This window comes from Desmodus rotundus, chromosome 9 (assembly GCF_022682495.2).
Source record: "Desmodus rotundus isolate HL8 chromosome 9, HLdesRot8A.1, whole genome shotgun sequence".
Lineage (NCBI taxonomy): Eukaryota > Metazoa > Chordata > Mammalia > Chiroptera > Phyllostomidae > Desmodus > Desmodus rotundus.
Window position 1 is genome coordinate 29,730,647 of NC_071395.1, and position 144,179 is coordinate 29,874,825.

Sequence of the window (144,179 nt, forward strand, 5' to 3'; positions counted from 1 at the left end):
AACTCCAAGTTGTATTCGTTATACACACGTTGTACGTAGCTTGGAGAGATCACAGATTTTGCCAAAGACCTCAGAGGTAAAATGATTCAGATCTTTGCTCCAGAGAAATCTGTTTCCTCCTCCCTTATTTCTTCCCCAACACATGAACACCAAGACCTTCTTTGGGTTCTCCTACCAATCTTTGGTTTACTTGTGCTTACAAGACAAACTATTCCTAGATGTCAATGGAAAGTTTGGGCTTTTTTGCCAGGAGATGGCACTGCAAGTCATTCAACCTGGTAAACTGGAGAAAATCTGCTTCAATTTATTTACTCTTCAAATTCTGCACAAAAGACTTGTTTTCCTCATTTTCTCACTTCTAGACTAACCTCCTGTGAGTCTTCCACCCCCAGTTAGTAGGAATTTTGGTGTCTGAATGCACTATAACTCTACTTCTACCCACATCCCTTTGTACAGCAAAGTGACATGAAAACATCTGCCAATTGCTAAGCTAGCAAATTCTTTTTGGCTGCTTTCATCAATGGTTAGTGAGATACCTCCTTAGACAATTGTTTTGCTCCTGTCATAAATTGGTAGCATGAATATAAACTGAGAGTCTTTGTAGAAGGCATGCTAGCAATATGTGTATCAACAAGTTCATTTCTAAGTAGGTGAACATGTATTATGAGGATAACCATTATTTTTACAACCTGAAAAACTAGAAAAAATGTGAACTCTAACAATAAGGACTTGATTAAATAAATTATAATATATTTAAACAATAGAGTATTCTGAAGCCACTATAGGGGTCATCTGGATCTATTCTCACTGACATAGAAAGATTCCCCTGATATATTGTTGAGTAAAGAAAGCAAGTTATTGTAACCTGGATTAGGAGGATTACCTGATGATTTCCTTTCTGGTTTATATACTTCTGAAGAGTTTATTTTTTTTTTCTTTTTACAACAAGAATATTTGAATTTTTTTCATTCCTTTTATTTAAATATTTTATTGGATTTTTCTTTCCAACAACAAAGTCTGTGCTGCTTGCAACAACCCAAAAACACAAGTATACAAAAATAAGGCCTGTAGTCTCTACCCCCAGAAGTCCCCCTACACTTATTCCTCCAAGAGGCCAATGTTAAGAATTTTACAAATATCATATACATTTTTCTGTAAGCTTATAAAAACATAAGTGTTTATTCGTATGTATGTTTTAATCTTTTAAAATGAGATTATAGTGTACATATTTTGCAACTCTCATTTTATTTAAAAGTATATCATGAATATCTCTAGAGATAACTAATTCTTGTTAATGATATCAATATTCCCTAATATGGATGTACCAAAATCTATTAAAAGGGTTTGCTGGGTCAAAAAGCATGCTTTTTTTTTTTCTTTTCTTTTACTTTAATAGATTCTCCTGTGCTTTGGTTATACATTGCTAGATAACATACCACCCTAAAACTTAGTGACCTAAAACAACGATTATTATTTCCTCACAATTCTGTGGCCAGGAAATAGAGCAGGTTGTTGGGTGGTTCTTTTCCTCCACATGGCTTTGGCTGGGCTCACTCAGCTTCACACAGTGGACGACCATTCTGAACTGGATGGTCCAAGAAGCTTCACTCACATGTCTTTACTCCTCCACAACTCACTCACTCTCCACGCCCTACCCCGCTCAATAAACACACATGGGTAGCTTGGGTTGCTCACAACATTACAGTCTCAGAATAGTCATACCCCCTTCATAAAAGTTGGCTTCATATAAGGAGGCAGTAGAAGGTGCCAGTCTTTTAAAGACCTGACCAGGTACAGGTGTAGTGTCACATCTGCCACACTCTGGGTGTAAACAAGGCTCAAGGCCAGGCAAGATTTATGTGGAGGGGAGGGATCAATGTTGGCCTACTTGTAGACTATCTACTACATCCTGGATTATTTTTCAAAAGTTTAAGAAATTTAAACTCCCAATAGCTTTGTACAAAAAGTGCCTATTTTCACCACCACTGGATGTTTCTCTTAATTTTGCAAAAACTTTGAATTTCTTCCTTTTATATGCCTTGTCCCTTTTATATTTGAATATCTTTCTAAAAAATCAATTTGTAGGTGCTATTTGTAAAATGTAGAAATAAACCTTTTGTCATATTGTGGAACAAATATTTTTGACAGTCTCTCACTAATATTTTGATACTTTTTATGGTATCTTTAGCCATAAAAAAATTTGTATGTGATCAAATCTGTCGGGGTTTTATTTTGTAATTTAGGTTTCTAATTTTACCAAGAAAATATTCTCTCACCCACAAAGTTGTCCAAATAATCTTAATGTTGTGATTTAATTGATAAGTTTAATACATTTGAAATTTATTTTTATATATGATTCACATAAAGAGACTAGCTTCATATTCTTTGAGAGAAAAGTTAGTTATACCAGCATTATTAAGTGTGATTTCCTTCTCCACTGATTTGAAATGTAAACTTTATCATATGTAAGTTTACTATTTATATTTGTATCTACTTAGAGATTTCTCTTCTAATTACCTATTTATTTCTTGTTCATTTTGTCAATTTAAAAAAGAAAAGCTTTAATAATCAAGCAATACTATAACAATATTTGTTTTGAGAAATGTTGACACTAAAATAATTTTTTTAATTTTAATAATTATTTGTAAACTTGTATACCAAAGATCATTTTAAAGTTATAGGTGTAGGCCTTTTTCTGATAGAAAAAAATGAAAATTCCTTAAACCTTTATTAAGAGTACTATATTCTATGCCCAGTGAAAAGGCACTAGCTTACTAGAGTGTTTCTACTAGAGATTTCTCAGAAACACATTGTCATTTATTCACATGGGTTGAGCACTACGCAAATGGTGTGGATAGCCACAGGTATTATTCATTCTTCCCAGAAAGAAGGCAGCAAGACGAAACAAATTAGGGGATAACAAATTAGAGCAAATAATTGATAGTAGGTTTACACTGAACAGTTTCCCTTTGTGAAGTTATCGATAAGACCACATGTGTTGTGCAGGTGTGTGTATGTATTTGATCCAACTACAGACATACGAGCAATCTTCTGTGATTGAAGAAGGCTTTAAAACCGTAACTGAGTAAATGCATGCTCTAAAATCCAGATCTGCTGTAGACATGTAATATTCACATCCAAGAAAGAAAAAAAAAATGTGTCTTTGCGTTTAGAACCGTAACTCCCTACATTCTAGAGAGAAATCTTTAGTTTTAAACCAATTCCAGAAATCCTACTCTGCCTAGCCTTAAGTTGTTTGAACCAACCATTAGCTATATACAGCTTGGACTTAAATTGTAGCAGTCTGATTAACTTATGAATCTTAATTAGGTAGGCCTAGCTCAATATGCAAAGATAAAACAGTTATCTAATCAGTTCTTGAGTTTCTCGCTTTCTGGGTTTGGTCTCCCGCAAGAGCTCATAGAGGGGTTGACTATCTGAAGAGGGAGATAGATTATAATCTATTTTTAGGAAGAATAAAGGAAAACATTGAGTCCTTAGCTGTGCAGAGCCTGAGAAAGGAGTCACCTCATGAGTTTGAATTGAAGATGTACCTGGTTGAAGTAGCTTACAGTGTATCAAGTTCCAATGAGGCTTAGATAGGAGTTTTGTAGGAAACAACCACATGAAACAAGAAGATTGTCTGCAATGTCAAAAGCTTTCAATGTAATCGGGAGTACAAATCTATTAGAGGTAATTTCACATTCTTTCTTAGGGAAAAAGGAAAGGGACAAGGAAAGGTCATTTTCAACTCTTTCCCTGATGCTAATGGAATCAGAGGGAAATTCTAGACTAGAGCAATATCACTATTTTTCTAATAGAACATCTTAATCTGTTTTCTCCTTCTTGCCAATGTGTATAAAATATAAGCGATAAAATCAAAGTTATTTTTCTGAAACAACTCACAAACACATGAAACAGATCTATACAGCCTTATACACTTCTGACTTTCTGTAGAACTGTTTTTTAATGTATTTTTTTAAATAGTTATGGGAAATAATCCCATCTCCAAGTTTTTTACTTCAAAGAAAACTTACAGCAACTTGACTAGGGTCAGAGAATAAGAACTTACAAGAAACTGAAATGTGATTCCCAGTGCTCTTTTTTACTTATTTTGCCAATTCTACAAAATAGCACATTACAACCTGCCACTCTCAGGGTGGTGGAATTGCTGGCAGAAGGGAATGGCTTACATCACCTCCACTCACTGGTAATGCCTACCATTCGTTTCTCTCTATCTGCCAGGGAAAGCAAGACTAGTGAACAAGCAGTCCCAGACCTGGTTGGAATAGGTAATCCCTTAGCACCGTGAGTTTTTCTTCTTTTTCCCCTTTCCTTTTTCCAAAGTTCTTTTGGTTGGTCAGTCGAGGAGAAGTAAAGCTAATATGAGTATGGGCAGAATTTCGTTATTACTGCTTTGGCTCAATTCTAACCAAAAACATATGAGTTAAAGTAGAAGAAGCTGACTTGACTCACATGACTTATTTTAGCTATGTCTCAAAATGCTTCCTGTATATAGAGCTTTTTATTTATTTTTATGTTTGTTTTGTGTCCCCCCCCCAAGTTTTATTGAGATATAACTGACATATAGCACTGTATAAGTTTAAGGGATACAGCACAGTGATTTGACTTACATATGTAAAATGATTACCACAATAAGTTAACCTCCATCATCTCAAATATTCAATAAACGCAAAAAATAAAAGGGCCTCTTTCCTTGTGACGAGAACACAGGATCTATGCTCAATAACTTTAGCGTATACCATACAACAGTGCCAACTAGTCATCATGTTGTACTTATTCTGTAACTGGAAGTTTGTACCTTGTGACCACCTTCAACCAATCTCCCCACCCACACAGAGGGCTTTTAAAAAATGCATCTAACATCTGTGGTCAAAAGCTGACTTAAGCAATTTATAGTAGGCAGAATAATGGCCACCCAAAGATGTCCCTGCTCTGCCCCGCTTCCCCAGACTGTGTGAATATATTAGGTTACATGGCAAAGGGGAATTAAAGTTGCTTATCAGCTGACCTTAAAATAGTGAGATGATTCTGGATTATCCAGGCAGGCTCAATGTAATCACGAGGGTCCTTAGAAGTAAAAGAGGAAGGCAAAGAGAGTCAGAGTCCAAGGGATATGGAGCTATGAAAAAAGTTCAGAATGGTAGGCTATGGGAAGGACTCAACCCACCATAACTAAATTTGAATATGGAGGAAGGGGCCAAGGAGCCAAGATGCAGTAACCTCTGCAAGCTGCAGAAGGCACAGAAACGGATTCGTCCCTAGAGCCTCTAGAAGGAAACACAACTCTGCCAACACCATTTTTGCCAGTGAGAGTTGTGTTGGAATTCTAATCTGCAGAACTCTAAAATAATGAATTTTTGCTATTTCAAGCCACTACATTTCTGGAATACTAATACAAAGGCCTGTCCCCTTAAGGTTCCAGGAGCAGAGTATGGAGATCAGGCTCCCTGGTATTTTAACATGTGGTTTAAAAAGCCCACAGCTGGACCTGTAAAAACTCCTTACTGGATATCATCTCAGCCCTCGGAAACTCCTTCTTTATCACCTCCCGCCAAGTAGAGGATCTGGTTAAGTACCATGATTAACAGGGTCCCTTCTCAAACATTTGTTGAGAAGAAGTAAGATTCTGTTGGAAGTACTTATTTAGCATATAAAGAAAACGTTCAAAGAATCTAGCTGTAGTTCTTACAGCTAGTCTGTTGAAATGGGGGTTTACCACCACCAGATTCTGACAAAAATACTAGAGGAATTACAGAGAAACTTCTTCCCTGATCTATTGTTTTATCACCAAACTATCACATAGCTCTTTGTTTAAATAGATTGTCCCATGTCTAATGTAGTGGTTCTGAGTGAGTCCTGCTCATTAACTGGGAATAATTACAAATATGCTTCCTCAGGTCCAAACTTGGAACAATTAAAACAGAATTACCGAGGTGGGGCCCAAGCCGGAGTATCTCTTTTGAAGCTCCCTAGATAGTTCCGATACAAAGTGAAGGTTGAGAGCTCCTGACAAAATGATCATGTATGTCACAAACAATAGATTTTAAAGTAAACAAGTTCTGATAAAGGAATAAGGTAGTGCACAATATAAACAATGTTACAGAACCAAATGTACAAGTAGACTTGTTTTTGCCCACTTATAAAAGATACTTGAAATAATCCCCATGTAGGAACAAATATACTACCATAAAAGGATTTAGGATTTATTTATTAAAGGATCACAGAAAGTGCATATAATTGATTAATAGACTGTGGCTATTATTCTCAGAGTCTATGTGCCTCTTTCCAAAATTAGGAAATATATCTGCAGTGAGAGAAGAAAATATATAATGTCTGGAAATCTCCTGTGAAAAATTCCACTTAGTTTAGCAAGGTTTTTGCTTGCTTTTCAACATTTTTCTAAAAAAAATAATCTAATAAACTTGTTCAACAGTTTCCTGAGTAAAACAAAAGAATATTGTTCTTAGAATTACTATGGTTCCACTAAATCTATCCTGATAGAAGTAATGGAGGCATAAGAAATTTGACTGCATTGTCCCATGCTCTGAAGCCCAGGACTGTATTGTCTGAGAATATTCAATTCTTCCTGGAAGAAAAGATATAAATAGGATGGACAAAAGTCATGTATTAAGTGGAGCCAAGATGCAGTAACCTCTGCAAGCTGCAGAAGGCACAGAAACGGATTCGTCCCTAGAGCCTCTAGAAGGAAACACAACTCTGCCAACACCATTTTTGCCAGTGAGAGTTGTGTTGGAATTCTAATCTGCAGAACTCTAAAATAATGAATTTTTGCTATTTCAAGCCACTACATGATAAGTTACTAACCTGGGACACATGGGGGACACACAAAAAGTTAGTAGGGCACATACTTATGAACATAGAAAAGGCTGGAATGACCAAGAGATGCTTAATAGTCATGACTCACTAAACATACAAGAGACACTACTATTCATTAAGCGTAATATATTCCTGACACACTAAATATTCATGAGACAGTCAACATTCACAGGTCTTAGTTCTGCCACCTAGTGGTGATGGTCATACTGTGTCCCACAGGTCCCGCTCAAGCAGTGCAAAACCTGAACCGGCTCAGATTAATTGGCAAGCTGCTGCTGTGGACAGAAATTCTTGCCAGTGTATTGCTCCAATTGAGCCAGAGTGTGTCATTGGCTTAGGCACCTTCCATCTGTGGTCCCTAGCTCAAACCTCAACTCTGGTCCAATTACAATACCATCAACAAGAAGGGCAACGAGCCAGAGAGAGACAGGGCATAGGGACACTGCATAACCACAGGTTTCAATTCATGGCTCTTCCCGTCTCATTTTTACCCTATCCTAAGTATGTGAATTTTCTCCCTTCTACTCCTGTGCTTCTCATGATGTCTTAGCCTTTCTTTCCATGACTTCTAGGATAGCTCACCTGGTAGTATATTTCGTGGGGATCACTGCACTGAGGTAATTCCTCACACAACACGAAGCAGGTAATACCTGGGTGTTACTCACCATTTTATGTTATAAAAATTTAACAAAGAATAAAACTCTTTTGCCTAATATCCTATAATTTTCAACTCTTTGCACCCCAAAGAATGCCTCTCGAGTGTAGATTTTCCTGGCAACAAGAGAGAATTTCTAAATTTGGCAGGTTCTAAGCTATGTCCTTAGAAGACCTTTTAATCTTTAGGCTTTCCAAATAAACCAGATTAAGAATTTTTAGACTATTCATTATAGTAGGGTATAGTTTATTTTAATTACAAGAAGCTGAGTTCCTTGTTCCTGAAAAGGTTACTTGAATGGTCCTTTGATTACTGCACTTGTTGGGTGACTAGACCTCATTGTTTCAGGATTGGATAGCAAGCACTTTTGCAGGGTTTTTTTGGCCTGCTTGTTAAGGAAACCTACTGCATAAACTCCTATTTTTTATGCAAGGCCTAGCGACAGGGCAGGGCAAAGGGGATTCTGAAATAAAGTTACACTGAGAAAAACCTGAATCATGGGTTGGTGCTGGCCCTGAATTAGAAAGTGATTGTGAATGGGTGACTTGAATCTGCCAGGTTGTCAGCTGGTGTCAACAGGTATGAGCTGAAAAGGCTGGTGCTCAAGCCTCTTAAGGTATAAAACCCTCTTGGGTGAGGGTATTACAAAGGGGGTTTCCTTTCCTCATTAACAGCAACCCCCCTCCCCCAACAATTACTGTATTGGGAAAGATAGGGGCACTCTTTCAGCACCTGTGTTAGGTGGCTGTGCATTTGAGAACAGTGACTCTATCTTCCCTTCCAGTACTTTTTGAACTGGAATACCTACAACTGTTACTTTTTGTCTGTCCAACCACTGTATTTCAGGAGTGTTGGGAGCAGGTAACTTGGCCCTGTAGTTTCCCAGGTCATAATGGTGTTCTGATTGTGTTGAAGAGATTGCTATTTTTAGTAGATGTATGCAAAAGTATACAGGGGGTAAAATATCATAATGTCTGCACCCCACTTTCACACGCAGGGGGGAAAATACACCCAAATATAGATCACACAAACACAGCAGGTTTTTTGAATCTAGGTGACTGATTCTGTCATGCCCACGATGAAAATCCTTCAATATCATATTCAGTTATAAGTTGAATTTATACTTTGGAAAAAAAGTTATATACTTTCTCCAAAATATATAATTTGCAAGCATTATTTCTGAAAATGCATAATGGCTAAACTCGGGCTATCGGTTTTCTTTACATGTATTTTAGGCACAGAGCCTGCGGAGACGTACAAGGCGAGGGGACCCCACTGCATTCCCTGCCTGCGACCTCTAAGCACGGGCTGCTGGTCTGAATTCACAGGCCCACATTTCTCACGGTCTAAGTGTTTGTTACTAGCGCTCGCCGATGGCTGCTTTTGGTTTTCAGTCTCGGGATCGACGCAAGTAGGAGTTTCACGCGCTGCCCCGGAACACTGGGTTCTCTCGCCAGCGTGGAAGTGCAGCTCCTCGAGGGCGCTCGTGGAGGCGCGCGTCTCTGGCTTTGAGACACCTTCTCCGGAGGCAGCCGCCTCTGGTCCTTTCGCGAGGTCACCAGCGGGGCAAACAGCAAACCGCAGTGACGCGAGCTGACCCCCTGGAAAGCTCTCACACCCAGAGCGGCCCCCTACCGGGTGCTCCCCCCTCCCCGGGTCTTCCTCCTGGCGCCCCGCCCCCTGTTCCCGCATTGCCCAATAGGCGCCTTCGCGGAGCTGGCTTGGCCGGAGGAGGAGGTGTTGGGGCGGCCGAACGGCCGTTCACGTCTACGCGGTGACGTCACGCGCCGACGCACCTGTCGGGCTCGGGATTTTTTGCTGCTCTTCTTCCCCTTCCGTGGGTCGGGGACGGTCTGTTCCGGAACCTGCGGCACCTTTCTCGTAGTCCAAGTTCGCCCGCGGCCGGAATCCGGCTGCTCGTTGAGGAAGGAGGGTGTGGTGGGTTGAAAGCCATTCTACTTCATCCCGAGTTAGACCGTGGATTCAGTTTTGGTCTCTTAAAAGGAAAGTGATGTTGGAGATTATTTTTAATTTTGGGTAGCAGCAGGTTGACTTACGGGCCCAACGCAAGCTGATTTAACTTTATGCTGCTCCCGTGTTTGGAGGACCAAAAAAAAAAAAAAAGTCCCACCTGGGAAAATTTCCGTAACCTCTTTAGTCGAAAACCCCAGGTATTTTTTTAAATTGCTGTAGTTCTTGTGTCAAGCTTCTTCAGGTGGAGCTCCCAGGGTTAGCTAGATTTTGGGTTTGAAACAGATGCAGAATCCAAAGGCAGTGCAGAAAACAGCCACCGATTTTGCTATGCCTCTGAGCTGCAAGGTGAGTTGCATTCTGTGAGTGAAAATTCGTTAGCTGTCCTGTTCACGGTTTTTGGGTCAACTGTGATGTCAAGGCTGTTATCTTAGTTTATGTATAACAGGTGTACTTACATGATGTTAAATCCACTCTGATGAGCTATATACCCTAGAACATACTGTAATATTTCACCTGTTTGGTCCAGGAAACGTCGAAAGACCTTTGAATAGAATGGAAGTAGTTTGCAGGAAAAGATTAAATTTGAACTCAGAGAGTGGGATTTACTTTCTCTAAATTTGCCCAAATTTAAAGTAAATACTGAGTTTTTATTTCTTTAGGTTGATGTGTATATGTAAAACGTTTGTATTTTGATCTTGGACTGGAAGCTTCCTTAGAATGTCAAATTAATTTTGCATGTGCTTCATTTGTATAACATTTTAAAACTGGAGCACACAGAAAACAATTACATTTACATATGCACATTTATTACAGTTGAATCAACAGTGACCGGACCGGGCTTTTTTTGGTGGTAATTCAAAAGTTCATTTCTGCAAACTATGTAAATTTTTTTTGATCTATGCCTTCAGTGACTGCACCATCATTGTGGCTTGTGTCATTGATTATTGAATCTTTCCAGAAGTGATTTTCTTTCATCTCCAAAGAGCTAATTTAGAAATTTTTTTCTTGATGAGGTCTGTATGGAAGTAATTTAACTGATGTCAGTTTTATGTGCCTTATTCTAATTTATATACCCTATGTGATCACCACATGTCTAATAACTCAAAGACTTTGATTTTTTGCTTCAAAAATGGGTCAGATGATTTAGGAGAGCCTCTGAATGCTTAGTACCTACATCGTTACTTGGAAATTGTTTTAGCATGTGTTTTCAACCATATGTTGCTTATTAGGAATGCAGATATTCAGCCAGGTTTTGGATGTCGACAGTTCAGGGAAGCAGATTTGCTGAGGTTATGATTTTATGTTAGTAAATTGGCATTTTTCAGGTCACGTTGGTGTTAGGCTTTCCATTTCCTGTTGTGACATGTTAGTAATAATTTTCAGACCTCTCAGGAAGCCAGATTTGATCTCCGTGGTGGGTCAGATATCAAAGCAGTATCTGGTGTATCCTGTGGGGCTTGGCTACTATGACTGCTTTGTAGAACTTTCAGCTAAGTTTCTAATCAAACTGGTCAGCAATGATTTAAAACTTATGACATAGTAAGTGTTAATGTTTATTGAGTGAACCCTATGATTCAGGATCTTTCCTAAGCGGTTTTTGTAGATTATCTCAGTTCTCACACCAACTCCATGGGGTAGGCACTTTCCAGTGTTCCTATTATACAGATATGGAAACTGAAGCATACAGGATTTAATTAATTTGCCGAAGGATTCAGTAAGTGTCAGAACTGAGACTGAAGCCTGGCAGTATGACTTTAGAGCTCTTGCTCTCAATGTCTACACTGTAATGCTGGCAAGACTAATTAAAATGCTACAAGAAAAAATAGGATGAGAGAGGTGGCACCGTGGGTTAATTTATGTTTCAATTATAAAATTACAGAAACTCTGGAATTCCTTTTTACTTTAAACCTCTCATTCTCCTACGCTAATAAACCCTGTTTTCGCATTTTTTTCATATGCACATTCACATGTCTATATCAACATTGTACCTTTGATTCATTTTGATTCTTAAAGATAAGTGTTCCTTACTTAGTTAAGTATAAAATGGAGGGGGAACCCATGTGGGGAAACTGCCCATTTGCATTGCTAAAATATGGAAAGATTTTGATCTGCAACTTTGGAACCAAGTTTAATATATTTCTTGACCTCATGGGAAGTAGTTGACCATTTCGTCTTGTAAAATCATGAAAATTACTTGATTTTCAAAGTGTAAGTCTTCATGCACCTTTTTGTTGGATTTTTGTTTACTTTTCTTCCTTGTTATAGTCTGAGCCTTATATTTGTGTGTGTGTGTTTCTTTTTAAAATCATCTGGCATTGAACTTTGGTATGGCTCTAACATTCTTTATGAATCAAGGAAATTTTCTTCAGAGTAGACAGCTAATTTCCTTTAGGAGTTACCCATTTCATACTTTTTAAAAGATAAATATAAGGCATAGCAATTGGACATCCAGCTAACTTAATTAACAGTTAATATTAACAGTAATCAGTAAATAACAGTAATCAAGTAATATTACTTTTGGGCGAAATCAGTTATGAATTGACAATTTGTGTCAGAATAAATTCTTACTACTGCAATGTCACCATCTGAGTTTCATGATGCCATGCCATGGTAAAATCAATTTGAGAAGCTGTTCATAAATTTTGTTTATGAGGTGAATGCTTACTACAGGTTTTCTCAAGAATCCTTCTCACACCGTTAGCCATTACAGCTCTAGATGCAGTTGCTTATTTGAGCATGAGACCTTTGACTGGACTTGTGCTCCGTGCACATACTCATCTCCAAGTATGTTTGTTGCCTTCTTGGCTCCGTAACTTGATGCAAGCCAGTACTTTTGTTCTGTTTGACAACCTCTTCACCCATCTCTGCCCCATAAAATCCCACTGACCTTTTAAGGTCCAACGTATGCATGTCTCTTCCAAAGAAGGCTTCTCATCATCAAATATAATGGAACATGGTCTTCTTTCTGAGCTCTTGTAACAATTCTTGTGTCTTCTGTGACATCTGTCATGCATTGCCTTTTATTATGTAAATACATAGTAATTTATGGGAAAATATTACAACATCCCTTTCGGGGATGGTAAGGTAATTTATACTGAAGGTTACTGAAAGCTGTAAGTCATGTACAAATATGCTATTAATCAATAACAGTCATGTTCATATTTTTTACAATTTCTGGTACATTAGTAGCTGTTCTAGAAACATTAGTAAATGAATAAATTGTTTAAATTTATTGTCACATTTTACTATGTTCAGTACTTAGCACATACATTTCTTAAAATACTTACATGAAAATGCTTCTTACATACAAATGCCTACATCAGTCGGTTTCACTTCCCTGCCATCATTGTTCTTGAGACTTTCTCTCTCTCTCTCTAGTTGGTAACATTTGGGATTTTCATTTCTTTCACTGATATTGTGCATACTTTTCTGTCAGCTTACTAGCCACCCAGGTAGCTGACTGACATGCCTTTGACACTTAGCTATGGTCCTCAGCCCTAACCAGTCTTCTTTATGAATAAGGTGAAACTTTTTTGAAAGCTATAAAAAATCAGTAGACTTCCTCAGGCTATTAGTCACTTAACTAACCATTTCCAGAGTTTTCTTATTTCTAACTCCTCCCCACCTGTTACAGTTTGGGGGCTAGATTACATTCCCTTTATTGTATCTGGCCTTGAATAGGACTAAAGCTTGGAAGTATGAGGGGAGACCCCCCAAAAATCCAGAATTATCTTCTGGAGGGTGAGCCCCTAGTGGTACAGGCTTCCGCTGCCAGGTGAATATTCTAGAAACCCATCTGTATCAGTGTACCACCTGGTGGTGTTGTGAGAGGCTGTGTTCGGCTTCAGTGAATTTTTATTGGAAGACTCTTTCAGTGCATTTGCCCATTTCATGATGGGTGATTTACAAGAGCACCTGCTGACCAAGAATGGCATGACCCTATACCCTGCCTTCCCTGTTCACTCGATCATGGTCCCCCGACCATTTTTTTTTCCCCTGTGAAAAAAGTCCTCAAAGGAAAATGTTTTGCTGGCGTGGAAGAGATGAAACAAAAAACGGCAGAAGCACTAAGAGACACCAAAATTGACAAGTTTCAACATTTTTGAGCTATGGAAAAAATGTCTTTTAGGCGTATTCCATCAAATGGAGAGTGCTTTGAAGGTGACGGAAGTTTAAGCATAAAGAATAAATACACAATTTTTTATAAATAAATTCCATTTTGGGGGGTCCCCCTTTGTAATTCTGCAGTTGGAAAGAACACTTAAGTCTTGAGTCCTGTAAGCTGTAGGAGACAAAAACATTTCTTCCAACAGTTTTTGAATTAATTAGTCAAGTCAGAAACTTAGCAGTTATCTTAGATTTCTTCTTTTCCATTCCGCACATTTTATTTCCACATCCTCTTGAATATTTCTCAGTCTTTCTACTCCTCTGAGTTGCTATGCCTTATTTCATCATGCCTTGCTATCCTATATATTTAGAATTGTTTAAGGGTCTACTATAATAAGGATCACCTAACTCCTCTCCCTATCTTTAGCCTTCAGTCTCTTGCCCTTCTATCTGTCTTCCACAGTACTGCCAGCATTGGTCTGCTAAAATTCATATCTGATGTGTGGTTTCTCTCTTCAAACTCGTAATGGTTTCCCATGTGTATAAATGAGTGAAAATTAAGTTCCTTAGCATGACATGAGCCCTTTCTTGATCTGCGCTGTGTTCATCTCTCCAGCTACTCTTTAGTCCCCTTCCTCTTCTCTTCTGTAAGCCACCCAAGCAGGTTTTGTTACTGTGCTGCTGTTTTTGCACATTTTTGTGTCTATATTGACTTTATCTTATAGTTAGCCTAGTTAACTCATCCTAATCATTGAGTACTCAACTGAAACCTTCCCTCTGTTACTACGTGTTCACAAATTTTCCCAGGCAGCATGCTATTCCTTTTCAGTGTTAATTATTAAATAGCTTGTGCCTAGCTCTCCTGTGGTACTTATCGCCCACCATGCTGCAGTTATTTGTATGTCTTTAACCTCACTGCCTTGGGAATAGGGACCATAGCTTACTTATTACCCCAGCACCTGGCGTTGTGCCTGGTATATGCTAGCTGATGAGTAAATGGTTGTTGAATGAATTAGTAAGTGACTCTGAAAACTAACTTCAGCAACTAGGTAGATGGTGGTCCTGTAAACTCCTATAGGGAGATTAGGAGGACAGGCAAGTTTGGGGCAAATATTTGTTAAGTTTGGGTCTTGGTGAATTGGAGTTCTCATGTAACATCTCAGTAGATGTGTGCCATGCATCTGTTATGCATTTGTAACTCCTTCATGCTATAAATGTTAATTGACTCAAAGATTTTGTAGGTATAGACAAGATTATTCTAAAATTTATATGGGAAGGCAAAGGAACTAGAATAGCTAATATAGTTTTGAAACATAAAAATAGTGAGAAATCAATATATCCATTTTCAAGACATACAATCAAAACCATAGTATTGCTGTAGGTAGAAACACATAGATCAGTGTAACAGAACAGAGAATTCTAAAATAGACCCACACAAATATGTGCAACTAATTTCCGCAGAGGCACAAAAACAACTCAGTGGAAGGAAGATAACTTTTTCAGCAAATGATGCTGTGGCAATTGGACATCCATATGTAAAAAAATGAAACAAGAAAACAAAACAAAACAAACCTCAACCTATGTCTTGAAACTTATGTAAAAATTTACTCACAGTGCATCATGGAGTTAAGTGTAAAATGTAAAACTATAAAATTTCTAAGAAAAAATTCAGAAGAAAATCTTTGCAAGGTGCGTTCTTAGTTTTGACACCAAAAGCATTGTCCGTAAAGGAATAATTGATAAATTAAACTTCATCAAAATTAAATACTTTTGCTCTGTAATAGGCCTGCTTAAAAGAAATAAAAGCTACCGAGTGGGAGAAAATGTTTACAAACAGCATATCTGACAAAGGACTGGTGCCTAGGATATATATTTTAAAATATAAAACTCGGCAGTAAAAACAATCCAGTTAGAAAATGGGCAAAAGATATGAGCAGTCATTTCATTGAATAGGATATGCAGATAGCAAATAAGCATATAAAAAATGTTCAACATTATTAGTCATTAGGGAAATGTAAATTAAAACAATGAGAGACCACTATACACCTATTAGGATAGCTAAAATAAAAAATAGTAACAACATCAAGTGCTGGTAAGGACATGGTGAAACTGTATAACCTATATACATTGTTTATTGGAATGTAAAATTGGCAGTTTCTCAAAAAACTAAACATGTTGTCCTGGCCGGTGTGGCTCAGTGGATTGAACATTGGCCTATGAACCAAAAGGTCACTGGTTCAATTCCTGGTCAGGACACATGCCTGGATCTTCATTGGGTGAATGGTTAGACAGACTGGTATATCCATACTGTGGAATACTACTCAGCGATAAAAAGGAAAGAATGATTGATACATACAACAACCTAAATGAATCTAGAGAATTATTCTGACTATAAGAAGCTAATCCCCAAAAGTACCACCATGAATGATTCCATTTATATGACATTCTTTTTTATTTTAAGATTTTATTTATTTTATTTTTAAACAGAGGAGAAGGGAGGAAGAAGGGGAGGGAAACATCAATGTGTGGTTGCCTCTCATGTCCCTCCCACTGGGGACCCAGCCCGCAATCCAGGCACGTGCCCTGACTGGGAATTGAACCTGCGACCCTACCGTTAGCAGGCTGGTGTTCAATACACCGAGCCATACCAGCCCAGGCTATGTGTCATTCTTCAAATGGCAAACTTACAGAAATAGGAAATAGATTACAGGTTGCCATGTGTTAAGGAAGGGGTGCGAGGGACGTTGGAAGAATGTGGTTGTAGCTGTTCAAGGGCAGCAGAAGGGATCCTTGTGGTGATGGAAATGCCCTGTATTTTGACTTCATCAATGTCAATATCCCGATTGTGATATACTATAGATTTACAAGTTACCATTGGTAACTAAGTAAAGCGTATGAGGATCTCTGTATATGAGGATCTCATATGAAGTCACAATTATCTCGAAAAGCTTAGAAAAAAATGAAGAAGTGGTATGTGCCAGTTACAGTGCAAACGATTGAATATGTAATGTTGAGCAAAAAGTGACACAGTGCCAGACCTCACAATACATTCTAGAAGGGAAGACAGACATTATTTTAAAAATCACATAAATAAGTACAGTATTACAACTGTGATAAGTGCCAAAAAGGAGAAAAGGAGAGCTGTAAGAAGTAACAGTGAAAATCTGACCTACTCAGGAAAGGTCTGCCCAGGTACTAAGTATGTGAAAGGAGATTTTCCTTACTAGCTGCATGGTTTGGACAAGTTATTTAAACTCTGTGCTTCAGTCTCCTCATCTATTAAATGGGGATAATAATAGCACCTAAGCTTTAGGGTTGTGATTGTATTTAATGCAAATGTCAAATGAGTTAATTTGTATCATGTTTAGGATAATGCCTAACATAAACATTGTTTAAGAATTTGTTGAATAAATAAAGGGATACTTGCTCTGAAGAATGACCAGGAGAGTTGATTAGATAAAGAGGAGAAGGGTATGTTCTTGGCAGAGGGAGCAATAAAGGCAGAGGCTGGAGACAGGAAAGCCTGGTAGGGTTGAGAGGAAGATTAGTGAGCCAAAAATACTGCAAGAGGTACACACACACACAAACACAGACACACAAATGGAGCTGGGGATCTAGGCAGAGTCCAGGCTGCATAGGGCTTTGTCCGTTAGGTTCAACTTTGTCTGCTAAGGGTGGTGAGAAATGATTAAGACTAATCTATGGAGTGAGAGAAATTACTGGTCAGACTTGCTTTTAGAAAAGACCACGCTGGCTGCCATGTGGAGGTCAGATTAGAGGAGGTCAAGATGATTCTACATAGATCACGTAGGAACTTACTGTGGCAAACCAGGCTTTATCCCTGGAGACTTTCATCAGTTTATTGCTATAATCTTCATAACTCTGCGAAAAGGTTTTTTTGCAAGCTATCGTGTGTCTATCATAGTGTTTTGAATATGTATTGGACAGTTAAAAAGGAAAAGGTGACTGTAGTATTGTTCTCACATGCAAAATTTCAGGTGCTGTGTTTTGATTTAAATAGCCTTTTGTGGACCAGCCTGGGAATCTAGTGTAGAACTTAAAAAGATTTAACACTGATTCCACATTGCTTCTTTATATTTCCCTTATGCTGTCATAGTTTTGAATACTTTGTGGCAGTGCTGTCCATAAAAATACTGTGCTGTAACTGCCAGCCACATATATGTAATTCTAAACTTTTTAGGAGCCACGTTAAAAGGTAAAAAGAAAATGATGAGATTAATTTTAATAATGTATTTTATTTAACCCAGTATATCTAAAGTACTATTTCAACATGCAATCAACATAAAATTATGAATGTGATATTTGATTTTTTTCTTGTAAATTCTTACAAATCCCTTGGATGTGTTACCCTTAGAGCACATCTCAATTTAGACCGGGCATGTTTCCTTGCTAGTGGCTGCTGAACAGGCAGTGCAGCTCTAAAGGCTTCTGGGTTAATAGGAGTTTGTTGTTTTGGGGGGTTTTTTAGTTATCAAATTTATGGAAATAGTAACCCATGCAGGTCTGAGTTTAATAAACTTTTGGAACAGAGTCGGTTGCTCTTGTTATAAGGAAAGGTGTGGAGTTATAGATGTCTCAGAGGTGTTAGTGAAGTGAAGTTTTTTAAACATTTTGAAAGAGTTAAGTTGCCATACTCAGGGTTTTTGAGGGGCTTTTAGGGATAAAATGGAGGAGATATGTTGGAACTTGCTGATTGGCATCTCAGTATATAGAAAGTTTTAATTATTTTAGAGAGATTTCTCGGTGACATGAAGCCTGTAACTAATGTTTATTTGGTGTATGTTATGTGTATTAAGGCCTTCTAGTCCGATTATCAGGTAAAGAAGTGAGGAATAGAATGTCTACGTTCTTTGCAAAATCTTAGCCTACGTGCTTTGATACATCAAAATTAAAATGATTCTTGAACTATTAATGCTTATTTCTTAAAAAAGCCTTTGGTTATTTACTCAAGCACCATAATATTTAATTTGATTGCTTCTGTGGACATTGCAAAATTCTTACTACAGTTATTTTCATACTATTCTATCTTAACATTTACCTTAAATATAAAACTCTTTAATTAGTACATTCTAAAAAATGTCAATATGTAATAATAGGCCATCTTTGGTAGAGGTAACCATAAAACATTAATGAGTTGTAAAGCAGTACATATTTAAATTTTTCTTTGTGACTTAAATGCAGTTTTTCGTTATTGTCCCAAGATCAGGTTAATACTGATCTTTTACCTCATTGCTTGAATAAACAATTTGACATTATCCCTATATTATGTACCTGTCACCACCAGATGCTGAATGGAGATATGTTCCCAAGAAGCTGTCAAAATTTTACTTTCTCTAAATTAGAAATTGATGTATTAAGTCTGTTTAAAATAGTGATATTTTATTTTTCTAAAAAAATACATAAGAGCTTTACAAATAGTCTTTAATTATTATAGATCTTTGATGTTATTTTCCATATGCAGAAGGAAAATTTACTGAGGACAAGAGATTGTCTTAAAACCTTTCAAGTCTGCAGTATTAGAATTCAGCACTAAAATTGGAGTATGCTTAGTTCCTCTCATCTTTTATTTTCTGTATATACTTATTATGACATAGGTAGTAAGTCTTGTTTTACAAGGCTTACTGGTTTCGTTATTTTTATGACTATCTTTCCCCTCCTACACATGAACCTTCCGCGCCTGTTGCTAATGTGAACCATTTTGATGTTGAGCAAGTAGGTAGATGCATTTTTAAAAAATCAAACTAAGAGTAAACCAAGAAAAATTATGCTTATTTGGTACTATCTGCTTTGAAAACATGAGAATTGTTACATATTATATTTTCCATGACTGATATTTGACAATGGGCTCTGAAGATTTAAATTTTAAAATGATGAAAAATGAAGTTAATATTAAAATAATGTAAATTATAGTATTTAAAACGGGTGCTTGCCTCTCCTAAAATATGCAAAAGGGACAGTCTCACTTTCAGACCTGGTACCTCAGCCATCTTGTTCCTTTGCCCTGAGGACAACTTTCTTGGAAATCCCTCCAGAGATAATCTGTAGGGGCACAAGCAGTTGTGTACTGCCTTCACCCCACCCCCACGTACACTGTAGTGTACCGTGAACACTTCTCTGTACTTTGTGCTTTAACTTAACAGTTGGTCTTGGAGGTTGTTTCACTCATGTACCCCTACCTGAAGAAATTCTTAATTCTTTTTTACATCTGCACGGTGAGAATAGAACTATTAAATCATCCCAAAAGACTTAACATGGTAGAAGTTGAGCTATTGTTACAGTGAATGAACTTAATATTTTTTCAATACAAAGATCAGAAGTTTCTTTCTGTCATGTACTAGATAATTTTTATTATGTGTTGGGAAATTTTTTAAACAGTTTTTCTCCTTTTTTCAGATAACCAGACAGCTCAATGGAGTCTGAGCAGCTGTTCCACAGAGGCTACTATAGGAACAGCTATAACAGTATAACCAGTGCGAGTAGTGACGAGGAGCTTTTAGATGGAGCAGGTGTCATCATGGACTTCCAGACTTCTGAAGATGACAATTTGTTAGATGGTGACACAGTAGTTGGTAAGTTTGGCTTTACAACTCTTAATGTTTGTAGTCATGAACATCTACAAAGCCGTACATACTTGTTTTATTGAGTTTGCGTTTTTGAGTAACTTTTTAAAAATTGAGGTGATCCATGTAACGTAAAAACCACTGAAGTGTACCATTCAGTGGCATTTAGCACACTCACAGTGTTGTGCAACGATTGCTTCTTTCTAGTTCCAAACATTTTCATTACCCCCAAAGAAAACCTTGTTTTTGGATGAACTTTAAAATTTAAACGTAACATAATGCAGAGATGTACACAACTGTAATTGGGGTTCTCAGAGAAACAGAATTAATAGGATTAATACTGATACGTAGGAAGATACTTCTTATGAACGATTGGCTCCCATGATTGTGGAAGCTGAGAAGTCCTGTGAACTGCCGCCTGCAGACTGGAGGCCCAGGGAAGTTGCTGGTGTAATTCTAGTCCAAACCCAAAAGCCTGAGAACCAGGGGAACCAGTGGTGAGTCCCAGATTGAGCCTGAAGGCCCTGGATCCTGGAGCCCTGATGTCTGAGGGCAGAAGAAGACAGATGTCCCAGCGCAAGCAGAGAGCAGATTCATTCACCTTTCTACTTTATTGGTCTATTCAGATCCTTAACTGGATGGTGGCCACTTTCTTTGGTGAGGGCATCTTTTTTCAGTCTCCCAATTCAAATACTAATCTCTTCTGGAAGGACCCTCACAGACACACATGCAGAAATAATGTTTTACCAGCTATCTGGGCATCTCTTAGTCCGGTCAAGTTGACACATAAAATTAACCATCACAACCACCATCAAATTCTAAGTGTGGAAATTGATGAATTTCTACAAAGTGAACACTTCATGTAACTACCCCTCTATCAAGAAAGAAAACATTATCAGGACTCCCAGAATCCTCCCTTGCTCCCCCTTCCAGTTTCAAACTACTATTTTGATTTCTATTACTATACATTAGTTTTGCAGGTATTTGACTTTATATAAATGGAATTACGCATATATACTTTGGGGTCTGGTGTCCTTTACTAACGTTTTGAGCTTCACCTCTGTTGTTGACTATAGCAGTAGTTAGTTTATTTTCATGGCCTTGTAGTATCACATTGCGTAAACATGCTGCAATCTATTCTGTCCATTCTGTAGTGTCAATGGATATTTAGAGGTTTTTTCCAGATTCTGGTTGTTAATAAAATACTAATACTGCTGTGAATTTTCATGTACATATGTTTTTGCGCACATTATGTAGACAATTCTGTGCATTTCTGCCTTGGAATGCAATTCTTAGGCGATAGGGTATGTGGATCGCAGCACTGCCAGATTCTGTCAAAGGTGGTTCCAAGGTGGTTGCAGCACAGGGATGACACCGCCCCTGTGTGAGCGTCTGGTTTGTTGCTCGTCTTCACAAGCACTTGATACTACTACCAGTTTTAAAGATTTTGGCTCTTCTAGTGTGGGTACAGTAGTCTTGAATTTTGATTTTAATTTACATTTGCCATGAGTTGGCTTATGAGTTGAAGTGTCTTCTGTATGTTCATTGGCTTTTTAAGATTGCCTCTTTTGAAGTGCTTGTTCATTTTTTTGTTTTTTGTTTGCCTATGTTGTAAAAGTTCTTTATGCATTCTGATTATGGATTCTTTGTCATATATATGTATTGCAGATTTCTTCCCTCTCTGTGGTATGTCTTTTCACTCTCTTACTGGTATCTTTTAATGAATATGTCACCAGTTTTAATGAAATCTAGTTAATCTTTTCCTTTTCTCTTTGTGTTTTTGTTTTGTTTAAGATATCTTCCCATACCTCAAGGTCGTGAAGATCATTTCCCATTTTCTTTTTGAAGTTTTATTTCTTGTGTCTTTCACATTTAGACTTATAATCTACCTGCAATTAATTTTTATATTGATATGAGTTAAGGGTTCAGATTCATTTTTTTCCTATATGGAGAACTAGTTGACCCAACACCAGAAACTTTCTTTTGAAAAAATTTTGTATCTGCCAGAAGATATAAGAGATTAACAAAAGGTCTAAAATTTATATTCTTTGTGACAAGGTCATGATAATTTCAGCTATGATAAATTTGAAGGGGGTAGCTATCACAGACATTAAAAAAAATAAATAAAGCATTCTCCCAGTATCCACAAGATGACTGGCTTTTGAGGAAATAGTTCTCAGACTGTTTGTTTTCAAGATCCCTTTCTATTCTTAAAAGGTTATGGAAGCCCTGACTGTTGTGGCTTAGTTGGTTGGGCCTCCTACTGCAAAGTGAAAGGTCACCAGTTCAATTCTGAGTCAGGGCACATGCCTGGGTTGCAGGTTGGGCCCCTGGGGCACAGGAGAGGCAACTGATCAAACGTTTCTCACACTGATGTTTCTTTACCTCTCTTTCTCCCTGCCTTTCCCTCTTTCTAAAAATAAGTAAATAAGTAAATCTTAAAAAAAATTACTGAAGACTCTAACAAGCTTTTTTAAAAAAATGTACACTATAGCTATCAGTATTTACCATATCAAAAATTAAAACAGAAAAATTTCAATACTTTATTAATTCATTTTAAAATAACAATAACTCAGTACATTATAATGTTAATAACATTTATAAATAACTGTTTTCCAAAATAAAAATAAATTTAGTGAGAAGAGTGGCATTGTTTCATGTTTTTATAAACAACAGCTTGCTTGATAGAAAACTAGTCTCTGCTGCTTCTGCGTTTGCTCTGTTGTGATGCATTGGTTGGTTGGAACATACAAGAAATACATGTTAATATATATATATAGTTGCTTCTTGAACAATGTGGGTTGGAACTGCACAGGTTCACTTATATGTGGATTTTTTTCCAATAAATATATTGGGAAGGTTTTTTGAGATTTGATAAAACCACAAACTATGTAACCTAGGAATATCAAAAAATTAACAAAAAGTTACGCATGTCATGAATGCATGAAGTACGTATTTTCTTTTCCTTATGATTTTCTTAATAACATTTTCTTTAGGCTACTTTATTGTAAGAGTGAAATATATCATACATATGAAATATGTGTTAATTGACTATATTATAGGTAAGGTCAACATTAGATAGGCTATTAGTTTTGGGAAAGTCAGAAGTCATACATGGATTTTTGACTGTGGGGGTGAGGTAGAGGGGGCTTGCTGGTGCCTCTAACAACCTGCGTCCCAAGTTGTTCAAAGGTCAACTACATAAGAATACCAGTATGCATTTGTAAGAAATATATAAGAAAATTTGACCTTATACAAATATATAGTCAGAAAAGGAAGAATAATTTAAATGGCCTTTCAGATCATTTTGGATATTCTTCTTTAATACTATACCAACACTTGACAAATGGTAATTTCTTAAAGGTTAATTGCAGTGTGGAAACTGAATCCATATTAATGAGCATTTTATGCCATGTGAAATTAAAATCCATTGGCCTATCTTGTGCTTTGAGTGGATTTTATTACCCAGGCATGATTTTATAATACCATGCATTAGTCATTTGGAAATTGATTCACTGATCTATTAGTTTGCTAGGACTGCCATGACAAAGTACTATCTATTGTGTGTCTCAACAGAAATTTACTTTCTCACAGTCCTGGAGGCCAAAGGCACAAATATCAGGGTTCTGGCAGGGTTGATTTCTTCTGAGGCCTCAGGTCGTAGATGACTGTCTTCTTCCTGTGTCCTCACTTGGTCTGTGTGTATCTGTGTCCTAATCTCTTTTTATAAGGACATTAGTCATATTGGATTAGGGCCCACTTTAGTAACCTCATTTGACATTAACTACCTGTTTAAAGGCCCTGTCTCCCAAACAGTCACGTTCTGAGGTACTTAGAGTGAGGGCTTGTATCATAGGAACTTTGGAGGGGCACAGTTGAGCATATAGCACATTTATGCAGCTCTTGCTAGTATTCACACATTTTATTACACAAAATCATCATATTTTAAATACTGCCACCTATCTCACAATCCCATCATAAGTCTTTAAATGTTGGGAAGCTGTCAGGCTCACAGTGGTGAATACAAGATTTCCAAATTTAATTTTTGCCTGAAAGCTCAAATCTTATTATTGGCAACAAATACTGTTTATTGTTTTACTTGAAGAGACAGTTTCACTTGATTCATTTTGAGAAAAATGTCTCCCAGAAACTAAGGTCCAAGTAACTGTAGTTTGTATATCAGTTGTGTGTTTGAATAAAAATGATGTTCCATGACAAGAGTTCAGCCGCAACTCAAAAATCCACACAAGTGATTTTTCTCAAGATGGAGCCATTGTTCCACAGTGTAAGCAAAAGTGCTTTATGTATTCTTCCCATTTATCACACAGATACTAAAAGGATGTACATTCAAGACTTGCCATTTAATAGAATGAATAATTTTTACATTTATATGTAGGACATTTGGAGGGGAAACAGGCCTTTTGTTTTTTGGGGATGCATGGGGGAAAGAATACGATGACTGCTAGTGTATTTTGGTGCTGCTGCTTTGATTTGTGCTAGATGCAAGCCATTTTACCCACTATTGCTGTACTACCATAAAGAGAAGGAAAAAGACAAAGAACGTTGTGTAGACTGAATAACGGCCCCTACATCATAATTTCTGGAACCTGTAAATATGTGACTTTACATGATAAAAGGAATTTAGTGGTTTTGAATTAATGGAGAGAGGATGGAGAGATTATTCAGGATTATCTGGGTGACTCCATGGTAATCCCAAGGGCCCTTAACAAAAGAAGGCTGGCGGATTAGAGTCTGAAGCAAGAAGTTAGAGTGGTAAGGGAAAGGGAACAAGAGCCAAGGAATGTAGGCCGCCTCCAAAAGCCAACAAAAACCAAGGAAGCGGATTCCCCCCTGAAACCTCCAGAAGGAATGCATCCCTGCAGACCTTTGATTTCAGACTTCTGACTTCCAGCATTGTGATAAATAAGTTGTATTGTTTTAAACCCTGAAGTCTGTGGTAATTTGTTACAGTAGCAGTGGGAAACTGAGAGCATGTATCACTTAAATACATAAATGTATTTTTATGAAAATGTTTTAACCTTACAGACCCCCTGAAATAGATCTTGTGGATCTCCAGTGGTCTATAAAATACACTTGACCACACTTTGAGAACTGTGTTTTTGGATAAGCTAGCTGCAATATGCACATTGGGTAACTGAATAAGGTAACTTGCTGTATTGTAATATAAGTTATAAGATGGAAGGACTTATATGAAAAGGATAAAAATCTATATATTATGGTCCCAGTTCTCTTAAAATGTTACATATACCCACACACATATTTGTCAGGGGAAGTACATCAAAATAAGGATTTTTCTCTTGGTGATAGAATTTGGGTGCTTTTTTTTTCTTAATGCCTCGCAGTATTTTCCAAATTGTCACCAATTTATAAAACTGTAGATTTATGAAACTTAGCCAAAACTTTCAAGTTACTATAAGGTATATATTTCAGTGTAGGAGGCCAGGACATACTTTATTAATGACTTCCTAACTTTATGCTTTTTAAATATTTAGTCATGTGGCAAGTGGACATTTTTTTGTACTCTTTTTGGCAGTGGAATGGCACCACATGTTACCAGCAATTGGACCAGGGTTCAGCAACCTCAGTATTTGAGTTCTGGCTAAGAGAGAATTCAGAGCCAAGACTCAAATATAGGCAAAAGTTTATTTAGGAAGTCACAGAGGTAGAAGAAGTGAATTGTGGAAGAAGTGAGCCAGCTGAGTTGTATGGGCTGGGGAAACAAGTTACAGAGGCAAAAAAAAAAAGGGCCCTTGGAGCATAGGAGAAGGAAAGGCAAAGAGACACATCTATAGGAAGATGGCATGGTGGAGAGAGGGAGGCAGAGACAGACAGTGAGCAAGAATGAGCAAGAGCAAGCGAGAGAGCGCGCTGGGTCCTTAGACCTAAGGGCTTTTGTGTGCTCTGTAAAGGCAGGGATCTTAGTTGAGGTCCCAGGGGAGGATCTCACTGGAATGGTCATCAGCTTTTTCATGTGTGTCTGTTCACGGTTGTGGTCTCTACTGATCAGTCTGCATAGGGGAGGCTAGTGGACATTGCATGTGGTCCTGATGCCAGCCATAGCGCGGTTCTGTCTGGATTCTAGCCTGCAGCTGGAACACAAGGGAGGCCTAAATGTCATCTCTTGTTTGACCAAAACTCTGACACTGGTCAGCACATCGGAGGCTTTGTTTTTCAGATTACTTGATGCATGAATCCCGTTATCCTGAGGGCCTAACACTTAGGAGAGTAGTCATTCAAGGGCTTGTATGGGAGTCTTATGAGGCTATTCTCTGGCCCCCTTGTATCTCCTCTAAGGAGGTTACCATAGTACTAGTGACATGCTAGGGGAGTAGAGGTCAGGTGAGGGTCCAAACTGCGTGACCAGTGATATGAAAGGTCAGGGGGTCTAAACCCTGGGCTAGGGGAGGGAAGATCACCCTGGGGACGAGACCTTGTTTTCCCAGTTTTGCCCATTGCTAGGCACCCAGGGCTTTCTTCAAGTTACATTCCATACCTGGCCTATCGTTCCTGCTCTGCTTATGCCCTGGACCTTGTAAATATTAGCTTTGGGCTTGTGCCTGTCTGTCATATCTCCAGGTCTCTCTACATGTTTCCTTTGCCTGCACACCAGTTATTACTTGTACATTGCTTTTTAGGTTAGACCTCCTTTCCTCTAGAAAGCCTCACCTGACTTCTCAGGTTTGGGTAGGAGCCCCTTCTGTATAGTAAACTGTATTGCTTCTGTTCTGTTTGCTTTCTTGATTTTCCTTATTTGTCTTATTTGTTTATTGCCTTCCATCCTCCTAGATTTAACTATATTATTCTTTAGTATAATTCTGCTAATTCTTGTTGCCTTATAAGAGTATAAGTCATTATTTTATTGTCTGCATAGTTCTGTTTAGAGCTGCTCTGTTATATATCGAGTACATGCTTTAACTCTTGTGCAATCTTATTTTCCTTATTTCTAATCTTTGTGGGGAAGGATATTAGTAATCCCCTATGTGGAATGGACAGCCACATACGTTATTTATTTCATCCACCCTTCTTACAAGTCTTAGTATATGGGCTTGTACCCAGTAGAAACTCATTAAAAGTTTGCTGTTTTTTAGAATGTTCATCTATTTAACATATTAACTAGTCATATTTTATAATTTTTAGCAGTCTCTTTTCCTTTTTATTTATTGAACTAGTATGGGTATATAGAGACAAGTTTCAGTTTAACTGGGTACCTGTGAAGCTGGTAGGATATTCAGTGGAGTAACAGGAACTGTATCACCCATATTGTTACAACTGTATTGCTCAGGGGCCCACCAAAATGTATCATTCAGGAGGAAAAAGGCACAGGAGGAAAGTCACAGGCTATATTAATACTTAGCTCCCTGATATTGGTCAGTGTTATCACTTCTGGTTTTCAGTTTTCTTATCTGATAAATGAATGCAAAGTATTTATTCCACCTACCTAACTCAGATGCCTTTTATTTCTTCTTGTCTGATTTCTGTGGCTAGGACTTCCAGAGCTATGTTGAATAAGAGATGAAAGCAGACACCCCTGTCTTATTCTTGATCCTCAGGGAACACTTTTAGTTTTTGCCCATTGGGTATGATGTTAGCTATGAGTTTGTCATATATGGCGTTTATTATGTTGAGGAATGTTCCCTCTATTCCCACTTTGCTGAGAGTTTTTATCACAAATGGTGCTTGATTTTACCAACTGCTTTTTCTGCATCTATCGATATGATAATGTGATTTTTATCTTTCATTTTGTTTATGTGGTGTATCACATTTATTGATTTGTGGATATTGTACTAACCTTGCATTCCTTACTTGATCATGGTGTATGATCTTTTTAATGTATTGCTAGATCTGGTTTGCTAATATTTTGTTGAGGATTTTAGCATCTGTGTTCATCAGGGTTATTGGCCTATAATTTTCTTTCTTTGTTGTGTCTTTATCTGGTCAAAATGGATACATTCCTAGAAACATACAAACTTCCAAAAGTGAATCAGGAAGAATCAGAAAATCTGAGTGGACCAATTACAACTAATTAAATTGAAGCTGTAATCAAAAACTCCCAACAAACAAAAGTTCTGGACTGCACAGGTTTACGGGTGAATTTTGCCAAACAGTTAAAGAAGAGCTAACATCTATCTGAGGAGGGAAGACTCCCAAGCTTATTCTACAAGGCCAGCATTATCCTAAGTCCAAATCCTTAGTATTTTTTTTATTGATAACCCCCCTAGTTCCCTCCTTGACTCTGAATTCCTACTTCCTTGTTGTATTGGGAATTGAGCCAAGTTCTATGTCAAGGTCTCTTTTCTCCCATTGCAGTAGTCCTGAATAAAACCTGTTTTTACTATTTTAACTACTGTCCAGCTCTGGTTTTTCTTTGACTATATGTATTTCATTTTACATCTCTAAAATATAAGAATTCTTTTAAGGCTATTGTCATATGTAAAGTATGAATAATTTTTAAAATCAATTATCTTGTCTATTTCACATTTCCCCAGTTGTTTCATAAAAAATTGTTTTGTTTTTAATTCTGTAGTGCCCTACCTCCCCTTCCCTCTTTTTCTTACTATTTATTTGTTGAAGAAATCTGGTCATTTGTTTGCTAACTTGGGTTTTTTTTCCTGGCTAAGTTCCTGAGCTGTCATTTAACGTGTTTCTGTGTTTTCTGTATTTCCTTAAATTGGTAGTTAGATCTAAAGGCAAAAATAATTTTTTTAAGTAATTCTAATGTTGTAGATTTCTTGGATCATGTATTTTAGGAAGGGTTTAACGTCTGAGCGTTAAAATACAATAGTCAGGACATGTGTTGTACATATTGCTGCACAGTCACGTAGTTAAAATGCCCCCATCATCTGTTGTCATCTCTTTAGCCTCCCTTTCTCACATACCTCAGAGAGGTTGTGATTTATCCAGTATCCCACGTCAAGTTGAAGTTAGAATCTGGAGTGCGTTTGGAAGTGGAAATACCTTCCCCTTGTGCATTTTAAGTTCCTTTTTGTGCAACCACTTTAGTGTTTGTGTTCTCAGAAGTTCCATCCCGAGCTTCTCCCCAGCCCCCACCAGCTGTACATCTAGGAGTTCTTGAACTTGTCTTCTGTTCTCTTTCCACTTCAGACCCATTCTCATTGTAGTTCAGTTTATTAGTCTAGTAGTACCTGACCGTGTGTCAAAGTCCTCTTTGGCCACACCTTCCGGCCTACTTTAGCCTTTTCTAAAGTACAATTGGAAAGCACTTTAGCCTGAGTAATAATTCTTTTAAGAAAAAGTGGCAGCCATGGACCCCATAAGCATGGACATTTGTGTACTTTTGAAATTTTTTAAATTTACAGATATTTTTGTATTACAAAAGTAATGTATTTATGTAAAAAGTTAAATGTGTAATATATATGTTTAAAAATTTAAAACAATGTGGAATTGTATAAAGTAAAAACTAAATGTGCCATCATCTTCCCCACTTCCACCTCATTCCTTCCTCAGTGATAACAGTTGTTAAGAGTTTGGTGTGTCTCATTTTAAACTGAACTCCATAAAAATCATGTACAATTTATATATTGTATAATTGTGCACACATTTTATTAGCTAAAAATAATTCATAAATAATTATTTACTTATGATACAAAATTTTACTTAGGCAATACTGTCATATTTTACAGGGAAGATATTCTTCCCCTTGTAGTTAGTGCTTTCTAGCTATCATTTCCATTTTTCTTTGTGACCAAGTTGTAATCAGGAAAAACAAGTTAAGACACTGTCTACAAATACCAGGAGAACTTGTAGATAGATTTTCATTTTATATAAAGGCATGAAAGAATGTAAATAGTGTCATAAAAATTAAATTATTTATGAATGCCATATAGCATATTTTTTAAAAGTTTTATAATAGTAGAACTTATCAGATGACCACAGATGATCATATTTAATGTAGTAAAGTTAGCTCTTTTTCAAAGCTTTCCTTGTCTAAAAAATTATTTCCAAGAAAATTAAAAAAATACAAAAAACAAAAAAATCACCCTTGGCAATATAAATACGAATAGCTAGAATCAGAATTAAATAGAATATTCCTATGGCATTAATTCTAGTCTATATTCTTTTATTAAAACCCTTTTCCCAAATCCCAGTTGGGAGTTTATGAAAATTTCTGTCTTTCTGAGGTTTACAGTTTTTGAAATATAAAAACTTTATTTAACCAAATTTTAAAATACCGCAAATAACTAAACTGTACTACACAAAGTGAATAGACTTTCCCTTCTCTTTACTGCCCTGAGTCCACTCTTTTTTCGTTACCCCAGTCCTTACATAAATGCCTTGAATTGGACTGGACCTTAGAGGTTGGCTCATTCAATACTTAGGAAAACAAATTTTTCAGAATTGCTTCTAATGAATAGCACATTTTTATTTAGTGGCTCTGAAACAATATTGTATTTCAGAAGGAGAATTTCTTAGTCCAAAGGAATTACCTCAAGGGTAACTGTAAAAATTATGAGCCTTAGCTTTTTTTTTTTTTAAATGGCAGTTTGAAACAAAAAGAGTTGCTTTATTTCTGAATTTCATAAAAATTTCCAGGAAAAACACAATCGAAGTTAACCTTCTGAGACACGTTTTACTAAAAGTCTTTTGTTGTTTTTAAAGCACAAAGTATTTGTGAGGTAGGGAAATAGTGAGATAGGATATGAAAACCCCTTACCTAGTAAACTTCTTTTTGCATCCTCTCTCAAACAACAGCCAAGTTACTTATTATGTTGATAAGTTTTCTTTCTCCTCAAAAGCTAGAATCTTACTAGTTAGTTCTTAAAAGAAGGAAACAAGAGGCTGCTGAAGGGGATTAGTGAGATAAAGCACCATTCAACCACTCAGTTACTAAATATTTTGAACCCACAAAGCAGTCTGAAGTACAATGAGATCATTAAAAATTGACTTTTAAAACCAAGCCTCTTGAAACCTTTGATATGTTCTAGCTTCTTTATGACTCACTTGACATTACTGTATAAAAATTAGTACACATATTATAAAATCACACAACCTTGTGAGTGTGGCTTCCATTTTTCTACGTTGGAAATGAAAAGGGGCATTGTCTAGATCCAGAATTGCCTTTTCATATCTCTATATTAAAAATTTTGTTCTTTTCTATATTTATCTTAAAATCAAAAAGAAATAATGCTCTGTTGTCTTACTGTAGTTGGCACCGGTGCTGTAGAAGCTGTACTGTGAATGCTTTAAAATTCTCAAACCAGTTTTGTCTGTTATACTTGGAGCTTAGTCATCATAATACGTAGCAGGACCTGATTAAGAAGGCTGTTCCGCCTCTAAGCCTTGCTAGATTGTAGCCACTAGCAACCAGGCTGCAATAATTTCCCTTTGATGACATCATCCACTGTGGAAGAACACAGTCGCTTCAGCGAATTGAACTACATACAGTTCTAACCCTCATCAAATATGGCATCTCCCTTGCCTGCTGCAGCAGGGGTGGAAGAAATGCCACTGTCTTTTTAAGCTAGCAAGCTTTTCTTTTTCTTCTTCTTTTTAAAAATTCTAATCATGGATGCCTCTTCTGATCCTTATTTGCCTTATGACGGGGGAGGAGACTATATTCCCCTGAGGGAATTACATAAAAGAGGTAATGCCATCCCTTTGCTATGAATCTTCTGTTGGTATGTTTTGCATGCGGCTGGGTGGTTCTCTTATTTAAACACGTTCTCCATTGCCCTTTAAATATTGCAGATGTTGTTTATTTGACCTGGGTTGTTAGTAAGGGGCAAATGAAACCTTCTGAATGTTGTGTAGTCCTGATTGTTTTCTCTGTACAAATTAGTACTGCTTCAGATCACATCGGACTCCGACTCCATGTTCTGTGTGAAATCCTCTTTCTATTTAACTGGGAAAATGAATTAATCCGCTTTTACAGATAACTAATGTGGTGTTGGTTGACACCTATAAAATAATGTTTAACTTCCTTCGGAAAACTTATGTTTCCTTTAATTTACACGAGAAATCAAGTGTGTGTCTATGTACCATTATATTTCAGCAGCTGCCAATTACCATGTAGCTTTCACAGCACAAAGTAAATTTATAGTAAAAACTCCACCAGCATTTTAGAACACTGAAACAGCAATAAAGGTGAACACATTTTTATATTAATATTTTTCATATAATATGCATTTCAACTGATTGACATTAACCACAACCACATTGTCTTACACAGGTAGCTTTTGAAAATTGATATAATAAAAATACTTAGAGTAATTTTTACATGTCAGAAAAAATAATAGTCAATAGTTTGTAAAAAACCAGGAAACTCAGCATTCATATAAATCTTTTGGCAGGTACTGTTAAGGTCTTAAAACTGAGTACATGTTAATTAAACTGCTTTTACTTTTATTCAATTTTCTTAAACTGGTTATACTAAAAATAGACTGTTGGCAATTGTTGTTCTAGAAAAAAAAAGAAAAATTGAACTTTAAGAAAACTATCTTAGATGGATGACTTCATTTATGAACCACATTAATTTGAATTACTTTATAGTATTATAAATTCATTTTATAGTTTATTCCAAATTTTTATTTATGAAATAAAGAGCCATGATTTTCCTGAGCATATTTAGCCTGTTTTACTTACAGTTTGTATTCTGATATACTTTTTTTAGCATTAAGTTCCATTAGAATTAAAAAGATTAAAAAGTTAATATAGTCAACAAATATTTATTAGGTACATTGTCTACTAGGTACTATTTTAGGCTCTGAACAGTTATATCATTATATGTCCATAGTATTCTGTTGTTAGTAAAAACTTGCTTTTCACATTTTGAGAAAAGTTTTATGAGGTTCATGTTACATATACAGTATCATACTTCTCTTACAGTTGCCCTTTTAATACAATTTATATATAATAGTATATAAAATAATTATACAATTTTAGAATATTTGGGGAAATACCTAAAAGCATGAAGAAGAAAATAAAAATTTCTCATAATCTTACCACCTGGAGCTACTGAGGTTTTTTCCTCCTCCCAGTTCTTAGTGTGTTCATTAACTCTACTTTTTCCTGTGTTACCATACCCCTTTTCTGGTAAGGATTTCTTTAAACAGGAAACAACTTGGATGAATGGTGACTGTTCAAATGTCACAGTATTTGCTACTTAGTATGTAATTAAACTGTAAAACAAGACAAACTGTTTTCTTTGAGCTCTTACAACATCTGTTTGTTGATGATGATAAACCAGAAGACCTAGGCTTGGGAAATTTAAATTATCAGTATTAAGCTAACAGTCTTCAACAGAATTTATGACAGAACTTGCTTCTGGAGTTCATCTCTGTATAAGAGCTGCAAATACTAAGAAATAAGCAAAGCTTATGTGAGAATAAGCATGGTTAGTGATAATGGTTATTACTGAAATGTAAGCTTTTTGTTTCTATTATACCCATAAGTAATCCCTTAGGAATCTTGCGTAAGGTCTCTTGGCAGCCCAAATAGTTTTCCTTGTTCCTTGATGAGACTTACTCAATTGATAGAAGCTAATGCTATTTGAAAGTAAAATTATGTCTTTATAGTACCAATGAGTCAGTTAATAGGTCTACTTGACTGTATTGCATATCCTAGTATCTGTGGGTAAGAGGTGGTTTCTCATAATTTATAAGCTATTGTAGCCACTGGTCAGCACAAAGGAACTGGAGATGTGGAGATAAGTGGCTAATACAAATCAAGAAAACTGAATCAGGACAAAATTACAGTGACTAGATATATCTCTTCAGGCTGATAAAGGGAGAAGAGACAGTTGATGGAAGAATGAAATTGTAAAGGATTCCAATAAAGTAAACTGAAACCCGGAGTTCTAGAGTTAGGGATTACCTTTGTGGAGTAAATTAAATGTAATACTACATTTCTAGGTGAGATGGTACATGATGTAGCTTCCTACTTAAGTGACTAGAGCTTGGAAATGTCAGTAGATTAAAAATATAATTAGTTAATATATTATGGGTAGATTAGAAATTATGACATTTTAGAATTAGCCATCTCTTGGTGTAATTTTCCTATATAGAAACTGTCAAATTCTTCTATAAAATGTCTCATTTTTATCAGGAAAAAAAATCTTGCTTTATTTGGATTGTCAGTTTTATGCTTGACTTTCTTCTTAATTTGTGCAAGAAGTTTAATTAGTTTGGGGAGCTCAATTCTTACTTCTACCAGACCCTGTCATGGATTTGATCTTTTGGGCCTTGAGCCTCCATTTATTCTGAGTGATTTTTTAAAATTATTTTAATATTAATTGTTTCATTCAAAGAATTTATGGAGCTCTTGTGTATATATATTAAGCACTACTTGGTAATGTGGAGAAAGGTGGTAGTAATAGTAATATTGATAATAGCTAATACTTAGTGTAGAATTCACTGTTTGCCAGATACTATTTAAGTGCTTTAGGTGTATCTGTTAATATATGTGTAGCAATTCATTTTAATCCTCATTGCAGACTTGAGAAGTGTAGGTGCTGTTTTAATTCCCATATTTCTGTTGACAGAACTGAGGTAAGGAAATGATAAAAGTCAGGATTTGATCCACATGATTTGGCTCATACTCTAATCATGGGTATATACTGATTTTTACTCTATATACGTGCAATAACTTGGCATTTTGAGTCTGGAAGGGACATGAGAAGGCTTCCCAAGTTTAAAAACAAAGAAACAAAACCCCACCGAAGTTAATAAATTTCTAGTGAATGATACAGACTGGATGTTCTTTTCCTGGACTTTAGGGGAGGAAAAGATCAGTCTCCCTTTGACAAGTGTTTTGTTCAAAGTGGGCCAGGTCTTCGAGTACCCACAGGAATGTGATAGGCTGCTTCCGGGGGAGTGGGTAGAATGAGTACCTGCTCTGGTGGGAGTGAATGCCTCCTTTCAGTTTCCCTGGTCAGTTTTGCTGCATCTCGTGCGTCATAAAGCAGGAAATAGAAAGGTGGAGGGTAGAAGAGTCCTGGATGCTAGAGGAAACTTGAAGGCCAGACTAACAACAGTCTCAAACACTGTAAAGTGTGACCTTCCTATTGAAATAATAGTTTTGGAGTCTTACATTTTTTAAGTTTCTATCTTAAATCATTTCTTGACATTCACTAGTTCAAAGATATATTCAAGTAGTTTTTAATTCTCAGTAGAACATATGGATTTGTTCATCTTTAATTTCCTCCTAAAGTATTAGTAGTTAGCATTTTTTTTTGGCACATTATTTGGAAATCCAGTTGCTAGCTGATATTTTTATTGCTATAGGCACATTTGTAGGCTCTTTGTGAAATGACTGTAAGCATCAGGTGGTTATTGTACTTCTATTACTTCCAATCTTTCAGCCAACTAGAAAATAAAATCTTTTTTACAAATTAATTCCCTGTCTATAAATTAAAAGAACAAATAAATATTCTTTATTTGATGTCAGAAAGTCTTTGTATTCTAAAACAATAATATAAAACAAAGCCAGTCTTTAAATTTATTTGCCTACGGCATCTGAATTTAAAATGTTCAAAAAAATCTGGTTCATATTACTATCTCTAGTTCTATTTTCTAAAAATAACCTACACTTTACTATGGTTAATTTTATACCATCTCACTGCTTGTCCTAAGTCAGAAATGCTTTGTGTATCAGGGTTTCATGTGAGTGGGTCTTTTGCATAGGTTAGGTTTGTAAACTTGGCTTTTTTTCCCAGCATTGAGGTCTTGTCTTCGTGCCTCCACAAAGTTAGAGGAGACTGGTGGCTTAAATTGTATTTTAAAGTTTTGTTTATGTTTTTTAATAAACATGTTTAATTTGTAATTTTTGTAGCCCTTTACAACCATAATTAGATAAAAATGGAGTTAATTTAGTTTCTGTAATTCTTTGTTCCATTTAAGAGAGCAAATTTCATAATTTTTTAAATTTATATAATATATAAATCGTAGGCAGAGATAATAAATGAACATGGAACTTCTATCCAGTTATACAGATGTTTTAATATCCACTTTATTATCTCAACCTAAGGATGTGCCTTTTTCTCTTGGAGTGTTAATAGATCAGAGAAGAAAACAGTGACTTGGATAATGGGTTCAGCATGCTACTGACTGGTTTTGTATCCTTGCTCAACTTCTTTGGGATTTGTTTTTAACTGCCAAGTCTTTGCAATTTAAATAGATGGTAGTTTAATATGACTGGATGGCAGAACAGGTTTAAAGAGCATGTACTTTATTTATCCTATTCATTTATTCAGCAGACATGTAATTGACCACCAACTAAGTCCTAGGCGTGTCGTGCTTGCCATTCCCTTTTAATCTTTCATTTGGGAGTCTACTGACATTCTGGAACTTCTTTTATCAATTTCCAACATTTACTTTCCCCTTTCTCACCAGGATGACCAATTCTTATCAGTGAGGTCACAGAGAGAGGGGAGAAAAATACATTGGGGACTAGACTTCCTGCTCTAATATGAGAAAGAAACTGGGCTAGAGTATATGTGGAGTTTTGGATTTCTGGTTGCCGCCTGCCACAATTTCTCAGAATTGAATGAGTGTTATGCAAATGTGGTAGAACAGTAATCTGTATTATGAGTTTAAATGATAACAGTCACTGCTGTCACATCTTTTGAGATTAACCCCAGAGGTAATAAATAATAGGCTAAGAAAATAAATATATACCTACTTTTTCATGTAAAATTATTATTTGAATATTCCCCTTTGAAAAAAAGACAGACTGCTGAAGATGTATGACTTTGAAATTTACTAGTGTGCTCAGCTTAAGGTGCACCTGTTAAGTACTATTTTATACCAAACAGATATTAATAGATGCCAGTTCACCAAATAGATATTAAGGGCTAGTGGGTGGAAATATAAAGGTTTTTATTTATGGTAAAGCAGCTAATTTCATTAATGTTGTATTCTCTAGTTCAGTCTTTCTCAAATTTCAGGCTTTAACATGTTTATTAAATCAATTGGGTTATGATCAATTTTAAAAAAGAAAGAAAAGAAAAAATGAAAGTATTAGACCATATGCCAAAGAGTAGGTATACTAAACTTTGGTTTTACTTAGGTATATCTGTATACTGTGTCATTGAGAAATGTTTCTTGCAGTGGGCCAGTCAAACAAGTTTGAAAACCAGTTTCTTAAGTATACACCCTGGAGGGCAGTTAACTCTTTCTGGGGTAAAGGTAGGCTTCTTGTGTCCTCAGATGAGTCTGAAAGAATCTGAGGATGAGAATAGGGTGTGTTACGGTCTGCTAAAGCATAGGGATGTGAGTGCTTGTAACAAAGCAGTGCCCGTGACTACTATTGCAACATTTTTTTCACTGCAGTATTTTAAATAATGTAGGACAAGTGGTTTGGAACCAAAGGCGAAGAGGCATGATGGTGGTGATGGGTAGGATTGTATTAATTGTCTGAAAGCTAAATGCATGTTCACAAGTTTTGGGAAAAGGCACCACCTAACTTGGAGAGGAGAGTGTCCACCTATCTTAAAATATACAAGAAAACAAACCATGAAATTATTTTTTAGGCAGTATTACATAGTGGTGAGAAATGCCTTTGGAATCAAACTGCTTGGGTTTGAATCCCTGTTCCACTACTTAATAGCTTTGTATCTGTGCCTTATTTTTCTAATTTGTAAAATTAGACAGTGGAACCTATTTCACAGGGGTGTTTGAGGATTAAATGAGCTAATGCATGTAACGTGCTAAGAACAACGTCTGGCACACAGTAAGTCCTCAGTAAATGTTAATTGGTTTATTGTTATTACTATTTGACATTAGATAGTAACAGTATCTGGCCTCTAGGTGGGAAAGATTATTTAAATTCTGTCTAGTTTATTTAGTTTATCTTTTTTTTTTTTTTCTTTCGTCAGTTGTGTCTGGTGTTTTATCTGCAAAACCATTGCCTAATCCAAAGTCACAAGGATTTAATCCTATGTTTTCTAATAAGTGTTTTATAGTTTTAGCCCTTACATTGTAGTCTATGATACATTTTTAGTTAATTTTCATGTGTGGTGTGAGGTAGGGATCCAGCTTCATTGTTTTGCGTGTGGATAGCCAGTTGTCCCAGCATCTTTTGTGTAAAAGACTTTTCTTTTCCCATTGTTGAAAATATTACTTTAAATAATAATAATTTAAATATTTCCTACAGATAATATAAGAACTTTTTGTTTATATTACAGTATTAGTATATAATGAATTTGTGTTTATATAGGTATGCTTGAATTTTATAAAGTTCTGTGTCTGGGGAAAAAATAAACAAGGCATAAAGTCTTTTTATCAACAAAGTTATTTTTGCAGGAAAGCTACATGCCAGTCACAGCTCACTAATTGAATAATTTTTCCTGCTTGGTGAGGCATTTTAGTGTTGGTGATACTTGAAGTATGAAATATTGTTAGTGATATTTGATTTATATAGTGTTCAGGTATGGAAAGGCTGGTCATTGACTACACTTTTTGGAAATTTGTTTCTGTGTCCATGTCAGGTATAATGAATTACATTATCTATTAAAAATCTCCAGGATTTTTGCTCAATATACAGTTGTAGCAGAACTCACTAGTCAAATTTGTAAGATTTCCCCCTCCTCTTTGTAATATTGTCAGTATTATGGTTAAGATTAATACCTAACAAGTAATATAATGCAGCTTGATAAAGTTTTAAATGCCAGAATATTTGAGCAGAAATAATCGCTTGTGTTTATTGCTTCTTGCTGTTTGTCAGACACACACACACACACACACACACACACACACACGGTTTATTTCCAGACCACGTACCGTATTCCTAAAGTGGATGAGAAAACCCAGCTACCTAAAAGGGTTAGTAAGTAACTTGTGCTGGATCACATAGTTAATAGGTGGCAGATTGGAATTTGACCTCAAAATGCATTAAGGTCGTGGAATTTCTTTACTAGGACACTGAAAAGATCTTTTCTCCAGTCTTTTTTGTTGCTGTTTTTCAGCCAAGTAGTACAGGATAGTCACTGGCATCTGGTAGTCAGACCTCTAGAAAAGTTTAAAAAAAATTTTTTTCTTGTATTAAATTTGGAAACTACTACCTTCAGATTGCACTTTCCTACAATCCACGATCCAGGGAATCTAGGTAGCAGGAGCTACCCTATGTCTTTTTGAAATTCAGTTGTTAAAATTTGTAGGCTCCTTCTGTCTTTGTATCACTCTGCTCAAGGTTTTACATTTCTAGGAGATAGAGTTTGATTGGTTTAACTTGGATCAAGTGCCTTTTTCTTAGCTGGGGAAAGGAGGGTACCTTGACTGAGGCCCTCACCAGGATGGCATACAATAGAGGGATAGATGTTTCCTAAAAATAATTGGATTCTGTTACAGGAAGAAGGGAAAAGGTTACCAGTTGGCAGAAACGGGGGTCCATTATACAAGTAATAACCCTAATCTGAGGATAGTTACTGGTTAATGTGTTTATTTGAAGTTTGGAGATATACCTGGTTATTAATATTGAATATGTGAGTATGGGGTTAGGGATAAAAAGGTAAGAACAAGAAAAAAGTTAAAATTTTAAAAATTAATTGAAAAAGAGGATGACTAAGTAAGTATACTACACATATGTTCACTCCACGTACTGTCTGTAATCCAGACTAACCCAGAAGTTTGTTTGGAATACAGTATGTCAGTACATTTAAATGCAGTAATCTGAAATACATTGAAAGTGATGCGCATATATATTTAATGACTTGAGATGGCTTTAGAAAGTATCCCTAGTAACGCAAATATGCTAAGTAATGAGAAGCTTATAAATAAGTGTAGCCAGTATAACCTCATCTATATTTTTGGTTTATAGAATATGTTAAAGGCTGAAACCAGTTGCCAGTCTCTTATAACTCTTGATTATCCAATTCCCTCTCTCTGCTTCCCCAGCAAACCTTATGTAGCTATGTTGAGTTGGTTTTTCATCAGTTCATTTTTCAATCCATGACGCTAATCCATGTACAAACTCTAATAAGCCTTTTTACCTAAAGTCTTTTAAAACACAGAAACCCATCACTTAAAACTCAGAGGTATTGACTTTTAAGGTTTTGTTTTTTATATGGGTTTCCGAAGCCTGAATTTGAAACTTGGGAGCCACATTACTGAATCTTGTTCTCTAGGATCTGCTGTGTATTTCTGTTACTGTGGCAGTGGCTGTCTCCCTGAACTGTGGGGGAAGATGCGTGGAGAGGCCAAGGAAGTACTGGTGGGTGAGGAACCTTGATTCTAGTTCCAAAAAGTATTCCAGTACGTCTCTCCTACTGTCTTCACAGATAAATAAACAAGAGCTGCATGTGCTTTGAGAAATGGGAAGTCCTGAGCAGATTACGTCACCTTGTGTTAATAAAATCCACTATAAGAAGAGATTTTATTGAGGACAAAGAAAGGTGTAATCAGGGAAGTGTAGCCTCAGCACTTTTATTTCATTCCGTAAACCTCTTGGTCTTCTAGAGCTCCTTCCCAGTATCTGCTGTGGGAAAGCCATGTTATAATTTCCTAATTAAATATTTTAGGGAAGAGAGGGAGATGTATTTTATACATGACAGAACTTTAATTTGTGCTTGTGAGGTACTTACAGGTTATATGCTTCATTTGTGCTTAAGATAAAGTTGAAGGTGAAATTGGTTAACTTGTAGTGTTGTTTATAAACACTTTATTAACACATTAATTTATTTGTATTGATCTCATTTTAATATATGTAAGTTAAACTTTATACAAATCTAGGTTTCAGTGAACTGTACACAAAGAAATGATAGGTCAGGAAACATAGTACCTTTAAAATTACTCTTACTGTGGGATGTGTAGGTATTCCTGTGCTCCCGTTAGAAATGAATGTTCCCTGCCCAGTGTAGAGTAGGGTAGAAAATCTTTCCTGTTCTCCTTCGTGCTGCTCAGATTTCCATGTTTGGCAGAACACGCTGTAAAAGTATATGAAGTGTCACACATAAACTAAAGTAGGTCGGAGTATTTTTCTAATGGCCAGCTGATTCTTAAATTTTACTTAGCAATTCTTTTACAATAACAGACTTTAAATTTAAAAATGCTTACTGACATCACATTCAGTATGATACCTTTCAGTTGTCAGTAATAACCCTGGTTATTACTTACTGGTTAACCCCCAGTAAATTGAACAAGAAACAGGACAAAAGGAGAAAGGTTAAAGCCAGATTGAAATGGCTGCCTTCCTCCTTCTGGAGATTCCATTTAATTCTATTTATCAGAGCCCAAAAAATATTCTAATCAGCTCTATCTCAGCAAAAAGTTTATATTTTCATAACAAAATCTATCTTGTTTACTGTCCAAGCCAATTTGATAGCAACAGTCATAAGAAGCGCTCAAACCTCTTTTTGAAATAATTTAGAGGGGAAATCTGTTTCTGTGGGCTCCCTCAAAACCAAGAAGATCAATCAGTATTTCCCTCTATACTATACGGTTTCAAACATCATCGCTGTGTCAGGTAGAAATAAATAGGCATGAGGAGGCAGACTGACCTTTAAGCAGTCTGGTGGGGACACAAAGTGCTCTGGCTAATTTCTACCTTAACACATGCAGTGGCACCCTCAGAAATTCCAAACGACACAACATAAAAGCCAGAGAGCATAATACATTGATCCACAGGATCCTCTGGTTTAAAAAGTGTGAGTCCTTTATTTCTGGTGTTTACGTGTTCAGAATTACTGCACATGTGTGTTACTGAGCTGAAAGGGAGTTCATCTGCCAGCACCCACAGGCTGGAAGAAATGTACAGGCAGGAGTTTTCAGGGGAGAAAAGAATTAGTTTATTAGGATTGGCGTCAGTCTGGAGAATGGATGAGCTCAGGTTCCAAAATATCCAACTCCTGGATGGTTTACATAGGAGAGGCTTTATGGAGCAAAAGCCATCATGAATACGGAGCTTGGGTGATTAGTCTAGAGTGAAGTAAGGGAAGTAAATCGTGATTTCAGGTCTTGAGGTGAGCTTTGGGGTCCCTCAGTCTGGTTTCATGGGGACATAGCCAGGGGATGGTTTCACTTAGGAACTGAAACGTAATTTAGGGGATGATGTTATCTCAGCTTAAGGAAAGTGATAATTTGTGACCATTAGTTACGGCCTGGCTGTTGTTTCCTGCTGCCACAGGAAGTTAATAAAACGTAAGGGAAAGGGCTGAGGCTTATGGGGCATGTTGTGAAGAAACTGGACTGAGTGCTGGGGCTACGTGTTAAATCAAAGTCATACACTAATCAGGACTTTGGTTGTACATAGTTTAGATGTCAGAGTAGTTTCTACAGAGTAATTATTTGAAAGTCACTGAAGGCAAGACACATGGCTAATATAAAAGTTTATTATGGTGCTATACCTTTTGCTACCTTATAAAAATGAGATTGATAGACTCTACTTTTCTGCTTCCTAGTTCTAAAGTCTGTTGGAGGAATACATGCTTCATTTCCTATTTATCTACATTGGTGCAAACATTGGGGCTGATAACCTTGTCTTGGATGCACATTAAGTGGCATAGAAATTTTGCTTTTTTACTTTTTGCATAGAAGAGTAATAATTAAGATCAGTAGTCCTTTTCTCTTAAACTCTACCCAGATAAGGGTACATAGTGAGGAAAGTTTGAAGTTTGCAAAATATATCATAGTGTACATTTTTAAAACATTTTGTCATAGTATACTTAAAAAATATTTTCTTATAATTTCAGACTGATAAATGTTGACAAATAATGTTCCCTTTACCAGATTGCTGAAATGTTAACATTAGTTATTTCTGTCTCTTGCTGTTATATATGCTATTATCTGTGTAATATATAATATATACTAATACATATACACACATGCACATACTGGTTTTTTTTGAAGCATGTAAGAATAAGATGCAGACGTAATGCACTTTGACTCCTAAATACTTCAGTGTGTATTTTCTTATGAAGATACTCCCTTACACACAGCCACAGTACAGTTTTCGAAATCAGAAAATTGGCATTGATCAGTACTATTATCCAAGCTACAGGCTATTTTCAAATTTGCCAGTTGTCTCACTGTATTCTTTAATATAAAAGAAAAAAAAAACATTTTTTTCCTGGTCCAGGATGTGATAATCCAGAAGTCTCCTTTCACTTAACACAGTTCCTCAATCAAACTTCGTCTTTCATGACTTTGACATTTTTGAAGAATGCAAGTTGTTTATTTTGTGGAATTTCCTCCAGTTTGGGTTTATCTTGTATTTCCTTATAAGATTCAGTTAATGTATTTTTGATCAGAGTACCACAGAAGTGATGTCATCATACCAGAAGTCCATGGAGGCTTTTGACACTTTCCTCCAAAAACATTTTTTTAATCACCAGTTATAATACTACATGGAAAGTAGAGTCAGAGATCCTGAAATTGGTCAAGCTAGTACACATACTCTTACTGTGTTTATTCTCCAGTTGCTTTCTCTTAAGAAAATTCATGGCCTTTTAGTTAGTTTTTACAAAGTGGAATTACTGAATAACATCGGGAGAGAGAGAGGAAGAAAGAGCTGGTGTACTTAACACTTTAAGTGTAAGGCTTAGAGTGTATGTTTTCTGTGAGCGAACGTGGGCCATTGCAGGGATTGGGCCTTTAAACCCTCAGTCAAGAACGTTAAATTATTTATTCCTGGAGTGCTTCTGCCACAACACTGAAATCAATATACCATTCTCCTTTTAGAAGTTTTACAACTTTCCAAGGCAAACATTCAGATGTATTGAAAAGGTAGATAAGAGAGTACCTGTTTTATCCGGTAGAAGTAAATAGACATTTAAGTTTATTAGTACAATATTCAGTACTTATTATTATTGTTTAAAATATTCACCCTTTCTATATTAGTGCTAGTTTCCACTGCTTCTTTGAATTATCAAGAAACCTGCAGTAGTTTATTTGGCTTCTATCTTAGCAGTAATAAAATTAGTTTTTAGAGTTGCTTTTATTGCAACTCACCCTTCCCCTTCACCCTCCAATTGATGTATGATAATCTCTTGCTGTAATCTAGGCAGCGAAAATATAATCTAGTGATTGGAGAAAGTTCAGATTCTAAATTTGCCAGATGATAGTTTTGTAAAGTGACTTAATATTTATGATAGTTTATCTGTAAATAAACATGAATGAGTCATTTTAAACCATCAGACTGCAAGTCTTAAAGTCATAGAATAAAATAAGCAGGTTTCTTGTGTTTTACTTTTACAGTATTTGTTTAAACATTACTGTAGTGCCACTCTATATATTCTATATCAATTAGTTATATTTCCATTAAAATGATACTTCTAAATTATTTTTGGTATAAAATCTATATTATGCTACATAATTTGAAGATGTAATTTGTAATCACTTATGCCAAAACCACCTATTTGAAATTATGTACCAGCTTTTTAAAGTTTTTAGGGCTTTAGAAAAATGGCAAATACTTCTTTTCTTATAAGGTATAGTATATTTCATAAAGATATTTAACATTTAATAATGACCTGTCCAAAGTTACTTAGCTGTCTAGGACTAGAATCTGTGAGGCATACTTATTATTGATACTCTGGTATGAGTTTGAAAGGACATGCCATAATCACTTTGCCTGATTTCCAGATTTTGGATAATTTTCACTTTCTCTATTTTATTGTAATTATTTCTAGTGATATTATTACTAATGGATTTCTTAGGAGGTCACATAGTTCACCATTGTTTCTCATAAAACAATCATTGTCTCTTTTACTTTGTAGGAACTCATTACACAATGACAAACGGAGGCAGCATTAACAGTTCTACACACCTGTTGGATCTTTTGGATGAACCAATTCCAGGTGTTGGTACATATGATGATTTCCATACTATTGATTGGGTGCGAGAGAAATGTAAAGACAGAGAAAGGCATAGGCGGGTAAGTATTTTTAGTGATTTTAAAAAATATATTTCATAATTAGATCATTTGGTAATATATTTCTGCCAATGATCTCAGACAGCCAAAATATATATTATACATTAAAGTACATTTAAGTTTAGTTTACTTATACCACATATCTTTCCAGAAAGGATTTGAGGTAGTTTAAAATAATAAAAAAAGAAGTATGTAGTAAGACAAAATAGAAAAGGAAGAAAGGGAAAACACATCATATGATTTAGGGGGAAAATTAAGCCAAGTTCAAGATTTGGAAGTCTGCATGATTTTTGGCTTTGGTCAACCCAGCAGCTATGCAAAAGAGGAAACTTCTTACATAATCCTTATTCAAAAAGAAGAAACTTACTGGGGAGATAGTATTATGGGGTTTTGCTTTTATTTCTTTTTTTTTGTTTTTTATTTATTTTCTTTCTTTTCTCCCCTTTTTCAGTTTTTAAATTCTGAGATATTTCTCAAATTAATATTGAGTGTTGTAATGAATCACTATTCAAAAAAGTAGTACTTTTTACTAAAAAGTACAACTTATGGGTCTTTCTTGTTGTTGATTGTGCCTTATTAGTATAATCTAAAAAATAAATTAGTTTAAAAATGAGAGAAAAAAATCTCTCTGACAGTAAAATTTCAAATTCCAAAAAGCCCTTTTTTGTAACTTTGGGGTCTGTGTTACAAGCTTACTTGTAAATGAAAATAACTGCTTGTACATATTAGTTATAACTTTTTATATTAATGTGTACATGGATTTTAAACCTGAAATTGGAATTATATTGTTTATGAGTAGTACAGCTTCTGAGATTCACCAGTCAATATTTATTTTTTTCTGGAAACAGAAAACAGGGTGTAACTGAAAATGAGACACAATACATGAAAACAGTGTTCTAATCCAGTGATTCTCAAACTTTTTTGTCTCTGGTCCTTTCTAAACTGTAAACAATTATTGAGGATGCCTAAGGATCTTTAGTATATGTGGTTACCTTAATTGATATTACTATATTAAATATGAAAACTGAGAAATTTTAAAATTCATTTAAAAGTAAAAATAACAAACCCATTTCATATTGACATAAAAACACTTTTTTATGAAAAATAACTATTTTCCAAATAAAAATATTTAGTGAGTGACATTGTGTTACATTTTTATAAATCTTATTGTCTGGTGTAATAAAGACTGCTGGGTTCTCATACCATCTTTTGCATTCAGTCTTTTTCGAAATGTTTTAATTAAAGTAGATGAAGAAAATCCAACCTCACAGTTGGAAAAGCTAGGGATATTTTAATAACCATTTAGATCATTGTTGATATTCTTCTTTGATACTGCACCAAAGTGACAAGTGGTATTTTCTTAAAGGTTAGTTGCTGTATGTAATCTGAAACTATGTCAGTGAACTTTCTGTCTTTTCTTTCATTAAAATCCACTGGTTCACCTTGAACTTTAAAAAATGATTTTTAACATCATGCAGTGATTGATCATTTGAGATATGTTGATTCACTGCTTTATGCAGTTCTTTCAAGTGTTGACACTTCTAGTTACTTAATTAAAAAACACCCACATTTGTTAATTTCAATGTTCATCTCTTCAGGATAGTTTGTAAGTATTGGGAATCTGTCATCTTTACAGTAATGGGTACAGGTTTTCCAAAATTCTAATTTTTACTTGAAAGCTCAAATTCTGACATTGGAAACAAATACACATTTATTTTACTTGAAATGACAGACTTACTTGGCTTAATGTTTGAGAAAATACCTGTGAAATTCATAAGTCTGAAAAACCATAGTTTGGTATCTTTCAAGTAAAAATGGTGTTCCATATGAGTGCCCAGTTTATTTGCAACTCAAATCACACAGATGCCTTTTCTTGGGACAGAATGCTTATGTCATCACATATAATATTAAAAAGACTCAATGATGGAAGAACAATAGTTCTACAGCTTCATCAGAGACATTCTTAAGTGAAAATGGCACTTATTTTTTTACTGGGTTATGTGACAGTGAACCACTAGCATTTAAATGCCACTGCCTCCATTTGTGCTGAGGAGCCAGCAATTTTGTTACTGCTTTTGAATTGTCTCTGAAAATGTCAACACAATGCAAAAGGCTCATCATTCTTTAGTATTACTATGAAAATAATTTTGACCTTGAAGACCCCTAGGGAAGATTTCATGGACCCTCAGGGTGTATGTGGCCCACACTATGAGAACCACCATTTAAATTTAATGAACCTAAATCAGACACACTATAAATTCTGTATCTTATGTCACTGTTAGGTAAATATATTTTGTACTTAGAAATAACATATTTAGGTTGGGGTTTAAATGCGTTTTAAAGTGAGGCAGTATGAAAGTATCCCTAAGATATCATGCCCATAAAATTTTAATTAGAGAAAATTGAAACTAAAAGAAACCACAGCACACCCCGTTTTCTGGTTATAAAAGTAGTCCACAGTTCTTGAAAACATTTCAAATAATGTAACACTTTATGAAATAGTAAGTGTCCTAGCTAATCATACCAGTCATCTCTTTTTAGATAAGTCACATGTTTTCAGTATTTTCATCTATGCTTATACATATTAATGTAAAAATTTTTAAAGCTGGGAAATTTTACACATAGATGGTCTTACTGTTGTTCTTAAGACATTAAATTAAAAAAAAAAAAACATGTCAGTGGATATACTTACCTAATTCTTTTTCCTCCTAAACCTTTTATTATACTTGTAGTCTTCCCACACCACATTATTTGAAGCAATTCAACATTAATATATTGTTTCAGATATACTGCTATTTCAGTGTTTTGCAAAATGGTGTTAATCTAATTGTCATTCCTCTTTTATTTATTACCCTGAATATTTCTATAAAGAGAATCTTCCTCATACCAATTGCTTGGATGTCCCTAAGTTAAATTGTAGAGAAAAGGAAAAAGTTTGAAATTATATGGTTCCCAAGCATCCCCAAAGTTGACTGATGAGGTTTTTGTTTGCTTTCTTGGTTTGAGTTTTTGTATGTTCATGCACTTGTGAATTTAAACATATTTGATGTGTCTTAATCATCACAATTATTATACTTATTGATGTCTGTGTTATTCCATTTTGACAAGTGGAGCTTCTTTTGGTTGGTGCATGTATCCTTTGATAGACACATCCTTGAGAGACTTTGATGTATTCTGGAAAAACAAGATGATCTTTAGCTCATCTTACACATTCTCTACCCCAAACCTGGAGTCAGCCATTACTCCAAGGAGCTCTGGTTCCTTTGGAAAGAAATGGTTTAGAGTCAGTCTGGGCACTAGAGATACTTATTGCTTCTGAGTTGGTCATTGATAACCTCTTAAGTTTACAGGAGCTTTCTCATATGAATCCAATGCTGTAGGGCTTTTACTTAACCTCTAGTTCTTAAATCTGTTTCACCTTTGAGCCATGCCATAAATCTCAACATCACATACATAATCATTTGATTTGCTTCACAGTACACATACAACAGTTTCAGAATAATATGACCAACACCATCGCCAGCAATATGCTTCCTGAAGAGTTTTAGTGTTTTCTTTTTTCTTTTTTATGATACTTTTTGTGCTTAGTGTTTATCCCACTAGGGTTGTATATACTATGACTTTGCTTTAAAACCCCCTGTCCCTTTCAGTCTATTGCCTTTTTCCTATTCTAAGTAATGGTTTACATTTAAATGTTTATGGTTTATCTTTTTATTTTTTAAATACAAGCATATATATTTATATACTTACCTTTCTTATGTAAACTGTAGCATACTGTACACACTTTTATCCACTGTGCATTTCCCTCTGCATGACACTGCGTCTGTCATACTCTCTTTTAATGGCTGCAGAATTTTTCATTACATAGATGTACTGCACTTTTCATAATAATATATTGATGAACATTTAAACGATTTCCAAGTTTTTACTTAATATCATATTTTATTAAACATTACATTATTTTTGAGAAAAGGCAGCATGGGTTTAAAGATTTTTTTGAAAAACTACCCACCTTTAATTCTAAAGAGTGGTTAATATCTATGATTGGTAGTAGAATAGAAGGAGTAAAATTGTGTCGTTTAACTTAGAACTTACTAGGTCTTTTGAATGGGGCTTAACCTTGGGGCTTAAAATAGACCAGATATTTGAAGTAGACCAAATCATCGACTTCCATCTGTAGCCCTCCTGTGGACACTTGAGCACTGAAGTCCTAGGCAGAGAATATTGCTCCCTCCCACTTTTTTCTTAGCCAGTGTTATCTGTATGCTCATAGTAGCTAGTAGTAATGTAGTTTCTAGAATATGGCTTTCTTTCCTTTTTATTGAGCTAATTGAGGTGACACTGGTTAACAAAACTGTACAGGTTTCAAGTGCACAATTCTGCAACACATCATCTGTACACTGTATTGTGTGTTCACCACCCCAAGTCAGGTCTTTGTCCATCACCATTTATCCCCCCTTTACCCTCTTCCACCTCCTCCAACCTCTCCTCCCCCCAGGAGTCACTACACTGTTGTCCCTGTCCATGAGTTTTCTCTCTTTTTTTCTTTTTTGCTCAGTCCCTTTACCCGACCCCCAACCTCCAACCTCTCCCTCACACAGTTGCCAGCCTGCTCTCCATTTGTGGGTCTGTCTCAATTTTGTTTATTTTGTTCATTAGATTCCACATCTAAGTGGAATTGTGGCTTTCAAAAACAGCAATCCTAGTAAAACAGAAAAGGTTAGGGTTTTAGGTTTAGAAGTGCATTCTTACTAGGAGAGGGAAGACTTGGCTTCTTGTGTCTTAATAGAGTGAGACTTGGAAATCAAATCTGTTGATATCCTGCTAATCTCATCTCCTCCACTGGATTCACCAGAGGACGTTTCTGCCTTACACAGTGATGAAAGAGAGCCTCTGAACCCCACCGGTGGGATTGGAGCTCTTCATTGCTATATATTTACAGACCTACAAATGTATTCATAAATTTATTTATTATTTATTTATTTATTCTTAGAGGGGAAGGGAGGGAAAAAGAGAGGGAGAGAAACATCAATGAGTGGTTGCCTCTCATGTGCCCCATGCTGGGGACGTGGCCTGCAGCCCAGGCATGTGCCCTGACTGGGAATTGAACCAGCAACTCCTTGGTTCACAGGCTGGCACTCAATCCACTGAACCACACCAGCCAGGACTGTAAATTTATTTTATAGCCACTTTATTCATATGACATTCTGTACTACATTTATGGGCATGGTACTGTTATAAACTGATCTTACCTTTTAAAGAATATAATAATGGACTTAACTCCTAGGAGCAGAGAATGACTAGGGTATGATAGACATTTCAAGCTATAATGTCTTATTTCTGTTAATATAAAAGACATGTACAAGCTAAATTTGATATACTTTAGACCAGTCTGGGCCAGACTTCATGTGGTTTGTGGACCCCTTGCCTTGAAATTCTGAGGTATTCTTGTTAAAATACATATCTCTGGGTAAACGTTTGTCATCTGGTTTACAGGTATAGCAGCTGATACTGGTTCTGCCCCAGACTCACCTTTCCTATTATTTAGTTTAGAAAGGACTGCGCTATGTATAATAACTGAGAAAAATTGTTGGGAGTCTGTAATTGTGGCTTCTATTTTTCGTTTGAAAACTGAAGCATAACCATTTCTAATTTCAGATCAACAGCAAAAAGAAGGAATCAGCATGGGAAATGACAAAGAGTCTGTATGACGCATGGTCAGGGTGGCTGGTCGTAACACTAACAGGATTGGCATCAGGTAAAGAAGTTTTTAATGCAATCCTCTTATGAGTGACAGAATAATAAATAGTTCTCTGTCCTCTCCACAACTTTTAAGGAGACTGTTGGATTTTTAAAAGCATTTTTTGTTTGTTTCTTTCCTTCAAAAAGTTAAATATAGGACTAGAAGGTAGGAGGCCTCTGAGTCAAGCCTTGGCTCTATCAATTTTTTTTTTCATTTTTCTGGGCTCAGTTTCTGTATATATGATGAAGCATGTGGTTTGGACCAGGTGATGAATAAAGTATCATTTAATGTTAACTTCATAATAAAGAGATGATATTTAGTGAGTACTTCCTTTGTGTCATGGACTGCTCTAAAGCTTTTCCTCATGGGAACCCGACGGTATACATCAGTGACTTTCAACCTTTTTCATCTCATGGCACACATAAACTAGTTACTAAAATTTTGCAGCATGCCTAAATATTTGTTTTTTGCTGATCTAACAACATACTAGATATATTTTTGATTCATTCATGCTGAACTCCTGTTGTTATGTTGGCTGTTGTCATATTTTTATTTGACAGTCTAAGGGAAAAGAGGTCAGTGCCCCTGACAAGTCAGGTATTGCATGTTTAAAAATTCTTGTGGTACACCAGTTGAAGATCGTTGGTATATGTGTTGTTATTACCACCATTTTACAGATGGAGGGGACCGAAGCACAGAGAGCTTAATTAACTTGACTAAGGTCATATATTGTAGCTAGTAAGTGGCCAAGCAAAGATTTTAAATCCAGGCAGTTTAGTTCAAGAGCCTATGCTTTTAACCACCATGCTAGAGTAACCCCAAAGTCACGACATGTGAGATTTTAAGAATAGCATTGAAGATCTGAAAACAAACATTAAGGACTGTTTTAATGACTTTCAGCTTCTCATGGAAGATTCTGTCCAGAAGAACATGAGGAAAAATTAAAATTGTGGAGAATAGAGGGAGCTACTGATATTGCTAAGTGACATGCCTAAGATTTTTGTGGCCACTGTGTATGTGACTCATTGATCTTTTTAGCTGATGAGAAGGACCTAGGTTTTGACCATAAATTTATGTATTTTTTTGTATTTTGTCAGTAAGTGATTATGATGTATTTGACCTTTTGTTATTTAAGACAAAATGAAAATATCAAAGTAATTAATGCTAGGAGTTTCACTAATTATTTCTAATGGACATTACATTTTAATGAGATTGAGATCATTTGTAAGTCTATTAATTAAGTTTTGGATTGAAACGTAGTAGTAAAAACTGTGACTTCAGTAACATTTTGTGAACCTCTTGCTGGGTAGCTGTCTTTTGAAGATGTCTTTTGAAGATGTTTTAGTATCTTTTAAACATCTCTGTTTAAAATTACAATTAATTTGAACAATGTAGCTAGTTTTAATTTAGTTTTAAAGAATAGGTATTTATAGTTTTTAAAAAAGTAATAAAAACTGGTAACTAAGATTTGAAAATTTTAAGTTCACATGATATTTTCCTGTGTGACTCTTTATTTGTAGGGAGTCCTCTGTTTTCCTTGGCCCTTTTGACTTGATAGTTCTTAACTCTCCCCAAATGACTTAACTTTTTACCATCTCCAACATACTTTTGTAGGGGCATTGGCTGGATTAATAGACATTGCTGCCGATTGGATGACGGACCTAAAGGAGGGCATTTGCCTTAATGCGCTGTGGTACAACCATGAGCAGTGCTGTTGGGGATCTAGTGAGACAACATTTGAGGAGAGGGATAAATGTCCACAGTGGAAAACATGGGCAGAATTAATCATTGGTCAAGCAGAGGTAAGCCGTGCTTTTTCTCAGGATGAAGTAGTAATTGATGATTGCAACCTGCACTAAAGGAAAAAAAGAAAGAAATGTAATAGGATAGAATGGAAAATATGAGAATACTTTTCAGCAAGTAAAATATAAGTATTGTTTCAAAAAACTCTTTTATCAATTATGCAGTCACACATGAGTCTCCCGGACTATGACGTGAAATTATTTCCTATTGTAGACAAGAAGTGCAACAAGATCTGTGTAACCACAAAAAGTTATTATCAAGTCATCTTGCTAAAACTGCTTAACATATTACTTCATGATTATTTGGGACATACGAATTATCAACAAATTTGGTTAAATAAGCCTTCTAACTGGAGGTACCTTGGAGAAATCCACAGATTTTTCTTCATGGCATTACAGTATTGAAATGGTTATTTTACTATATTTGATGCTCTGTAATGAACATTTTAGGATTTAGAATATTATATAATGTTACATGAACATATATGGATATGTTTTAAAAATTTTGTTATAGCTGAATTTTAGAGATTGAAGTATAGCTGAGATTCTGGACAAGATTTTAGGGATGGGGGAAAAGTTAGGGAAAACATTAAATGTTATAGATTAAGGCTCCTTGGGATGTATACAAATATGTTTTTGGATTCTACTTAAATGTTTTGTTCATGTAAACCTTTTATTATTGTGGAAGTAAGCCAGGAGCCTGTACACGTTTTACCCAAGTTTCTTAATGAGGCAAGCGCTTGCATTTGAAGTGCACTATAAATTAAATTCGTACTATTGAAATCTTTGCTTTTTAGGGTCCTGGTTCGTACATCATGAACTACATCATGTACATCTTCTGGGCCTTGAGCTTTGCCTTCCTTGCTGTTTCCCTGGTGAAGGTATTTGCTCCATATGCTTGTGGCTCTGGAATCCCAGAGGTAAGCCATGCAATATTTAGTATCATTAAACATTTAGTAACTGTTCTGATGCTTACCTTTTTTCCTCTAGGGGAAAAAGTAGTTGTTTTTCTGGGGAAATGGTTTGTTCGTAATATGAAAAAGAAAAATTAAAAAAAATGTAAGCTAATTGTAAACATCATTGAAAGAAATTCCTCCCTATAGTCATTTCATCATTTACTGTGGAGGTTGACTTTTTTTTTCTCACCGCTAATTTATAACGTGGCTAAACAAATATCAGAAGACTTAATTTAAACCCCAAGAATCCTAAAAAATATCTTGTGGCCTAAAGTTATTTGATGGATTAGTTCATACTTTTGCTTATGAACCTGATTTAAATACATTTCTTCTCTTTATATAACTATATTTTAATTACATAGTTTTTGAGTTTGGAAGATAATATTTATAACCATTTTATACTTTAAAATGAACATTTGATCATGGTGAGTCAGTGGCACAAACATTTAGGTTTTATTGTTCATCAACAGTAGAGGAGACTATAATGATTGAACATGATGCTAACTCATTCTTTCCCCCTTTGTTCTGTTTTAAATAATTTATCAGCTTTTCCTCAGGCCTTTCTTATAAAAACTAAATAGTAGGGCCTTTTAAAGAATGTCTAGTAAAGAATGTCTTCAATAAGTAGCAGTATCGTGTAGTATTTAGCAGTTGTCACTCTCCTTCTTGACATGTAGGTAAAAGTTACAGAGAATGACAGAATTATGAGAAGACATATATCTGTTTCTGACACAGAAAGTCTGAAATGTAACTATTATATTCCTATAACAAATACTCAAATTCACCTTATTCTGGTTTCTAATTATAATCTTTATACTAAGATCTGTATTCCTTTTAACATGGCCTGATATTTTAGTTATGTTTGTGAGATAGGGTTGTCTTCTTGGGAGGAGTGTTAGAATATGATATGAAGTTATTATATGTAGCATATTAGTTAAAACTTTTGAAAAAATGGTGAATTATTCACAGTCCACTAAAATTTGCAAGGTGGTTTTCGGACTAAAATAAGGGAATAACTTTGGTTAAGTTCTTGTGTGTGTGTGTGTGTGTGTGTGTTTAAGGAAATTAAGATGCCTTGATTTTTCTTTTCTAGATTAAAACTATTTTGAGTGGATTCATCATCAGAGGTTACTTGGGAAAATGGACTTTAATGATTAAAACCATTACACTAGTACTGGCTGTGGCATCAGGTTTGAGTTTAGGAAAAGAAGGTCCCCTGGTACATGTTGCCTGTTGCTGTGGAAATATATTTTCCTACCTCTTTCCAAAGTATAGCACAAATGAAGCTAAAAAAAGGGAGGTAAGTCTCTTTTGTAGTCGATTTGACATATACATATCTGTTGTATAGACTTATTTCAGTGAAGACTTTTGTAGTGTAAAGATCACTAAATTTTGTATTATTTTGTATTGTAAATTTTGGGTAAATTTTGTATTCAGATGAAAAATTTAATGTGAAAATTGTTTGTGCTTTTCCTTTTTGTGACTAATCACTAATGTCTTTCTATAATCCATCCCCAGTGCTGCTCAGTTAATTATATATCTCAGAGAAATTTTAGATGGACTACCTGGTGTACACATTTCAGCTGAATTTCACAAAGGTCTTTCCATTTGTTTTTGCTTTGCATTACACCACCCCTCCTCTGAAGTGTTTCTCAAATATAATATTATTTATACTCCTTTTTCTCACCAGAGTGGGGAAATCTTAACACCTATACTCCTTTCTCCAGGGTTGGGAAATCTTAACAGCTCTGTTTTTCTCCGGAGGAAGTGTCTAATGCAGTGGGAGTTGTGTGCCATCTGCAGAGAGCTATTTGGTACCGTGGGGAAGTTCCCAGAGCCTCTAAGACCCCCTGGGGTTTAAATCAGGCCTCTAAGACCTCCTGAGGTTTAAATCAGAGGTTTACATTAAAAGAGATATAGGAATTCCTCTTTATTCAGCTGTTTAGGACAGTTTCTTTTACCATTTTTTAGGCCAACCTGAGATCACCTAGGAGATCTTTAAACTTTATATATTATAGAGTTTCCATAATGTTTCTAGATTGCTCTGGATATTTTCTAGAAGGAAAGTGGGTTCCCGAAATCATCTGATTTAGCTCTAGACTTTGGAGGTCCAATCCCTTTCTGTTTTCCCAGTTAATCTGCAGCCCTAAATGGTATAGAGCTCTTGGGTTTTTAAGGTACAGTATTTTTACATATCACCAAATATGGAGAACCCAGGGGTCTCTGGCCCTAGCACAGGAGAATGTTTCATCCTGTTGTTTTTTTATGCAGCAGTGGAAAAAGTGGAATATATTTTATGAAACTATGTGATTCCTCAATTGAAATAATTCTAGTTCATTTTAATGTTAGCACTAAACCAGTGTCCTCACATCATTAGCAGTAGTCTAACAGTGGGACATTTCAGAGCATCATTGCTCCATCTCTGAGTGGTGACCGTGATTTCCGTTCTATCCTGTACAGCAAAAGTAATTGATGTTATTGATTCATTACTGTGTATGTGGTTCTGTGACATTCTCTACTTGCATTTTAAAATTTAATTCCACAATAATCTTATTAACTTGGCATTATTATTATTCTCATTTATAGATAGGGAACTAAACTAAATCTTGGCTAACTTGTCCAGGATTACATAGCAGAGTGTCAGAGTATGGATTAAAAGTTCTTTTCCTATCACTTTAAAGTCTGTACTCTTAACTACTCTCCTCCTCCTCCTCCTCCTCCTCCTGGGACTGTGTGGGCATGTGTTTATGTTGGTCCACAACTAGCCCTGAACTAGACTGTAGTGTGGCTAGACAGTGCCTAGATGGAGCTGTCGCGGTTTCTCCCCAGTTCGGTTCCTTTACTTGCTATTATACCTTGACATTTTGTAGGTAAGGCTTTTATTTTTATTTATTTATTATAAGTGCAAGATGTAATTTATTATAAAATGTTACAGAAGTTAAATTCACCTAAATTTTAATATACTCACTGTGATGATTATTAATGTTTATGACATTAATTTTATCCTGTCACCTTAGGACATAAGTGTCTAGAGTTTACTTGTTGGTTAATGCATTAAAACCTCATAGTTGGTCTTTTTTCTATACCCACTCCCTTGACATTTTTTAGTTAAATGATTCTTAGATTAGTGATTAAAGAGATTAAAATATGAGTTATAGGTTCATGGATGTTAGCTTGATTATAAAATTCTATTTTATTAAATGTAGAATTAGAGAATTCAGTTAATTGGGTTGTCTGCAATTCCACTTGTGGAGGAAAAAAGTTAAATTTTCCCTCACTACTTCCTCAAAATAAGCAGAGTCTGCATTCTTAAAGCCAGATACAATTTAATTAAAACAAACATTTGTTATTTTTAATTTAGCAAACAGCAGCCTTCCTATGTAGTTTGTGCTCTTAATTACTTACAGTTTAATTTTGATAATTTCTAATTTTTTTCAAAAATGTAAAAATTGACCATTTGAGGAAATGCTTTGGTAGCCTCAAATATTTATTGTAGTGAAAAGAATAGACTCCTAGAACAGTAATTACAAATAAATGCCCAATGAAGTAATATGGGGAGTTGGCTGCACAGTGGTGGGATTGGGCAGTGCCAAGTGTCAGACCAGGACGTTGGAGAGAAGAGCCACAAGACAGTTTATTACAGTGGTTCTGGTCGGTGAGACTGTGTCATAAGGGGTAGCCGTTGTTTGTGCTGTCAGAGTGAGGCTCTCCTTGTCGGCAGTGGCAGTGTTTTCAGGGGACTTAGGCTACTGAAAATATAGGGGAACTCAGTGGGCTTTTAGTTCCCTGGATATTTACTAGGAGTCAGAATAGAGTAATTATTGATGAAGATGCCATTAGCTCTAAAATCAGAAGAAATTATATCCTATTTAAAAATGAATAAACAACTCTCCCTTCAAACCAGTTACCACTCTCTCCATTAGTCTTCACAAACATCTTGAAAGTTGATTGTATTTATTTCCTCTTCTTTATGTCCCAATTACACTTGTGTATCTCACACGAGTTTTTTTTGACTGAATATTGAATACATGAATGATCTTTCAATTAAAGCAAAAGAGTAAAAAAATCTTTTTTAGAAAAAAATAAATATCTGCCTTTGCTTGGGGAGGGGAGAGGTTAATTTCAAATAGTCATTTCAAAAATTCGAGTAACATGAAGAATGTTTATTTGGCATATATTTGAATTAGAAAAACATGAAATAAGCCCCATTATTTTTCCTAAGGTGCTGTCAGCTGCATCCGCTGCCGGTGTTTCTGTAGCTTTTGGTGCACCGATTGGAGGGGTTCTTTTTAGCCTGGAAGAGGTACGTAAAAAAGAAATAGCAATTAAAATTATGTATAAGTACCATCACAAATATATTTTGGCACACTTTTCAGTTTTATATCTAGTGTAATAGATACACTTTATTTTTAAGTTTACAAATTTATTTTCATAGAATTTTTCCACTTGTACATAAAAAGTAGCATACTATACATGTTCTTTACTTTGAAAAAAATTAAAAATATTATCTACATATAAAACATTAATTATTGTTTAAAAATTACCTTTGTTGACATTAAGCAGATATAAATTTGACTTAATAGGATATATTTAAAACATTCTATCCCTATTGGCTGAAATGCAGCCTTTTTATTTTACAATTACTAAATCATCTTTATAAGTTTTTCTTGTGTGATTATTTCTGTTGCAGTTATTGATGTTTAAGAAACATTGATGCTTTAGTGGAATGTTTTTTTTTTTGTTGTTTTCTTTGGTGCTTAAGACTTTACACATTTACACAAAAATATGACTAGGAGTGTTTTAAAATTCATTTTTCTAGTTGTTTGTGTTCTATTCTCTTTTAATTTAATATAGAAAAGGTAAATACTTCTGTATGAGGTAACATTGGTGGCAGTACATTTTGTTGTTAACTACTATGATTGGAAGTGAAATTCCTTTAGAAAATATAGCGATGCTAGGTATTATAATAAATAATTATTAGACATTTATGACTAGTTGATATTGTGAATGTATAATGAGGTGATAGTCAAAGTTAATTAAAAATCAATATTTTTCTTATCATAGTAAAATCCAGTCTATGTAAATTCTAGCTGCAGCAAAATTTAGAGCTATGATATTTACCACTTAAGTTATATATCAGAAACATTTATAAAATTACATCATTAATTTTTCTTCCTTTCTTTTTTTTTCAGGTTAGCTATTATTTTCCTCTTAAAACTTTATGGAGATCATTTTTTGCTGCTTTAGTTGCTGCATTTGTTTTGCGATCCATTAATCCATTTGGAAATAGCCGTCTGGTTCTTTTTTATGTGGAATATCATACACCATGGTACCTTTTCGAACTGTTTCCTTTTATTCTCCTTGGGGTATTTGGAGGGCTCTGGGGAGCCTTTTTCATTAGGGCAAATATTGCCTGGTGTCGTCGACGCAAATCCACCAAATTTGGAAAGTATCCTGTTCTTGAAGTCATTATTGTTGCAGCCATTACTGCTGTGGTAGCCTTTCCTAATCCATATACGAGGCTCAACACCAGTGAACTGATCAGAGAGCTTTTTACAGACTGTGGGCCCCTGGAATCCTCTTCTCTCTGTGACTACAAAAATGACATGAATGCCAGTAAAATTGTCGATGATATTCCTGACCGTCCAGCAGGCCTCGGAGTATATTCAGCTATATGGCAGTTATGCTTAGCCCTCATATTTAAAATCATAATGACGGTGTTCACTTTTGGTATCAAGGTAAGTGCCAGTGTGGGGTGATGTTTAGATAATCAGAACTTGTATGTGGAATGAGAGATGAACGTGGTTGTTTTATAACTGTTGCCTGAAAAAGTTCTTATCTTTTGGGTTTAATTTTAAGAAGTGAATAAGATAATTCCTTAGGAGATATCTTAGGTTGAGCCATAGTGTCTGTTAATCTGTAACAAATTACGCCAAAACCTAGCATCTTTTAAAATAACTTGTTTTGCTCTTTATTGGGTCAGCAATTTGGGAAGGACTCAACGGGGCGTGTTTTGGTCTCTCACACAGTCGTCCTCAGACGTGGCTAGGGCCGCTTGTCTCGTAGACATTCACTTGTCTGGCACCTGGGCTGAGAAGACTCAGGACAACTGGAGCTGGAACATCGGGGCTCCTGGAACATCTCTCTCCCTCTCTCTGGTTTTTCCAGTATGGCGGTCTCTGGGTAGTTAGATTTCTTACATGGGAGCTCAGCGTTCCAAAGCAAGCGTCCCAAGAGGACCGTATTCTGACCTAGCCGAAGAAGTCCAGCAGCAGGCCTTCTGTTGTGTTCTATTGTCTAGACAGTCACTGAGCTCCACCCCCCGCACCAGGTTCTGGGGGAGGGACACACACTCTACCATTTAGTGGAAGGAGTGTCAGACAATTTGTGATTATTGCTGCTGTAATAAATTAGCACAAACTTAGTTGATTTAAAAATCACCCAAATTTCTTACAGTTCTGGAGATCAGAAATCCAAAATGGGTTCATTGGTAACATCAAGGTGTTCACAGGGATTTACTGAGGTTCTGGGCGAGAGTCTTCACTTTGCTTTCTAGAGGCCACCTGCCGACATGCTTAGCTCCTCCATCTTCAAAGCCAGCAATGGTGCTGCAGTCTTTCTTTTATCTCATCATTCTGAAACTCACTTTTCTAAATCCTTCCACATTTAAAACACCTTTGTTATTAGTTTGGGCCCAAAGTAATCCAGGATAATCTCCTGTTTGAAGGTCAGCTAACAACCTTAATTCTTTCTGCAACCTTAATTCCTCCTTGCCACATAGCATAATGAATTCCCCAGAATTAGGATAGCCATATCTTTGGGAAGCCAGTTTTCTGCCTCACCGTATCCCTGCCTCACCGTGTCCCTTACCTTGAAAGGACACTGCAGACTCGAGAGGTAAATTACTAGGCCCTTGAATACCATGCCTTTTCCCATCCAAGACTTAAGGCCTTATGCCCTGGGACATAACTTCTTTTGAACTTACAAAAGTGAGAACAGCATTTGTTAATTAGTGATTTCCCAGTAAATATAATTCTATTATGTGACTGTCAGTAACGTGTATGGGGAATCAGATGTCTGCTAATCCTTGGTCTTTAAATTATTGTACCTATAGTTCATGTTCTCTAGTGGTGGTGTGCTTTCACAGCTGTACATTATGTGGAATCGCAGCTGAATTTTTATGAAATTGAAGTGGTATTTTTGAAATACCGTCTCTTTTCTGTTGTCCTCTGTATTTAGTCCACATTATATTAATTAAATGTGAGTTAAATAATAGAAAGAACCTTGAAATTTTACCTTTTTTTTAGTGAATCAAATTAAAGGAGTTGTTAAAACTCCTATTTCTATAGTAAGTTGATTTTCTGTAAGTCCCAACTTTCTCATCCTCAGCTGAGCTACAGGAAACCAGAGGCAGTTGGCAGGCCTTCCTCGTTATGACCTTCCGCTCTGGCCGAGGGGTTCTGACTGGCAGGAGAGTGTAAAACATATTTTCATCCCTTCTAGTTGGATGTCCATTTCACGATCCTGATAACTCTTCAACATGCCATCACTTTGTGCTCATCTTATTTCTTATGCGGAACAGTTTAGAGCTATTATAGTCTTTTAATGGTCTTTAATGGTCTTGCTTAAGGTGTTTACTATTCCTATTATCCTTATTAAATTTGGGCGATAACCTTTTTCTCCTTTTAATTCATACATATATGACATGGACAAATATAATCATACATATATATGTTATATGTACAAATTAATTAGAGGAGGAAATTGTTTTTTGAATAAATATATATACATATATATATTCAGTAAAAAACATTGGGAGACCTGATGACATTGGCCCACTTAAGAGGAAGAGCATCTAATATTTCTTTCATTTGATAGAAACATGTATAGGAAGGACATAGTCTTGCAGTAGAGGGTAGTATTTCAGACTGAGTTGAGTTAGAGTTACGAAAAGTGCTTCACACTGTTGTTTTTTGGTCTCACATTTTACATGGACTAGTGAAAATTTTGGTAGGGATTGGCATTAAGGAGCCCCTGAGATAAAGGAGAAATGACCCTTGAGTATTTTCTCTTTGGTCTAGAGAATGTGATTTGTAAATTTGTAATTGTTAGAATTGTCAAAATACTATATAGTAAGATTTTGCTAAAAGTTTTAGTTTATATTAGGATTTTGTTATGTAAATATGAAAGGAATCAAGTGTGAGAAAGCAATCCACAGAACGTAGGTTTCAAGGAGGTAAGTAGAGGACCTCTGCCTGATTAAGCACTCCGTTTTGTTACAGGTGCCGTCAGGCCTGTTCATCCCCAGCATGGCCATTGGCGCCATTGCGGGAAGGATCGTGGGGATTGCCGTGGAGCAGCTTGCCTATTACCACCACGACTGGTTTATCTTTAAGGAGTGGTGTGAGGTCGGGGCGGATTGCATTACTCCTGGCCTTTATGCTATGGTTGGTGCTGCTGCGTGCCTAGGTAATACCACTGTGCCTGTCTGTGCTGGGTGCTTGTGAATCTGAGAACAGAGTAAGAGTCTGCTCGTGCTTAACTGGGTGGGAGTGAGGGAGAGGGAGGGGTATGGGACAGAGGGATAGAATGTTTTAACAGAAATTAAACAGTACTACTATTACATGGTATTACATAGTACTAGGTTTTATGTACCTGTCTCTGAAACTCTGTTAATGCAAAAATTTAATACAGCATTTTTATAATACCACGTAATGCTCTATAACAGGAAACATCTCAGTACAGCATAGGGTTAACTTGAATCCTGTCCAAGGAGATTTTTGGTTTTTTCATTGTCACGGATCTTGATTTACCTGTACCAGCCAGAGCATGGTTCCTGAGATTAGCATGCTGGCAAAGCTGCAGAATAGCTTTACTTTGGGCTCCACAGTGATTTATTTTTAGCCTCAGTAAAAGATTTCTTTACCAGCTGCCTTCCATCTAAGGTGTATTTATAGCAAAATGAGAAAGATAACTACTCTATTAAAGAAAAGCAAACTATCTGCATTAAATACTGATGAGTCTAGCCCTCGCTGGGTAGCTAAGTTGGTTGGAGTGTTGCCCAGTACGCAAAAGTTTGAGGGTTTCATCCTTGTCAGGGTATGTACCAGGATGCACCCAACTGATGTTTGTCCCTCACATTGACGTTTCTCTCTCTCAATCTCTCTCTCTCTCCCTCCCTCTCTCCCCCACCCTCTCCCTGTCTCTCCCTCTCCATCTCCCTTCCTCTCTCTCTCTCACTCTCTCTCTCTCTTTCTCTCTCCCTCCCCCTCCCTCCCTTCCTCCCTCCCTCCCTCCCTTCCTCCCTCCCTCCCTCCCTCCATCTCCCTCTTGCTTCTTTACCACTTCCTCTAACTCTAAAATCAATCAACATATTCTTGAGTGAAGATTAAAAAAAAATACAAGTCTATTTATTGTCCTTTTGGTCATGAAAAGTAGTTATTTTATATTGAACATGTCAGTTGAACTTCGGTTACATATTTCATGATAGTTGGTATTTTGACTTATTTTTGTTCATGCATTAAAAGTATGTAAAGTAATTATTGATCAAAAGTGTACAAAGTTATTAGTGATCTTCAGAAGTGTAGTATCAAATGGAAGTGAAGGACAGAATCATTTTTCACCCAGGTAGGGAGTATTTATTAAGTATCCACTTTCTGTTTAGAACTGTGCTAGGTGCAGTGAGTGATAGAAAAAGAAGTATAAACCATGGACCAACCTCCACTGCAGTCAAGCTGGAGAGACAAGACCCACACTGAGAAAATAATAGTGAGCAGTAGATAAAGAGTCTATGGAAACTGTAGGAACCTAGAGGGAAAAAGAACTGAAGCAATTCAGGTAGGGTAGAGCATGAGCTTTATTTTAAAAGATTAGTAGAATTTAAGGGAGAGGACTTTGTTGAAGACTATAATAATGTGAAGACAAAGAAATTAGATAGGAATGGATTTAGTAATCTGTTTTGGGGCTCTGAAGAAACTGACAATATTGAAGTAAGAGAGTGCATTTTTAATATTTTGGGGGAACAGTTGGATTGGTGAGAAGGAGCAGATTATGGGGCACAATTTATGTTAGGATGAATTCGTATTTGGAATTGGTCAGATCTGTGACAGATCTGTGACAGTCGTGGCTTTGCCACAGGTAGCCTGATGACTTTGGGAAAGTTCCTTCTTTTTTTTTAATCTTTAAAATGGAAATAATAACTACTTATCTCCTACAGTTGTTTTGAGAATTATATGAGATAAAAATGCATATAAAGTTGTTAGCATAGTATCAGGTAAAATAATTGCTTAGTTAAAAAATAATTTTTTAAAAATGCCTTTGTAAATTGACTAGGACATGTCTAGCATAGTGTAGATATATAATGTAGGATAGGTCCTTTCTCCCTTCTATTTGTAGGTTAAAAAACAAAAAGGAAGAGTTTAAGCTTAATATAGTATAAACTGGTGAACACTGGTAGGTTTTCCACAAAGAAGCACCATGGGGGGAGTATTACTTAGGAAAGATTAACCCGGACCATGGTTTAGAAAGTGGGTTGAAAGTAGTAGGCCTGCAGTCAAGGAGGTAAACACAAAATAGTATTAAAATTAAGGAACAAAATCTTGAGGGTCCGGACTAGGTTGGTAACAGTGAGAATGTTGAGAAAGGTGCCCATGGATATTTTGCAGAGCAAATCAGAGGACTAGGTGAGAGTCTAGATGTTGGGATAAAGTAAAGGGGTGAACCAAGAATAGTTACCAAGGTTGTCAGGACAAACGTCATGCCCACTGTTGGAGTCAGGGGAGTGGGAATGGGGGGCTCCTTGGGAAGGAGAGGAATTTAGTTTTAAGTGTGTAGTGTTTTCACAAATAAATGAGATGAGCACAAGGTAAGGCCGCCGAGCTGGAGACAGGGCACACACGTGCAGCAGTAGGTGGAGAGGTGTGGGGGAGTCATCTGCGTAGAGAAGATGGTTCAGAATGGTGATTTGGGTGAATGAATACGTGAGTTTTCTGAGGGAGGGAATTTATACTGCTACCACGAATCACAAAGCTCAAAATATTTTACTCATTTTGGAAAGATTTAGGGGAAGAAATGAATTAAATTAATATTCTACACACATATGAATTTAATGTATAAATTAGTAGTAAAGAAGATAGCTCTGATGTGCTTCACCAGATTCCTTAAGAATTAATAATAATCTTTTACAAGGGAGAAATTACATCTTTGCTTTAGCAGTGAACCAAAATGGCATACTTGTTTTGGTTGGACAGGTATTCTTTTTTATATGAATCAAACAGGTTTTGAAATGTTATTTCAAGTTTTCTGTTATAAACAAAGATGCTCAGTGTTCTTCTAGATCTTATTAAATAGTGAAAATTGTCCTAATAGTAGTTTTTGATGATAATCCTTTTTGCTAAATTCTAGTTACAATTTATGTCAACCTGCCTAGTGCACAGATTCCACTAGCATGTACGCATGGGGATCCTGTCCTTCCTGACCAGGGGTGCTTATTTTTTTCAGGTGGTGTGACAAGGATGACCGTCTCCTTGGTGGTTATCGTTTTTGAGCTCACCGGAGGCCTGGAATATATTGTTCCCCTTATGGCCGCAGTAATGACCAGTAAATGGGTTGGAGACGCCTTTGGTAGGGAAGGCATTTATGAAGCGCACATTCGGCTAAATGGATACCCTTTCTTGGATGCAAAAGAAGAATTCACTCATACCACCCTGGCTGCTGATGTCATGAGACCTCGAAGGAATGATCCTCCCTTGGCTGTCCTGACCCAGGACAATATGACAGTGGATGACATAGAAAATATGATTAATGAAACCAGTTACAATGGCTTCCCTGTCATCATGTCAAAAGAATCTCAGAGATTAGTGGGATTTGCCCTCAGAAGAGATCTAACAATTGCAATAGGTACTTTTTAAAAAAATACACACACACACACACTTACATGTGTTGGTATGTAGGTAGGTAGACATGGATATATAATAGATTTCTGGAAGAAAGGAAACCAATAAAATTTAATTGGTTGGGTTGGTGGGAGAAGAGGTCTTATGTTCTTTAGGAAAGGAATTTATGCTTCCATGGATTGTTTTCTTGCTAAATATAGTTTTATCTTTTGACCTGGCATTATCCATTTGGAGTCAGATGCTTTTTTACCACTCTGATAAGCCTTGTTAAATTGACATTATTCTTGATTAACACGTCGTATAAGGCCATAGCAAGTGCTGGGGCTTCCGGCTAAATACACTCGTATTTAATAAAGTTGGCTTATTTAAACGCAAGTCACTGAAAATCCCATCTTCATTGGTCTGTTTCATATCAGATTCACAAGGTTTTACTTTCTTAGTTTTTGGATTTAGGTTTACAACATTGACTTCTAATACTTAAAAGTGAGAAAATCATAGAGATTTTATTTTTGGTTAAATGTCAGGTTGAAAAAGTATGGAAGTGCTATTGTATTTTGAGCTGACATTCCTGAAAATATTATTTAAAGACATTGGCCATACTATGTTATTTCTTGGAGATAAGTAAACTTTTTCTGAGGAGGAAGCAATTATGTTCCTCCAAACTTAATTTTCCCTCTTATCCAATAGTACTACAGTCTTAATGAGGAGACCAACTCCTCTCCCCTCAGCTCCCGGAGACGACAGAGAATATTTTCATCGAGCTATTGCTTTGGCACTCCGCAGTTTTTAGTAGAGGACCCTGAGCTGAAAATGTGTGGCACTTGGGGTGTCTCCAGAGGTTACTCCTGTGAGGCCGTCATCTCCCTTCCAACTTGTCCCTGTGGCCATTGCAAAAGGGGAGTAAAACATTCAATTCTGGCGCCATTCGAAGAGGGAAGACTGCACAGTGTGGATGGGGAGTGTTTCTCAAATCAAACTGAAAACTCTCAGTTTACAAGAGCTATTTATTAAAGGAAAAAAAGAAGGAGAAGGAGAAAGAAAGAGCCTACAGAGAATATCTTACTCAGTTTAGGAAAGGCTTACATCTTCCGAAGACTTTTTCAAAGACTGGCAATCCCATCATTTCAGGTTTTGATTTAAGTAATACAGTGGTTGCCAGACTGGGCAAAATATGTGGTCAGACTTGGCTGTGTTCAAGGGCTTTAGCTTCTGCGCCATCACCATGGCCAAACCTACAGTCAGAGAAGAATTCTATTGTTTAGATTCCCGTTCTTTAGGTTTTGATTGTAGCCAGGCAAAGAAACAGAAAAGATTAGGGTTTTGGAATTTCTATTGAAATTTAAAGAAAGAGGCCAGGTTTTTAGAAGAAAGTGGTAAAGTTAAGAATTAAATCCCTCTAATTTAGTGGATATATGTTTTAGTTTTGTTGCTGTCTTGAGAAATAGAATGTTGAGTTAGCAGAGAGTATTCATTTCAGGGAATAGAGGTATTTTGGATATGTGAGAGCAAGTCACATCATCAGAAGTGTTAGCCCACATGACTTTTTGAACACACCTTAAGTATTTACTCACATGTATTTGTAAAGTTTTAAGTTTTTGAATGGTAAAGTAGACCCATACACTAGGTTCTTTATATATGTATAATATATAAAATATCTTATTAAAGGACAGTTTTGAATACACACTAATTCAAAATCGAAGCATAAAGCCGACTTTTATTTTTGTACTTTCTCCGTGTCATGGATTTCCTTTTTGTTTCCATGGCCTCTGTTCTTCCTCTGTAGCTTTCTGCATCTTTGCCACTGTCTAGCATTCTTAGAGGTGGGAGTGGAAGTAGGCAGCAGAGCACACTGGAGGGGGCAGTTAACAGCCTTTGCAAATAATTGTAGTTTCAACCCACCTGTTAGTGCTCTGGACTCACCTAGAATATTAAACTCAAACATTAGAGAAGAGAAAGAACTAGCTAGTCCACAGTGGTGAAGTGCAGAGCATGGTCACAGCAAGGATGAAGCTCTCTTTAGTCCTACCTCCAGTGTAGTGTAAATTGCTGTTAGCACAGGCAGGATTATTTGATGATGGATTTCTCTAATTTGTGCGGGTTTTAAAATCTCATATTCCAAACAGGCTTCCTTATCCCTCAGAGTTGGAAAACAGCTTCAGCCCCATAAAATATATACCAATAATATTTTATTTATGTGAAGGTGATTTGTTGTTCGTGGATTCTGATTCTGTTAAATGTAAGAAATTACTATGACTGTTAGTTGATTCCTTTTTTGATTAAGGAGATAGGAAAAAATGAAGGGACCAAAAGTCATGGGAGCATTTATTTGTTTAATCTCTGAATGAGCATGTTGCCCTTAAAACAGAATACATCCTAACACATTAATTTCTGGTCTTCTCAATCTTTCAGAAAGTGCAAGAAAAAAACAAGAAGGAATCGTGGGCAGTTCCCGAGTGTGTTTTGCGCAGCACACCCCGTCTCTTCCGGCAGAGAGCCCCCGGCCCTTGAAGCTTCGCAGCATTCTTGACATGAGCCCTTTCACCGTGACCGACCACACACCCATGGAGATCGTGGTGGACATCTTCCGAAAGCTGGGTCTGAGGCAGTGCCTCGTAACTCACAATGGGTGAGTTTCATCAAAAAAAAAAGTTCACTTACCAGAACTTTTAATCCTTTTTAGTGGAATTCATACGCACTTAAGAGGAGAGAGTGTAATCAGCTCGCAGGTGGGAAAGTCTGTCTTTTACTTTGGTTGTAAAAAAAGATCAGTCAGATTGACACTTAAGAAAAAGAAAAATGTCACCCCCCACAAATGTAGTGACGTTTGTCAGGAACACTTGAGGGCTGGCAAAGCGTCGCCAGCACATAGGTGGTATGAGAGTTGTTTCCTTCCTTAGACAAGTAGTGGCCCTGCCCCGAATGAACCACTGCAGACACCTGTTTCTGTCTGTCAGGATTCCAATTTAGACTATATATTTCTAGTACAGCAGTAATTTTCTAGAAACTTGGCTATTTACTGCGTCAGCCATTATTTAACTTGTCATGTAATAAGAGAAATAATGTGTAACGAAGTGAAATTTGTAAAGTAGTTGAAAACCTCCTAGAGCAAATGCTTTGTTTCCTCCTTTCTTCCTTCTCACAAACCTTTTACGTAAACTGCTAATGACAAAGACTGTGTATTTGAAGTGTGTACATTGATTACTTTTTGCCTTATACACATGAACTGCCAGCATCTCTCGAGGACAGGAACATAGGACGGTTTGGCTGGGCAGGCGCCGCAGGGATTGTGGAGAGGAGCACATGGGGTGCCAGGTGCCGTGGCAGACGCGCTCCTTCAGCCCACTGCTCCCTCTGTTCCTGACGCGGGATTTGCTTCCAGGCCCCTTCTCTAGTCCCCTTTCTCCCATTATATTACTGTTTCTAGATGAAGTACTTAACATTGTTTTACCTGAAGGCTGAAAGGGTCAGAAAGAGTCAAAATGAGAAACGAAGGATTATGGGTAAACTGCAGGCACAGTATGAATTGGAATGCTGGACAGTTAAGAGCATCACAGCAGGTTTTTTAAAACATCATTTCGTGCAGAACACACAACTCCTATCTAGAGGAAGGAGGAAGAAGGACCAAAAAGAAAGAACATTTGTTTACTGAACACCTTCTTCATGTTTCTCATTTAACTTTGCAGCCCTTCTGCAAAGCAGGTGGCGATATCCCAAGTTGTAGATGTAGTAAATGAGCTCCAAGAGGCTTAATAACTTGCCTAGTCACGTGTTAAACAAGTCAGAGATCAGGGAATAAAGTAGCTTTAAAAACCAGTCTCTTGCTGTCATTTTACCTGTAATTGACTGATGGAATATATCTTCCTTCTCTGTGATTTCTTAAACTACTATTGTTTTCTTAGACAATATATTAGACTGTATTGTGTTAGGAAGAGAAATAAAAGCTAGAGAATTAGATCCATGTTTAACGTTTTTGCTAACCAGTGAAAATAACTCTAGGTAATATGAAATAAATCATTACAGAGATAAAGGTCTTGATTAAGGGCAGGGAGGTCATAATTATTAAATACCACAAGTATTGATTGTAGAAGAGATGTATATGGTAAAATAACTTTTTTCTTTAATGTTGTTTAACTTTAAAAATAATGGTACTCAACTTCACTGATTAAAAACTTAATGAAAACATGTTAAATGGAGTAAGTTTTCATAAAGATTTATTGGTTCTTGGGCCTTTTTAATTATAAATGGCTCAATTGGAAGCTAAGATGACTTGTTACAAACTTTTACTTGCTTTAAGTGGTTCTCCATGCCTGGAGTGGTTTGTCCTTTTATGTCCTACCAAATAAATATACTATCATTCTCTAGTCATGATTAATTAACTGACCAAAAAGCTATATGGGTTAATTACTGTATTTCCCATTGCTGATTAATTCTTAGGGTTTTGGCAGCACAGACATTGGAAAGGAAAATATTTAGAAGAAAGTGTGAAAATAATGAAGTAGAGGAAAAGGGAGAATAGTTAATTAAAATCTTGTGATACTTCCTTTTTATAAGAAAGCTTGTGGTGAGGGGTGGCTTTTTCTGAAAGAGTATGTTTAATTGCATTGATTATACTTCCCTTATTTCTGTCCTTTAAGAAACATTGATAGATATAAAAAGAGAAGAGATTATTCAGGGTGGTGGCTCTTGAGACATTTTCCTTGAAATATGTAAGAAAGTAGAGTGTTCTTACCTACATTTAAATGATTTAACCCAGAAAAGAAGTTAATCTTCGGGTTTTTGGTGTGGACTGTGACGTTCCAGACAGTTGCTTACACTGGGTCCTCAGAAGCGGAACCTAATTCTTTGGCGGAGGAGACAAAACCAATCTGGAGCCTTGGGTGTAAGGAGAAAAGGAGAGCAGAGAGATGGGGGGAGGTGTGTCTGTGGAGATGCTGTTATAGATGTCCCCGCATTTTTATTTTAATTAGCAGAGTTTCTCAGGGTCTTTTAGTCTTGGTGGAAGTAGCAGGATAGTTACTAGGATTGTTCCAAAAGAGTGTTTTGACCATATAAACTAGTAAAATATTGGATTAAATACATCTGAGGTTTATTTACTAAGAAACTTCTTAGAACTTATAAAATGTTGATATTATTTGATTCTCAGATGGAATAATAGAAACATAGTTTTCCAAACTTACTCTAATAGCAAACCTTCTTTTGAAGGAGGGAAGGGGGCAGAACTCGAGTGACTGCTGTTGGAACGTACTTTGGGAAGATGTCGGGTCATGCTCTGTTAACTCTCCCATCATTGTTTGGTAGCCCACAAGGAAACAGTAAATTAGTCTGCATGAGTCACATTTTTGCATCGATTTTCTTTACACTTCCTGAAATTCACAAAGCAGCACTGAACCTGGCCTGATCATTCTCAAATCACTCTTCTCCATTAACCAAAGAGAGGAAATATGTTATCCTCCTTTTTAGGGCTGTTACTTTGTAAATATAAACACTGCTTTGTAAATCTCTAAATTTGCCATTTGGTCCTTAAAAATTGTAATTTTTTCTCATTTGTGTACCTTATGATTTGGCAGAGCTTACTAATTTATTAACTGAAATTAATTATTGTACATAATTGGCTAGAAAAAGTGAATAAGAATTAGACTGGAATTATTTTAATTGTCAAGATTTTCACATTTCCTGACTTCAAGTATAAATTTAAGTGAATTGATGTTTTTTTTTGTTGTTTTTTATTTGACCTCAAACATTTAGTCAGGAGAACATCTGCTGAATGATTGAGTGCTTATATTTTATGTAATGCAGTGTCCCAGCTTTTTTGGAGAAAGGACTTGCTCCTGTGCTCTGAGAACTTTTCAGTTCATCTTTGTTCTCAGTGATCTGTATATTGTGTTTAAAAAACAGTGGTAGCTCAGTTGGTTAGAACGTTGTCCCGAAACACCAAGGTTTCGTCTTTGATCCCCCGTCAGGACACACACACGAATCAGCCAATGAATGCATCAGTAAGTGGAGCAAGAAATACAGATGTTTCTATTTCTCTCTCTCTGTCTCTCGCTCTCTTTTTCATTCTCGCTGTCTCTTCTCTCTTTTCTCTCTCCCCCTTGCCCCTCTTCCTCTCCCTTCTTCTCTCTGTAAAATCAATAAATTAAACAAGAATAATGAAAAAACATTAGCAGAGAACCTATTTATGCCTTTTTCATTCCCCACCTTCCCTGCTTCCCCACCTCCACACCCAGGCATCACCTGAAGTAATGATTTGACAACTGACACATCTGTAGGGCCAGGCCACTTTGACTAAGTGAAGTCCCCTGGTGACCCCTGGAAGAAGTCAGAATGTTCAAAGACAGTTTAGTAGTAAAATGGACTTAACCTGGTCACCAGGGAGATGTGTTCAGTTACTCTGAAGGACATTCTGGATGGGCTTCCAGAATTTAACGATTAAAAGCTTTCTAAGGTTTTTGACATTCACTGTCTAAATTGCCATATATTGTAGTTGAACTCATTGACTCTCACTAGAAAATCAGTAACCAGTATTTCGTTTTAATAATTAAAAGTTTAATTATATTTAAGTATCCTCGTGAGAATTTATGTCCATTATTTTGCTCGATGTCATAATAATGATACATTAACTGAGAAATAATCATTTAAAGAAAAAAATGCATAAAGTAAAAGTCACTTTGACCCCTAATCTTAAATATGTTTTATTAGGCTATTTTAAGAAGTAGCATTCCACAGGTCCTAAAAATTAGGGGGTGTTTTTATTGGTCAGCACTATTTGTTTGGTGCGCATTCCCTTTAATTTGAATTCCACATATTACTAAAATCCCAGGGATTGCTTGAAGCTCTTCATAGGCAATAAAGGCTCAGACTCCTCCTACCTTTTCATTGCTGCGGTAGATCACATAATAGCTGCGGCACTGTGGCATTTTAGATAACAGAAAAGTAATTTCTTCAAAGGAAGGAACACTGAAAAGTGAAACTAAAATTTCATAATTTTATAGTTGTGTGTTAATATTATTTGGACTTTTCTTTGTAGTCATTTTCACTGGGAACCTTTTATCATTTTTATTTTCAATTTAAAAAGGAAAGCAACCCACCAATATTTAAAAATAGTATCATGTCACTTTTGAAAGTCAGTAGAATTTATGCAAATGGCACTGGGGATTTTAAATCATTTTTGTTTATATTTTTCTAAAGTTCATTTAAAAGCATTCTTATGGTTCATGCTCTTATTTTTTCCTCTCATTATCATTGTGATTGGAACCTCTTTTAATTTAATTTCTCACAGTTATTAGCATAACATGATCTGTTTCAGGATTGTCTTGGGGATCATCACAAAGAAGAACATATTAGAGCATCTCGAGCAACTAAAGCAGCACGTCGAACCCCTGGTGATTAGATATATCAGATCTGCTCACAGGCACCTTAGAAGTCAGGAAGCATGAAACTTGTGAACTGTCAGTTCTTTCTGTCCCAGATACCTGCCGATCAAAAAATCCTACATGCTGCCAATCACATTTACATCTCGTAAAATATGTCTGTAAGATACATTTAAATGTGTGAATCCCACTCATGGGAAGTAACAAAAGTTAACATGGCACCAGAATCATTAGTTGCAGTTTAAGGACTGTAAAGAGTTGGTGGTTGCTTGAATATCATTGGACATTTTTAAAGTAACACAATATATCTGTCTACCTTAGCGGTCACACTAGTCTCAGGACGCCGGACTGGTTAAAAATGCATACCTCATCACCCCAAATCCCCCCCTTTTTTAAATAAAAAATGTTTCCTGATGTTGTGATAAATCTAAGCTCATAAATCATTTTAACCGAGCTTAGCAATGTTAGAACTGCTGACAGTTAAATGGATTTTTTTATGCGCACACTAACTAGAGCAGAATGTGTACGTGTGTGTATACGTGTGTGTGTGTGTGTGTGTATGATCATAGCATTAGTTCTTTTTTGCTGTACCCTCCGTGCCTCCCATACTGTCCAAGGCAGTGATGTGTGCCCTGCCATTCCATTAGTGAGGTGTACCTAGAAGAGTGTGTGCCCCCGTGCATGATGCTTCTAGAATGCTGTAAGCAGCTTTTAGGGTCAGGTGCCTTGGCTTTGACTGGCTCTATGTCCTAGTGGTTTAATGACTGAAGATACATTTTGAATTATTATTTTACCTTATAACCTAAAAATTGTCTGGCTTTAGCAATTGATACTTGAAATTATTTTGCCTTGCAATTGTCATACCTATATAAAACTTGTCCCAGTTTGGTTGAAACACAGCTGATTATGTATTCCTGTTGTATGCTAATATTTCACAAGTTATTCATGCATCCTTTTAAAAAACTACTAACCAGAATAATAAGTAGCTACTCATTCATTCTGCTTTGTGCTTCACTTATTATAATATTTTAGGACTGCTTCTTGATTTTTCATCTATCTTTTAATGTAAGCATTAACAGTTACTAAGCCTTTCATAAAAGCACTGTATCTTAACTTTTTTGGTCAAAATCAAAAAAGGAAAACATTGATGAATGTACTAGAAACTTGTGTTGTCTTACAGAATTATTCTTGGAGCTCTGAAGTTTGTGATTGAAGTCCTGTGTTGACTGTTTTATCTCAATTGTATGTGCTTTCATGAAGACTGCATACAACTGAGCAGTCTCTATGTTTTTAAAGTTAGTTTTGGTTTTTTAAAAAAGTGGAATATTGAGGGGATTTGGTCATCAGATACTTTACTGCTTTCTTGGTGTGATGGAAATGAATATTCCTCTTCAAATGGGACCCGTATCATTTCTTGCTCACACATCCATTTTTTTGTTACTTTTTTGTTGGCATACATTAATCAAAATAGCTCTACTTCAATGAGAGTCTCAGTGGAAAGGACATTGTACTATTAGTGACCATACTACTTTATCAAAGGATGGTTGCTGGATAATTTGATTGTCTTTACCAGTAAAATGCTTTTTGAAAATAAAAAATCAGGCTGCTTGCTTTGCTTTTTTGCTGTCAACAAAAAGGATTTAGCTCTAAGTGTTGTTTCTCCTTTTCTTTTCCCTTTTATTTTAATGGCTGTCTTCTGTTTATCCCTTTCAGGCGCCTCCTTGGCATTATAACAAAAAAAGATATCCTCCGTCATATGGCCCAGACGGCAAACCAAGACCCCGCCTCAGTAATGTTCAACTGAATCTCGTGGATGAGGAGAGAGAGGAGGCAGAAGAGGAAGTTCGTTTGTTGAATAGCACAACTCTGTAACCCGAGGGAGTCATCTACTTACAGATCTCCTTTAAACAAACAAACAAACAAAAAGGAGATATAAAAGCCAGGCTTTTGCAACATGTTTTGCAAACAGTGCTGCTGGAATAAAGGAATTGTTTGAGGAGGGAAAGGAGAGAGAAAGAAATGAGTGAGGTAGAGCAGCCCACCCACTCCTGTGGTTCTGCAGGGGATGCATTTTCTGCTGAGGACGTACCCGGAGAGGGCAGCTTGAGCCCCAGCGGAGAGGACCCTGGAGCCCAGCTCCGAGCACCTGGCCTGTTACTACAACATCGCAAAGACACGAAATCAGTCCCTGTTCCTGGAGGGATAACTTCGAATTGAGCCATCTGTAAGACTGCAGGTCTTGCCCTTTTTTTTTAATCAAAACTGTTCTGTTTAATTCATGAATTGTATAGTTAAGCATTACCTTTCTACATTCCAGAAGAGCTCTCGTCCCCCTCCCTCCATCCCCCCCCTCGCTCTCGCTCGCTCTCTCTGTAACAAAGCCTCTTTAAATCGGTGTACCCTTTGAAGCAGTCCTTTCTCATATTGAGATGTACTGTGATTTTACTGAGGTTTCATCACAAGAAGGGAGTGTTTCTTGTGCCACTAGCCCTGTTGTGGGTACCGTCACTGAGTGCTTGGAGCGGTCACGTGCGTGCACCTCTGTGGTCAGCCAAGGTCGACCAAAGGGAACTCTCCAGTGCAGCGTGAACGAGATCCCTCAGCTCGTGTGCCACGTGGTTCCGAATCCACAACAAAACGTGACTTGTACGTGTAAAGTTTTCTTTTTGTTTTTTTCCTCTCAGACTTCATGGGTAACGTGACCTGGTCTTACGCACGTTTTCTGTCTGGGAAACTGCTATGATATGCAAGTGCTGTGTAGCATAAGGAAGCAAAGTGCTGCTGCTCTGACGGGGAAGAGAAGGCGATGTCCTGTCTAGCTGTACCTGGTATTAATTGCATGTCGAAACACTGGAATTCTTTTTTCTTGAAATAAGATCAGTCATTTTTTTCTTTCCTCAAGATATTTTACTGCTGACACTGAAGAAATGTAATTCATAACTTGCACTAAATGTATATTTCTTCTCCTAAAAATTTACCATTCTTATTTATATTTTTATGGATTAAAATTTATAAAATACAGATCAGTTAATATTTCACTTAAGTAATTTTACCTTTTTAATGCAATTTTTATAGACTAATTCAGATTTACAAACACGGAGATACGAACAAAGTTTACAGTGGGAACAAGGGTGCACGAGAGGTGGTGGTGGCTTCTCTCCGACCCAGTGTGTACATAACCCTTTCTCTGGTCTTCGCTGCCGCCCTCCGCCCTGTTCATTCTGACCTATTAACTGGAGAGTGGAAACACTACACATCACTTTGCCGATTAAAATCAAATGTTAAATAGTGTTTACCTTTTTAAAAAAAAAATCAAGTGGAAATGATAAAATTGCAAAGGTAACAGTTAAAATCATAATCTAAACACAAGCTTTGAATCTTTGGGTATGTCGCATCCGGAAGTGTTCTGTTCAGTGATGTTTTGACTAGCCACAGTGCACATTTTTGCAGGATGAATCGAAAAGGTACTGGGGTGTTTTGGGGGGTTTTGTGTTTGGAAATGTCTGTCTTAATCATGATCTTAATTCACTATCGGCAAAGGCAGTTTTACTTGAAGGACTGGCCTAAATATTCTGTGATTATGCATTCTGGGTCGGAAAGTGAAATTTTTGCAGACAGACATTTTCTGAAACAACTGGCAGTGAGCTGCTCTTTGGAAATGTCTCTTCCTAGCTTTTAATAATAATAATAGAGCTGTAAGATCTTGAAGATTTATAAGATCATGAAGCCATATTAGAATAACAGTTGAAAGTTGAGCAAAATTTTAGCAGTTTTGTGAAACATGCTTAGTTTTGCTATCTGCCTAAAGTTAGTATTTTCTCCAAGACATTCCCCACTTTGGCAGACTTCAGGTTTCCTTAGTGGCCTTTCCGAGTTATTTGACCATCCAGAGTGGAATAACCTCTAAACGGTAGTCCCGTGTATCTTATCTCCAGTTTGTCTGAGTGCATTTGCAGCGTGCAAGGCACCGCTAGAGCGGGAACCCCGCAGGACTGGCTACTGAGTAACGTGCTTGTCCTGAGTTACAAGTCTTCGAAGGAGAGACGAGCTTCTTTGCAGATAGCTTCATAACATTCAACTTCACATGGATTTCTTTTTTCATGTTTTCTTTTTTGATTTTAGGACCTCCTTTCATTGCCCATCCTGCTTCAGAGACTGACATTTCAGGGTGGATAGTAATTTTCTTCTTGATTTGTTTCTACCCTGATGTGTCTTACAGCTGAAATACAGGAAAAGTGCCATATTTTTATGCATTCAGTGGTTTTCTTTGGTATTCTGATCTGTTCCATTTTCCTTTTCGATATGTTGAGGTGTGTCTGCTTTTTAACCAGACCATGAATAGCGGAGACCATGAAATATGTGTGCCTAGCTGATTGGCAAATTAATTGACCGACAGAGTAAGTGGAGCGCCTTATTTGAGTACCCTTTTTGAGAAGGTATGATGAGAATGGGCCAGGCTGTCAGCATCTCTTCTCAATAATTGTTTTCAGTTTGGTTCATGAAGAATGCTTAGTTTGTTAATCTGTGATGTTGCCTAGAGCTGTATTTATCTGTTTTCATTTATACTAGTGTAGTAAAGCTGCATATCATTACAGTAAAAGTGATTACTGTGATGAGTTAATCAGAATATCTATTAAAATCTATATGACAATTTGTGGTTTGGCCTTTAATTATATCTGTAACAGTCCTCCCACTTTACTGCTCTAAGCAGTAAGTAGCTGGCCAATAGCTGGCAATGCAGCCTCGAAGGGTGGTATGTGTGAAGCCATTTCTGCACTCGGCGAGCAAGGAGCCACGGCACAGCAGATGCTGGATCGAACAGCAAGATATATATTCAATACACAGTAGCAGCCGTGTGGAGCCTCCACGGCAGTGAAAGTTGCAGGTATACTGAAAGATTTCATTTCAGTTTACTTTCAAAACCATGGTTTTTAAACTTTTTTTTTTAAAGAAATATTATTTGCATGAAGAGAAAACATGTAAATGATTTACATTTTAAATTTTACCTTGGAAATTTGCTAATAGAGATGCCTAAAAGGAGGTGGTAACATTTGAATTGGTAAAAGATTTCAGTAGTCTTCTAATACTAAACTTTTAGTAAAGGGAACACTTTTCTAAAAATTCAAGGATAGATCTTTTATCATTCATTCCCTTTGCTCATTCACTAAGAATTTATTGAACACTTACTGTGTACTAGGCACTATTCTATGTTCTCGAAGCTTACATTCCAGCAGGGAAAGAGACACATACATATGTCAGATGGTGATAAATACCATGAACTCAGTGGAATTTAAAAAATGATTCCTATGTGCCGCACGGTGTTATAGGCATGAATAAGTCAGAATTCTCTTGGAGAAAAGTAATGGGGAGGATGCTGTTTTTGTAGAGAGTGATGGAGGAAGGCCGTGGGGATAAGGTGACTTTTGAGCAGATACCGGGAGAGTGAGGGGATGATACAGCTGTCCATGAGAAGACCGTCCCCAGAAGAGGAAACACAGCAGAGACCCTGCAGTGTGGGATGTGCCCCACAGGCACAGGGAAGACTTAAGTAGGTCAGTGTGGCTGGAAGGAGAAGGAGCATAGGATGAAGAGGTTGGGTGTGTAGGAATGTGGCTTTTATTCTGAATAAAATGCGAAGCCAGTGAGGCAGAAAGTGACATGATCTCTCTGGCTGCTTCGCTGGGAATTAGGGGACAGGGGTGGAAGCTGCATGACCAGCTAGGAGGCTCTTAGAATAATCAAGGGAAGCCGTGATAGAGGTGGAACCCGATGAGCTGGTGGTGGCGGTTAGTGGTGGGATCGCGGCCATGGTGAAGGTGGAGTAGACAGGGCGTGCTGAGGGATTGCACATGGAGCGCTGAGACGAGGAGTGCAGGACGTCCCCACGGTTTTGGCCGGAGTACGGAGCCATGGAATGGCCACCGACTGAAGTGGGGAAGACATCACGGGTAGATTCGGGGATGTGTATGGAGGAATTTTGGTTTCCAACATCGTTTTAAATGACGTTTAGGCTTCCACATGGGGGTGTCAAGTAGTCAGTTGTTTATATGAAACTCAGGCCCCAGTGAAAAACCCTCTAGTGTAGCGTGAGAGGTCTCAACACTGTGGGAGGGGCCCTGGGACAAGATGAGACACCCTGGGGTTAAGTGGACAGAAGCAGATCGAGCACTGATGCGTCTGCATGTTCGGATTGGAGATGCGGAGCCAGCAGAAGATGGAGCAGCCAGGGAGGGAGGGTGGGGAGTTGTACCATCTAGACTAGGGTAGTCCCCTAAGCCCGATGAGCAGTGGTTTTAAGGAGGACCAGTTGTCAGGTGTCGCTGACCTGAAAGGTGAATGAGGACTGAAAGTTGGCCAGTGTGACGAGTGTGACCAAAGCAGTTTCAGTGGGGTCATGCGGCAGTCTGGTTGGAGGAGGTTTGCCAGAGATTGGGAGGAATCAAAGGCAGGCATTACAGTTCTCCCCGAGTTTTCAGAAAGGGGATGAGCAATAAAGTGTTTTAAGATGCAGGACATCCGAGCTTTTGTTGGTGTGAATGTGTGAGAGGGAAAATTGATGGTCTCGGAGAGGTCCCTGAGTAGGGAAAAGGGATGGCGCCCAGGCACATAGCGGTTCTTAGCAACAGTCCTAGGAATGAGCAGTGGGGAGTTAGCATGGAGAGATTGCGTGGGCGTAGATTGCTTGCTATACACTGAAGGTGGAGGTGTTGCGTGTTTGAGGAAAGACGTGAAGCAGGATTGATGGGCAGCTGCATGACCAACTTGAGGTTCAAATGAGACCATCCTTAGGTGTTTTTTCCCTCCAGCCATGTATACAGTCAAAGGTTTGGTACTGAGGGGGCTACACACTCCTAACTGGAGGTGAGGCATGCTACTCAATTAACCATCCTGACTGCAAGTGTTTCCTTTTAATAGTCCACTTACTCCTTCTACCAAAAAAAAGTTATCTCCTAACATCTGTTTAAGGACACGGCTCACAGGGTACGTAACTGGAAACTGTTCAGTAGAAGTTCTTCGGGTAAGTCGTCAGTCTTCACAAGGTGGGCACTCAGCTAGGTGACTTGAACTTCACATGAATGGGGAAGAGCTTACAGCCTAGTCCACAAAGTTTGCTGTTTGCAAACAATGATCTGTGTGCTCCGTTTTTAAAGTGAAGGACATTTTGTCAGGTTTAATGAGGATCTGAATCTGGTAAAAACCCAGCTATCCACAGATTTGTACTGCAAGTCCAATGAAGTGATTTGCAACAAACAACTAAAATTTAAATTGTTATATTGATTTGTATACTCTATCAACACACTATGCAATTACTGACTAGTAAATACGGACTGAATCCAAGGAGAATTGTTTTAAAGAATATTCCACATGGGGTAACTGCACTAATTCAGGGGAGAGCACACGAGTCCCCAGGAGGCAGTTAAAACCGCAGTTTCACTGGGTCAGGCCAGGCACTCGACTCTGGGAGACTGCTGGGCAGCTTCCCGAGTTCCTTTCCCGTGTGCCTTCCCTGCCCTCCTTACACCCAGTCCTCAATCTCCAGCACGTACTAACTCAAGTCTTAGAACTAAATTCTTAGTTGCCCACGTTAAACACCAAAACAGGACTCCCTGGAAGGAGAGGATAGACAGTCTGATGACTTTCTTTCAAATGTGATTAGGGCCTCACCATTTAGATGATTTGACTACCATTTATTTGCACATAAAAAAGAAAACCAGGCCAGAAGAGACTTATAAAAGTTTTAGTAAATGTTTCCATCAATTTATTTTCTGTATCCCTTAAAAGCAAACAAAAAATCACAAGTTTAATATTAATGCTTTAAAATAGTACACCAAAAAAAGCCAACTCTCACTCATGCTGCAAGTTGGTCTATGTTCTCTTTACTTCTGTTTGCCAGGTGATCTTCAATAATTTCTGCAAAGAGATTCCTTTTCAACAGATTATATGCAAGAGGTAAAAGCTGGCCAGCAACTTTATGAAAGTACTGAAAAATAAAAATGTGCCAGTAAGCAGAGAATATACCAGATCCCCTGTAAGTAGCAGCAAATACTTCAAAAAAGCAGCTGTTTAACAAAGCATGCCACCCTAACCACGCTAGCTGCTTTCAGTTGACCAGGACAGTGACTTCTGAGACAGACAGCCGCGTTCTGTCCAAGGGGCAAGCTTGTAGCTCTGAAGGACCAATGGTATATTTTGGAAGAAATGCAGAAGAAAACCAGGTTAAAAATGTAAGCTGCTCTATTCTCTCACATAAGGTTTATCAACTGTTTTTTTGCCTCAGTGTATCCCCACCAGTGAAGATTTTAGTCATTTCCTCGGTTGATACTGTAAGAATAGGTACGCTGAATCTGAGTTTTCAGATCACTCCCTTTTCAAATCCCTTCTCTCCCCCACCCACCATGTAACCCCTCCATCCTGTAAGTCACTGCCTTAGGTTTAACCCAGGTGACTCAATTAGCCTTGCTGCTCTTATATACTAAACTGTCAACGCTTTTGTTGTTGATGAATATTAACTAGTACTACGTGCTGAGTACTGTGCTAACACTAAAACCTTCATATACTCTGTTACTTAATTTCTCACACCAGTCATGTTTTTTATTAAGCTGGTCCATTTTCTGACAGGCCAAGCAGCTATTCTGCTTGGTCAAGGGCTGTCGTTCTGGCTGTTAAACATTTGGATTTTTTTTTTTTCACTCCTAACCACGTGAGGAAGGCAGTGAGGAAGGCAGAGAAATGACAGGAATGTGATTCTCGGACTCACCAGACCTGGTAACTTGGTCAGAAATGCGAATTCCTGGGACCCACCCATGAACTCAGACTTTGGGGGTGGGGGTGCACCTGTCTGTTTGCACAGCCCTCTAGGCGGCCCGGGTGCATGCTAGTTAGCTGCCAGTCTAGTCCAGCTCCTCAGAGTGCATGCAGAGCAGCAGCACCACCTCCCGGGAGCAGGTCAGAAACGCAGCGTCTCGGGCCTCACCCCAGGGCTACCGAAACAGAGCTTGCATTTTAACGATATCTTTAATCTTGGAATTACTGATTTAGACACTGACTGTAACCAGACTGCCTGTGCAGGGTGGTTTACCTCTCTCTGCTTTGTAGGTGACATCATAGGTTGACTGGAATTAAATGGTCTGTGTGCAGACAAATTTCATAGGTAAGGATATACACAAAGGGGTTGGAAAAACTGCCCAACCTTACACAGCTTGTAAGTGGGAACATGTAATTTACAATTAAACAGTTTTGCCCTAGAACCAAACACATTGAAGACACTACACCTTATTGCCTCTTTGACCTTGAGGCAACCACACAGTTGAGTAAGCACTGACTTAACTGTTGGGGAGGTTTTCCTATTTAATTAGCAAATAGTTAATGGAAAATAGCATCTCCTATTTTAAGTAATTTAAGGCCTATTTTAAAATAGTATTTATTTTTCATCTAGGAATTCAAGCAAAAGAACAAATAGCACCCCCATGACAATGGGAAATAGAGCTCTAGGAAAGGGGGTGTGCACACATGCATGCCCCACTCGTGTCTAATAAGTAAACTCACTTTAATGAAGCCTAAAGGCAAATAACCTTGGTTATTCAAGTTTGCCAGAACATCACTTCAAAAAGTTCCTTTTGAAATACATACTCTACCTATGCTACATATGCTAGGACTTGAAGATGTACTGTGCATGTGGGGGGGGACAACGGGTGCAGGACAGGAGGGAGGTATGATTTTTTACTCACGTGTGAACCATAACAAAAGAGGTCCATTCCCAACTCCAGCCCCATGCCATAGTCACACTCATCATTAGCAAACTGCACAAAAGTCATCATTTCCTGAAGGGGAGCAAAGGCTTTTAGTCTCTCCTCATCAGCTGGTGCCTCAACAATTGCCTTGCAAATTCTCTTGAGATTAGCTGAAAGAAATCAATGATATTAAAAATTATCTATAACCGTCTTCAAAGGGAAAAATATAAGCTGGGTTTTTTTTCTTAGGACTTTTCATACAACTGATACAAGTAACTTTGGATGGCACTGTGATTTAGAATGGCATTTTTATAACTTTTCTAATTAAGACTGAAGCCTAACAATGGCCTAACAAAATGATTTCTCGTATTAGCAGAATGTGATTATTTCACAGTGGATCTAGCTGCAGTCGTGATTTTACTAAGTTTTCAACAATGTTCAGTACGCTGGTCCAGGAACTGCCAAAGTAGGCCCAAACCCGGCCTAACTCCCTTTTTAAAAAGCCATCGAGCTCAGAGTGTTTCCCATTTTTAAAAGGTTGGGGGGAAAAAAACAAAAAACAATATGGCCATGGAGACCACATGTAACACACCCCTGGGCTAGTCTTTATTAGGAGTTGGATTAATCAAAATCCCAGCAGACCAGAAAGGTGACTTTATTTTGCCCTATCCTACCACATTTAAAAAATACAGGAAAAGACAATGGAACAGGTAATAAATTGCAAAATTAAACCTTTACCACAGTGGAGGAAGTGCAGCCACGGCAGAAGTGCAGTTTGGAGAAAGAACACAGAAAATTTCTAACGTTTATCTAAAGAACGGTGGTTTACCATTTCTATTTTGGCTTTCCCTGTTGCTCTTACTGCCTGATGGGTGCCAGTGTGTCCGACCTCTGGACGCCTATGAGGATGAAAGGTACCCTGGACAACATCTAGTTAGACTTCCTTTTGACAAACTGCCTCCTCGAGTAATGAAAAAAATGGAGATGACGGAAACCTCACAGCATCACACATCTTTAACTGGCTCCTGTACTGGGGAGACGGGGACTGGTTGAACAGTCACACCCGAGGATGACAGGTGATTATCAAGTTATCTGTACAAGGCACAAGGTTCTACTGATGACTAACTATAAATATAAGGTATTAAGGGTTAGCAACGGCAGGAAAGATATACTAGGGTTTTTAACTTTGGCAAACGAGGACCACGACTGTGACTGCTGAGCACTCGCATATTAACCAACTGCCAGTCAGTTGCTGCTCCTGGCAAACAACATGAGGCAGGAGCCAGATATTAGGTCCTTGTTTTGCTACCACTTCTCATTAAACCACTGACAGATTTAATGTCTAGAATGTTAGAAAAAAGTAAAAGGAAATAAAAAAAGATCTTGGGCATAAAGCCCCAGGACCGCACCCAGAGTAGGCAGGATAACAGGGTTTACTCCAGGGCACAATTCAAAACCCACCACAACGCAGCAAATGTTCTCAGCCTTTCCTAACTGGGACAGTGACTCCGCTTGTGGAAGCTTGGAGCGGACCAGTGCCCAGAGGCAGAAGAGGGGAGTGTCGGCAGAAGACTGAACAGTAAGGTGGAGCCCACACGCCTTCTCAGACACTGATGACCTCCGGACTCAGGAGGGTGTGGGCAGGGGGAGGTATCTGGTCCAACAAGTACAATGCAGGCTACATGTGCGATTAAACCTTTTCTCATATTAAAAAGCGTGAAATTAATTTTAAGATTTAACTTAATCCAACTATCCAGAATAATCATTTCAGTATGTACTATAAACAACTGAATTAAAAAAATCAGTTATAAATTCCTCTCCTCAGTTACACAGGCCCCACTGAAGTGCTCAGCCACGCACGGCTGGCGGCCACTGTGCCACGCAACTCGGCCATACTCATTCCCCGTGGACCCCTCTGATGTGGGGTGAAGCCAGCAAAACGTCACCTCTGAATAACTGACATAAGTCACCTCAATCTATTGCTTAGAGACTGTGGACAAAGAACAGTTGCTTCAGAGACGTTAACAATTCTGATTTCTAGGTCCCAACCCCGGAGACTACCAACCATGGCTGATGGTTCTGTTCTAAAAATGGACGGCCAAATCCACGTGCTGGGCAGGGGTGCGTGGTTCTTCCTGGAGGAAGTGCTGATTTCGACTTCCCTCTAAGCTCTATGCTCTCTGGCACAGGATGATAAATAAGGCAAAGCCAACAGGGATGTTCAAAGTAAGAAGGGGATAAAGTGGAGGGGAAAGAGTTGAGAAGCGATTTTGTTTTAACAGCAGTAATTATATTTTGCGTATGAATTGTCTATTTTCAAAGGGTTTTCATACTTATAAATGAAGCAGTTCAGGTCTTGGTTTCTGAATGCTAAGTTAATTTATATGCAGGTGAAAAAACTATAAAAACATACTATTTCAGTAATTACTATTAAATATGTTGATTAATGAAGGTTTTGAAATAGTTCAGAAAAATGTAACCTAGGCAATAGGTTAAAAGTCCCTGAACTCTTATAAATGCTGTATTTTAAGTACTATAAGGTACCCTAAGCACTGTGCTAAGCACCTTACACATTTTTTTATACTCTCAAAACCCCTCCATATAAGTGATATCATTATTAACCACTTTACAGATAAAATTGACAAGGTTCAGTGAGATTAAATAATTTGCTTTGGGTTACACAGCTACAAACCCAGGATTAATTCGAGCCTGACTGACCCTAAAACCTGGGCTTGCTCGCTGTCACTCTCGCCTAGTGACTGTCCAATAAAGGCATACGTATGTAAGGAAAACCCTCCCCTCACAAATTAACATGCGTGTTCACATTTGCACATGTTTACACAAGCAGTACATTACCATCTGTTTCAGGGAGCTCTCTGTACCCAACATCGTTCTTATCTACTGGAACCACCAAGCCTGCACCATGAAAGGTCTTTGTCACAACCTAAGTTAAGGGGGAAAAAAAAGCATGGTAAATAGACAAACCCTCACCCAAACCCAACAAAACACACACAAACCCACAACCCACCACTCAGCCACCCAGGCCCGGCCCCAGTGCTGTCCTCGCACTCCCGCCGCTGCACAGCCCTGGAGGGGGCCCCGGGGGTGGCGTCCAGCTCCCCTCGGGATACGGCAGGAGACAAGGAAACAAAGGTTACGTGTACAGGTGGGGAGGAGAGAAAAGAAAAAACCATACTAAAATAGCAAAATAGCCAGTGACTGACAGATTCAAATCATACTTTCTTGTCTCTCTGTTTCATCTTCTTTGTTCTCTGTTCCAGTGAGTAGCCCAGTTCTCTGGCTGCTTCTGTGAGTTTTTCATCTATATTTTTCAAGAGACTAGTTTTCTTTTTATCTGTTACTTCTTTAAGTTTTTTCATCAGAAATAATCTGAAAAAGAAGTAAAAGCCTTCATTACACTACAGGCCATTGCACTAAGTACACAGACCTTGGAAAGTGAAAGGAGCTAAGTTAAAGAACATCAATTTCCGTACAACAAAAAGACTGAAGAATAATTACCAATAGCTCTCTCAGAATCCCTAATAGATTTTTCAAACAAGGAAAAAGCAGCATCAATAAAAAGCTTTCAGCCACAAAACCAACAAACATGATTCAAATTTGTATTATTTCTTTCTACAATAAGGTATAAGGGATATTTACAAAGCTGAGATTAAGCTAAATTTTAAGCGGCATTAGTTGTTACTAAGAAATGATATGCTCAGGAGAAGCCTGGCATAACAGAAAGAAGCAGTATATAAACACCAAAAAGGAATTTTTATTTTTAAAGAGCCAGGGGACACTATCACAATACTGAAAACAGCAGATTTTTTTAAATGTTACCTTCAAACTTTTAATTTTACTTTTTATTTATTGACTTTACAAAGAGAGGAAGGGAGAGAGAGAGAGAAACGTTGATTTGCTATTCCACTTATTTATGCATTCATTGGTTGATTCTTACATGTGCCTTGACCGGGGATTGAACCTGCAACTCAGCATATTGGGATGATGGTCTAATCAACTGAGCTTCCAACCAGGGCTCAAATTTGTTTTAAGATAAATTTGGAAAACATAAAAGGAAAGCAAGGCTACTTTATAAGCTTATACAGAAACACAATACAAAACAGTTTTTAAAGGCATGTGAACAGAACAATGTTATTGCCAGTTAAGGAAATAATTGTTTTATTGTAAGCAGGTTAAGACTTTCAGCAGCAGAACAAGACAAGAGTAAACTAAAGAGCTGGAAGCACCACTCAGTTGGAAACACAAGTCAACTGCTTCCTCTGTGGCCACTACCAGACTCCCAGGAGCAAAGTCACTTCCATTCACTACTAACATTGGACAGTTTGCTATGGATGGGCGTGGTACAAAGCCTAGACCATTTACTGTGGGTATTATTCTTATCCCCGTTTTGTATGCAGGAAACTGAGGCACAGAAAAAGCAACTCACCCCAGTTCACAGAGCTAGTGAGGGCAGATTGAAGTGCCACAGAAACCAAAACCACCTAATCATTGTCCTCCGCTGAGAGCACACAGGCCTACACTGTGACCTTCAGCCATAACCAGCTGTGTGTCAAGAGAATATTTTATATTAACTAAAAATAGCAAACTAAAGACGTCGGGTCGAAGAGAATCTTCATAGTGCTCCTCAGTCTCTCTGGTGTGGCATTTAGGCCTTCAGATACTACGTGGCTCTTGTTTTCCTACTTTCATTCATATATTGCTACTTTGCCTAGAACACCCTTCTGTGTACTTCTTCTAGTAAGTTCACAGGCATTCAAGGCCTAGACAAAATGTCTCTATGAAGACTTCCATTGCTACTTAAGGCACTTAACTGCTGTCTTCCACACTTTTCACATTATTATGACTGCCTTGGCACCAATGTATGAAGCTTTTGTCTCTCAGCTTCAACTTACTCTCTAATTCTTTGCTTTCTGATGCTTACAATCGCCAAGTACAAACTGGAATAACAACCATGGACACTCTGTACTCTGTTGCACTGAAATCCATTAGGGTACCTTGAACTGGAATGAACCCGTACGGGTTCACTGAAGAATGCAGATCTCCCGAGTACTGAGACTCTTCACTCTAGCGCTCCCTCCAATGCATCACAGCATGGAGAACCGCCTTCATTACAACCGCCACCAGGTCAGTCACATCAGACAAGTCCTTACGGAGTGAGGCGCTGTCAAGCGCACAATGGTGGTTGAAAGTTTCCCCAATTCTAATTTTTACTTTTGAAACCTTGAATTTTAATCACTGGCCACAAATACAGCCACTTGTTTGCTTTGGTTCAGCTGAGAAAATGTCTGCCAAGCACCAGTGTCTGAATAACCACCATGTGTCAGTCCCTCGCTCAAGTGGAAGTGGAGAAAAGTTCAGCTCACAACTGTCAGACGGGAGCTTTTTCCTTGAGTACCCGGAGGTGCTTGCTTTCTACGTGTGCCCCGTTTCCTCACACAGTGTTAGAGACGTGTACTCGTGACAGAGTGCTCTCAGATTTCTACTGCTCCATCATCACCGACATTTTAAATGGCACTTGCCTGGTATTACTGCCATCGATAATATCGTGGCTGCTCATGTGGTGCCACAGCCTTGGTTCCTATCCCGGCGTCAGCAGTTTCACCTCCATCTGTGACCTCTGGCCACTGGTGCCAAAATGACATCTTACCATGAGTCATTCTGGCCTCCCAAGCCTCCCCAAATGGTGCTGGGCCCCCTACGGGTCGACACACAGTTCTTTGATGAGAACTGCATGGCAGAACCTCCTGGGTTACCAGTGAATAGTACTTTACTTTGAGCTAGTGTTTGGAAAAACACTGCCTGTGCAACAAATCCACATTACCCAGTACAGCAAGGTAGGGTGGCAGAAAGAGGGGGCAGCAGGCAAGAGGAAAAATGATTATTTAACAAGATCACACAAGATCTGATATATTGGGCAAAATAAAATACATTTATTCTTTTAATAAGTACTAAATCTGCATAAATAGTTTGGGCCCTGCACAACATAAGAGTTCATTAAACATAGGGTAAATAAATTTTAAAAACTCAAGTATTAAAATTAGAGAAGTATAATTCTGTATTATATTTAGACTTAACTGGAATGTATATTTAAAAAAATATTCCTGAGTTCTGTTCTAGATGTACTAAAGTGGAATCTCTAGAGACAGGACCTGTACAGCTCAAGATCAAGTACTTTTAACCAGTAACCCAGGAGGTTCTGATATGAAGTCGCACTTGAAACCATTAACTGCATAGCAGTCACCAAAGAACAGACTGCGGACCCTTGGAGATCCCTGAGATCATTTTAGGGGGGTCTATGAGGTCAAAAGCATTGCTAAAGTTATTTGAGGAAAAGAAACAGAAAAAGAACAGAATGGGGGAAAATTCATTTCTATGTTAGTTGTCCAAAGATAAATGAAAACTGTCTGTGTGTGTGTGTGTATTCTATGTGCATTAAACAATATGATCATTCTTTAATCTTTATTAATATTTGCTGGGTGATTTTGAATTTCTTTGACTACTATTCAATCTGGCACAGAATAAACTAGTTTCCCTGGGCATAAAAATAATTTATTTATAACAAATGACCTTAAAAGACCTTACTCAGGCTGATATAGAAATAAAGTGGATTAAATGTTGTGAGTAGCTTTTTAAGAAAAGGTTTTAAAAACTAAAATAGTTGTAATATTTGAAAGGTATAATCTTTTTACCTCAAATTATCGGAGATAGAAAACATCTGAGTGAAACAGGTACTCAAATACTTACTTGCTGATCTTCACCTAAATTATAAATTTATCACCAATTTTTTTTTCTTTTTCTTTTCTGTGTTCTCCAAAAAGTTAAAAAAATACCCAAACAGTCTGGTTTATTTTAGATAACCACTATAACTTTCCTTTTAAAAAGGATTTTTAAATAAGACTAGTGAAAACCTTGGTGTTCTGGCATGTCCAAGTAGTTGTAGAATGAATAAATTATTTAAGAAACATCTAGTATGGGGCAGGTACTGTACACGAGAAAGCCTCTGCCTCCATGACACTTCATGCTAGTGGAAGAGACAGACAAAAGGCAAGCAAACAACTACAGTTTCTAACAAAGAAGGCACCAATTCAACTGAATGATAAATCTGAAGGGCTTAAAAGAACTGTAAGTTCCATATAAATTATAAGTTCCTATAAGAAAAGACAGTGTAAGAACTACAGAACAGAGACAAGAAACATTTCATAAAACTCAGAGGCATCAGAAGAGAAATAATCTTTTGTGGACATCTACAGTGAGTTGCCCTTTAAATATGCCAGTACATATGACATTTACGTACCAGTCTAGTGGGTACACTAGGTTAACTTAGCTTGAGCTCTTTATGTGAATCTGCATTATTAAACACAGGGCATAAAAGTCTTTTTTAAAAAGGTAATAAAAAGTATCACACAACATGATCTATTTATTGTATTTAAAATGATAAAGATGGCCCTGGCTGCTGTGGCTCAGTGGATTGAGTGCTGGCCTGTGAACCAAGAAGTTACTGGTTTGATTCCCGGACAGGGCACATGCCTGGGCTTCAGGCCAGGCCCCCAGTTGGGGGTGTGTGAGAGGGAATCAGTCAATGTCTCTCTCACACACTGACGTTTCTCTCCCTCCCTTCCCCTTTGTCTAAAAATAAATAACATCTTTTAAAAAATGATAAAGAGGGCTTCCTTCATTTTCTTACAGTGTAAACTGTATTAGCTGCTGACAAACGGCTTCCAATTTTGTCTGTGGCTGGTATGTGGGCTGGCTCAGCTCCACTGCAAGCCTCTTCCACTAGAGACCTTGCTGCATTTCCCATATTACTCTCCAGCTCAGACTCCACACAGCTTCTCTCAAGCAGATGCAACTCTGAAATCCGAAAGGCCGGGGAGATACCGGGTGGAGGCTGTGCTTCTGCTGTGTCCCCAGTGAGCACAGGTGTGGAGGCACCTGACTGTTCTGGGGCGGCTGCGGCTGAGATCTCAGGTTCATGAGGGTGAGAGGCGGAGGGCAAGGCACCCATTTTACCGGCACAGGTCACATCAAAGACGGTGTGGTCCCGAAGCCACATCTTCCTGCAGTTGGCAGCATTTGCTGATTTCCCAGTTTGCTCATGCTGGCAGACACGGGCTCCAGAGGCGAGCCAGTTCTGCCACAACTGTCATTCCGGGAGCTCCGGGCTGCGCCATCGGCCCCCCCACGGACTTGATGAGCACGGGCCTCATGTATTAACTCCTGCTGTTTGGATAATTATGGTGTTTGAAATATCATTTTTTACTAAAAAAAAATTTTGATTTGGTCATGGAAGAACTAAGGTCAAGATTAAGTAATAGTTCCATTAAATAATCGATTATACGAGGTATATTATTTTGGTGAAAAGTGGAAGAATAGGATGTAGATAACACTACCTACAAAAGTCAGAAATTATCTCTAGAAATCTAGAATTTTCAGGTTCCTCAATTCCCTATATAGCATAAAAATTATAAACAAATATTATTAGGATGGGACTGAAATATTTTCTTACCTGACTGCAGCAAACACATTATCTCCATTTTGAACAATTATACAGTTTTTCTTTGCTTCATTTGTACCAACATATACAGGAAGTTCATCAGGAGAATCCCTGATTAAGCAAAAGATATTAATAGTTTAGCTGCCCATGATTTATATTATTAGGCAAGTATTTTAGGTCTATAAACAATTTATATCTGCATTTTTTTAAAACTGGAATTTGCAAGGTGTAAGCTCTAAATTACTTAGGGATAGCTATGGCAAATCTTATTTATATAACAGGAACTAAAATTAAGATTCTTAGGACCTCCTTAAAAGGCCTATCAAAAGAAGTAGGGAAGATTATACACCACCATCTCATTGCCAGTTTTATAGTCTGTGAAAAAAAGAAAAAGGTAGAAAAACGAAGTAAATAGGATGAAGAGGATTATAAAACATTACAGGTGAAAGGATCTGACTTATATACATGCAACCAAATTCTTTTATTATTTTACAATTGAAGGAGTCAATACAGAGAAATGAAGTACTCAGTCCAGGTCCTGGGAAGGTAACGGCAGGGGCAGAATCCAATTGTTAACCCAATTCCCAGCGCTGTGTGCATCTGCTGTGCCGCCACACTGCTCCCTGAGCCTACGTCTTCTAGTTCCTCTCTTCTATTAACTTACGGTTAATCTTCACTTTGCATGACACACGTCTCCACTGGTACCGGCGCACCAAGTATTTTCCCCCTCAACTTCTATTTCTTTAACATTCTAAGTACCTTGCACATATCGTTTAATCCCCTTACCATTCTTTTAGGGATGTACATTATCCTCATTTTTACAAGAGAGGAAACTGAGTCACAGAAACTCAGTCACTCATGACTGGCACAGGGTCACCCAGATAATGAACAGCAGGACCAGTCTATCGGGCTCCAGTCTGTCTGACTCCAGAGCACATTCTTAACCACAGGTTGCCTCTGTGGCCCCTGGAAGCAGGTGATTAATTTTAAAGTCCCAGCAGCCGCTTTAAATTATCTTCCTGGAGCTAAAAGAGCTCTTCTGAACCCCAAAGGAAAAATGAGTGAGGTTAAACCTAGGGTTCACCCACCCTAGGGCAGGTTAGATTGCAGAACAACAGATGGTCCATGTATCCACCAATAAGGGGAAAATATGTCCTTCACCTTGGGTGAGACCAGTGAATGCTTATGCTTGTTAGAAGGACAGGAACTGCATTTTAGAGGAAAAGGTCCTTTACCTGAAGTACCCCATGTGGAACTGAGTTTTATTATCTCCAATAATAATTGTCTGGAACTCCGGAGGGTCATAGTAAAATCTCCAGTGAAGGTTAAAATTCAGGCTTCCTGGTTTTTTTTTCATTTTATGTTTTCCGGCAAGGATATCATATGGACCCACCAAACGAAGTCCAAGGCTTGCGGAAAGTGAATCTATAAATTAAATAAGTTTATTTAGACAATAGCTTTCTGAAGGCAGATTGGACATAATGCCTTTTCTTAGTAAACTATTTCTAAGCAATTGTCTTTAAAAACTTTCTAAAGTAAAAGAAAAAATCTTCAGTTACATGTGAAGACATTAGTTATAAACACTCAGTGGAAACGAAATCAGCGATAAAAATGTGGCAGTTACATTTAGGATTTCCTCTTAAATTTACCACTAAATACACTTCAATTATTCTTGCTGTTTGTTATTTTGGCTAAAGCAAGACTGTTTTGTATGTCTATGGACATAGTAGAACCTAAAATAATTGTAGCACACCCGGACAAGGGGGAGACAAGATAGACAACAAGTGAGTGTGCATTAGGAAGGTAAATAATTTATTAAGTAAAAAAATGTACTTAATAAAAACATTTCTTTCCCCTTCCCTCTGCTTCAGCTAATTATCTCTATGGGATTCCTTTGCCTCCCTGACTACCTGGCCAACCCTAATCCTGGGTGGTCCCTTTCCTCCACCCTCAGATCACAGGAGAGTGTTACAGAGAGCCAGAGTCAGGACGTCCGCTCTGGTGTGCGGTCTGGACAACCTCAGATGTGTCCTCGTGGTTCCCCTAAGAGGGAGGTAAGCACTCCAGGCAGGATCAGGATGTGTATGAGGTGGGGATGGACAGAGGAAGAATATTCTTAGAAGAGGAAACAATGTGAATAAAAGCAGTTTCTTTGCAGGGGGAAAACAGTTCAGCTTAGCTGGAAGTTAGGTTAGCACCCACTAATTTTTAAAGTAATATAAAACCTAAAACCACCCATCACACCAGCCAGTGATGACAAGGTTAATGGTCTGGAATTCAGTAATAACACTTCCCCCACTCTACGAACACATGTAAACATATAGACATTTTAAAGGGAGATCATACTGTTTTGTAATGGATTTTTTGTTCTCCACCCTGTTCCCACTTACATTTTCTGAATACTTGTCCATCCTATTAAATTTTTTGCATAATTTTTAATACTTGCAAATATTCCACTATAGATACCTATTCTACTATAGATATTTACTTTTTTTTACTATTCTAAACAATGCTTCAATGGATATCTTTGCTAATACATGTTTGCACACAGCCATGATTATTTTTAGAGAAGTTGCTGCACAGTTCAGGTATTTTGATATACTGCCAAAATTCAGTTATCTACCCATACTTCCATCAGTAGTATATGAGTGTTTCTCACCCTACCGCATGCTAAGAATTTAAATAGTATAAAATGGCGACAGTGAAAAGTAACTCCATCACAACTACTGTTTTTTTGTGTATCCTTTCAGAGACAGTATGAACACACAGAAAGGTATATACGGATGTGTGGGTATCCTTGACTTTTTTTTTTTTAAATACTAATGATAGTACACGCCATACACTCTTTTCCACTTCAAAATCTTTCAGGCATGACACTTTATTACTGCCTAAAAATCTGGTCCATTCTTTTAAAACTATGAATACTCACTGAATAGATGCGTTACTGGTGAGCATGTAAGCCACTTGTCATTTTTTGTTTCAATAAACATCACTGCACATAATTTTCGGCTCACCTAATCCATAAGACAAATTCCTAGAAGCAGAACTGCCAGGTCGTACTAAAACTCCAACATATCAAAGTACTTGTTTTCCTTCGAACTCTCATCAAAGCATGTTGTGAACTTATTTACCCCGCCAGGGTAATAGGTGATAACGATGTTATTACAGCATAATTTTATATTTCTCTTATTGGAAAGATGTTTGAAAGGTTTCTTTTCTATGAACTGCTTAGACCTTTGGTTCAGTTCCCCACTGTCTTTTCCAAAGGCAGAAGCAGGAGAATGATTCTGGAACAACTCACCAGCCGGCTTTTCAGGATCGAGTTCTTCACAGAACTTCCAGAAGTGATAGAAATCTTCAGGCAGAGAAAGCTTATAATGACTTTCTACTTCTTTTCGAAGGTCACTGGAGACATCAGCTTCACAGGATTTACTCTTCTTCGCATCAACCGTTTTTTCTCTCTGCAAGTTGGCATACAAAAGGTTTTCTCTCCAGAGAGGAATTTCAGTAACTGCCCTTAAGTAACAACACTGCTCATGTTTGTTCACCCAGTTCTACAGCATACATGTGTTTTCTCTAAAATTCTATAAATGGCATTTGAGTAAGATCTGGGGATTCTTTGGGCAAATAAAAAAAAAGAGAGAACAGTTTATAATACATAGTGGCAAGAGGGACCCACACAGCAAGTCTTTAATGTACTTCTCTGAGATAATGGAAACAGAAAATAAACCAACAAAAAACCAAAGTAAAGAGAAAAGGTAAGAGGTGAGAAACGACGAATAAAGAAAAGGCAGGTTTTGCCTTCTTTTGGTAAACAGGATGTCATCATCATGCCTTTTGTTTAGATTCAGTCACCGTATCAAGTGCAAAATGTCAGAAACAACTGGATAAAAGGGAATCCACCAGTTAAACAATTATTTCATTATCATTGCCCTTTAATGTCAGGACAAGGTTATAAAACTTATCTCCAACATCTTTGCAGTACAGGTTCATTATATAATTATGCTAGGTTTTATAATGCATATTAGGTATTTGACAAATTTCTATAATGATAAAATGCTTAGCTGAAAGTTACTTATCTTTAGTTTTGTAAGTAGCAATCTGTTTTTCTTTCTAGAAAACTTTCTTTTGGATTAAGTTCTTTTTTTATTCTTCCTTTCCACCTACATCAGTGCTTCTCAACCAGGATCAATTTCATACAAATTTGCAAGTGGCGGGGGGAGTGTTGCTACTGGCATTTAGTGGGATAGAGTAGAGGCCAGGGACGCTGCTAAATACCCTACAATGCACAGGATAGGCACCCGTAACACACACTTATCTGGCCCAAAATGTCCACAGTGCCAAGGATGAAAAATTCTAACCTATATGTTTCTACTATTTATATTCTTCCATTTTCCCAGTAGACTCAAGTTTATTGATGTTGCTTGAGGTAGCAGTCAAAATCTACAAAGGTAACATATCAGAAAGTTCTTGATAGCACTATTGCTAAGAGCAGAAAAGAGAATAAATGAAAATGCCTAGGGATAGGAGAATGGATAGTTACAGGACTTTCAAACAATGTAATATTACACTTAGAGAAAAGGAAGTATAGGTGCACACAATATGAATCAGCCTTCATAATTTAATGTTGAATGAAGGAAAAAGTTCTTGAAGATTATAACATGATAACTTTTGTAAAAAGTTCAAAACCAACACAGGTTATTTAGGCATACACTCATAGGTGATAAAGCTATAAAAAGAGGGCAAGGGGAAACTAAATCCAGGATGGCAGCTTTACTGAGCACAGGTGATAGGAAGTTAGGCAGAGGGTAGGTGAGGAACACAGGTAAGTGGAGTTATTGTCAGTGTTTCAGTTCTCGGCTTGGGCAGTGGGGTTATAAGTGTTTGTTTTATTATTAATAAACATGGTAAAAGAGGATCATGTATTGGCCAATAGTAACAGTTTATTATGCCAAGAATTATAATGTGTCTGAGATCATAAAAAATTAAATTTAACCAAAAGGAGTTGAAATATGGACCCAAAAATGGGTATTGATGATAACAGCAAAGAACAGTAATAAAGATAATAAAAACAATACATAATAAAAAGTACTTATTATGCATTCACTATGTGCCAGGCTACTGTTCTAAGGACTTTCTATGGATGAATTTATTTAATTTTCACAACTACCTTAGGAGCTAGATGATATTCTCCACATTTTACAGATAAGGAAACTGAAGTAATTCCCCCTAGGGCCCTAACTATAAAGTGAAAGAACAGTGGTTTATTTAAACCCAGGTGGGCTGGCTCCTGAGCACAGATTCAACCACTTCATGCTGCTTCTCCAACTACAAATACAGATCAGTTGGAACATACCAAGTTCTGACCCATCCTCCCTTCTACTTTAATAACCATCTTTAGTTAAGCTTTCAAAGACTGGCTCAGACTTAGATGTTAGAAAGGAAAGCCTCAATCTACCTTGCTGAAAGGCAGTTTCGCACAATGGAGAGGTTACCTGGGAGCTCCTGACTTCTGATTTCCAGCTCTGTCACCTTGATCAAGTTACTTAACCTCTCTGTGCCTTGTTAGATCATCTTAAAAAAAGGGCGTATGTAGTACTCTGCCTATATCATACAGCCGCTATAAGGACTAAGTTATTTATGAAAACACACACAACAGTCCTAATACATAACACATAGATGTGGCTACTATTGTTAGTAGTCTCTACAGAACCATCTTTATTTTTGGTATTTTGTTTCTAACACTATTTCTCTCTCAAAGGGGTTCATTGCACCAAAGGGAAACACTGATTTTTTTTTTTTCCAGTTCTGCCTTACCTCACACACCTGTCAAGCATCTCCAAAATCCCCAATAGCTAGAATTTTGGACAGCTGTCCCCTTCAGAGGCTGCACTTTACCCTTGTGTTCCTAGAAAGCACAACCGACATAATGAACGCCCAGACTATGGTCCTCTCACAGTGAATCAGGCCCTCTAACCCCGTCTCCCCCTACTCGATAATAATACAGCCAGAGTGAGTTTTCTAAAACTCTACTTATCCCAATGACAGTTCTTTGCTGTCTTATTGGTACTACTGTAGTGGTTACAGAACTTCGGAAATCATTTAAAAGTATGAGAAAATGCACATACTTCATGCCCCCTTCCCTCATTAGTGTGCCTTTACGATGATGTCCCCCTTACTTTCCGATCTCCCAAGCTCCAGCTTCGCAGAACTCTCCGCTGTGTCCAAACATTCTCTGCACTTACTCCTTACCCCTTATTTTTCTTCTCTGCCTTCAAGAACACTCTCAAACTTGAGTTGCCCTAAAAGCCCTCTTAACACCCACCCCAGAGACTTGTTAAATCCTCTTTCAAAGCTTCCACAGCCCTTTCTACACATTTTTGTTACAATGTCAAACAAAAAAGTTACAGAAACAGGTATATTCACTGGTGCCCCGCCTCCCTGGGCTGGGGACTCTAAGTGAAGCAGGCGGCAGGATTCATCTTGAATCCACAAGACCCGCACAGCGCCTGGCTTGTACTGTTTCTAATCAATTTCGCTAGTTGAACCAATGAACAGTTGCCTGTCTCAATCTGCTTCCCTAGGAACCACGCCAGGCGCAGGGGAGAAGATGCAAAGGCGCTACGTTTTGGTCCGAAGACCGAGCAGAACTCGCGGAAACGGCGGCGCCAATTAGGGTACGCGGGGCAGCCGCGGTGCCAAGACACAGACCCGGCGCGCAAGGATCACTGGAACAATGCAGTGCGCTGCTCCTTGGTGCCCTGGCTAGCACCGAGAGCTCACGCGGAGCTCGCACAGTCTCGTGGCAGTACCTGCTGGTCCTCCCCTCCGGGCCTACGCTTCCCGCATCCGCCGCCGACCATCGTGAAGCCAAGCGCCAGCCGATTCCCGCGTCCCGCCGAAGCTTCCGAGCGCCGCCAACTGCTTCCGGGTTCAAGAGCCACGAATCCCCATCCCTGCACGACCTCTGGCGCACCAATTTAGGGAGAAGGCTCCGCCCATATCCCCGCCCCCTAAGGGCCGGCGAGGCTCCGCCCACTACCCGACTAGCAAGAGGGTGTTGGTGCTTCTACGCTGGCCAGGTCTGCATTGCGGCGCAGGCTAATCTCTCCATCCAGACCATCTTACGGGGTTGCTCCCGAGACCCCAGAGCCACGAATTTGATTCCGTTCAGGTGGTCCGGCCTTCCTCTTCAGGTGTTTACAAGGAGCAAGTAAACACCTGGTTGTATGGCACGGCCTTCCCCCCAGTCCGTGTTTTTGCTTGATTTGTATTTATTTAAAAGGGTAATTTTTCCATGTATTTCACCCCTCTTCCTCTTCTACTATACTATTTTTGCCTAACACTAACTCATCCTCCATTATCTCCCAGAAGCAAATTGATTTCTCTCTCTCATTATTTCTCTGTACAGTCTTGTGAAAACTTGGACTGTTCTCTACGCTCTGCCGTGCAAAGTGTAGTCCCCGAAGCAGCAGCCGCAGCAGCATCCTGTGGAGAGCCCGTTAAAAATTCTGAATCTTAAACCCTACTCAGGCTTATTGAATCGGAATCTGCGCTGTAACACGATTCCCCCGCGATTCCTGTGCACCATAAGGTTTGAGAGGCAGTACATTCAGCTGATGCCCCGGGGTCTCTCTCACTGCCATCCTGGGAATGTCCTGTGCCTCATTCCTGAGATGGATTCTGTATTTCCTGCATAAGTATTTTCCTTTTTCTTGACTTTAGCCACTTTTGTTGATGTGAATAAAATTTTAATTCAACATTTGACATTTAATGTCTCATTCTATTCATATATTTATTCCAAAACAATTTTGAAGAAATTGATAAATTTCATCAAATTTGGTGTACTTCTTCAGGGTCTCAGTGATCACTATATTGAAACAAAGTAATTATTGATTTTTTTCATTTATCCTTAAGTGCATTATATAGGCAGGCACAGGTATAGCAATATTTTAAGTATATTTTATTGATTATGCTATTACAGTTCTCCCAATTTCTCCCCCTTTATCCCCCCTCCGCCCTGCACCTCCCCACCCTCCATCATCCCCGCCTTAGCTCATGTCCATGGGTTGTACATATAAGTTCTTTGAGTTCTCTGTTTCATATACCATTTTTGATCTCTCCCCATCTATTTTATGCCTACCAATTATGCTTCTTCTTCCCTGTACCTTTTCCCTTCTATTCCTCCCTTCCCCCTCCCCTCTGAAATCCCTCCATGTGATGTCCATTTCTCTGATTCTGTTCCTGTTCTAGTTATTTGCTTTGTTTTTGTTTTCATTGTTTATCTTTTCTTTTAGTTTCATTTGTTGATAGTTTTGAGTTTGCTGACATTTTATTGTTCATATTTTTTATCTTCTTTTTCTTAGATAAGTCCCTTTAACATTTCATATAATAAGGGCTTGGTGATGATGAACTCCTTTAACTTGACCTTATCTGGGAAACACTTTATCTGCCCTTCCATTCTAAAAGAAAGCTTTGCTGGATACAGTAATCTTGGATGTAGGTCCTTGCCTTTCATGACTTCAAATACTCTTTCCAGCCGCTTCTTGCCTATACGGTTTCTTTTGAGAAATCAGCTGATATCCTTATGGGCACTCCTTTGTAGGTAACTTTCTTCTTTTCTCTTGCTGCTTTTAAGATTGTCTCCTTCTCTTTAATCTTGGCTAATGTAATTATGATGTGTCTTGGTGTGTTCCTCCTTGGGTCCAGCTTCTTTGGGACTTTCTGGGCTTCCTGGACTTCCTGGAAGTTTATTTCCTTCACCAGACTGGAGAAGTTTCCCTTCATTATTTGTTCAAATAAGTTTTCAATTTCTTGCTGTTGTTGTTCTCCTTATGGCACCCCTATAATTTGGATATTGGAATGTTTCAGGTTGTCCCAGAGATTCCTCAGCCTCTCTTCAGTTCTTGTTCTTCGTTCTGTTCTGGTTGGATGTTTATTTCTTCCTTTTGTTCCAAATTGTTGCTTTGAATCCTGGTTTCCCTCCTCTCACTGTTGGTTCTCTGAATATTTTGCTTTATTTCATTTTGGGTATCTTTCATTTTTTTGACCAAGCTCAATCAGTTCTGTGAGCATTTTGATTACCAGGGATTTAAATTCTCCATCAGATAGGTTGGCGATCTCCTCGCTTAGCTCTCTTTCTGAAGCTTTGCTCTGTTCTTTCATTTGGGCCCTATTTCTTTATCTTGGTGCACCTGATAAGTTGTAAGGGGGCGGGGCAGCTCTCCTAGCAGGGCGTAGCACTGCCTGTGGGGGAGGGGCCGGGGAGGGAACCGCGCCGCTTGCGTGATGGGCTCCAGTGCACTTTCCAACGGACTCTAGTGTGAGACTGGGAGTTTCTCCCACCACGACAACCACCGTAGTCCACAGTCAGCTGGGTCTCAGTTTCCCCTTCAGCCAGCCCCGCCCATGCGGTCCACCCCCTGGCCCCAGGTTCGCCCAGCCGGCTCTGCCCACACGGTCTGCCACCTCACTGCGGGTTCTTACTGTTGGTAAGAACTGTTGTTCTTACTGGCTGACTGTTTTTTTAATTCCTTGGTTGTTGGTGCTCCATGCAGTTTGACTTCTGGCATTTCTGGTTGTTTATTGATTTTAGATTGGTTGTTATCCTCCTTTTGGTTGTGTGAGGAAGCAAAGGGTTTCTACGTACTCCTCCATTGGTCGGAACTCCCACAGGTACAACAATTTTTTTACAGAATCAGTAAAATTTAGCATATGAGTATTGGTATTTGCTATGCAATAGTAGTGTTCTTAGTGCTTTACACATATGGACTCATATGGTTTATATATTGTATATATTTATGTATTTTATACTTTATTTTATATATTTTATAGATTTATAAATTTTATATTTTCTATATTTATTTTTAGAATTCTACAGAATCATATCCATGTACCTCCTTTGACATACATTTTTATAAAAAACACGTTTATATATACTTATAAATTTTATATTCTATATATTTATAAACTATTATTTTATATATTTATTTTTTATTTTATAGATTTTATAGATTTATATATTTTATATATTTATTTTTTTATCCTCATCTGAGGACATGCTTATTGATTTTAGAGAGAGGGGAAGGGAGGGAAAAAGAGAGGGAAGGAAACATCAGTGTGAGAGAGAGACATTGATCAACCGATCAATGCTTTTTGTACATGCCCTGACCAGCGACGGAACCCATGACCTAAGCATGTGCCCTTCCGCATCCCTTCGGTTTACAGGAGGACGCTCCAACCAGCTGAGCCACACGAGCCAGGGCCACCTCTTGACTCATTTAATTTTCATAATAAGACTTGAGATTATTACTATTTTTATCTCCATTTTACAGATAAGGTAGCTAAGACTCAGGTTGCGTTGTTCGAGGTCACACAGCAAACACAGGTCAAACCCAAATAGTCTGACAGACAGAGTATTCTCAACACTATGTAACATTGTCTTTCTAACAAATAGTGGAGTTTATACAATTATGTAATTACACTGAATAAGGTCTATAGTTCAGAAATCCACTTGCATTTTTATCAGATTTGAATTAACCAAGGAAATTCACATCTAAAGGATGCATCTTTTTGACTGTATCCTCTGAACCTCCCTTTAATCAGGAAGGTGGACAGAGCCTTGGGTCCCTTGTTTTCCAAATGGTCACTAAGACAGAATAAATACACGCAATCAGTATTTTCTGTTGCCTTAAGTTGGTAGAGGATTTCTTTGTTATTTCTTTGGAGAAAAAATACCTTACATTCTTGCCGACTAGGGCTGACTGGTGCTTTGCCCATGTCTATATGATTCTAGGAAGTTCTCAAAATTCAGAAGGTGTGGTTTGAAATTATAAAATTTTTATCTTTCCAATTCTTTGATTTCCTCTAATGAATTGGCCTTACATAGATCCTATTTATTTGGGTTACTTTTTCTTTCTGCCAAATTTGGGGTAACAGTTATCACCAACATACCTTAAAATAGATGTTTTTGTTAGTGATGGCACTGGTAGACTTCTACAGAAAAATTCTCTGTATGAAAACAGAAGTGATTAGCGATTGCCAGGACCTTTGATTTTCCATTAAAGAATTATATGATATTTTAAACGTGTTTTTTAATAAAAATGCATGTCAAAGGAAGTACATGGATATGATTCTGTAGAATTCTAAAGAATGGGAACTCAGACTTGTGTTATCAGAACTATATAGCGACAAGCACAATAAGGGAAATGTTTAGATGGCATAGTTCAGGTTTTGCAGCCAAATAGAGTGCTTAAAAAAGGATCCTGACCACAACACAGGTGGAAAAAATACATACTGCAACAATAGTAGCTATGAAATGCATATATATATATTTTTTTTTAATTTATTTTAGGACTAAAAGTTACTAGATGCACTACTTAGGTGGTAGGGTGTTAGTGAAACAGGGATTAATACAAGACAGAAAATGGAATCAAGCATTCCTCTGTATTCTTTAAAAGAGTGACTGATTGTAGTAGTCAGCTAACTTCAATCTCCTGATCAATGAGAAATTTGTTAACAGGAGTATTTATTTCCGATCTTTGGCTTGCTTTCAAGACCACGGATGTCACATCTATTTCTTGAATGAACACTTCTTTCTGTATTTGCTATGAGAGCTGCTGCAAATTAAAGACAAGACACGACTCCAGGTCTTGGGGTACAGCCAGACTCTTAGCGTTGAAGCAGAGTTTGGAGCATGGTAACCACACAAAGTGGCACATGTATAAGGAATTATGGCTTAAAATGGCTTGTTTAAGCCGTATGGTGGAAACCATCCATCCTAACAATCGAATGAAATGAGTCCCCATGATTAAGGCCATTGCCCACCCCTAGAGGCCAACATCTGCTTTGAGAAAGCCCAGAACCCCTAGGGCATTCAGATTCTCGGTCGTTTCTGTAAAAAGGACTCCTTTTGGGGACTACTGATCATGAGGGACTAGTTAGGGAGAGCCAGGTGAGTGTGTTAAGTCCAGAGGAAATGGAAATGTCAGAAAGGTCAACTTTTGCCTGAACCACCAGATTAAAAGTCAGCAGAATCTTCAGGCAGGGCTGATCCCAGAGGTTGCTGCACTGATGGCTGCAGATGAGCTGTTGCATCAGTTAACCTTTGACACCACAGGCTGACACTATCCGTGACCACTTGCACCTGGCAAACCACTCCATTAAACAGTGACCAAACTGTGTTTGGTCAGCCCAAATATGCTTCATCCATATCAGTAGCCCTGGGACCACGTAGCCTATAGTCAGCACTAGCTGGATGATCCAAAGACATCTTAAGAAGTCTTAAAAGGGTCCAAATCTTTACATTTACACTGGATGAATAGTCCAGCTGATTCACCAATCCTCTTTTTTTTTTTACCACAATTTCGTGGAATCTAGCTTCAAGTACAAATTGTCACATAATGTGTGCAATGAATAATAAATATTAATTGATTGGCTGATCTTCACTAGTGAATTGCAGTCACTATCATTAAATAATTACTCACCCTTCCTTCCATCCATTCTTTTATTCATTTGAGACATTTATTATGTGAAAGACAAACAGCAAATAGAGCTGGTATTGTCAAGAGAGCAATCTAAAGCAGAGCCAGGAGGCTTCCAGGAAGCTGAGCTAACACACCCCCTCCATGGGCACTGGGCTAAACCAAAGGGCTACATCCTGATTCAGTTCCTGGACTGGCACTGCATCACTGAACTCTCTAGTAAAACATAAACTTTTCACCTAGCAATAGGCACTAATTAGTTACTCATGTATAGCACAGTCTAAGTCCACTTCCCTGCACCAATTACATCTCTTTGAAAGCAACTTGTGACCTCTTTGGAAGACCCTCTTTTTCTGTCTTTGTAAACTCTGCCCTTCCTTTCTGCCTGGGAACACAGTTGGATTGCTGTCCAAATCTGTCTCCTGGATTTGCAATTCCTAAAAATACTCCCAAAGAAAGCTTTTGTGTGCCTTGCAGTTCTTGTTCGAATTTGATTGATATGTAAGTGCCAAGTATGTAACAGATCTATGTTAGGCACTGGAGACACCAAGGTTGTGCATTTGCTATATCCCAGAGCTCGCAGTCTATGGAAGAGTCCTGTAGGAATAGGATAGCCATTATTCTTGTAATTCAGATAAAAGAGGAGTAAGAGTTATGAAAGTCGTTATCACACTCCAATCTTCACAGCCACGTTGCTCCAGAGCCACCTTTTCTTCGGCGGCAGTCTTCTCACAGTAATCTCACAGGGCACACGAGGCAAGGCAGCTTTCTTGGGCCTCTTTTTAAACAAAGACACTGATTCCTAATCACCTCCCAGACGCCCCACCTGCTAATACCATCACATTGGGCCTTAGGTTCTCAACATATGAATTGGTTGGTGAGTGGAGGGAATAAACATTCAACCTACAGACCTGCCAGATAAGTTATTTTTGGTTAAGTGAGAAGATTTTTTATTTTTATTTTTATTTATTTATATATTTTTAGCTCTGGCTGCTGTGGCTCAATTGATTGAGTGCCAGCCTGCACACCAAATGGTCACCAGTTCAGTTCCCAGTCAGGACACAGGCCTGGGTTGCGGGACAGGTCCCCAGTAGCAGATGTGTGAGAGGCAACCACACATTGATGTTTCCCTCTCTCCCTCCTTTCCCCTCTTTCTAAAAATAAATAAATACAATCTTTTTAAAAAGACTTATTTTTTCATTTAACATCTGGAAAATTTGAGTAATGAAAATGGGGGGTTTTCCTCTTTATAGGTACATACATCTTTTCACTGCTGTCATAGCTTCTAAATTCTAGATCCCTCCTTTTAGTAAACCACCACCCTGAAATTGATGAGAAGGGCTTTAGATGCTGACTGCAAGATAAAGAGATAAACTCTGTTTCTTCCTTCCTCAGGCTTTATTTTCTTTTTCTAAGGATATATGTATTTTTCATTGGGCTGTTTATTCCCAAGGGTTGTAGACTCAAAGCACATCGTCATGGCTACAGCTGCAGTAAAAACTATTTCTTTACATGTTTTTCTGCTTAGATCTGGGAAAATTTGCTGGATTGAATTAGCCACAGGAGGATTCCACTGCAGTTTCGGGGTGGGGGGGAATGGCGGGTTCGAATTCTGCAGTTGTACTGTCCTCGCTCACAATTGTGTCTCTGCAGTTTTCAACAGCTCATAATTATTTATAAAGGTGAAATGACAAGGCAAGGCATGTAACTCAGGGATATCTAGAATGTTCATTAAAAAAATTCTAGATAATTTTTCTGGAAACCCAGAATATATTTTATTTGTGGGAAATAGCACAAGAATGATACTTGAAATGATTAAGCTCTGATTTATTTATTTTATTTTTATCATAAGCACTTTAAAATTCAAGCAATGGTTTATATTCAGGATATGCAGTTTATGGGTATCTAGTGCATGAAAAATACAGTTGCCATTATGCACTATTCATTATATCTTTTTTCTGTCAACCAAAAAGGATTTTATTATAATCCAGTCTGACAGGCCAGATGCTTCATGTCTTTATTTTTATCTGTACCAGTGCTTCCTAACATCTGTCTACAAGAAGAAAAATATGGGACTTCCAGGTGAAACAAAATTGAACACAGTTCCTTACCACAGAACTTATTAGCACCTCACTCTGAATCTCTTAGAGAGGTGTTTCATGCACATTTGTGGCTCTTTAGGGACTAAAAGCAAGTTTTCAAACGTTACTATATAAAAAAAATGCCTGAAAAGAGAATCTGAAATCTGAGACCATACCTGTTCTGAGAAATGGTGGAAACCCCCCCCCCCCCATGGAAATAGAAACTATTCTATGCCTGATGCTTTTGAGATTTTGTCATGGATCTCATTCACAGGAAAAGTCATAGCAACTCCTATAGGAGTTACAGTATAGGTCCAGACCCCACGAGAATCTCGACACCAGAGTTTTGAAGTTCTCATTGCAGCTGTCGATGTGATTGAATGTACTATTTTGTCTCTTTTTAATTGGGAAAAATTAAAAAGTCGCCAGGGGATCTAGTAAATATAACATCTCGGGGATGTTTGAGGAGTCAAAGCACAAGAGGATAGACATTGACTCTAGAGGGAGACATGGTCATATATGAGGGGGACCCCCAGGCCCAGAATGTATTTATAAAAAATTGTGCATTCATCCTTGCATGTTTAAACTTCAGTCACCTCCAAAGTACTCTCCATTTGATGCAATACACCTGTCACGAAGTTTTCTCCACTGCTCCAAACAGTTTTTGAACTCGATTTTGATGCCTTTTAGTGCTTCTGCTGTTTTTTGTTTCACCTCTTCTATATCGGCAAAGCATTTCCATTTGAGGACTTTTTTAATCCAGGGAAACAAAAAAAGAAAGTCAGTCAGGGATAGATCGGATGAACAGGGAGGGTGAGGCATGGGCCATGCTATTTTTGGTCAAAATCTGCTGAACACTCAGTGCAGTGCAGGGAGGTGCGCTCATAAATCACCCGTCATGAAATGGGCAAATGTACTGAAAGAGTCTTCAAAAAAAATTCACTGAAGCTGAATGTAGCCTCTTACAACACGCCAACTGGAACACTGATGCAGATGGATTCCTAGAACACTCAACTAGGGAGGGAAGCCTGTACGACAAGGGGCCCGCCCTCCAGAAGATAATTCCAGTTTTTTTTGGCTCTCCCTTTGTAGCAGAGATGGAGGAGCAGCACTTCGAACTGCCGATTTTTGAAGAAAAATTACTAGTCCTTATCATTTCACAGGGATATCACTATAAATCAACAAACATAACACTATGTAATATGCACTTTTACTGTCATTTATTTTTTTGTTGATCAAAAATTCTTTTTATTTTAATTATATTTAATTGAGTATGCTATTACAGTTGTCCGGATTTCCCCCCTCTGCTCCCCTCCGTCCAGCACCCTCTACTTCCTCAGGCAGTTCCCCACCGTTATTTATGTCCATGGGTCATGTCCATGGTTCAATGGCTACTCCATTTCTCTTTCTATTTTAAAAAATATATTTTATTGATTATGCTATTACAGTTGTCCCATTTCCCCCCCTTCACTCCACTCCATCCTGCACACCGCCTCCCTCCCACATTTGCCCCCTGTAGTTCATGTCCCTGGGTCATACACATAAGTTCCTTGGCTTCTACATTTCCTAGACTATTCTTACCCTCCCCCTGTCTATTTTCTACCTACCATTTATGCTACTTATTCTCTGTACCTTTCCCCCCTCCCTCCCCCTCCCACTCCCCTGTTGATAACCTTCCATGTGATCTCTATTTCTGTGGTTCTTTTCCTGTTCTAGTTGTTTGCTCAGTTTGCTTTTGTTTGTTAATAACTGTGAGCTTGCTGTCATTTTTACTGTTCATATTTTTTATCTTCTTTTTCTTAGATAAATCCCTTTAACATTTCATATAATAAGGGCTTGGTGATGATGAACTCCTTTAACTTGACCTTATCTGAGAAGCACTTTATCTGCCCTTCCATTGTAAATGAAAGCTTTGCTGGATAGAGCAATCTTGGATGTAGGTCCTTGCCTTTCATGACTTCAAATACTCTTTCCAGCCCCTTCTTGCCTGTAAGGTCTCTTTTGAGAAATCAGCTGACAGTCTTATGGGAAGTCCTTTGTAGGTAACTGTCTCCTTTTCTCTTGCTGCTTTTAAGATTGTCTCCTTCTCTTTAATCTTGGCTAATGTAATTATGATGTGTCTTGGTGTGTTCTTCCTTGGGTCCAGCTTCTTTGGGACTTTCTGAGCTTCCTGGACTTCCTGGAAGTCTATTTCCTTTGCCAGATTGGGGAGGTTCTCCTTCATTATTTGTCCAAATAAGTTTTCAATTTTTTGCTCTTCCTCTTCTCCTTCTGGCACCCCTATAATTCAGATGTTGGAACATTTAAAGATGTCCTGGAGGTTCCTAAGCCTCTTCTCATTTTTTTGAATTCTTGTTTCTTCATTCTTTTCTGGTTGGATGTTTATTTCTTCCTTCTGGTCTACACCATTGATTTGAGTTCCAGTTTCCTTCCCATTGCTATTGGTTCTGGATACATTTTCCTTTGTTTCTCTTAGCATAGCCTTCATTTTTTTCATCTAATTTGTGACCAAATTCAACCAATTCTGTGAGCATCCTGATTACCAGTGTTTTGAGCTGTGCATCTGTTAGGTTGGCTATCTCTTCATCACTTAGTTGTATTTTTTCTGGAGCTTTGATCTCTTTTTTCATTTGGGACATATTTTTGTCTTGGAACAGCTGTTGTGTAAAGGGGTGGAGCCTTAGGTGTGCACCGGGGTGGGGTAACACTGGTCGCTGTGCTTTGATGCTGTATGTGGAGGAGGGGCTGAGAGGGACCAATGGCGCCTGCTCCACTCTCTGCAGGATTTCAGTCACTCCCTCCACTACCCACAATCTAATCGGGCCCTTCTGGTGCTGACTCCCAAGTGGGTGGATTTGTGTACATTCTAGGCCCCTGTGGGTCTCTCCAATGAACTCTCCTGTGAGGCTGGGAGTTTCTCCTGCTGCTGCCTCAACCCCCACAGGTGTTTTCAATCAGTGGTTTGAGGCTTTATTTCCCAGCGCTGGAGCCCTGGTTTGCGGGGTCTGTCTCCGGGTCCAACAGCTGCTGCCTCAATGGCCAGTTGCAGCTTTGTCCATCCTACTCCACAATCTGCCACCTCACTGGGTCCCCCAGCTGCCGCCTTGCTGCGAGTCCTCTCCACTCGGCTGCCCGTCTCTGCCCCTCCTACCAGTCTGGGTGAGTGTTTCTTCTTTATCTCCTAGGTTGTCATACTTCCTTCCACTTTGATTTCCTGTCAGTTCTGGTTGTTTTTTGTTTTTAGATTTTTGTTGTCCTTCTTTTGGTTGTGCGAGGGGGCACAGTGTGTCTACCTACGCCTCCATCTTGGCCAGAAGTCCACTTCTTTTCTAATATGCATTGCTTTTTTTTTTTTTAAAGGCATCTTTGAGGGTAAATAGCCATATATAGCACATGTCCTAACAACTCTCTGAAAATCATAAGTGATTATCTTCCTCTAAGCAGATAAATCAAAATTTTCTCAGTTTTGACAGATCTACCCTCCAGACCATCCCACTCTTTTCTCCCCAATATGGTTCTATTGACTGTTCTTTCCTGTCTTTCACATGTCTCTTCATACCCTTTCAACACACCACACAGTTAAAACACAGGACTGTGGAACAAGAGACCGTCCTCATGTAAAGACATGTCAGATCAAATCCTGCTGTCATGATTAAGAAATGAAGAGGTAAAATAAATACAGTCTTGAACTCAAGAAAAACTTGTTGTGTGGTTAGCACTAGGGGAAGTGGGAGAATGCAATGGGCACGTGCCTGCCAGACACGCTCCTCTGTTAGAGGTTCTTTGTAGAGGCCACTGAGGTACAGAGCTGATTGAGTTCCTTGTCCCATCCAATTCTTACGTCATCTTCCATTTCCTCCTACTGAGATTATTTTCTTCAGTCAAAATGAGAATGATATAAGCTCATACTCGCCCAACCCTTGCCGTCCCTCCCTTTCTTCCCTTGTTTGTGTTATCCTGCACCTGCACCTCCCAGTGTGGGGACTTCATCCCAGGCTCCTCAAGCAGACAAGGTTGGTTGGCGTCCCTGATCCTTCACTTCCCAGCTATGTAATTGGACAAATGACTTGATGCAACTAGGCTTTAACTGTCACATTTGTATGTGAAAATAATAATTACACCCTCTTTACAAGGTTGTTAAAGAGATTAAGGAATAAAATGCATAGAAAGCATCATATTGAGCTATTGGAATTACCCAGCCTTCAAGTTTCAAATTCACTTCCCACTTCCACATAAAGTCTTCTCTGATAGTCCATGTAGGAGAGGATACTCTGTTAATTTCTTGTAGCACTTATGACCACAGGGCCATAGTCTACACAGCCTTTTGTTCTAGTTATTGTGTGCATGTGTTCTCATCTGAACTACAGGGACATTTCTGGATGGTAGAGTGTCTTATGCAGTATCCAGCACAGTGCTCTGTATGTAGCAAACAGCCCCTAAGTTATTAGATCAAAGAGTCAAATGGATAGTTTAATGAATTGGTTGAGTGAATCCCTGATTTAGGTGGTCAAAAACAGTTTCGCAATTCTTAATCCATTACTCATAGGGAAGGCATCAAAGTGTCTGAAGGGGTAAAGAGGATTTCTGGAAAATTCCACTCCCTGGGGCCCAGAGCACCTGAGCCAGTGGCTGCCCAGGTGTGGGAGGTGGAAGCCAGGAAGGATAGAAGAACAACAGCTCCACTTTCCCATGGCAGGCGTTTGCAGAGAGGCAAGACTTTACCTTTTGATGAAGACTGAAATTTTAACTTACTGCACCAGACTGCATGTAAGCATCACTGAATCAAGATTACTGTAATTTTTAATGACATGTCATTGCCGGAAGGCTTCTTATTATTTGAAAGTGAGTGTAATAATTTTTATCCAAATTCAAGAGAAAGAGCCTGCCCCAAAGAGTGTACTTGAATGGTCAAGTGGGAAAAGATTGTTGTTTTCTGACTTCACCACAGAAGTCCTGCTGCTAATGTAAGTGGTCCATGAGGCTTACTGTCGACTTTGGGACAGCAGCTAGAGGTAGAAGTGTTTGCCAGGAGGCCAATGCAAACCACCAGAAGGAAGAAAACGTCATGAGAGAATGACCTGCTCCTTGCAGAAAGGGAAGAAATGCTGCCTTGGGAGGGTTACACGGTTCTCATCTTTTACTTCTTTCTCACCTCTTCCCTCCCCTCACCCCCCAGGGACAGAATCATGAAGATTAAAGAACAGAAGCCCCATTGAAAGCAAAGTGGGGAGGCTACAAGAGAAAACTCATACATACACACATACTACCGAACTCAACAGGAAGGGACACTACTGTCTCAGCAGAAGGAAGAAAAAACTCCTTCTTGCCCAGTAAGAGCCCAGCCAATGGGAGGAAGGCTGCCATAACTCAGCCAATGAAAAGTCAGTATGCTCCAAACCTTGTGTCTGTCGGTGGACTCTTCCTTTACAACATCTCCTCCCAAATCCATAAAAGAACACTCCTCTCCTTTGTTTCTCTGGGCTTCCACATGGTTCACCATTAGGCCGTGTCCCAAATTGCAATTCTTTATTCTTCCCAATCAACCCATTTTGCAGGAGAAATATCTGGCTGTCTATTCGTTTAAGGTCAGCAGATCCCTTTCATCTTCTCCTGCAGCCACCACCCTGAGTGCCTACCCAGCTTCTGCTTCTTGGGCACCATAGCACAAGCCAGGAGCAAGCACTCCGATATACCAGGCTCTCAGGAAAGTTCTGATTCTTCCGAATCTCTATTATATTAAAAAATATATTTCTATTGGGATGTCATTGTCAGTTGCCGCGGTGTTCAGTGCAAATAGGAGCTTTCAGAGAAGTCATCATGTGGTGTCTGTCACAGAATGAATTGCTATTATAACCAGTTTACAGGTTGCACCTCTGGCAAGCTCTGGAGATTTTGTCATATTATCTGCACCTGAGATCTCTATGAGGCCAGTGCTCACAAATTATTACACAACTGTGAATTCTCACTTAAGTGTTCGTCAGGATTATCTTGGGGAGGAAAAGATGCATTTTGAGGGCTGACAAAAATAGGAACTAGGTAGATCTGTTTTAATACCTAAGGATTTGAGTAACAATTGCAGAGGTCAGGTTCATCGATAGCATCCCAATGACCACTGTTTCAGTGGCCAAAGGTAGAAACTACGTTGAGGATGTTTGTTTTGTCATCTCTCCAACTTCCATTCCTTTTTTAAAAATCCTTACCTGAGGATATGTTTATTGATTTTTTAGAGAGGAAAGGAGAAAGAGAAACATTGATATGAGATGTCCGGACACTCCCAACCCGGGGATTGAACCTGCAGCCTTTTGGTGTACAGGATGATGTCCAATCAACTGAGCCACTCGGCCAAGACCCCAATTTCCTTTATATCTGAACCTTGTTATTGCCTCTCCAGTCCCCACTGCTTCCCATTACTTCCCACTTTAGAGCCCTGCTAGAGTTGGTAATTTCCAGGTAGTGGCCCCTATTCCAGATTTCTTTGGCCTTCCATGATAGCTTACCAATGCTAGGAGAACAGGAAAAATGACATATAAATCGAGCTCATGCTATTAGTGAGCATCAATGGCCAAATGCATGACATTTAAGCTTGAGAGAGCTGTTTTTAAATTGTGACGGGAAAGAAAACTTTTGTAGGTACTAAGGTAGCATGATTCCCAGCTTGACCCAACACCCTAAGGCATTGACTCTCCTTGGGGATCTGGCTGGAGGAGAGTGGTGTCTGTGGCACCTGAGGGACAGACAGGTTGGATCCCAAGGCTAACTTGATGTTTGTCAAGCAGTAGCTTTTCAGATTACAGATTCTATAGCCCAAGGGCCTGGGGTCAGGTCCCAGTTCTACTACTTATGGGCCAGTGACAATCGCGGGCAAGGTACTTACTCTCTTCTACCCCATTTGTAAAATGGGGGTATTATTAGGAACATGCCTCTCAAGGGTGTTTTGAGTTAATATGTGTAAACTACCTCAAGCAGTGCATGGCACATATGTGTTTTTACATGTCAGCTATTAATACTATTTTATGTTTCTCTAGCCCACTTTCATGGACTGCTTTCTGAGCTGCGTGAGGAGAGGGGCTGCAGGAAGGACTCCGTGAGACCCAGGGACACAGGGAACACTGCATTTATTTCCAACTGAAAAAATGTGACCCAGAGAGAGAAGGAGAACTCTCTGACTGTTACCTTAAGGAACATGACATGACTTTGGTGACAACCCCAGGCTTCAGACCTCCAGGGTTTCTCTCTTTGGGGACATCAGAGACAGCACAGATTTCAGGGAGGGACCAACCTCAGTGCTGGTGAAGGTAGCAGAGTTGAAGAAGTTGAGAGAGGCCCGTTTGTACACATAGAAGCATTTCCCTAGCACTCTCAGAAATAGTTAAGGGGAACTTTTCAGGAGGTCAAAGCCCTGTAGTATAAGAACAAAGCTAGGAATCAGTTTAACTGGACTCTTCAGTATGCACAAGCTAGCCAGTCCTTGGGAAATTTCGGTTACACTAATAAAAGAGATGTCAGAAATCTACTGACTCTTGGGGACTCTTTTACTTCTTTTCTTGTTATCTTTACCTCCTTCTAAGGCCACACAGGTGTTCCCTGAATGTGTGAGTTTTAAACATAGTATTGGTCTTATCTATGGGAACCAGGAACCAGGCTGGAAAGATACTTACTTATTGTCTCCACTCAGGGTCCAGGGTTCTTTCTCATGGATGCCGCCCTAAATCTACTGCCTTTGGCCTCTACATTTGATATCACCATTATTAAAATAGCCACTGGAAGCGCTGACACAGGTATCGTCAGCAAAGCTGAGATGACAACGGAGCTGTGATTGATGCCTCTGTGCTGTAATGGTGATGTAATTTAACAGGTGTCATTTCAATGCTCAGTAAACGTGAAGAGACCTGGGCGTGCTTCTGTCCCATGTTCCTTACTGAATGAAGGTGCTGGCTCCTGGTGCTTGGACTGATTCAGCCTCTGCCGCCCCAGTCACGGTAGGCCTGTGATCAGCATCTGGGAGTTTAGCACTTGATTGCTGTAAAAACAAGGGCTTCACATATGCTGGTGTTGTGTTTCCAGATAGACGATCGTTCTGAGGGGCGATCCTTCTTGGGGGCAAGAGTGCTTTTATACTTCATGGGTATTTCTGTAGTATTTAGTAGAGTCCAGAACATAATAAAGGCTTAAAATATATTTCATTGTTTCTATGAAAGAAGTGTAATGGAACAAACATTTTCTTCATTCAGTTCATGTAGCATTTACAGTATTCTTGCTTGTGTTCTAATTCCATTGTAAAAGGGATTAGTCTTATCTACTCCCCTTACTTCTCCGCCCCTTCCATTGGGATATGGCTGGTATGGACATCCTAGGGAAGCATTGTGCCATGCTAATAATACTGAAGCCAGGAGTGAGGGCTCATCGTTGCTAAGCTCAGGTCTATTGTGAGTCAGTAGAGACAGACAGACTGCAAAGACAATCTGATGGGTCTGAGTAACACAGACTAACGCATCAAAATGAACATGTGGTAGAACAGAATGAGGAAACGGAAAACAAGTCTTTACAGATGAATACTTATTAATTTACACAATAAGTATACCTCATTCTGTCCCCATTTTGTTGGAGCAAACTTCTGCTAGTCATGTAATTATTTACTTGAATAATTCCCTTGTTTTTTACACACTAAGACACACTACATTTTGAGAATGCAGTTGAGAATTAGTTTGGCTCACAATCGCTCTTTTACCGCTTTGACATAGAAACTGTTGTTAACAGACTTCTCTATGAGAATTGTGTCTTTCTTTTTCCAAATGTTGAACACAGTGCTAAATTTAATGAGCAGGCAATGTGATTCCTTAAACACAAAAGCCTCCTACCCAGCTACTTCCACTCAAGTGTTCCTTCTCAGTCCCTTTCCTTCATTTTCCTTCTCACTTTAGCCAGTTCTGGGCACAAGATCTAGGGCCGATGAAACCCCCTGACTCCCACCCAGAGGAGTGTCTTAGTTTGCCAAGGCTGCCGGAACAAAACACCACAGACTGAGTGGCTTGAACAACAGAAATTTATTTTCTCACAATTCTGGAGGCTGAAAGTCAGAGAGCAAGCTGTCAGCACGCTGGCTTCTTCTGAGCCCTCTCCCCTTGGCTTGCAGATAGCCGCCTTCTCACCGCGTCCTCACGTGTTCATCCTCCTACCTGTTTTCTGTGTCCTACTCTACATTTTACGAGGACATTGGTCATATTATGGCCCACCTTTATGACTTCACATTAAAATACATTCACATTCTGAAGTACCAGGGTTAGGGTTTCATCATATGAATTTTACAGGGATACATTCAGCCCATAAGAGAGTGTTATTTGAAAATGTTTCTGTCTTGTCTTGTTCTAATTAGAATAAATTATTAAGTGCCACACATAATTCTTCAAATATTGGAATTAGTTGCTACCTTTCAAATACTCAGCAAAGAGTTCTCTATTAATAGTTCTCTTAAATGATTAAATTAGTGACTTTCAGGGAAGGCAGAACAGCTGCCAGTAGCATTTTAGAAATTTTCTGGACGTGTTTGGTTGTCACAATGATTGGAGGATGCTACTATGTAAGCCACAGGAACTGATTGTTTCTATGGTACCTACATACTACTCTACATTTAAGAAAATTACAATTTGCTTTTTGGTCATAGTTCACAATTTATATTATAATTAGGGCATTATATTGGTTTTTGAATTTGTGGATTAATTACCTATGAATTTTACATCATAATCATAAAGGTGGCATTACAAAATATTTGTTTTAAAAAGAGGTGCTGGGTTTCACAGGATTGAGATGACCTTCTCTAGATGTTAGAAAGGTAGAAAGTAGATGAGGGAATGTCCTTCAGATTTACATCTGAGGGCGAGAAGCAAAGGCAGCAGGACTGTGCAAAGGAAGAAGCTGGGCCACGATGGAATCATGCTTAATAAAGGCCTCAGCTAACCCCATGAGGAGCGCTGAAACTCAAGGCTTTTTGAATTCCCAAGTTTTAGGGGTGAGGGCTGGACTTTGATACCCCACATTAACCAGTCAGTGGGTATGAACAGGCGGGTCCTAGAAAGAGAGCATGACTCTGAGTAAGCTGGCTTTTATCCGCCGAGAATGATTCCCCGAGAGTGGGACTCAAATGTGCGAGAGCGAGCTGTGAGCTGCCAGCACTCCCAGCAGCCAGGCGAGCGGCCCCTGGGCGCAAAGGGGATTAGGGTGGCTTGCTGCTGTCTGCTGCTTCTCAAATCTGCTTCTCTGACGGTCTGCTTAAAACCAGCAAGTGCACTGCAGATTCAACCTTGTGATGCTGAATGTTATAAGAAAAATGGGGTCCTGATATCATTAGTCTCTGTCTGACTTGTAAAATCTCCTTATCTTCTCCTCGAGGATTTATAGTCTGGCTCTTCTTTTTTCTCCCTGAAAACCAATGTGAAGAATGAGACCAATGTATCAAACTCTGAAAAGAGTCAATTTGATGCCCCATCTACAGCAGATGGAATGACATTTCTTTCCTTCCATAATAAAGATCATGTTCCCCTTTATGGGATTAAGATGATAAAATTTCTGATTCAGTTTTGGACCTGTCAGAATAAATAGTTTTATTTATTTTGCTTAAACCCTTTCCTGTCAACTACCTTTGAAATGAATCACCGCATTAAGCCTCTGACGTACACACTCAACTTCTTGTTCTCTTGATCTTAGTTTCCTTTTTTAAATAAAAATTTTGATTCCTCCCCCTTCTTGTCAGATACTTCTATTGGAAATTCTCAAACTCTGTCCTCAGATGATCCCCCCATTCAAATCCCTCTGCTGAAAGACTTGGGCTCTTTATTCAAGCTAATTCTAGCTCTGATAATTGGAAAGGCTGGTGTTTCTTTTCTTGAGTAGGAGAAGCTTTCTGCTTTGGGACCAGAAAATCTATTTTGATTTCATATGAACAGCTAAAAAATTTGTGGGACAACTGGCATAAAAATAAGCAGAAAATGCAAAGTAATATCGCTCGTAGTTGTGCATGGCATAGAGGGTCTTTCATCATATATTCACAGTAAGCATTTTTATCATCACAGAAAAGTAAACGAAGTCTGTTTTTTACTTCCCTTAATTTGTTGACCAGAATGTTTAGATTATGTTACATTGTTGCACATCATGCTCCAAAGGGCCTGCATGTCCCATTTGAGTCTTGCTCAGAGCTTAAGCGGTTCCTTCAACATCCAAGGTGTTTACCATAAATTTCTTCATTGGTTGGTTGTCTCCTACTGTTCACATCTTAGGCTTTGATTTTTCCATGTTGGTTCTCTTGGCATTATTTTGGCGGGCAGATGACCTGAACAGGCCCTGGTGGGCACCCAGCAGCTTCAGAAAAGGGAGCTGGTCGGTGGGAGCTGCAGGGAGCTATACTGTGTTTGGATCTTTTGTCTGGCTCTACATTATTTGTGAGATTCATTCATACTTTTGAACATAGTTGTAGATCATTCATTATCTTTGCCATGCTGGGGGTCATCTTTAAAGCTTCTTTTCCCTCATGCCTTACTTTTTATTTCATCATCAAATCCAGTCAAATGTAATCTTAAATATACCTAAAATTTTGCTCCCCCCCATCATCTCCTCAAACATCATCCAGGTTCCAGTGCATCCAACATGACTTTTAAACAAAAGCAGATTAGTGCATTTAGTCACGTACTTGAAGCATTTCCTGGAGTCCCAGTGTGTTCAGGATAATGCCCCAAGCCCACACGTGGTCTGTAGGGCCCTGCATGACCTGGCTTCTGCCTCACACCTCCCCCAGTCCTCTCCTGCCCCGACTCCAGCCCATTAGGTGCTTCCAGTTCCTTCAGAGAGTCAAGCTCATCCCTGTTCTCAATTTCCATAGGTGTTATTTTTTTTCCTACCTGAACTAGTTTTCCACCCTCCCTTAATCTGGCATATTCCTACTCAGTCATTTCTCAGAGAGGCTGCCTTCTCTGAGGTACTTGTCTACATTCAATTTCCCTGTCATTTTCTTTTTCTTTTAAAATATATATTTATTTATTTTCAATTACAGTTTACATTTAATATTAGTTTGTATTAGTTTCAGGGACATAGCCTAATGGTTGGACAGCCATATACTTTACAAAGTGCTCCCCCTGATATTCCCAGCACCCACCTGACACCGTACAGGTATTACCATATTATCGACTATATATCGTATGCTGTGCTTTGCATTCCCATGACTACTTTTTACCAATCTGTGCTTCTCAGTCCCTTCACCATCTTCACCTAGTGCCCCCACCCCTTCCTCTGGCACTGCCTGTCATTTTCATTTGCAGTGACTGACGCATGTTACAGTGTGACTGTTTAATACTATCATCCTGCTAGGCTGGGGGCACCTGGCGCCGTGTCTGTCTTGTTTACTGTTGCATCCACAGTGTGTGGCACACAGTTGCAGCCCCCAGATCTTTCTGGTATGAACAACTGGTTAAAGAAAAGTGTGAGAGATTATAGAAAAGTTTAACAGAAAATGTATTACGGGGACTTCTGATTTATACCTTCTGGGTCTGAAGCTGTTCAGCTGAAAACAGATAAATTGAATATCAGGATTTCTGAGCTCTTTGCAGTTCACCCAATCAATGTAGGTAGCTATTCCTTCAATAAGCTGCTCTGGTCAAAGCTCAATCTTTCATTTTGGAGAAGTGCAGCCTCTGAATTAGAAGCAGCACAAACGCAATGCCAGAATTCCAATTTGACACTTGCAGGCTGACTACGTCCACACGAGCTACGTCTTCAGGCAACGATGTTCGTCCCTGCCTCCCACGTCTGCTCTCCTCCACCACTGCAGCAAATTAGACAATGTAACTTACTAATGTGCAGGGACTAAACTGACCTACGTTGATCAAACTCTGCATTGCCAAGGGTTCTTTAGGCCACAAGAGGGAGCTGTTTAAATTCTTGTTAAATACAAAGAAACAACTGAACGAAGAAATTTGGCTATCTTAAGGTTGGCCAGATGGACACCTATTTATATGATATTGACTTTGGAATTCCATTTATTTTTAAGCTATAAAAAATTCCAATTCTTTTTATCTGCAACCTAATTTGCATTTTAAGTAATGTTATTATAGGCAGAGAATTGTTTTCGCCTTAAAATCTAATTTTAAGTCTAACCTAATCATTATGACAAAGTATAAGTATTCAACTAAGTGACAAAGAGACAAAATCACTTCCAAATTAATATATTTTCTAAACACTTGATAAACAGTGTCAGGAAGGAAATAGCTTTTCTTTTAAAAATTGCTGTTTCTCTATATAATTTTATTAACCAATGTCACCCTAATAAATTCAGTTAAAAATAAAAAAAGAAATTAAAAATTACTGTGTTTTTCAATAACTAGTCTAGAAGATTTTAAATATTTAAATATCTGTGGAAATCATCAGCTTTAAAAAATGTACAAACTGTGACTTGAGAACTTATTTCATAAAAACACTGAAATCTAATTATAGACATATTTACATGCCAATAATTCAGTTATACAGCAGCTGCACTTGCCAACCCTCCTTGGTCACCTTGAGAAGATAGTTGAATTATGATGGGAAGGGACGCGACCTGAGAGCAGAAGTATGTTTTTCTGCTAAGAACCTAGTGAGAGGGCCCACGGGTGCATTGTTTGGAGTCAAATGATCAATAGTAATAACAACACTAGTACCATTCATTCAGTGTTTAAATGGGTCCGGCACTGTGCAAAGCACTTCACATGCACTAGCTCGTTAATTCCAGAAAACCCTGTGAGGTAGCCTATCACTGTTCTCATTTTAAAGGCCAGAAAACAGGCTTAGAGAGAAAGGTTCAGCGACTGGTCTCAGATCACAAAGCTGCTAAGTAGGGGAGCTGTGATTTAAACCCCCCTTCAGAGTAAATCTCCCTGAATGGAATTCTACTCAACTGGCTTATCTGATTGTGGGTAAAATCATTGGGCCTCTGGGTAAAATTTCCCTATAATGGGCTTCACTTCTACATTCTCGTCCTTATTTTGAACATCAGAATTTTGCCAAGATTCTCTTCTTCCCCTAAAGTGTTTTGTCCTAGGAGGGGAGAGGGAAGGTTTTATAGCTGTAAAAGGACAATTACAGCGGGATCATTGTCAGTAAGTGTGAAAGTGGTAAAGATGCTAGTTTTCTGCTGACTCACCTGTGTGATGTGAAACCACGTGGAACACAAACTTACCTGAATCATGGAGAACACTCACCATCCAATGCTAAAAGAGAAGTCATCAAAAATATACTAAGCTGATGACTTTGTAAAAATCCCTACATTTTACTGCAGCTGTCCGGAGCCTGCGCGTGTGTTTTGAGTAAACAAACATCTCCTGTGAGCCAAGTGGAAGCATCATCTTTCTGGCTCGGGGTGGGACTGTGGCCCATACGTTACAGGGGGAAAGGGTGGATCATCTGCCTGCATGTTCTACTTACTCTTATCGTCAGCTCTGTTCCAAGATGGGCTCCTTAAGTACTTGGAAAACATCGCTGATTTTTCATATTACAGTATTTATGAGAAAATGGCATTCTTGAACATAAAAATAAATGACCCATTTCTTATCCTTTAATTTTTTCTAACATCTCTTCAGGTCTCTAATCAAGTTTTTCTTATGAACCAGCGCAGAATTTGAATGAGTTTTAGAGGACTGAAAATAATAGTGCCTTAGCACTGCTGTGTTTTCTGTTGCTAATGCAGGGTCAAGCTTGCTTGCCTTTTAATTTAGTGGTCAACCAAAGTCCAGCTCCAGGATAGAACGGGCACGTGATTTTGACCTTAGAAACATGCATTCAGATATGGCAGTAGATATGACACGGTTCTCTACAGACAGGCTTAGGCTCAAATCTCAGGCATCCCTTCCCCACAGAGTTGCCAGTTTAAATATAGGCTGTTTAATTAAACTGAATTTTAGATAAATAAGAAATAATTCTTTTAGGATATGTCTCAAATATGACATGGGGGATACTTGCATTAAAAATTATTCATTGCTTACCTGAAATTGATATTTAACTGGGTGTCTTATATCTGTGTTTGCTAAATCTGGCAGCTCTACCTGCTTTCTCCCTGACTCACCACTCACCAGGGCAGCTTAGTGGTTAAGAGCGCAGGCCCTGGAACCAGGCCGCTGGGGTGATTTGCTAGTTACGTAACCTTCAGCAAATCACTCAGCTTCCCTGCGCTGACTTTTCTCATCTGTAAAATGAGGATAATTATAAAATCCCCTACTTCATAGTTCTGTTGTTAGGATTAAATGAGTTGATGCATTAAAGCACTTAATAATCAAGTAAATACTCAACACATGTTGGCTATTACTATTATTATTATTATTTTACTTTTAGAGATGTTCTTTGTCTCTAAAATTGGGGATAACAGAACTCTGTATTGCAGTAGTTACTATGAGAACTAAATAAGATGGGACCGACAGCACTTGGCACAGAGTATACCTTCCTTTACCACGATAGTGAAACTGCTTTCATTAAGGTTTCTATGTCGTCAGAGCTCTTTCTTTCATCTGTTTTAAAGGATTGTAGAGGACTGAAGATATCGTACCTTGTAGACGGGTCTTTGAGAGGTTCTTACAGAGAGAAGTGGGGAGGGGGGAAGAGAGAGACTTAGTTTAGTAGATGGCATTCTTCTCAGCACCCTGATTCCATACACATTTGGTTAAACTTGTAAGTGTATTAAAAAATTCTAAGTCTGGGAGCATAAGTAATTTTGTCACAGTCAAGCCACTCAGTTGTATATCAAAAAATAAGACAGGACCTACTCCTTGAGTGGGTAGAGCTTGAGAGCTTGTGAGGTAGGGAAGTGAATAGCCTCTTGTCACCTGTGGCCATTTGGCCGGCTACGCACCTTGGCCCCATTGCCCTCTAGAACGCTGGAAGCTCTCTCTTACATGTGATGGTAGAAAAGGGGTATGGGGCTCTCTTGCTGGCACATAAGCAGGACAACTGGCTACACAGCTCCCCAGAGGCACCTGTGGACATTAATGAATCTTCCCATGAGGCTCCTTCACCCCCCAGGAAAATACTTGAGTACCAGGGAGAATAGTTGTTTATGTAGAGCCCCAGATATGTCAGAGGGACTGTTGAATATAAATTCAAGGTCTGATAATTTTTATTATCTATTTACAGCAGGGATATTGAAGATCTGTGACACTCAAATCTGAACCTACCAAGGGCTATGTGTCTGCAATATTGATGAGGCTTTCATCCCATCATTAATTTCTGACTTGAAAGTCATCAAAACAGGACAAAACCAAGTAGAACTTCTCCATCCTATTATTTACTCCAAAGATTGTTCTGATTGTTCTATCAGAATAGAGTACTCCTGTTCTCCTAGTTCAAGCAAGGCCAGAGAAGGGGAAAAAAGCTCCAAGCCCAATCTTTGGGCTTAGCTTTGTCCAGACAGGAAACTAGGTGGAGGTGAAGAGCAATGCCAGATATGAAAGTCTGCCTCTTAGACACGTGAGCGTGTCCCAAGGTTAGAGCCAGAAGGTATTGGACCTAGAATGAGGCACAGATGTAACACATTTAATGTCACCTGCCAGTTTAAGGACAAGGAAACCAAAGCCCAGGACAGTCTGAAGAACCGAATCAGAACCTTATTCTCTTCTCTCTCTGGCTGTTGTTGGTATTGTGAGATGACTGTTGCCACCCTTCACAAGGGCCAAGCTGATATGCACTGTACCTTAAGCCTGTTAGAGAAGAGAAGCTGGAGGAAGGATGCTGCACCCTTGCAGGGCTGTGTGACTTTAGGGAATGGGAAACAGTTGGGGTACTTCAAATGCACAGATGTTTTAAGAGTCAGGGTGGTTTTTATGCGTAGTTTCTCTCTTCTAGGAAGGGCATATGTGTGGGTGATGTACCTGGTAGGAGGAGGCTGGCACAGGGAGGGTTTCAATACTTTCCAGGACACCATACTCATACTTACTCTCTTTCTCTCTCTCTCTGTGTGTGTCTCTGTCTCTGTCTCTACCTCTCTATATATACCTATATGCCTAAGATGTGATTCCTGTTATACACATAGTGTTTATAAACTTCTTGAGGGAGGCAAAACAATCACATAAGGAACCATGAGAAGGTGATGACTCACTGTCTTATAGGCAAATAACTCTTAAGTGATGCTTTTGAAGTTAAAGACGAGCCCATTTTTCTGATCCTCAGGTGAACCAGCTTGCATGAGTCACTCTAAAGAGAAAAACCATTTTGTTTTCTTAATATGGCACACGTGGCTTATACAGAGATTTGGAGTCTTAACTATATATGGATCTTATTTAATGCAAGACAAAATACTAGTGGTCTACGGACAAATTGTTACAAGTTTAAAATTTTTGTCCAGAAATTGCTGTCACATGGTTATATCACAAATATGCTGCAAAATATGTTTCCAGTGGCATTATAGTCACATTGACATTTTTTTTCAGTCAGTTTTCAGATGTCTGCTCTTTTCTCTCTTGTGTCTTCCAGACATTTATTTGCTATATGACCCTTTGGTGTCACTTCAATAATAGTTGCAGATGTTTTGCTGGGGGCCCTATGTTTCATAAAGATGACAAAGACACACCTTTCCCTGACGAAGCATACAATCTAGTGTGGGAAGGGGAGAGCAAGCAAGGGGAAGGAAGTAGGAAGGGATAAGACAGGTACATAGATTCTTTCACAAGGCAGGACGTAAGTAGAGAGGTATTCAAACATGCTGGGTGAACTGGAGATTAAATACCCTTTCGGGGCAGCCTCGAGGGAAGGAAGGGAGGAATTAGGAAAGACTGCATGCAAAGGGTGGCATTTGAACTGGCCCTTGAAGAATGAGTAGGCACAATGTTGCAAAGGTGAGAAGTGTATCAGGGATGAATGAAGGGCCCCGATTGGCTAGAAAGTAGGTGACTTGAGGGAGTTGGAAGAGCTAAGATTGAAAATACTCTGAGAGCATTTTTGGTTTCGGAGGAGTTTGGACTTAAGTTCACAGGCAATGGGGAAGCCTTGAACAATTGCTGAGCAAAGGAGTGACAGTCAAATAACTACCATTGCTCTTCTCTGTGGCACTTTTATTAGAAAGAAACAAATGGTAAACAAGCTAATTGATACTGAGATCTTATTCACATGAAGAACAATTAAAGCTGTACCACATGTACTAAAGTTGTACTAACTGCACCCTATCTCCTACAGTTTCTGCGTATTTGTCTCCTTATATGATGTATAAATGCTGTTCACATCAATGCACAAGCTGTGAAGTACCACTTAGGGAATCATCAAAAGAAGACCTTTAAACGAGTGTCGATGAATCACAAAGGAATTGTGTTAAGTGAAAGAAGCCAGATTCAAAAGATTACATACTGTATGAATACATTTTATATTACATTCTGAAAAAGGCAAGACTATGTAGGTGTAGAATAGGGCAATAGTCAGCACGAGTTAGGTGTGGGGAGAGGGTCTGACCACAAAGGGCCACCGTAAAGGAATTCTCTGAGGTGTTAGGTTCTGTATCTTCCGTGTGGTGGTGATTACAAGAATCTATGCATATGTTATAGCTCACAGAAATGAACATCAAAAACTGTATCGCATGTAAACTTAAAACAAATAAACAAGAAAAAGAAGGTTCAGTTATATTTAGCTAGTATTCTGGAAACATTTTTCATTATTCAGTCTTTAAGAACTGGCAATTTATAGTATACATGGCAAGTCTATACAGATGTATTTAATTAATATATAATTAATTATATAATATACAATTAATAATATACACAATTTTATATAGCAGTATAAAAATTGCCATATATGCAGGAACCTGATTAGAGGTCTCATCGGCCCCTCTATATTAAACAGATGATACTCGTGGACAGTATATGAACTGCTTTTACAGTGACTTCTCTTGAACTCTTTTATAAGAAATTTTTTTAACATTTTTTCTTCCAATCTTGTTTATATTAGAAATTTGCTTACAAAACTTAGATTATAATCACATCAGATTGGCTCTCACGGATTTTGATTTAGTGGTATTCAGATAAATAAAGTTTGTTTTTGATGTGTGGTTTCCATAAATACTTTTGTGTCAGTAGAGAACCTCAAGGATAGCTGACCGTGTTTTCAAGGTATCACTAGTGTAGCACATAATCCAAGTCGAAGTTTTAAACCCCATTATCAAGGAGCTGAGGAAGGAACCTGAAGGGCTTTGCTGTTGATTATAGCTCAGGATAAAGGGAGAGACTGACCTACCACAAACTAGAAGTTCCGAAATGATTGCATTCTACACTTCCTTTGAAGCTCCTTTCTAGTTACTCTAACTCACTATGTGCTTTTGACTAAAATCGTGGTTCATGACTCTTTTAAAACAACACAATTTCTTTTAACTTAAACCTGTGTTTAACTTCGTAGAATAAGAGGTTCCAGGATTTGAGTGCAGTGTTCCTCCACTCCCCGTGACCACAGTTTTCACCCTAACAGGGGTTATGCACCCAGCCAGAGAGAGGGTCCCAACCAAATCTAACCTCTCTTTCCGAAACGGGGCTGCCGCCACAACCCACATAAAGCCCGGTGGCATGGGATGGAATGAATAATTTAAATGTCCAGTGGTATTTTTAGTTATTTGACTCTTGAATGACTATCACCGACTATAAAGGGAAATTTTATGTTGCCAGAGCTATTTTAAAGTTAGCAAAATCAGGTTATCAAGATTTTAAGCTCTTTAAAATGTTCTAGGGCCCTGCCTTCATCGGACATAATTTGAACATCTTCACTTGAAAGCTCTGTTTCTACTGCGTAGTCTCCATCCCTGCCCCACTGTCATTGGGCAGAACCCTGCCTGAGCCTTCACTGTATTCTCGCTGCTCCTGTTCTCCCTCCTTCAGCACCCAGCTGCAGAACTCACTGACCAGGCAGGAGTATTTAAAATCCTCTTATTGTTCTTAGATTAAAACCCAAAATCCTCAACAGGACTCTAAAGGCTGGAATACCGTGGCCCTCGCCTACTCTGGCAGCTGCATTCTTGCTGCTTTACTGCTTCCCTCCAGTACTTCCTTCCTCAGAGCCCCGGCACCACTTCCCTCCACCTGGAATACTCTCTAGGTCGCCCTTTCCCACCGAGTCTTCAGAACCCTGTCTGAGCATCCCTTCCCAGAGGCGGCCTCGCTGAGCCCTCAGACTGAGTCAGAGCCCCTTGGCAGGAATATCTTTCATTTCTCCTTAGTAGCACCTGTCAAAATTGTAACTGGGCAAGTACTTCTGAAATTATTTGTTGATTGCCTTCCCTGATAGAATTAGCTCCACGCTTTGAGGGAACGTTTCTGTCTTGTGCACTGATGTTTCTCCAGAGCCCAGCCAAGTGCCTTGTGCACAGCATTATGCAATCACATATTTGTTGAATAAATAAATGAAAAACCAAGGCACCCATAACTTTAAGTTTAATGAATTTTTTAAAATTTAGTGTTATTGAATGAGTCAAGTGGTGAAATGGGAAGGAGCTCAGTTGATCCCAGCCTGCTCACCTGTGGGTCTCAAACAGTCCAATGCACGCCGTCACCTGGGGAGCTGTCTATGCATGCTCCTTCTCAGGCTCCATGCTCAGAAACACTCATCTCACACATTTGGGGCAGTGGCCAGGAGTCTGCACGTGGAACGAGCCTCCTGGGTGATTTTGATGCAGGTGTTTGAGGACCACTCTGCTGAGAGATGAAGGTTTTCACATAAAACCAGCCCGAAGTTACATTAACAACCTCATTCATGGAAATGGTTTGGATAGTGTGATTACATTCAATATAACGATCTTGGAAACAGGTTTAGAACCCTAAAGGACATTTAAAAATAAGCCTCTTATCACTGAGTAGTAATTAAGATGTGTAAATAATTGAAAAAGTTAATTATAAAATTGGGTTTAAATGCTGTATCTAAATAGTAAATAAACCAAAGGGCCTGATGCTATTCAAGTTAGTAAACCAACGAGGGTTGATATGTATGAAAGAATATATAAAGCAGGACCACAAAAGACTCATTTTTCCAAGTGACTCCTTTACAGCAAACCTGAGTCCTTTGCGCCCTCCCTCCCAACATCATGGGCAGTAGAGATACACACAATTCTCCTCGGCAACTATCAGCTCTGCGTCTCTCCTGTTACTGCCAGCACATACATCCGTGTGTGTTTTAGAGCAGGGACAGTTCCCAGTACGATCACCCAATTTCAGCTAATCACACCAGGCAATGGTCATTGTGGGCCAATATAAACAAACAAACAAACAAAAAAATCCAGAGGCAAAAAATTATGTTTTTCCCTGTTTATTTACATTTGCTCCACTTGGGGCAAAATCCAAGGCAGGGTGGTTCTTCTGGGCCTTTGCTTTAATGGGACAGTGGAAAGAGAAGTATATGAAGGTATGACTAAGAATGAGCTGCTTTTGGCTGGTCTGTTTCATCATTCATTTTTTGTTAGAGATGCTATACATGCTTTTTTTCCCATGACATTTTGAGAGCTTTTTACATTGTAACTATCTGGGAAAATCAACACTTTGCTTAAATTAAGCATCTTTAAAGGGATCAATTCATTCCCCCAAGTCAAATTCTATATAGCAATTATTACTTGAGAGATTTCATGAAAACTCCCAGGTTGTCAGAGCATACTATTAATGATCCTATCCTAGGACTTAGCATCTAATTTGCATCACATAGCCTGTGGGTTGCAGGTTGAGTTAAAATCTGTCAGAAGAACAAAAATGACATAAAAGGTCATGTTTGCATTAATATCATGAATATCTTTGCTCTATAATACATCGGAATTTAAGACTTTGGATTCTGAGATAATCCATTTGTTTAGAAAACCACTGCCTCGTCTTGGACTTCCATATCAATGTCCCTTTAAAACAGTAACTTTTTTGGTGAGAGGATAGTGAAAACACCCTTTATATTTCATTGAGTCTTTTCAATACCATGGTCTCTTTCATTTAGTTGGAGGGCTGCCTTTGAAATGAAGGTGTCATGGGACTTAATCAGTTAAATCCTCAGTTCAAGTATCCAGGTATCAATTTATCTCTACTTTTCAGTTAGCAACTGTTTTCAATATTACTGACAGTGTTAAAAGTCATTGGATGGGCCATCTGGTAGGATCTGGCATTCACCTAGGAAAGACACATCCTGGGAAGATAAATTTCCCTTGTGCAGAGGTACGGCCACCCACAGGAATCCTGTGAGTTTTTCCCGTTTCATAGAGAGATCAAGAGCTGTGGCAGTGGTGGCAGTGGTAGAATAGCAAGATTCTCATACACTAGGGGAACTATATCTGCCATATGTGTGGGACTTTTACCAGGTGGAGGCTATTTATTTTGTAAACTCAGAAAAAAAGACCTCAGGTTTGCTTGAATCAATTTGGCCAACAGGGAGCTATCCAGGGTGCTGGACTCTTCCGTCAGTCCTTGCTGACCATGCAGATCTGACCTGCAGTTGTTCTGCTGCTCTGCTTGCCCTGACACTTGCCATTTTGTCAAAAAGGAGCCAGTGGCTACTGCCTGAGTCAAATTCTGTCCCACTTGTCTGGCCTCTTCCTGACCTGACCTTGGCTAGCCTCTGCCTCACCTGACCTGTGCCTGGTATAGCTGTGACCCTGTCTGCTGTGACAACTGCCTTGGTAACTTCCTAGACCAATGGCTCCCAAACCTGGGTCTGTGTCAGAGTTGTGAATATCAGGAATGAGAATCTTTGGGAGAGGGTCTAGGAATACGAGGTTCACAGTCTTAGATTCATTTTTTGGTTCTCTTACCGTATTTCCTTTCACAGCTGGATCTAATTCCTCTAGCTTTTCTCTTTCATTCAATGAGAAGTAAATTGTGCATCTCATTTTTTTCAGAGGATGACTGGAGAAAAGTTTATTAAAAACCCATTCTCTATGTAAAATGGTATGGAGGTTCCTCAAAAGATTAAAAATAGAATTAACATGATTCAGTAATCCCACTCCTGGGTATATATCCAAAAGAATTGAAAGTAGGGTTTTGAAAAGCTATTAGCATTTCCCATGTTCATTGAGGCACTATTCACAACCTAAATGTCCATCAAAGCATAAACATTAATATCATCTATCCCTCAAAAAGAAGGAAATTCTGACGTGGAAAACTATGAATGAACCTTAAGTACACTATGCTAAATAAAATAGGCCAGCTACAAAAAAGCAGATACCATATGATCCCACCTACATGGGGTACCTAATGCAGTCAAACTCAAGGTGACAGAAGGTACAATGGTGCTTGCCAGAGGGGAGGGGAGGGGAAATTGGGGGTTGTTCTTTAATGTGAAGAGAGTTTCCATTTTGCAAGATGAAAAAGTTCTGGAGATCTGTTGAACAATGTGAGTATATTCAATATTGCTGAACACTTAAAAATAGTTAAGATGGTAAATTTTATTTTATATGTTTTTTTTGCCATAATAGTAAAATTAAAAATAAAATAACCTATACCCTAAGACATATTATGTTTTGGGGCAATTCAGTTCAAGGTATAAAAGAATAAAGTGATTGATATTTTTTCCACATATTTACTAGGTTGCAGTTACCTTAGATTTAGGAATGCCATACTTTATTTCTACCTCCTGCCACAGGAATTTTATTTAACACTTCTGCTAATTGTATCTGTTTTTAAGTATGGCTGCTTTATAGGAAAGGGTGCTGTAGAAATAGTTTATATCCACATCTTGTGTCAGATCTTTGGAAAGAGTACTTCTTTCTCTGGGTCATACTTCAATTTAAATTGGTTTAAATTTTGTTGATATTACTTGGTTTTATTAAAACATTTAATTCCAGCCTAAGTGCTGGAAACCTACAGAGTTGTAAGAACTTTAGCAATAGAAAGTAAAGTTCACTGGGTCACTATGAAGCACTCGTGTTTATCATGTAAGGGAACGTAATGGGAAAAACTACTTTAGCAACAACTGCTCAAGAAAGTGATCTAACATTCTCTTTGGAGCGTGTAGGGAAGTCCACACATCCTTGATTATATTTGACCTCTTCCTCACTAAGCATGTCTTACAACTCATACGAACCTTTGGTTTGGTGTTTGCAACTTATCAGTGCTACTGGATAAATAACTCCTGGGAATATAGTCTGAAAGAACCCATCTCTAAAATAAAGAGAAAATCAAGTTCTCTGAACATCTAGGCCAGAATACCTATGACAATGTTAGGTTTATGTTCATGTACAACCAGAGAATGCTGGTTGTAGAGGAATAAGATTGAAGAAATAGGTACATTAGAAACTCAGGTGGGGCATGACTGATGGCCACTGGTTGTCACAGCAAGAGAAGGCACATCCAGTTTCCTCCCAAATTTCTCTGAGCCATGTGCATCCTTGGCTAAAGCTGGTCTACTCCACTTGCTCTTTACTTCAGGCCCACCCACTTCAAACCCTGCACATCTGATTCCAGAGTTGTGATTCCCACTTTCCTTTCCTCATGTACAAGCTCCACTGGGTCCTCCAACTGCTTGGCACATACCTACAGATGTCTGGACACCTGTTTCTGGAAAGAAAAGGGGGTTACCTAACTACTGCCATTCTCTGGGGCAAGTTGTTCTGACTTGATTTAAAATTTTCTCACTAAATATACTTACAGACATAAAGGAAATACTGAACAATAGAATCTGGGATAAGTCTGGCAGAAATTTAATTTCTATCTCAACTTTAGATATAGATACTTATCACATATATGTATATATACACACACATACATGTTGTTGCTCAGAGTAACTAACACCTCAACTCCTTAAGTGACTATTCTATCGTGAAAGAGATTCCCTAACAGCCTTATTTAATTTTTGCTAATTGGTGCTAATAAGATAAATGTATAGAACCTACATAAAAAATCATTACCTCCTTTTTCATAATTATATACCATGACTACCAACATTCTAGGCTGTGAGCTCTCTGAGGGCATGGACTATCTCCTGTATTTTAAAGGCCCAGAATCTGGCATGGCACCCACAAAAAATGCTTAAAGAATGAATCATTCCTAATACAGTAACTTTGGCAATTAGAAAAGCTAGTCAACATTTAATTGTTTACAACAAAATAAAGAGATAAAGGCATGGATAATCTAAAATAACAGGAAATTAAAAAGTGATTTTTGTCAGGTTTAGGGAATGAGTGAGAGGTCCCCAAGTGCTCTTTCACAGCACTTCATGTTTCTACACTGTTACTAACTTAATGTTTCTGTTGGTAACTCATGCTTGATTGTGTGGTAGGAACGAATATAAAGCCCTGAATTTCCTCAGATAATCTATAAGGCAGAAAATTGATTTTATAACAAACAAGGTGTGACTGAAAAGAGAAATTAGAGTACAAATAATTATTACAAAGTAACCAATTTTATCTTCTAAAGGACTCAATTTAGAAGAGATTGTTACATACCTTCATATTCTATACTGGAGGAGCTCATTATATATCTCTATATTTTATATAATATGGTTATATGCCACCATACTATTTGTGATGAAACTAATGGTACAGAGAGGTGTAATCACGCACACAAAGCCACACAGCTGATAATTGGGAAAGCCAGGACTCAAAACTAAATCTGACTTTCTCCTCTCTACTTCACTGGTTCTGCCAAGTCGAAGAGCTGAAAGGGATTTGCAGATGACAATTGCTTGACTTCACGTTCCTGATGAGGACCCTGGGGGCAGGAGAATATGGCCCAGCTCTCAGTCACACAGAGCTGGTTACTGGCAGAGCTGGAGCCAGAGTTGGCAGTCTCCTGACCACGGGACATTGGTCATGACCATATCTCATGAAAATTAATGGGTCCACAACTAAGAAAGTGGGAATGCAGGGCCCAGAAATGATGTGGGAAATATGCCACACTACACGGCAGGAATAGCAGCAAAGGAGTTGCGGGCAGATTCGAATTTTAGAAATATCTCTCTAGCATGATGTATAGAATGAATAAGAGAGGAGCAAATAGGTAGGAAATGACAAAGACACGTCCTAAGATAGTGACATAGGGCAAATATAAAAGGGATGGTCTAGTAAGATGTTTCCAGTACAGTAGTCCTCCTTCATCTGTGGGGGATACGTCCTAAGACCCCCAGTGGATGCCTGAAACTGTGGATGATACAGAACCCTAAATATACTACATTTCCCCCTACACCTGCTACCTATGATAACATTTAATTTATAAATTAGGCACAGTAAGAGATTAACAATAATAACATAATAAAAAAAGAGATGAACAATTATAATAGATCGTAATAAAAGTTATGTGAAAATGTGGTCACTTTCTCTTTCTCAAAATATCTTATTGTACTGGGCTCACCTGTCTTCTTGAGATGATGCACCGCAAAAGGAAGGAGACGAAGTGAGTGAATGACGTCAGTACGGTGACATAAGTGACCGTAAGGGTGACGTGACACAAGCACTGAGATAGCGGGACAGTCGATCTGATAACCAGGGCGGCTACCGAGTGAGCGTGGGTGGGGCGAACACAGTGCTGAGTCTCCCGACAGAAGCACGAGTCACGGCTGCGCTGGGAGGAGCTGGTCTCGCGAGATTTCAGCTGCTCAGCATGGCGGGCAATTTAAAACTTGGATGTTTATTCCTGGAATTGCCACTGAAATATATTTGAAACGGGCGGAAGCAAAACTGCAGGTAAAAGGAGGAGGGGAACTGCTGGAGCTGGCATCACCTGACTATTACAGATTAAAAAAACGACAAAACAATCGAGGCAAAGACAAGTTAAATAACTTTCCTGAGACACATTGAGTAAAGCCAGGTTTGAAGCAGGATAGACTGGCTTTAGAGATTTTGGATTCTAAACAGTGTGTATCGTACCTCCCAGGAACTCTTTAATGAATTAAACCGAAGAGCATCTGCGAGACAACCATGGGGAGAACACTAGAAAGGTGTTGTGAGAATTTGGCTAATGTGCTACGACCCAGCTAGAAACCCCGGCGCTGGCCCGGGTGGGGGCGCCGTGTTCACCGGACTGACAGCTTGCGGGAAAGACACCGTCGGCCTGGGAGAAGCCGGAGGAGTATTTGAACAGAGGCGAAGAGCCGCTTTCAGTGTATTGGTAATGAGTTATATATACTGTGCTTGAAGATTCTGTGAGCATGGTGGCCGCACACAACTTCACGGCCACTACTATTTGTATTTTTGTTCTTCGTGTAGAAAAAAGTTCATAACAGGCAAGATTTAATTGACTTTGCTAACCTAGCTGTGAAATTTAAAATGTGATCGTTATATCATGTTTATGTACTATCTCACATGTAGAAAGCAATTTTCTAGTGTTCGGTTTTGAAAAAAAGACTTTATCCATCATTTTAGTAGATATGTTGGCATTTTTCCTCCCTCTGCTTTGTTCTTAAAATCCACTTTTTTGAGGCTGCTCTTGAACAAAGGTAATTTGTGTCTTATAAATATCATTTGAATAATCACCGTTCCTGGTGTGAAGTACTGTCCTAGGGACTTTTTAATCACAGTTCTCTTAAATCTGTGTAGACTGTAATGAAGAGTGGCCCATAATAATTGGTAATGAAAACACAACATCTGAAGGGAAGGTAATAGTTGGTGGTGAAAAGATTTAAGTAGTAAAGTTTGAATTCTCCCATGATGAGGCCTTTACCTCCTATTTTATAGTAGTGATTAAAATAAAAGTCATGTTTTTAAAGTGGATCCAGAAAATGAGTATATCCTGTTTAAAACATAGATGTCCTAGTTGTAATCTGTACTGTTGTTCTGACACCTGAAGCCATTTGTAAAAATTAAAAACATTCTGTCTCTTATGGTCAGTGAGAGGGGTTTCAATTAGTTAATAAAATATTCTCATTAATATTTACTCCATGTTTTAAGTATGGTTTAATATTTTTAACTGTTAACATTTATTAATAGTGCATTAGCTAATAGTTTATTGATAGTTTACATTTCTATCAAAGGAATACAAAGAAATATGTATTCCTTTGATAGAAATGTATATGTAATGATATTTCTTTTCTGATGTTTCCTGCTATGTGGAGGAAACTGCACTCACTATAAAACTTCTAGCTTCTTTCCACTCTCTTATTCACTTCTTCCCAGGGAGGAAGAATGATTTAATCTGTTTGGGAGTTTGGAAGGAGAAATTGTGCACATGTAACTGGCTCCTTCCTCTTCCTCTGCCTCAGGAGAGAAAGCTGCCCCCAGGGAGCTGACCCTCTCCTTGGCTTTTCCATGCTGTCAAGGCGGCCAGGGAGGATGTAGTCCCCCCCCCCCGGTGAGGGGCTCATTCTAGGGTTTAGTATTATGAAGTGTACTTGCCTTCAGGTATGATCCAGGTCCCTCAACCTAGGCCTGATCTGTAAAACGAGGAAGTTTGGCCCTCTGTGAGCTAACTCTTTTGTCTCACTTCCCAATGGTTCAGAACTCAGTGTGGAGAGTTCAGTCATCAGACCACCTCACAGAGCCAGACATCTCTGCGCCAAGGGGCCGAGTCTTAGGATGTTGTCAAGAAGTGCAGCTTGTGAGAGCAACGATTGAGGTTCTGGCTTGGCAGGTGCCTTTGGTGTCGGTGATTCTGTACTAAAAGCTACACATGCTCAATTTTCCCTGTTGGTGAGTTGCTGCAGCTTTTGGCACCTTTGTCCCCAGGCAGGTGATTGTGTTTCTCTAGAGGCAGAGGTGCAGGCAGCAAGCTCTAAGCTGAGGTGCGAGCCTTTAGCAAATCCGGGGATCTGAGAGGGCAGATTGCTGAGGGTGCAGCAAGCACTGGGTGATAGCGCTTATCACCCAGTCATAACTATTAGGGAGAGTCTTCCCCTACGGCCTTTAGCTATGACCGAGCAGAACAATATTGCCCTCCAAAAACTGCGACAAGCTGGTCTGTGCGTGGGCTCAGGAGCACTGGGGGAATTCCACCTTTAACCGACACAGCGGATCTAGGTAGGCAGTGGGGTGACTACCCCAGTTCCTGTGCTGTTCCTGTGTTGTTTTGGCTGCCTTCCCAGCCAAGGGAGGGAACGACTGATCTTCATGTGTCTTGTCCATAGCAAAAGAAGCCAGGCACAAAAGAATATATACTGATTCCATTTATATGATGTTCAAAAACCAGATATAACTAGTTTATGATAATACAGAATATAAGAATATTTGGTTTCTTTAGGGGGCTATCGTCTGAATGGGTCTCTAAAGGGCCTTCTGGTGTGTTGGAAATGTTCTATATCTTGATCTACGTATTGGTTGCTCAGTGATATACATAGATAAAAATGCACTGAAATGTGTACTTAAAAGCTGTGTACTTTATTTTATCTCAATTCTAAAAGGAAGCATTTATCCGGACATAGATGCACACAGAGGACTTCTCAGTGCAAACAACTTATGAGCGTGTTCCCAGTCTAAAGTATTTTCCCTTTGGTCCCTTAATTCCCATAGGATACACAGCCTACCAGGGGGAAAGGTCTTGTCAGATTCTGTAATACCCTACTGTTTCCAAGTTTACTGTTTATTTATTTATGATGCCTTCTTGGTTCCTCTCAGCTGCTCTGGAGACTCACCAGGTGGAGGGAGATGACTCTGACTGTCGTGAGTGTTTACTAGGCAACCAGGCCAATCCAAGGTTAGTCCTCTAGGTGTCCCATCTTCCCATAGGGCTGGTCCTCTACCCAGCCTGAGCTCTATTCCTGAACCAGATATAAAATATATATGCAATATCACACATTTCTGCACACATACAACAATTATCTAAATGAGAGGTTAACAAACTTTTTCTACAGAGGAATGGATAGACAATATTTTATGCTTTGCTGGACATAGGGTCTTAATTATTCATGAAAGTAGCCATAGACAATACATAAACAAATGAGTGTGGCTGTGTTGCAATAAAACTTTACAAAGTCAGGTGGTGGGCCAGAGCAGCTGGCCAACCTCTGGTTTAAACTGAGCAACCATCCTGAAAAGTTAGCAAGGAAAAGTTTATTTCATTTTTTGTTTGTTTGTTTTCACAGATAAGGAGACCGAGGCTTGGTGAGCTGCATGAGCTTCCCACATTATCCATGGAGTGGTGAGTGATTTCCAGCTGGAGCTCAGATGAAGAATTATACTCATGCCATTGATATTTTACTGCTTTTTTGAAGGCCTGTGAGGTGGAGGGCTCTGTCAAGTAGTGTTTAGCATTCAACAAGGTGCTCAATAAATATTTTCTCATTTTTATGTAACTTGGTCTTGAAACACCTTCCTATTCAGGCTTCTTTATGAGATTATCATCAGGCAATAGGAAGTGTTGGCTGTAGACGAATAGAAAATCAGAAATTAAGTTTTAGATTCTAGTCTTTTCCAAGTAAGCTGTGTAACTCAAAGTCACTAACTGGATGTGGAACTCATTCCAAGATATCTAAATTTTAAAAGAGGACACCTACATAAGGTAACATTCCAACTTCCTATTCAGAGGAGTCAAATGGTACACAGATAAAGGAACTAATTCAGAAGAGCATCACAAATTAAACTGTATCCGTATTCTCACCTTCTTTATTAAGATGCTCATGTGACTGTGGCCACACTAAGTGACATGAAAGGTCCTGTCAATCACATCCCATCCTTTTGAAGCCATTAACAGGCTAGAGAGAGTTTTCAGACCAAGAAATAAAATTAGTCATTGTTAAATACTGTCCTATCAAAGGATGCAAATATACATTTCCTTCCCCTCAGACCTCCTGAGCTCTACGCAAGAATTAGTAACACTCATTTGTTCCAGGTTTATAAAAAGCAATTGACAGGTCATCATTTGAGTTGTTACCTTATTGCCTTAGATTCTGGGGGGCTGTGTGTGAACAATCCATAGTTACCACTTTGTTCTTGGGATGCCTCCTGCCTTTAAAGGGTGTGAAATGTAACTGAGGAAAAAGGAAGGAGAAAATGATGTGTTTTATTGTGGTGGTGGTGGTGGTGGTGGTATGTTATTTAATCTTGCTGCAAAAAATATTTCAAGGGGAAAGTACATTACCCCTCCATTTAAAAGAAATGCAATTGTATTTTCTTTCTTAATGCAGCTTGGCCAGTTTGAGCATGCCAGTGTCACTGAGAAATTCCCACGGGGAAGTGAGACCCAGGGACGTAGAGTGGCAAAGAGTGGTGAAAATCCACTTTGCTTTCCTTATGATTTCACTTAGGGCCTCATAGCTTTTACTTAGGGCTAGTCCTGTGAGGCAAATATTTCTTACTTGAATATTCTAAGGGCATCTTGCTAGAAACAAACTCACTATCTTTGTTCTTTTCCAAACTATTCCCTGAGAACTTCTCCTGGTGTACAAATCTGATCTTGTCATTTGGGTACTTTAAATATCCCTCAGGTGTTCCTCATTGCCTAGAGGAAAATGTAGACCCTCCTTAGCTTAGAGTAGAACACAGTCCTCTCATGATCTGTCTCTCTCCTTCAATTTAAAAAATGGGCTATTTCCACAGGCACCTTGAACTGTACCCATTCCAAGTGGACTCCAGCTCTATATGCCAAGCTATCTCTGCGCTCAGTGCTTTGTAGATGCTGTGCCTTCTCCTTAGAATGTCCTTTCTCTGGTTGTCTCCCTAAATAAGCACCAGCTCTGGCTCAGATATCACCACCTTTGGGAAAGCTTTTTGACTTCTTAGCCAGAGATTGGCTAAGATTTTCCCCCAATATGTAGGATGGCTGCAAAGGACAATTTTTTCTAAGCGCCAGCCTCTTCCACTATACTTAGTGCCCTTAACAAGGTCTCTTCACTTTTGTATCCTTGGTGCCTGGAACAGTGTAGAATTTGATAAACATATGTTAGAAAGAATGAATATTTTATATGAGAAGATAATTTGAGATCTCTAATATTCTGTTTTATAATATTAATATTATAAGTAGGAGTTTTCATTTCTTCTCATGATTGTAGTTTCACTTTTAAAATTTAAAATATTTTATTGTGGTGTAATTGACACATAACATTTATTAGTTTCAGGTGTACAACAAAATGATTTGCTATATTTATAATTATGAAATAAATTTTAAAACTGGCGTCATCAAACTCTCTCTTTAGATTTAAAATGCTATTGCATCTGACACTTCCAGGGAGAGAGTATGCTCTGAATGCAGGCGGATGTAGTAGGCCAAGTATGCTAAGTATACAACAGATTTTCTGATTTACACCTAAGACAAGGAAATGCGGTCACTAAAAAATAAAAACATGTATGCAGGACTTATATACACTTGCTTTGTCAGGCTGTTTGCCATAGCTTTCAAGATCATAATATTGCTCTAAGTCTAAAAAATGATATAATCTGATAGCAGTGTAGTAGTTCAAATAAAGGCATTTACACAATAAAAAAAGAAATAATCACTGCAATGAGTCTAGTTAATATCTGTCACAGGACACAGTTACAAAAATTTTTTTCTTGTGATGAGAATTTTTAAAACCTATTCTCTTAGCAACTTTCAAATATGCAAAACAATATTATTAACTATAGCCACTGGGCTGTACATTCCTTCCCATAACGTACTTATTGTATAACTGGAAGTTTGTACATTTGACCCCCTTTACCATTTTGCCCATCCCCCAGTCCTGAGCTGACAACCACCAGTCTGCTCTCAGTATACAAATAGGAGTTTTTAGAGGGCAGAGAGTAAGTCTCATTTATCTTTGTATTTCTTATGCTAACATAGTGCCTGGTATAACACTTAATAAATAATTGGTGGATGAATGGAGGAGTAAGTGCTTAAGTGGATGATGAAGTATAACAATGCACTGGGTGCCAGGGCTTAACCTCCATCCATCTCTATATGACAGAAGAAACTGGGGAAGCTGTGGGCAATGCCAAAGGCACAGAGCTCTTCTCTCTTTGGAAGAATGTCCAATGAGATGGTAAAGGGGCTCATAGTCTCTAAAGCTGACCTGGGGTTACTATAGTAAAATATGCACTCATGAAGTCCTTTGTTCATTCATTCGTATATTGATTTGACAAATGTTTATTGGACCACGATTCCTAATAGGAAACTTGCAAGGCCAGATGTGTTTCAGTATTTAGGTTTTTTCAGATTTTAGAATGGTAATATACCATATAGTATATAAAATGAGGTCTAGGGCAGTACCAGGTAGGGAATAAAGCACATTAATGTTTCTGCAGAAAAATATGCTTACATTTACAATGCACAGTGAAATAAATGAAAACTATAAATAGGCTTATGCAAGTTAAGGTCAGGTTTTGACTTCAAGTGAGTTCGGGTCAGATCAGGTCTTGGTGCCAACTGTGTTATAAAAAACTTTCTGTTTTCAGAGTTTTGGGGGTTTTGGAATGGCGGATAAGGGGTTGTAGAGCTGTAATAATGTTTCCCTCTAAGAACTTTCCTCTGGAGGAAGAATTTAGAATGGTATCCAACAAATGTATACTATGTCAGTGATTCCCAATATGGTTTTGTTGACCAAAAGTCACTTCAAAGGGTATTATTAAAATCTGAAGGAAAAATGAATTTAAATGAATTTTTCATTAAAAGATAAATCTTGATATCACATGTATTACTCTTAACCAATGGCATAGTAGATCTAGTAAGTGGAGTAGAGGTTTTCTAATCTCGAAATAGCTGTTACTTGCAATCTTTACTGTGGGGGAAAACCGGTGAGGGGCAGGGCAAGGGGCAGCAGTAAAGGGACAGAAGGAAGTAGCTAGAATTAGAGGTTGTACTGGTCCAGGGTCTGGTAATAAAATCTGTACTGTCTCTGTGAATGTTCCTGAATTGTTACTTTTTCCTGTTATTTAACACTGGACATTCCTCTGCCTGTGCAGGATGCATTTCTTTGCAACAACAACAACAACAAAAAGTCGATGTAAGGAACAGCTGCTGTGTTGAGAGTGGAGAACAGTATTCTCTCAATAAGGTTTAAGCCTCATTCCTCTGCTCCAGATGGCGTGTAGAGTTACACCACTGGGTGAAACCCTCACTAAATCAGTTAAGAAAAATACATAACATTTCCTTCACTTGTTTGGTTTGCAAGTGTCTTTAAACTGTTCACTCTTAGTCTCCAATTTCCTTGGCTTTTGGGGGGGAAATTAAGATTCTGTAGTTGAGCTACTTTTATGAGGAGCTTCTTCAGACCCTACCAAGATGTACTGTCAAAAGTTTGAAAACTTGTAAATCTTGTGTGCTTATTTGAGTTGGGATTATGTGGCAATCCGGACGGTGCAGAGTTCATTGAGTCCCAGCAGTTTCTTTCTCCTGTTTCGCTCCCATTGTTTTCTCTGTCCTTTGTTGCCCCATCCTTCCGGCCTGCGCTGGCCTGCTTACTTCGTCATGCACAGCCTCAGGCTCCTTCTGCGTTTAGTCTCTGCTTTCATCAGTAATGTCTCACTAACACACAGGTTTTTGGGGTTGGCTTGGAGAGTGCCAGAACTTTTACAGAGGCAAGACTTTCCTCCTTGTACCACCTGCATAGAATTGTCAGTCTTTCCTCCGAGCCTTGTTAAAGGACCAGACTTGGCTGGTTCTCATTGTTTATGTTTATTTGGGTTTAGCCATGACAAGGAGAAGAGAAGGCCTTTTCCTCACTCTTCCTACTTGTAGAGGAGACAACAGGGAAGAGAGATGCTACCATCTTTGTCTAAATAGTCAGACAGATAAGAATGTATAGTATACGTTTTTTTTCCCTTTAGGTTCTTGCCTCCACTTCATTTGCTATAGTGGTACTGAGACTAATTTTAAAAGGAAACAAAGGATGACCTGTGTTCATAGTGTTTCTAGTGCCAGGGCAGGGGGTGTGTATAGAAAGGGAATTTTTACAATGTAGGAATTATATTAAATAAGTGATGAGGGACTTTGCTCTCATAGAAATGGATTTCAGGGATCAAAGTAGGTGGAAGATTGACTTCCACGGGGCTGGGTGATCTTGACCGGATTAATGGCATTCATCTGTGTGTGAGACTGGCTCCTGAAGAGAGCACATCTCTGTGGGGCCCCAGCAAAAGCCAGCAGAAGAAAGCATCATTGCACTGGAAACAAACTCATACTCTTTCATAGAAGGTATCAGTTATTTTTGCACTGTTACTAAAATCAAAATGCCATGCTTTGCACAGTTATTAAAATCAAAATCAAAAGGCCTCTCACAAGCAGAGACTTTAGGAAAAGGACTTTTGGGAGTAATCACACAGCCTTTATTGAGCACATACAAATGCAGGTACTGAGCTAAGCAACTTATATAGATAGATTCTTTAATGTCATCCTCAAAACACCTCTATGAGATGGGTACTATTAATATTCCCATTTGGCATATGAGGCCACGAAGGCCTAGAGAAAGTGCAGGAGCTTGTACAAGGTCACGTGGCTGCTAAGTGGTGAGCAGGCAGGCTGGCTGCAGAGCCCCACAGTCAGCCCTGTAGTACGTGTGGTGGAGGAGAGTACTGAATCATAGGCTTTTACTTTATCATGTACAAGCTAAAGATAGATGGCAGAGAGCGAGGGTGGTGGTGGCTGGAAGAGAAGAGGGCTTTAGTCTTTTGACATTTAGTCTGAGAGGATAATCTCAGTGTTCTTAGTCTGTGTAAAAAACAGTGAAAATAAAATACTCAGATCAGTGATAATCCAAATTTAAAGTAACCCTGCAGAGTTGAAGGAGAAGCAAAGGGAATGAATGATGACCCTTTCTTTAGGTTTTGCAGATCACTGCAGGCTAAGCTACCTGTTTTTGAGGAAAAGCAGGAAGCTGGGGCGGGGCCTGGAGCCTATTACATAAAATCTGTCCTTGTTTTCTTTCGATATCTTAACAAGTCTGAGAATGCAAATAACTGAACAGGGCAAACAAGATTCAGGTCCAAGTGGGGGAGAGAAAGTGCAAGAAACGGTGTTGGAGCAGAGGTGAGAGCTGAGGCCTTCCCAGGAAGGTCTGGGGGATTGTTAGCTGTCCCTTTTGATATAGACAATGGTGCTTTTTCCATTTTATATAAAGTGCTATGATATTGTAGCTGCAATCGTCTCTTTCAGATAAAATTACTGCCATAAGCCCTTCAGAAATAAAAGTTCTGCCCCAGACATGGGTTAAAGAAGTTCTGGGGAAACTGAGGACTTGTAGAAACTCAGTAGAACTGGTTTTATAAAGGCAGCTCGTCAACCTGAGCTGGAGCCTCTTTTGTGACCAGAAGTGGAAGAAGGCTCTACTCTGGGTGGAGTAACTGATGGAGGACGACTGGGAAGGAAATCAAGTTACTGTCCTAATTCTGTCCAAAAGAAACGAACAAAAAAATAGCACAACTAAGCCAGTTCCTTGGTTTCCATTCTTTCCAAGTTTTATGCATTTCACAAATGCAGTCTTTTCAGGTATTTCTCCAACAATTTTTATAATTTAAGACTGAAACCCTTTTTAGTGGGAGTCAGTGTGTAGCTGATAGGCACTTACGTGTTACATATGTCCTATCAGGAAGTCAGCATGACTCTGTGACAGACACTGTAGCAATACTGAGCAAACATTTTGGTGGCTTTTGACAGAGTTGAAAGGGCATAAACTTTAGATCAACAGCCTTGAGCTTGAATCCTGAGTCTATGAGTGAATACTGCTGGGTCTTCAGTCACTTCCCAAATCTCTCAGAGGCTCACTTTCCTCATTTTCTAAATGGACATACAATCTACCTTGAACAATTGTGATGAAGGTGAAATGAGATGAATAGAAGTGCCAAGGTGTTCAATAAACAGTAGGTATTGTTATCGGTGAGCAGATCCCTGACAGAAGCAATATTGATATATAAATCAGAGCTCTCTACCCAGCGCTATCAAAAGGTGGCAGGGCATGGGTATTCCAAACATCATTTATAGTGGATGCAGGATGCATTGCACATCTTCCTTTGAGCCTAATTCCCTTGCCAATCACCTGCCACTCTGGCTAATATTGGAATTAGCTTCTTTTTCTCAGCAATCTCTGATGGCTTGTTTAGTAGAGACGGTGGCCAGAAGCATTCTAAGGAGTTTGGGAATAAACATGTTCAGGGAATTTAGCTTCAGTGAGAGTGAGCTACATCCCTACCCTCCATCCCCTACAACTGATTATCTATAAAGAAGAAATCCCTTTGGAGCTTTTTTCCTTAGGTGTGCATTGCTTATTTTCAGTCTTTCCCTCACTTCTCATGTGCTCTGTAGTCTTAGCAGGACAAAAATAAGTTTTCTCTCCCTGACTGCTCACAAATTGCAATATGATTTTGTCTTTGATGTTACATAGCATATTGTATGTCTCCCATAGGCACCAGGAGATTCATTTTCTCAAATTGCACTTTATCTCTTCTGTAACATCCAGGTGAAAAATAAAACCATGGCAGAGTGTTCTCATCGATCAGGCATCCTTTTTATGTCTTCCCCTTTGCCTTGTGCCAGTGTGACCTCTGACCTCAGTCCTGTGGCCCTCAGGGTTTCAATCATCATTGTCTTAACCAAACTAGCACACTTCCAGTGCTTTAGGCATTAAAGGTACCTAGTTTGTTTTCATTTTCATTGGAAGAAACACTAGCTACATAATTCCCTTTAATCTTAATACTCAGCAAGCAAATAAAGAACACTGCCTTGACCCTCCATTGCTTGCTTCTGACCTGGTAACACTGGGGTTGTGAACTCTACAATACTGTACACTTGAGATACCCTGTGAATTACAGTAATTACCATAGAACAAGCTTTCCTCTATCACTGGATTGTTAAGCAGGTGCACCCAAAATAAATTGGTTTCAAGTTTGTATGAGTCCTTCGAGCCCAGGTTGAATAAGTATTTCCACAAAAATGGCAAGGGATACCTGCTGCATCATCCCTTTATGAGTGTGAGTGTGTTTGTACTCACATCCACACATGCCAACAGAGCGAACAGTCGGCATGTGTGGATGTGCGGACAAACAGTCGCCACCGCCATGTGTGGTAACGTACCTTAGACTGAAGGCAGCCCGGAGAACTTGCACTGCCATCTGTCTGTGACCAGACTCTGGTGCTCTTTCTCAAGCATCACCCTAGGGAGAGCCTTGTGGAGAAAAACGCAAGGGCTTCCTTCCATTGGTTGAGTCACTGGTTTGATGATTCTTGATATTTTGAAATTTTATAAAAAAGCTTAATCTGTATTATATTAAATCTCACTATGAATTAGATATAATCTCCATCTTCATAGATGAAGAAATGGAGGCTCAGAGTCAATAAACTATCCAGTGTCACACAGCAAATCATTGGCATAACCAGGATGGGAATTCTGATTAGTTTGACAGTTAAGCCCATTGTCTTTCCTCTGGGACGTGTTGTCTGGTGTGAAGTTCAGGGAGAATATTAAATTAATAAAATATTGTGACCATCATCAAACTTACAATTTCCTATGTGAAACAAGTCATACAAATAAATTATAAACAGGAGAGATAAAGTAAGTTTAACTGTACACAAAAATAGCAACTTGTTTAGACTATATAGTTTACTTGGCAAGCTATCCTATCCTGCCACACAATATGGTTAGTACTGGAAAGCAGAGATCAGGTGAACTGCGGCCTGGGCCAAACCTAGCTATGCTCATTTATTTACATGCCACCCATGGCTGCTCTCTGCTTATAGTGGCAGAGGTGAGTAATTGCAACTGAGATGATTATGTGGCTCATCGAGCTGGAAACATTTACTACCTGGCCCTTTACAGAAAAAGTTTA

At 38.5% G+C, this 144,179-nt stretch overlaps 2 protein-coding genes across 5 annotated transcripts; one reads left to right on the forward strand and one right to left on the reverse strand.

Annotated features, from left to right (window-relative positions):
• Window positions 1–9,324: 9,324 nt before the first annotated feature.
• Window positions 9,325–77,434, forward strand: CLCN3 (chloride voltage-gated channel 3). Of its 4 annotated transcripts, XM_024568558.3 has the most exons (14): window positions 9,325–9,835; window positions 20,012–20,187; window positions 44,864–45,021; window positions 50,677–50,776; window positions 52,376–52,563; window positions 53,361–53,483; window positions 54,613–54,819; window positions 57,742–57,822; window positions 58,712–59,257; window positions 61,802–61,988; window positions 65,019–65,417; window positions 67,823–68,039; window positions 72,720–72,795; window positions 74,497–77,434. In XM_024568558.3, exons 2-14 carry the CDS (start codon window positions 20,028–20,030, stop codon window positions 74,653–74,655), a joined length of 2,601 nt encoding a protein of 866 aa, XP_024424326.2. In that variant the 5' UTR covers window positions 9,325–9,835; window positions 20,012–20,027; the 3' UTR covers window positions 74,656–77,434. The 4 variants fall into 4 exon arrangements, with proteins under 4 accessions (XP_024424326.2, XP_024424323.2, XP_053768114.1 ...); XM_024568555.3 differs by lacking the exon at window positions 72,720–72,795 and having other exon boundaries at window positions 9,327–9,835; XM_053912139.2 differs by lacking the exons at window positions 9,325–9,835; window positions 20,012–20,187 and adding an exon at window positions 31,541–31,801.
• Window positions 77,435–80,510: 3,076 nt separating this feature from the next.
• HPF1 (histone PARylation factor 1) lies at window positions 80,511–97,995 on the reverse strand. Its single transcript, XM_024569067.3, has 8 exons — window positions 97,842–97,995; window positions 94,331–94,490; window positions 92,265–92,454; window positions 91,042–91,140; window positions 85,754–85,904; window positions 85,371–85,458; window positions 82,512–82,684; window positions 80,511–80,764 (listed from the first exon to the last, which is right to left on the reverse strand). Exons 1-8 carry the CDS (start codon window positions 97,890–97,892, stop codon window positions 80,633–80,635), a joined length of 1,044 nt encoding a protein of 347 aa, XP_024424835.2. The 5' UTR covers window positions 97,893–97,995; the 3' UTR covers window positions 80,511–80,632.
• Window positions 97,996–144,179: the final 46,184 nt, after the last annotated feature.

Coding starts and splice junctions, on each gene's coding strand:
- CLCN3 (XM_024568558.3), top strand. CDS start 20,028: ATGGAGTCTGAGCAGCTGTTCCACAGAGGCTACTATAGGAACAGCTAT. Junction 20,188..44,863: donor AGATGGTGACACAGTAGTTG/GTAAGTTTGGCT, acceptor TTTACTTTGTAG/GAACTCATTACACAATGACA. Junction 53,484..54,612: donor GTGGCTCTGGAATCCCAGAG/GTAAGCCATGCA, acceptor TTTCTTTTCTAG/ATTAAAACTATTTTGAGTGG.
- HPF1 (XM_024569067.3), bottom strand. CDS start 97,892: ATGGTCGGCGGCGGATGCGGGAAGCGTAGGCCCGGAGGGGAGGACCAG. Junction 92,455..94,330: donor CGATCCTGAAAAGCCGGCTG/GTGAGTTGTTCC, acceptor TTTAATTTATAG/ATTCACTTTCCGCAAGCCTT. Junction 82,685..85,370: donor AGAGCTCCCTGAAACAGATG/GTAATGTACTGC, acceptor GATTTCTTTCAG/CTAATCTCAAGAGAATTTGC.